The 144,179-nt window shown below is 39.2% G+C and overlaps 1 long non-coding RNA gene across 1 annotated transcript; it reads left to right on the plus strand.

The window, feature by feature from the left end:
* The first annotated feature begins 23,730 nt into the window (after positions 1 to 23,730).
* Positions 23,731 to 116,560, plus strand: LOC117829411. The gene is made up of 3 exons (XR_004634620.1): positions 23,731 to 24,107; positions 113,843 to 113,929; positions 115,795 to 116,560. It is a non-coding gene; the product is annotated as an uncharacterized LOC117829411 (long non-coding RNA).
* Positions 116,561 to 144,179: the final 27,619 nt, after the last annotated feature.

Here is a 144,179-nt window from a genome sequence, read left to right on the forward strand (position 1 = left end):
GGTAAAATATACGGCTACAAAAGATCCTAAATTCCGTTCAGGAGTCGAAAGAGCCGGCTCTTCTTTGGGAGCCGAGTCAAAAGAGCCGGCTCTCTGAAAAGAGCCGAACTTCCCATCACTAATATATATATATACACAGTATATATATAAAAAGAAAAAATTACCAAGCTTATAGAAAAACATTTTTTTCCCCATGTTTATTCAAATGCTTTGTAGTTGTTGTTTTTTTCCAATGTCACAAAGTCCACTTGGACTTGACAAAGAAACATTATGCAGTGACAAATCTGCAAAGCCAAATGTGGGTTAATTAGACATTGACTACAATATGAGGATTAGAGTTCAGATAACGATGAATACATCTTAAAGACAGCCTTGGGGTTTTCATATGTCAGGTGCAAAATTTACCATATGTTAAGGATGCACACTTTTACATTTGACATCAAGCAACTCAGTAATAGGAAAATTAAAGTTTCTGCCCTGAAAATATAAATTGTGTTTTAATCATTGTCAAACACATTGTCTCATAACAGTACAAGCTCAATGTGGAAAAAAATGAGTCTGCTGTACTTGTTTCGTAATTCTCACTACTTTCTGTTGTCTCTTCAATTTTTGTTACTCTGTCTGTTCCCAGGCATTCTACTCTAGCCCTTCAATAAAGATGTAAGATATTACAGTTTCTGTTTACACATCTCTCCATGGACTAAACCACTGATGACAAACACAACAGGAAACAGATTGCACTCTGAGCACAGCAGCCTGTCCCTACTTAAAAATGGCTTCTAATAAATGAAATCATTCGTCTTACCAGGCTCTCCAATCCTTCAGACGCTGCAGTAATTGATGTTGCTTTTCACATGTTTTTGCATGATAAGAGTTATAACAGGAAAACAGATTAACCTCTTGTTGTAATGAATTCATCAAAACATTTATTTATCCTCATTTCTCAGAGTTTTTTTGTTTTGTTTGTTTCCTTCAAAATACTTAGAAATCAAGCCAGAGCAGATGGCGTGTTTTCATCTCCCAAATATCTAGAGTTAACTCCTCTCAGCTAGTAATGAAAAATCTGAACTCCAGCAAATCTCTCGCCCCACGATAGCCAATCATCATATTGATCCTCCGGTGATGTATGATGTGACGTACAGACCAGCGAAGGTTCATCAGATGGAATATATATAGGACAACTTGATTATATCTCTGTGTGGCTTCCCCAAACTTTGTGACACTACCTACTTTTTTGTAGGATCAGGAATAAAAAGGAGCTCACTGTGAGGAAAGTGAGTGGGGAGGTCAGATTACCTGGTACATTGGGAAAACCATTATCTGCCACTTGATTATAGCTATCAGTTTTACTAGGAAGTTAGCACTGCCCCCTTTAGCCTAACTGGCTTCCCCATTCAATGTAGTCGAGCTCAACCTTGTTTGATGGCAACGGACTGGTGTGCCGTTTGAAGGGAACCCCCCCTTGCAAAAATGTGCGTCTTGGGCACGTAGGTACATATGATTTTGATGCGTGAGTTAGGCAAGTAAACACAAAACATCCTGTGTGCCACACCTGTGAACGCAAACCTCCAACATGACTTTAGGCCAACTTTTGCTCTGTTATAAAAAGTCTTTGTTGAGTCCTGGTCTACATGGTCTATAGAATATTCTCAGCACAGTGACATGATAATGCCATTCATGTTGACTTTTTTTTCCTGCTATGTCCTACCAGCATGCAACTTGAGTGATCATCAGCTAGATTACATGGTTTCCAATTACAGTGTCCCAACTGCCCTTGAGAGACAACGCTGCACCAAGCAACATGACATGAAAGTTTGACCAGGTGCCCAAAGATACAAGTAACCTCTTCAATGCACAGAAGCAAGTTGTACACAATTGCAGGTGGGCTGGTCTAGCAAAGTCGGTTTTAACACTTTACTCAGTCATGAGGCAAAATTTAGGACAATTAATGACAATTGGAGGAGTTATGTGAGTTTCTGCAAATTGATCGGGGGGGCGAATGGATCTGTACCTTACTACTTTAATACTGTTTGATACTGTTAATCATGAAATTATGTTGGCTAGTTACAGTATTATGGTTTTCAAGGTGACACGCTGAAGTGGTAAACCAGTTATATGAGTGAAAGATAACAGTATGTAGTAATCAATGGTTATGCTTCAAGCACTGTTAATTTAACATCTGGTGTACCACAAGGATCTGTCTTAGGACCTTTAGTATTTATTTCTTATATTAGTGACTTTGCGTCAACATGTACATTTTCTCTGATACCTTGTGGTGCACAAATATGGAATACCAAAACGCATGTTAAGAGCTCGTCATTATTCCATTTTTTTTAAAAAGTAACTGTTATCCAACTTAATTCACAAAGTTTAATCTCTCTGTATGTTAATATATTATATACATATGTATATATGTATATATTTAGATTGTATATAGATATAATTTTTCTGTATTATATATATATATATATATATATATATATATATATATATATATATATATATATATATCCTGACGCACCCTTCTAATTTATCTTATATATCAGATTTTATGCAATTTTATATGTGTGCAAATAAATAAATAATACTTACATTGCTACCGTAAGCTGAGCTCAACTACCGCATGGGTAGCTGTCAGGGTGGCAACAGCAGATAGCACTAAAGAAAGCTAAACATCCCCATAGAAACTGCACAATGCTGAATCCCATGCAAGTCTTCAAGCTGGAATATATTTTAAACCTTTTTCCTTATGGGTCTTATATTTCGGATTTCATAGCAATATCTTAAAATGAAAGAAGTGTATTGTTAACTATAAAAAACATTGCTGAGAAAAGCACAAGTCCACCCAAGAGAAAAAAAAATCTTCTGCATCAAAAGTTTGGTCCCCCTCGTTTTTTCTTCCTTAGAAACCATTACCTGTTGAACAATGATGGACTTGGAATTTTCTCACCCTGAGACCTTGGGATACAAGTCCATCATAAATAATGGATGCATTATGTCATTTCTTTCTTACCATTCTCACTGCCTTTGTGATTGCTTTCTTTCTGTTGTTTTGTTCGTCTCATGCAAAGACCTGCGTGTTTGTGTGCGTGTTTGAGTGTCTGTGTGCATTTCATAAGGGAAGGAGGAAGAAAGACTTGGAGAAGAGAAGGATTCTGAGTGTACTGTTCTGTTTTGTTATTCACTCACTGTTGATGGTAAATGCACAGTCTTTGGGAATTTAAAAAACAAAGAATTGAACTAAAGGTCAAAGAGAAAATGTTGAAAATAAAAAAAACATTGGTGTTCCTAAAAAAAGTTACAATACTTGCACGAAAGCCGTGAAGGGAACTTTGAAGTCGGCTGTACTTCAATCATGCATCAACAGCATGTGAAAGAATGTTGCTTTGTAAGTGACTTTCAGCTGTCATTAGTGTCAACCTGCAGTAGTTTCCGTGTCAGCTCGCCCTGCAGGGGAGGCTTTTGTAGTAGTTTTCTGCTGCATTGTCTGGGGCTACACTCACAATGGTAACATCGGTCTTTGTAAACAACACTCTTGTCACTCTGTCAGCACTCTTTTCATATCTGCTTCAGCAGGTTGGAAGGTCTATTCAGTCCCCGGAGGAAGGAGGGGGGAACTCACAGGGAGACTTTAACCTGTTTGCAACTTACTAACAGTCATTTACCAAATCATGAATAGTGAATCAGGGACTCATTTTAAGTACACGATAAGCATTCTTCTCTCCAATCATAGAGACTTTTGTTCATTAAAGTCCCATTTTTTTTTAGTTCTGGAAACTTGCTGCTCTGCCTGGATTGAGCAAGATATTAAACCTCAAACTGCTCTGAATGCTCTTCCATGTGTAGCCCCTCATACTGACATCTACATCAGTGAATGTTCATATGTTCCTGATTCAGCTCATATGTGTATATTTCAGCTTATGTATGTATGTGTGACATGATCGATAACAAAATGGAAAAAATGATTTACCCCTTGGGATTACTAAAGTATTAATTTTTTCTTCTTGAAAATAAAATAGCAGGGTTCCAAGGCATCAAAGGCAAGATTGAATTTGTTTAAAAAAAATAAAAAGTGAAGAAAAGTGTTTTTCATCTGATCTGTTTCCTCCATCTAATATTTTTTTATTGTTTTGCATCTTGAGTTTTATTATATTCACCCTACCTCCTGTGTTTCCTCATTACAAATTCATGATAGAGTTTTCTCAGTCTGTCAGTTCCTGTTTTTATCAAGTCCTTTATTTATAAAATTTTTTACCTTGTGTAAGAATATGGGAGGGGAACGCTCACTGTTAAGAATATTTATATTTATGTAAAGTGCTTTGTGTTAGTGTCTTTATGAAAAGTCAGTCTGATTGATTGACAATACTTCCTTTATTAATATACAGTAAAAGGTATGAAAACTGAAATGTTTAACAGGTGACCTGATTTGAGCCAAGCAGCTAGATGCAAATACACAAAAATAAATATCACTGATAAGTCATTTATCCATATAAAAATGAGAAGAACAATGTGTGTTAGAAATGTGCACAATTTACACTAGCAGAAATAGTCTGCACATGGTTTAAGCTGAAAAAGCTGCATGTGATATAACAGGTAAGAATGACATAAAGGGGAAGGCTAAACTTTACTGTAAAAAAAAAAGTTTGGTTTATTTTCCTTCATAATAAAACTGAATTAAAACAGTAAAATACAATAAAAATAGATTACTGTATTATTATTGGCATAGTCTGCAAACTGTTTGTGCAACACGAATAATTCACGAATTCATTGTGGATATTTTTGATTTTCTTTATATTTCATTCAAAACCTTAATTTCCCCACATTTTTATTGTGTCCTTAATTATGTTTCAGTTGACAAATTAATAATATATTATTCAACAGTGTTGTTCATACATTTATTTTAATATAAGCTTTAACAATGGGCTATTTAAAAAGGGCAAGTATGTTGCCTCCAGGCGTTTTTCAGCAAGTGGACACTCAAGGACCTGAATGTTTTAGCACTTCCACATTGGCTTTTATTCTCTAGACCAGAGGTTGCTGCTTGGCTTTTCCAGGATGAAGATGACATTTCCCATGAGCACCGACTGTCATAAAGGTGTGGCTCTGGCCAAAGCATGCATTTGTTGTGGGAGAAAGTTTATTACAGATCTTATTTTAAATGCTACTTTTCTTTGTTCAGGACAACTTTTTGAAGAATGCAGAGTGATGAGATCATGTATTGATTTGTAGCTACAGCCTACGTTAAATGATCAACTTTAACATAACAATGACGAAACTTCGTAAATTTGATTTAAAACATATGTATGTCAGGGTAAGAGTGACATGATGTAAAAATCTGTTGAAAGCCCCTGACATAGAAACAAATTTGAGGGTGAAATTTTGTTTATTTGTGTTGACGTATGTGTATGTGGAAGTGAAACATGTCATTTGTGTTGGTGCTGGCTCCATTGATAAATCAAAATCATCTCTGAGCCAGCTCTCAAGGTGAAATACGACTTAGTTTCTGGAATTCCAAAGAGTAGGGTCTGCCTCACAGCGAGTCATGCCAAACCAATAAAGGTGTGACATCACCTGCAATTTGGTTCAATAAATCATTCTGCCCTATAGGATGTTTTTCTTTTAACTTGTATTTTATCATCAATAAATCACTCATTATTTACATCCCTATAAACTGCTTTGGGTCCCTCTTTAGCCGTATGTTATAGGGATGAAGTGGTGTCATGGTTTAGGAATTTGAATTGCATCATACACCTTTGTGTGTGTGTGTGTGTGTGTGTTTGTGTCCTTGCTTGCATGCATGCCAAGACAGAAAAACAGGGACCTGCTCATAAAAAGAACGCCTTCCTATAATTACCAGAGGTCAAAACCTCCGCAGGGAACCTTTAATATGGGGCTGCTGGTTGCCACAGCTGGAGGGACATCTGGTCAGGCTTAGAGCAAGATTTACCTTCAAAAGCAGAGCTGATAAACACAGGAAGTTAGCTTCAAAATGGTAGGATAAGCTATTTACTATTTTTTAAGGGAGCATGTTTTGGGTAACTTTCTAAGGTCACTTTGGTGTGTTCAGTCAACACTGCTTTTCTCAGCTGTCATAGAGCTAAGTTGTATTCAGCTGACCTCCTTAACGGACCAAGGGCTTACTGTTTTGTTTTGTTCTACCTATCCTACAAGGCTACATCGGCTTCAGTGCACACTTTGGGTTGCTTTTAATTTATTTTATGCATGGCTTTCCAACCATGACCAACTGCCTGCTATTATTTTGGACATCTGTTTTTCTTACATCCATAAAACCCACATCTGGGTTCACGTTATGGAGGTGATTCAGATCACGTTGTTGCTGCTGATTAATGATAGGACTGTGCTTTATGGATGAGACTTGCATTATTAAGCATCTCCATGTTTGGATTAATAATTTTCTTACCTTATTTAACATGCCATATGTAAGCAGAAAGGAGGAGTTCTGACATGATTTGGTTGATTACACAAACTCATTAAACTCCCAGCTTATTAATGGTGCACTCAGTGGTTTGAGTGCACTATAAGTTCAGAGCTGGTTGGAGGTAATAGGCTGCTTTATTGGTTGTCATGTTGCTGTTTCACTGTGACTACAAATTTTGATTGAGTTACATTTCATCTCACCAGCATGACAAACCATAATGTGTTGTATTGAAATTATATTGGTCAGCCATCATTTTAGATAAGTAAAAAAACAAAAACAATATTAAGTCAGTTCAGTCAGACAACTCACGTTTACTTAATAAGTTTATTGCAGCATACAGTATTGTGTTTGGCGTGTGGGCTCCGAATTTCATTACTCCTCGTAGATTATTTAAATGCAGACATTAGGAGCAATGAGAGAGGACTAACCCCCCTGGAGCCCGCAGGTGGAAGCCGGGGAGGAGGTGGGGACAAACTTCACACAGCACTGAGCAGAACAGCAGGAGCACTGCAAGCAGAGGCAGAGGCAGGAGGCTTGCCGTTTAAATAGACCGCCGAATGAGGATGTTGAGATCAGCTGATGGAGAGGTGGTGACGTGTCAGTATGATGAGCGCGGCTCGAGTTGTCTGCCTGAACTAGCTTGCAGGCAGCGCTCCATTTTTGAAACTTGTCAATATTGTATTAAAGCTTACATAATTCCAGTAAGTTGCATTAAAGTGACCACTAGAGTTTTACCAACATTATTTGTTTTTGTCATGATTTCAGTTGATTGCCAAAAGCAAAAGATGCATGATATATCCATTAAAAAGCAGTATAGGGTTACAGATCCTTTTTTTGTTGTAGTTGCGTTCTTCAAAGACAGTAAGGAGATGAGGGGAGTAACAGCAAAAGTTTTATCAAGGAAAATAGGGGGGAAACAGGAAAAAAAGTTCGTATGGAGCGCAAAAGCATTCCTACGAAATGACATCCCTTTTCCCGTTTTCCATTTGCAGTAATCTGGCACAATTCCTCTATCTCTATAAACAAGTAAGTGCAAGTGCAGCACAGAATATGATCTAGAACAAAAATAAATACATTTAAGCAGCAATGTTGTTAATTCAGCAAAGTTAAGACCTGTACATTTTCAGTAAATTACAAGAAGATAGATTGCTGAACCAATGGTACCTTCAAATGGGGTCATGTTTACCAGGTAATTTGAACGCCTCCCTCTTAACACAATATTTCCTGTGGTCTCATGCTTTTCTAATTTTAGCTTAAATTTTCTATATTATCTGTTTATGTTAGCATGTATGCCGTGTGACCCATCAGATGCAGTGGGAGGGGGAATGAGGCAAGGATGGGCTGTTTCCGAAACCACCTACTATACTAGCAGTATGTACTGATTTGGTCAAAATTCAGTACATAGTAAGTAGTATGTGAACAAGAGCAAAATCTGCAGTAAGCCAAAACTGCCAGGATGTCGTACTGATCTGGGAAAATTTCTCAGTATGCATCGGACCAGTATGCATCGGACCAGTCTGCCTCGCGAAATGTTTCCCACAATGCACAGCGCTCGTTCTGCTTTTTCTTTCCTCTTCTTTTGTAGTAGTGTAGTAGTGTTTGTGAGAGAGTATGATTGTGCATGTAAGAGGGTATTGTAGTGTGTATGTGTGAGAGTATGATTGTGCATGTAAGAGGGTATTGTAGTGTTTGTGAGAGAGTATGATTGTGCATGTAGAGGGTGTTAGAGGGTATTGTAGTGTGTCTGTGAGAGTATCATAGAGTGTGTACTACAAAGTACGAAATACTGCCTAAACGGCCTCTCGTATGATTCCCTTCATGCACGCAACTTACATGAATAAACATTCCTCCTGATGTCAGTGAAGCTCTGGTTCAGTGGTAGAGTCACTTTGCCAGTTGTTTTTCAGTCAACGGGTTGGCGGTAACTCCCCAGCTTTTGCCGGCCACATTTAAAAGAATGTGTGTATATGATTGTGAATGGGAGTAGGTAATATGGATAGTAAATTGGTATTGCAGCCTTGCATCAGTGGATGAATGAACGGATGATGATCGCAAGAATGCTAGTGTGAAAGTACTTTGAGAGGGCCAGTGACGGACTGAAATTCTGTGATAAATTGTATCAAATGAAGCACATATAAAAATATAAAAGAGCCATATTTGAGGAAATAAAAAAGACAAATAAATGTAAGTAATTTACTTAACATGTAACAGACATACAGTACTAAAAGAATAAACATAAAAAGGACAACGATATTGCTAATGTTTAGGTTTTATTTTATTTTACTGTAAAGGAAACTGTAGCATCCAATCCGACATGGGACTAGCTGTTCAGTTAAACCAAAATGGAAACCAGAAAATTAAGAGAATAAATGAACCACATAAAAGAAGTGAGGGTAATACTACTATACGTGATAGCCTCTATTTCTCTTTGACAATTATTTATTACATCCGTTTGTAAGAAATTAGGTTAAGAGTGTTCAGGCAAGGGGAAGGGCAAAGTTCCTCCCCAGCTTCGATTTCCACCCCGGTGAGAGGTTGTCATTGCCAAAGTCAGAGTTTTGATTTGTTGGTTTCGGTGACTGCAGTCCTAACTCATCTTGCACTCTCACCATGGAAACCAAGAAAAGAGAACCATCCTGCCACAAGCTTTTAGGAGATTGAAATGGTAAATCTGCTTTGCATCACCCCATCAGATAAAGCTTCACAATCAACAACTCCCACTTGATATGTGACCAGGAGCAGCCAGTGTCACTCGGCCTATAATATACAGCTTAAAGCGGGAAGCAATACAAAGCACTTTATCTAGCGGAGAAAAAGGTCTCAGCAGGGGGGCTCACATGTAGTTCTTGGTTTTTGCAAATTATCTTGTCCTGTCTGTAAACATTTTTTTAACAGGTCTTCCATTTATTTGTAATGCTTCTCCTTCAAGAGCTCAAATCTAACCATGACAAGGTATCTGCATTGCTCTATATGGGAATTAATCCAAAGTATGACCATTCTCTTGTGCAAACACATAGATCGTTAGCTTGATTATGTCATTAAAGCACCATCAGTCTGTTAATTGGGGGTGTTACAATGGACTGAGCCAGTATTATGCACAGTGAATCCACAAAGTTTTGAGTGTCAGCACAAGAATAGGATTTGATCATGATCTCTCTGCAAAGATGATGCAAGACTTGGGAAATACTTGTGCTTCAGTGAGTGTTGGACAGTGCTCTCAGGTTCGCCAAGCTCATGCCAGGTTATTTCTTAAGGGAAACCGGTATAAAGGATTGTATTTCTCTTTCCTTGAGGGCAGATGTACCAATTTTGTGTCAGTGTTTTATATTTTCCCATATGACCTGCAGAACCTTTTACAATAAGATAACCCTTGCCGGCTGTGACGGCTCTGCAATCTGTTATAAATCGTATAATTCTTACCTAACATTGTGGGATGCAGACAGCAGTCACACTGGTTTGTATGTGGAGGTCGAGAAAAAGTAATCTTTGTAAGTCTCTCAGTTATTACTGCACAGAAACTGTGTGCCCTGGCATAGTATTATGAATCTGAGGACTTTTAAAAGCGGCATGTCTCCATAATCTGCAGTTTGGGTTAAAGGTTATGGAAGTCATTAGTTACCGTTAGTGTAGCTTTTGCGCTAGTTGAATTAGGTCCAGTGAGACGTCACTAATCAACGGTGGATCCCAGTGCACAACAAGACCAGCTGTTTTGATGGGGATTCTCTGAACACAATCCACCATCCAGCTTTCCCCCATCCTGCCTCTCAACCTCCTTCCACCATCATCCACCAATCACCTGCTGTCTGTTTCCCTCCAAGTAATCTTTTCATGCTCCGGATACCTGTCAGAATGCAGTGATTGGATGACACTTTTGTGTCCTCTATTTCTTGAGATTAACAAGGTAATTACTTAGTGTAACGTTGATTTGTGTGAGGCTCAATGTTGACTTTGTGATTGGGGGCTGGTTGGCCAAGCGTGTGCCCCATGTACGGAGGCTTCCGTCCTTGTTGCAGTAGTAGCTGGTTTGACTCACAACCACCACCATTTGCAGCGTATCTTTCTCCACTCTCTACTCCTTACATTTCCTGTCTTTCTTCAGCTCTAACATCTAATAAAGTCTAAAGATTATAATTTATTTATATTGCACAGTAGTAGCACAGTAGTTTAAGAGTGGTGGGGGTGAGGTTGCAACAGTCTTATTAGAAAGCCTGTAATTAATAAGATACATGTCTTTAATCATGTGACATACTAGTTATAGAGGAATGAATGATTAAGTATAAGACAGGATAGAGTAAAATATGAGAATAACAACCGGAAAAAGAAACCTAAAATAAAAATGGTTCAAAACAATTCTAAAAGTAGGAATGGAAAATACATATTCAGAATGATGTTCTGCGTATTTCCAAAACGTATTTCAACCATGCAACTCATTTTAAATTATTTATATACGCTTATTTAAATGAGAGGAGTACAAAGATGCTCTAATAAAATCATTGCAAAAGTGATCCATCAGGAAGTGATTTTTAATGTTATTTTTTATTCTTTGTTTTGTAGTTGATGTCAAAGAATTGAAAAAAAGGCAACCATAATCTTAAATATGTTGCTTACCATAAGGGTGTTCTTTCTTTTTGCACAGTTATTTTGTAACTTGCACATTTCTGTGTCAAGCTAAATAATGTTAAATATTCATGACTTATCGTATTTTGCAATATAGTTGACAATACTTAAAGAATACGTGATCAGTAAGCCCTGACAGTAAATACACATCAAACGGCTACAAGGTAACATGTAGCAGCTTCTTTATGAAAAGGTTTTTTGTGTATACAATGCAGCCATCAGTATAAAATATAGAAAGCTAGAATGCCTACAAAAGTAAAAATCATAATAATTGGACCTTGAGTTACAGTACTTGCCAGGCTCCTGCATAAGTAAATGCAGACCTTCAAGAACATTAGATTCCAAAACACGGCACGGCACATATATGTCTGTGAACCTAGCACTGTCATGTGAATGCATTTATCAGAGCATTGCCAACCCATTAACATGCCTGGAGAGCGCCTTAAGCTGAATATCTGAGTAGTCATCAGTGATAATGAGTTCTCAGATGGATGGAGATCTGTCAGTGCCTGCGACATCCACTCCCACTTCCAAGTAAAGCAAGAGGTTCAGCAGTCTTGGGAACCCAGGGGTGTCCATGGCGACGAAGCAGAATTCTTTTTTTACCTCTAAGATGAAAATGCATAGTAGATACTGCACGTCCTCGCAACGTTGATCAATTATGCATAAGCTCCGGTGTTCAGACTGCATGAGATGAAATAGTCTGACAGAACACCAAAAAATTACCCTTTTTCCTTTGCTTTGTGTGGGTATGTATAACACACAGTGATAATAGTGTCGGAGTGAGTCAATCATCTGACAACATGTCAAGGAATGGACTGCTACGATAAAGAGAAACATTTATCACTGCTGTGAATAGCGACTGATAGCAATCCTTCTGTCTTGAACATCATAGCGTGACCAAACACAGAATTTTAGTGTCTCTTCTCACTTCCTGAAAGAAGGTGGAAGAATCCATAAATATTGTACCTTTATTCTTTTAAAGCCTGTTCTGCTGCCCTGGGTCCTGGAGACAAAGCAGCTACATTTTGCAGCTCATTTAGAGCTCTCACAGTCTGTAAAATAGCTTCTCTCGCACTGGATCTGCGGCAATTTCATGGCCTGTTGATCCTATTTTGGGTCAATTTCACTCCAATGATGGTACACATTCTCTAATCTACTTCTGCCCCATAATGAGTTTTCCGATATAAAAGGGAAATATATAGGCTATTCTCATAATAATTATTGTCTTTTTCATTTATCAGACCAAAAAGGTCTCGCACAAAGAGGTCTTTTCTTTGTCTCAAATGGCCTGCACTCTACCCCTGTTGAAAAAACACACAGAAGACAAAGGTGCATAAATATGAATAAAGGCTAGCTGTCAGCCTCTTAATGAGGTTAGTGAGTAATGAGCTGCAACATGGTTGTTTGTCACTCTTTGACATGTAGCATGTGGACAACTTCATCTAATCCAACTGTATCTATTAGATCCTGCTGCTCCCAACCGCTGGTGATCCATGGAAAATATAATGGCTTCCGAGTGGTCCATTGATTTATTGATGGGTCTAATGCTATGGCTTCAAATAGTGTTTCTTTCTGTGTTATCTGTAATGTGGACTCCCCCGTCCGTGTGTTTGTAAAGAAAAAAAAGAGAAAAGATTTAAAAACTTTGAAAACAGCATGTAGAGATCTTTCAGGACAAAGTTAATCTCTAACTTTATTTATTTTTATTCTATTGTATATCCCCCGACACTGTAAAACAGCTACTGACTGGACTGCTATACAATTTCACATGGATAATCAATTGGTGTTGAGAATATACCAGCTACCTTTCAATCTGATGGTTCTGGGTTCAGAGCCCACTATGTGTTGCAAATGTGAGATGGAAAAGAAACAGTTTCCTCACAATGTGTTTGAGCTTTTTAACAACGTCAACAAAATTGCTGAATGAAAAGATTTTAAAAAGCATACATTGCTAAGCAGCTGTGGTTTGATGGACAGGGCTGCTGCCTTACAGTCTGATGGTCTTCGGGGTTCAAATCTCACTTAGGGCCTCAAATGTGAGATGGAAAACAAACAGTTTCCTCACAATGTGGTTGAGCTGTGCTTTTACACAACTACAACAAATTGGTGGAATGAAAAGACCAAACAATTCAATCACTGCCAGGCAGCTCTGTGGTGTTATGGATGTAACTGCTGCCTTACAGTCTGATGGTTCTGGGTTCAAGTCCAGTGTAGGGAATGTAGAAGATAGAGACAGGGTCAGCACAAGTTTGAGGCAGGGACAATTCAAGATTGAGGCAGGGACTGTACAAGGTTGAGGCAAGAAGTGTGGAAGGGACAGAAGGATGTGGTAGGGAGGAGCAGGACAAAAAGCCATGAAGTCCAGGAAAATCACCACAAAAAGGTGAACAAGCAGATGAGAAAAGTGCAGGATGAAAAATGGACTGGTGGTGTAAGGTGATGCTCTCACTTTTCTCACCGGGGAACGTTTTTACATGGCAAAAGTATCCTGATTAAATATGATTTTAATACTTTGTGAAGTTTCACCGAATACATGTAATTTCGTTAAGTACATACCTGAAGTACATACTTGATTACTTAATCTTGAGTATGTACTTGTTTAAGTACAAACAGAATGAAAGGTTGCAGGCCCATACTAGTATATAATTCAAGTAGCCCTGTGGTGTTGAGGATAGACCAGCTACCTTTCAATCTGATGGTTCTGGGTTCAATACCCACTATGTATTGCAAATGTGAGATGGAAATTAAACACTTTCCTCACGTGCATGAGCTGTGCTTTTAAAGTACTACACAAAATTTTGAAATCAAAAGAACTAAAGAGGCCAGCACTGCAAAGTTGCCCTGTGGTGCGGTGGACAGGGCTGCAGCCTTTCAATGCAAGGGTCCTGGGTTTGAATCCTGGCAAGGACTGTCCATGAGAGATGGAAATGAAACACATTCCTCATACTGGAGTTTGAAGTTTGCTTTTGAAGTACAATATCCAAATGGTGGAATGTAAAGACTTCCAGAAGAGGCCCTGTGGTGCTGAGGATAGGCAACATGTTGTTATGTTTTGTTGAATGTTGCTGTGTTTTCTGAAATATCGTTGTGTTTTGTGAAACATTGTCATGTTTACTGAAATGTTGTTATCTTTTTCCCTTCAGGGCCACTGTAGAAATATTTGGTAATTATGTTCATTAAGAAGTCCAGAAACTTGTTATCAGGTCACACCAAAGCAAATTCATCAATGCCCCTCATAAAGACACTGGGAGAAGCAGTGGTTGTGAACTGTTGCCTCACTGCAAGAGATTCATGGTTCCACTCTAGAACAAGAACCTTTCTGTGTGGAGCAAATAATGGTTCGAAAGACGTGCTCGTTGGGTTAACTAATTCAGTAGTGACTCTAAATTGACTGTAGGTGTGAGTGTCTGGTTGTTTGCCAGTAAATCACAGCACATAGAGACAATCAGTCTAATGTGAATCCTGGATAGCTGGGCCTCTCCAGCTCCCTGACTTAGAATGAAATAAGATGATGGTTGGCCTTTGGTACTTTCGTTTAGCAGGCAGTAGTAGCCCAGTATGTAGGGACTTGGGTCACCAGTTCAAGTCCTGTAACAGACTAAATTTGGATATTGGGCTGCAATGTCAGTTTTTGCTATCCATGTTGTAAAAAAGTGATCTCTTTAATTAAAACCCCTGCCATCATGGAGCCTCAGAGGGCAGCAGAGCAATTTGTAATGTAATATTAACACAGCATGTCTCACTTATGGTTGAGTCATCTTCATCAGAAGTCATTAACAGTGCAAAGAGAATTGGAGCAGTGAGTGCGAACCAACCAACCAATGTTATCAGCGTCCTTTCATTCAGGACAATATTATGTGAGTTTTTGGAACACATTGCCAAAGTCTTGTTGTTAAAGAATGGCCAGACACATTATTTATAACATGTTAACTCAAATTACTGTTTCATGACTGTAGTTAGTACCAACAGCAGCAGTTAACCAGCTCATTAAAGTGCATCAACATTCCCATCTATCTTAACCTCCTAACCTCCCTCCACCGGCTACTGGTATACTTAAAAATCAATATCAAGCTTTACTATCTAGAGCAATGAAAGGTTGAGCCTGGGTAACATTTTTGACCTGGTGACCTCCGGTAAGCTTGTTAACAGCCCTAAGGTGTTTTTTTTCAAGGGTTTCCTGGCTGTTCCAGGACTTCTACAGTAAATATTTAAAACAGAGCCTATGTTTCAGGCTTACCAACTTTGGAAAACCTTGTTAGATGAACTGACACTTGTTTCCAAGTGTTCAAATCAGGGTCATTTTGAGGCATGCGTTTGTCAACTATTTACTTTTTGTTTTCTTCCACCAATCAAATATTGGTCGTTTTAGTTGTTATGCTGATATTCATGTTACTTTTTAGAAGTTATCTCTATAATTTCAGTTGCCTAATTGACAAAAACAAAGTTTTAACACTATCTGAATTGTTGGTATAAAGCTATGAGGGTTTCCTATGTGTATGTACATATCTGTGAGCAAACCAAAGCTTTGGAAAATTGAGTTGCACCTGGGCTTATCTTGAATGCCCAATTTTGCCTCAGCAGAGTTTGCCCTTAGTTTCCATGGAGACCCGTTAGAAGTCTGGCGACTTTTGATTGACATGAGCATCAGAGACTGTCAACATGTACATCAAAGACTCCTGCAGGTAACAATTATGACACTCAGCGAGCAATGAAAAACTGAGGCGGGGGGCCTCAGAGAGCAACCTGCACCAACATCTGGGAAACAAGACCATCCTGGATGACATCATGAAAATAAGCACACACACACATACTCATCTACACACACCCACACACACACACACACACACACACACACACACACACACACACACACACACACACACACACACACCAAACAGACTGTGCATGGGTGCGGACATCCATTATAACACCTACACCCTCTGCTCAGAAAATAAATATCAAGAGTCCAACACTAGTTTAGATTGTACTTCAGAGCTTTTCTGGCTGAACTCTTCATCTTCTTCTTTTTCTCTAGCTTAGCTGGGAACAAGAGGAATTTCTTAGAAATCTTACAGGTGGAACTCCTTGGGGAAAATCACTTAAACGGGCATAGGAAAATAGCAGGCCTTACCCTCACAGGAAACTTATAAACAATAACCCTTAAAAGGGCATCAGGACCTCCCTTTGACTGCATTACCTTCTGAGCATTCTCCCTGGGCAACTTAGGTTGTTTTTTAATGCTGTTAGGGCTTACATAGTGGCAAGACCCAACTGGAGATCCCCAGTTGAAATAACTTTTATGCTTAAAAGGCTGAGAGTAACTCCCCTGGTGATATTTCTCCTATTTCTCCTGACAAGACCCAACATGGGTTAATCCACATTGGTTGATATAGGGCCCTTACTGACCTCAATACATGGCCCATAGTCTATGAAAGTATGATTAAATAGTGGATAACTTGTTGCTAATTTAAGATACCAGTAAAACTTTTTTTGGCACCTAGGATAATTGACGGTGACGATCAACATGAATGCACAGGGTGGCTGTGGCTCGGTTGATCACAACTCCATCTGTCATGTGACGAAGTGTCATTGGGCACTGACACTGGGCCCCAGATTACTCCAATGACATAGTCAGTGGTGTGGGAACTAACAGAATGAGTTACTACTGATGGTCCCCTACTATAATATTCTATGCCACTAGTATTTGAATGTTGGTAAATGGGTGAAAGTGAAAGTGAAAGGAAGTGATAGTGCTTCAAATGGATGGAGTGGCTAGAAAAGGGCTATAAGTCCATTTACCTTATACAAAATGACACACCAGAAAGGAAGTAATAATAAACACCACCTTATCAATGCCAAAGGTTCACATGAGCCAACACCACAGAGGATACTCTGTAGGCCTTTATGCTTACATGAAAATAAAGCTGAAAAGTCAATAAACCATACACTTTTTTAGCCGACAAAAACTTGGATTAAGGGTTGACTTTCAATAGATGGCAGCGAGGGAGATACTCCGCTACATACGAACCCCCGACCCAGAATCAGATCGTCTGCAAGTCATTAAGCACCAAGTTAAATGCAAACATGCATTGCGATCAAGTGGCAACCTCCCGGCTAAAAATATGAGTCCAATGCGGAGGTGCAAAAAAACTGAAGTTCATCAAGGATCCGCTTGAGGCTGGCTCCGGAAGTACTGGAAACCACATACACTCCAATTCAAAAAAGGCGATCTTTACATCAGAAAAAAACCTGTTTACAGCCTGGTACAAAAGACGAGTGTAGTCTGGATAGCTCATTTCTTGATCGGCACACACTGCACGGGGGGTGAATTTTTTCCAACGCGGCAAATTGGAAGATATTGAGATTACTAGTCTTCCAATGAGAGGCACAGCTGACTTGACTGACAGGTGGGAACACTGTAGCTGTTGGCTAGGAGGCTCAAAGCCCGCCTCTTTACGTCACAATCACTCAACAGGAGCAATATGGCTGCCATCAACGATTGGTCTCAAAACAGCTCTTCAGAAACAGATGGGTGACGTACCGGATACTACGTCCATATTTTATACAGTCTATGATTGGGATATAGGATAGGGCCTCAAAGCAACCACAGAGTTGATGCCTATAGCTTGGATCCTTCCACTTCATGGATTACTCTTGTGAATACAGGATCTAGTGTCACCAATACAAGAAACTTTCACTCGTTCTCAAGATTGTGCATGATTTACTGAGTCAATTAGCATATCGTATGATGAGGACACAAGGGTTACAGATGGAAGAAGCAAGCTACATTAAGACATGGTTTGTCATCCTGAGAAAAACTGTAACTTTGAGTATTCTGTTTGGTCTATTGTTTAAAGTGTAATAATTTACTATCTGTCACCAACACTGACTCAGAGAGACGTTACATCTGATGTCCTCTCATCCAGGGAACACAGTGTGGTCACTCTGTAGACTCAGGCCATCTTAATTCTCTTTAGGAAATGATTCATGTTACCCAGTATATTTTTTCACCCATTAAAACAGACATAAAGTTTGCAGCTCTGCTAATACGTTGATCATCTGAGCCTGGGGCACCTTAATGAGGTAAGCTGGATAAGAGAAATATGCTTGCCTGTTCATCAATCAATCAGTCTCCAATTAAGCAGCACTTCATGATCAATTGATTAATGTGAAATAATGAGGAAGGCTCGCTGCTGCGTGTAAAATGACAAATGTCGGGTTTGGGAGGGGCACTGCGGCTATCATGCTCTAATCATAATGGACTAATCCATTAACAAGGATTCAGCAGCAGGGGTTCATTAACTGAGGTAGACGTGTGCAGCCCCAACTTTTATCTCACCGCACAAGTCTCTTCGGAGATGCAGGAACACCAGCAGAGACGGAGTGTGTTTCTCGATGCACTAAATGATTCGTGTTTGTGTACGAGAGAATGTATACTCAAACGGCAAGTTTTGAAAGAATTACCAGATGGCTGTGTTCTTAGGGGGAGATTGCCAAGGTTAATGATAATGAAGAATTAACAGGATTGATGTGTAATTAGACTGATGGATGGAGTCACAGGGAGCACATATTTGTGAGAATGTTGGAGCACACACACCCGCATGCACCCAACAGAAGCAGGAACCGACGCCATTACACCGCAAAATCCCCCCGGGTCTATTATACTCAGCTCATCTTCAGACATGCAACGCGAGTTTAATGTGATGGAGGACACCGTTTAAAAGCTATACCATCGTTGTATGAAAGACATTCTCACATGTGCATGCATGTGCATATACATGGAGACACATTAACATTTTATGTTAGCTCCTTTAAGCTTATCATGTCGAACATGAATCAAGTGTCTCACCTTGAGGAGACCGCTGACCATTCCCTTCACACTTTGGTCTCATTGTGTGTGTTATATCAATCCAGTGCAATCCATACCCACACAGGTTAAATTGTCACTGAGTCTATAGATTAAAAAACTGTTTCACTGATGCTCCTAAACATTCTCACTGGTGTTGCATTATACAGCGTGGCCATGATGCAGCCGTCATGGTCCTTTCAGTCTCCCCCCACACATCCACCTCCAAAAAAGACCTTCCACCTTGTCTTTATCTCACTCTAATCTCCTCAGCACCTTCACCCCTAAACAAAGCAATCGCTACTTCTATAAAGGCCTCCCAGGATTGTGTAACTGGCTCTCCTCTGATTGAACCTGAAATGTCTTATTGGAAAGAATGAACCGCAGTCATGCATTCACACTTTGAGCTTTACTCCATCAGATGAAATGAAAGGAAGCATTATGTTGGCATAATTCTGTGAGTGCTCGGTTTTGTTGAAGAACCTTGAACATTTTTTCCCACTCAGTGTTGGAATCTGACTTTTTTTGCTAGTTGTGATTATACTCTGTCTGTCGTGACAGTGTGCAGAATCTGAGTTAGGGCAGTGTTTTTGTTAGGATTATGGCAGTCCGATTTTTGAGGTGCGTTTCTACCTTTGAAACAAATAAGTCTTATTTCCAATAAAAACATCTTTGACTTCAGAGTTATACCAAGTACTTCATCAATGTGCTTCTCTGGGCACATAAAAAAAATATTTGAATTGAACAATGGACATACACACTAACAGAGGGCTAAGACTTTACTGTTGTTTGACATATTAGAATTAAAAGACATAAGCACTTCTCAAACACAATTAGTTCAGTGGTTAATTAATGAGTGTCATGTAGGAACTTCAAAGTGTTGAGAGCAAAACACAACAAGTATAACCAGCAAAACTGCAAGCTACTAGCTGGTGGTCCTGGCTTACACTTGTCTTCCTGATCTATCCGATGCCATCATCCACTCCCAGACCGTTGTAAAGTGTGAAAAACAAACTTGATTCCAAAGGTGTCACAAACCAAATATTTGCAAGATGATGCCAGATTCAAAACTAAAATGATGGCACAACGCAGTAAGAAAACCATATGACTCCACAGCTAGTTGAGCCTCTACTGACTCTACCCACTCTTTGTGTACAACGTAAAACTTTATCTTAAAGTCACAGTGACTCAAAACCTCTCTATCACAAAAGAAACAAAAATAGCCCACTAAATACCAAAAGCCCCAAATCCATTAACAATTTTCCTCTACGTTACATTAGCATTTCTTAATTAAAACTAACATTTAATTACACAACAGTTATAAATAAACAATGAAACAACTTTTCCTCATACAACAAGTATTAGGAGTCTCTCTCTAGCTCAGATACAAACAAGTCCAGCTTCTGAAGACACAATAAAAGGGGAGAAAACGTCAAAGGTTGGCGGTGTTTGGCAGACTTTCTACTGAGAGACATAAATCTTGCTCTTCTCTCTCTCTCTCGAGAACACTTTCCATTTGGTGGACTCAAACTTATTCTATAAAAGACCGAAGTGCACTGAGAATGTGCACATGTGCAACATATCCTCTGACACTGAGTAGTAATGGTTGGAGATAAAAAATAAAGAGAAGCAGAATCTATTAATAACACATTGTTTGTGCTGTGAGGCACTTTGACTGATTGTCAGCACTTAGTAAAATGCTCACCAAAGGCTCATTAACAACTTCCAAATGTCTGAAATGAGCACTATTACCTAAATTATTGATGACTTCTCTTTAGTTTAATGATGATGATTAAGGTATCACTACCAATAATGGTTTAGAGGTAGATGTGATGTATTAATGATGAAACCAGAGATAGAAACATAAACAGCTGTGTTTAATAGTTGAACAATAACCCCAGCTTCCACTCTGCTCTTTCAGCTCAGTGAGAAACTTGTGATCAATGAAAGTATACGAGAGGAGTGGAGTAAACAATACGATGACAAAGGGTGTGTCGACAACCATTGTTAGATAATTGATTAGAAATTGTGCACACAGAGTTCTGTAATAGATAAGTTGTAGTTATGGACATGCACAGTTAGATGCAACTGGGCTCTACGTTGTTACATATTCAGTCAACTCTGTATAGAACTCCAGCCTTATTGACATTTTCCATGTAACTTGTACACAGGAGTTTGTTTACCACATTACAAACTGTCACACATGTAGTTTGAGTTGATAAGTTGCAAGTTGAAACACATTACTGCAATAACTAGAATTTTTGGATCTATGCCAACTTTACATTGGAGCCAAACATTGGGATAATTTGTGCTGACCAGACTAAAATAAGGAACACCAATGGTAAAGATGGAAGGCCTTTAAGACAAAGAGCCTGGGACTGACTTTTGAATTCCAGCAAATTTAAGTAATGGGTGCTGCCACCACTTAAAAATAAGCTATTCGTGGACACAGGCCCTAAAGACAGAAAAAAGAGCCGTAAGTGGACGTGGGGCCTAAACACAGATAAAAGGGACGTTTGTGGACACAGGCCCTAACACAGATAAAAAGAGCTGTTAGTAGACACAGGCCATAAAGACGTAAAAAGAGAGCCATTAGTGGAAACAGACCCTAAACACAGAAAAAGAGAGCCATTAGTGGACACAGGCTCTAAAGACAGCAATAAAGAGCTGTTAGTGGACACAGGTCCAGAAGACAGGCACTGTCATCTGTTGATCAAGTTTATCAGAAGCGAACACTAATCATCAGCCTCAAGGAGATGTATGTACTGTATGTTTATATGTACATGCATCTTCAAAAGGGTTGTCTTTCTAAAGGGAAAACTGATCAACAATTCACTGTTTGCTTAACTGAGAGTAAGTTTATTGGTTTAGTTTATCAGGCCACTCAGAGATTTATCCTTCAACGAGCGGATCTCTTTCAGTAATACAGATGTAAGCTTTTTTTTCTATTCCTTCCTGCTCCCTCAACATTTCACCTTGTCACCATTGTGTAACTGTCTCCTATTCACCAGTACAGTTGATGGCCAATCATTGTCACACAGGACCAAGTAAGAATTCAAACAATGCAGTTGCTGTACCTAAGTTTCAGCAAATCACTTACTAATAAAATGGTCTTGTGTAATAATTTGATAAAGAATTACTCAAAAGTCCTTGCATTGTCTGTTACAGTTCACTGCTGCTGAAGCATTAATAACTATTTTTAAGCCAGAAACCATGGAGTCATTCCCTGAGGCTAAAATTTCATTAACATGTAAATCTAAAGTTGCTCCAAAGAAAAAGGAATTACTCTATTAAAATTGCAGACCCAATGTTTTACTTATTTTTGCACCAGAATGCTCTTTATTGTATAGTACTTTTAATAGTTCAGGACAGGAAAAGGTCCCTGTGCACCCAGAGGACATCTTCAACCCAGCAGCAGTGCTTTGAGCTCTGACAGCCACATTTACAAAATAACTAATACTCAGACTGAGCTGTTAATCAGATGAAACATCTGCTGTATGCATGGAATAAATTGGGAATTGGTTTTCTATAAATGTAAGTCTTTCTGTCAGCTTTTATTCCCCCTCTACACAAGATTTCAAGTTTAATCCATTGCTTACATGAAAAACAGGAACCATCTTTCCGTTACACCTGCTCTTGAATTTATGTTCAGAATGTGATCTCGCAAATAACAACTGAGTTTCTCAAACATATTCATAACAGACATTAATTTTGCACCGCAAGCAGCAAACACTTGGAAATAAGTTACACAGGTGCTATTTATTAGCTGCCCAGTAAATGGTCACCAAGGTTGTGACTTGATGAAATAAATAGAGCTGTTACAGATTATAGTCCCTAATTCATAGTTTCAATAGTAAAAAAAAGGAATGAAGCTCACTCCATCAAGGTGGAAGGATTAGATTCAACTGCAAGCTTTGGAACGGACTCTGCTGACTCCTGTAAAAGCAGGTTACACGTTACACAAATAATAAGCAGTCTACATAATTAGCTGTTAAGCAGAAACAAAGAAATACACCCCATCTTCTTTGGTGGCATTTATTTTTTGGCAAACATATTATTTTCAACATGATGGTAATAATCTGGTTGATTCTTTTAAAAAGAGAGGGGAGTTGTAAAAACAAAACACTTAATAATACAAAAAAACTGTGCTGTTAATACATTTTAAACTTTCAGATTTTCCCATCTGCGTGATTGTATTATTTTTATATTGATGAAAGCAATTTGTCAGTGTGGGTTTCACAGTGGAACTTAAATTTATGGAGCGTTTGCCATGATAAGAAATGGTGTTACACCAGCTCAGTAAGCCAGCATCTGTGCAGACTCACAGTTGAAGGATCCACAATCTAATGTGGTGGACCCTCCTTGGGAATGTAGTAACGGTGCATGTAGGTGAAGCGGTTAGGGAGAGATAGCAGGAGGCACATTTGGATAGGCTTGAGTTGTTCATGAAGGTTCTCAGTCATCAGAGTCATGGTGCTCTGAATCTTGATCCAAAAGGGGACTGGACTTGGTTAAAGTTCTCTAAAGGTTTAGATTGCCATGGGTGATCTTGAAGATCTTGAAGCCTGTCCAAAGGTTTCTTCAGTTCCAAACAGAGCTAGCAATATCATTTGTAAGCCTTTGAGAATCTTAGGGGTCTTACAACTTGTGTAAGTGTTCATCAGCAATATTTGATTGAGTATCTAGAAAGTCCTAGATCTAAAACCACTTTATTGTGGCTATCCTCCAGAGGTGCGGCTGAATGCCCCTTTAATCTGCAGCAGAGTAGTTCTAGTTTTTAGAGGGAGTGGGTGTGGCCCAGCAGAGGAGAGGGAAAATCAGGTGATCAAGTGATTACTGACACCTGTGGCCTGTGTGTGTGAGAGGGAGAGGATGAAGACTATTTTTGCAGAAAGAGGGAAGTGGAAACAGTCAGGGGGATTGTGGATCAGGAAATCTAAAAGGAAATAAGGACGTTTGGACAACATAACTGGAGTGGGCTGAGATTTAAGCTGCCTTTCTTTGCTTTAGTAAACACCTGACGTTATTTGGACTTCTCTGAGAAGGACACTTTTGGACTTCTGGTACTACAATGCCACTTTATCCCTTCCAACAGCAGCAGCTAATGACAGGATAATCTTCATAAACTCGGACTCCATACTCGCACCTAAAGGACAGGCTGGTGGTTCTCCTGGATGATTCCCCTACTGGCTCTCTAAAACTGTAAGTCCTGTTCACTTTCTCCCTCTTTTCTCTCTCTTTTCAAACCCCTACACACATAAGCCAACATCATTTACAGTTTTTTTTTTTCATAACAATGGGTTTCATCTTGTTTCAAGACTGTTGGTTGAAAAATGACTAGCTAACCAGAAGCACATTGTAGCATAATGACTAGCTAGCTAACCAGAAGCACAAGTATTATTCTCTTTTCTCATTGAACCATGTTTACAATTTGCATTGTTGATTTAAAATTGTTTGGCATTTAATCTTGTAAATATGTATATTTTTTAATAATGGCAACCTTAAAGCTTAAAGCATTATAGATTGGGCACCCATTATGGCATGCCATGGCCTTTGTTTGGGGTAAAATATAACATTTGATTGTTTTAATTTCTCTTGCATTTTCTGAACTATCGACATTTACCTGTAAATAATACCTATTGTCAGCATAGTTGTTTCGCTGGTTGCACAGGATAGCATAGCAATGTCGTCAGACTGACCCCTTCATTTTCCCTATTATGCCATAATTCATGAACAGTTCCTTTCACAATGGGGAGATGAAAGCCTGATGATAACTAACTTATGCCAGTTATGTTTTCTAAAGAGTAAAGGCTACCAGGATGCACTAAGGAGGAGATATAAGTAGTACTTGTAGGAATCTGTTTGAATGGTCGTTATTGCTACTATATAGAGGGATGTAAGTGACATTGCCACATAAGGAGCTTTGTAACCTCTTCAAATGTGAAACTCACGAACACTAAAAAGCCTATTTTTTCGGTGCAGTTTCCTTTCATCAGCAACAACTGAGATTAACCTGCTTTTATCGCCAACTCTTTATTTCTCTCATCAATTTAGTTCAAAAAGACATCCTTGAAGTTTTTCAAAAACCCCTCAGTTAGTCATGCTCCTAAAGCAAAAACCATCAAACCCACCTACACACTTACAGAGAAGTGCAAGAGGGGTAATAGGATAAATACTGCACTTCTTATTTCTTATCTCTTTCAGGCTGTAGACCGATTGCTGAAACCTGAAATATTTTCTTTTTTTCTTTCCCTTTGTTGTCATCTATCAATGCCAAAAACTCTTTACCTTGCTTTGATCCATACTGCTACCCTCAGATGACTGTCAGGCGAAGTGTCTATCCAATTGTGTTGGATAGACAGTGTGTTCCCTTACATTCCTGCAAAGAAGTAGAATGAGCTAAAAATAACAAATACAAAAAAATATCAAGTAATTATGAGTGGTTCGTTGGGGCATGCTGGATGCATTTACTTACACTTCCTCCCACCCAAAAAAGAACATTATTGATGCATTTTTTGGCAATTTGATATCAAAAGTCTTAAATCACTTTATTAATAGCTTTTGTAGATCAGGAATTTTTAACTTTATATTTGGTAAATGCTGAAAACACAACTGTGTCCAATGTTTACTGGCTTATTCATCTATTGAGAGAACAATGTGGTTTTCCTCTGGTATCATGCCCTGTATATGCTCAATATATCAAACTATCAAGATATCTTTGTTTTGCAAACTTGAACGAACACGATCTCATCCAAATATAATTTCAAACTTTTTTTGGTACCAAATGGGACGAGCATTATTCATAACCTGGATACCAGAGAACACACCATCAGACTGAGGCAGGATTGTTGAAGCTTCAAGATTTCGTTGAATTACAGTCGCTCAGTGATGCTCATGGCAGATTATACCCAGGAATCTTAAGTTGTTTGTTTTTAGTTCAGAAGATGAAGAAAATAAAATGAGGAGTGAATACAATTTTCAGCATCAGTATGCACAGACAAGTTTAAGATGTGTATTTCTGTGGTAACCTGTGGAATTCATTACAGAGCAATTTCAAGGGTTGTACTGAAGTTTAAGAAAATATACAAGACTGAAGAAAACTCATTCGGTGACAATTTCATAAAGTCTAATTATCCTATGTGGAAGTTTCATCAGATAAATATTTGTATTTTCTTTATATTATTGTAACATTGGTTTTAATGTAAGTGTAATTGGACAGACCATCTATTGCTATTGTTCACTGCGAGGGGGTGAGCAAAATAAGACTGTTCTTCTCCCTACATATTTCCAGACATGGAACTTGTTTAAATTAGGATGTATTTTCTTCATTTTTTATATAAAACTTTGTACATTGCCAAATGCCAAAGCAGTGTGGGAATGATGTGCGAATGTGGTGTGTAAGCCATAAATATTAGTATCCATAACCGAAACTTACCGTAGCAGTTTTTGATGCTGTAGGTATATCAAATGCACGGGAAGGAGGCTGTGATTGGATGAAAGGTGTCACTTGATGGATGTGATCAGTGCATGATAGGCTACTGTCAAATCTGATCTAGCGTCATCTTATGATCACATTAACAAGGGCCACCATGCTAGCGACAAACCAATTTATTTGAAGTATGAGATGTTCCAGCTAATAAGTGACAATTGGCAACCTCGCATCTAAAGTCTTTTTACGTTTAGTGTATTTATAGTCTTAATCTGAGACAAAAGGTTGCCTTTTGGATCTTACAACATTTCCAAGGTAGAGTCTGTTGTATATTACACAGAAGCTGGTAGAATAATGACTAGCTAGCTAACCAAGAGCACATGATAGAATAATGACCGAGTAGCTAACCAGAAGCGCACAAAAGCATAATCACTATCTAGCTAACTTGAAGCACATGGTAGCATGATGACTAGCTAGTTTACTAGACAGCTGAAGACCCAGATTACAAGATGGCCACCAATTCTGGCTGGTACTGGTCATTTACCATGCAAAGCAAATTATACTCATGTTCCCGAAATGCACTTAAGCCTTTTGAATTAGCTGCATTTTTACGTTCATGTTGTTATCCCGCAATGTTTAGCAAAAGAGTGTGCACAAGTACCTGCTTTTGAAAACTGGCTTCATTCAGTTAGACTAGGACACCCCCCCCCCCCCCCCCCCCCCTGACTAATGGTTTGTGACTTTCTGAAGAATGTCAGTGACATAGATTACTGTGTATCCATCATAGTAAATCTTTTGTAGTAACCCTGGAATAAGAAATGTAACAGTATAGAAGAGCCAGAAGTCAAAGATCTTGAGGTGGATGTGGCCTCCAGTTTAAGAAGACATGACACATTTTCTCCTGACCAGGACTAAAGACTTTTTTTTACGAATCATCCACTCTGATTCTAAGCATGCACAGTTTGGACAAATAAATACTATTTTAAGCAGTGGCCCCCTGACAGCTCTCTGGGACCTTGGTAGCAGAGGAGTGGGTGTTGAAAAATGTGTTCTGTGCTCTCTAATGGAAAACAACAATCCCCAATGTCAAGGGACTGCAGGACATGAAAGAATACTGAGCTGTGAAATGTTTTGAAAAAATTTGAGATGTGGTAAAGCTTTTCTGTTCAACATCATAAAAAATGAGACAAATTTTAAATTGTTCTAAATGGTTGACAGCTGCCTGAAAAGCTCATGGTGTTCTCCCAGTCAGCTCTACTGTATCACCCAGTGTGCCTTTTGTTTTCTGTTTTTTCAAGGTGTATCTACTTGTGTAAGCTGTTGGTGGCTGTGGCTTTGTGGAATGGGTAGTCTCAGGAGGTTGGCAGTTCAATCCCAGCTCCTGTAGTCACATGCGGATGTCTTTGGGCAAGACACTCAAATCGAAATAGCTCCCAGTGCCACAGTCAGCACAGTGTGTGTGTATGAGTTAAGGCTGTCGCAATGATGGGTATTGATGATCAGCGTTGTTTTGAAATAATCAAATGTTGATGTCATGCTAAAAATGTGCAGTTGTTAATACCATGCAACTAATTGGTTCATAGTAGGGGGCAGTAGTGGTTGTTCGCAGGTTGTTGCCTGCAATAAAACAGAGGATAAATGAGGAAGAAGCAGTTAGAGAAATAGCCTTTATTGCAGTGTGTGGCTTTTACTGCAGTGCAAATCACATTGGAGGAGATTACAAGTGAAAGTGAGGTACCCCAAAAAAGTTTTCTCACCAGTGTGGAACTTTTGGGATTGCTTAAAAGGAAATAACAACAGTAACTACAAGCTAAAAGCTAAAGGCATGATCGGAGGACATTGAGCCAAAGTTATCAGAGTGGTTAGCTGCCTGTCGTCTCTCACACAAACTCTCTGTTCCTACTAGGGCTGTCCTTTATTATCCAGGACATCCTGTACATTGGGCTAAATTGGTTTGTTTCATACGAGACCTCAATTGTCCTGTATATTGACTATTAACTCTTGTAAATACAGCAGACTGCACTCTACAGATCCTAGATCAGATAAAACGGCAGTGGTAGATCATGTGCCAATCACACCGCCTGTCATCCAATCACAGACCCCCTCACACGCATCAGTTGTATACAGCTCAAATGCGCCAAATCCTGCAGAAACTCTGGCTGGACAAAAGGACAAAAGACTGCTTGAGTTGGTCAAAAGCAGCAAAAAGTATCTATGGAAAAAGTACATTTGTTGAGTCATAATCCTTTTTTGCATTTAATTTTTCTTTTGTCTGTTTTTTTATGTAAAGAGCCAAATTGTGGTTTCTTTGAGGTTTATTCATATAAGGTTACATAATGATACAGTAAGGATTAAAGGGAATATACACACTTTCTGAATTTCCAGTTGAATCAGAATATGAATATACGCTGAATTCAGACATGCTCACACCCTCATGGCACTGTGCACCTGTAGTGAGAAAGTTGGCAACCCTGGTTCCTACCCGGTGAGTGATTTTGATTTATATCGCCTATTGCTGTCAGATGTTGGGGCCTTCTGGATTTGTAACCAGTCTATCTGGTTGCACATTCACAATTCATTATCAGTTTACTTGTTCTTATTTTGTTCAGTTATGGTTACAGACTCGCTTCACCTCCCTATGGTTGTGTTCAGAGTTTTTTCCAAAGCAGAGATGAACAGTGAAGTTGAAGATTCATCTGACCATTGTAGTTTCTATATTCCCAAGTTTTTATTGCATATCGTGATTATATCATTATCAGGATTTTTTTAGCCCACAATCATCCTGAGGGGATATTTGGATATTGTGGAAGAGGCAGTATGGATGGGACTCATTACTACAGGTGGACCCCTAGCATGCTCTGCATTTGACAAGTTGTGTAAAAGTGCTTTGAGCCCTGTATAAGTACAAGTCCATGTACCATACATGGTCGTCAGAGGGTCTGTTTCATTGGTTCAATTATAAAAGTCAGAAAGTGTAAACAAAACAGAAGAGCACATATAGAGACATATTGTGTCTGATTGATTTAACGTGGCAAACTAGTGCGTTAGCAACTTGCTAGTTACAACAGTTTCCAAACATTAATTAATCACAAGTTTACCCAAACCCAAAGTTTTATTTCATTGTCTTGCAAGTCTTATATTTAGGAAAGCAGAATAGTTTAGAGCTTATAAAATGTACTATGATCCCTTTTTTAATTTAGGATGCTAGATTTAAAAAATGCTAAGCTTTGATCCCTTTTTTAAATTTAGGATGCTCGCTTTACCAAGCTATTGTAACAGGCATGAAGTCTTCAAAAGAGCACAGTGGGATTTTAACACTATTGCCTGTGTGACATATTCATTGAAGCAATATGGGACAAAGTGCAACATAAAAAATATAACAAGCGAAGAAGAGTGTGAATGTATGTGTGAATAAAAGAGCGCATGAATGCAACAAATGTAGAGAGAGCATGATGCTGTGTGTGATGGGGGAGAGCTGTCATAAAGGTGTTACAGCTGCCATAAACACCTCTGCATTTCTGTAATATCAGACAGCAGCACGGACTCTGAGACCTTGTAGCCTCAATACAACAATAGATCAGCAATGCTTTTACCTGACAATGTGAAGTATAATAATCATGTAATGCACTTTGATTGCTGAAACACTAACAGTCTCACATCATAACTGCAATGCTGTTATATAATTAGTTCATATCCCACACAACACAGCATGTGACCGTCACACTTTCACCACGATCACAATTTTCAGTCATTCTGTTGTCTTTAAATGGTATGTGCTGTAGGCTCAGATACAAACAGGCTACAGTATCATAGCTTGGCATCAGTGTACCATCTTTTATAAAGGATGGATATCACAACCTCAATACATTGGTCATTACTCAATATGTCATTCCAAAAGTCTGAACTAAGTCTGGAGGAAAACAATGGTTTTGGGTTTCTTTACCTTGCCTGGAATAATCTACAGTCCATTCAGGATCCTATTTTGTAAAACCACCTGCTCACTATACATTATTCCTTACATTGCACCCCCTCTGGCAGCATGTGCATTGTATGACAACCCCACTGTGGTTTAACTCTGTGCTCCCCAGTCTGTCAACACCCACTGGCTGTTTTCACAGAGCAGCACTCCATGACAGCTGGAGTCACGAGACTGAAGAATTCCAACAGTAACGCATGAGATACCACAATGTAGGCGGTAGCAAAAAAACCCACACACACACCCATATGATTATTGTTCCCAGCTGAAGGAGTTGAAGAACTATTTTTTAACCTAAATTATGAGCTTCACCTTATCTGTGTTGCATTCAATTGCCAATGAAAACATCTGACCCACCGACTCCAGGCCTGGCTCCGCTCATTATAATGATATATAGATGTAGTTAAGTGAAATTTTATTTGGTGTCAACACAGAGTATTTAATTCTGAAATTATCTGTTAAAGTTATTTTGGCATCTTACTTCCTGTCTCACTCAATCTGCTCTGGGTTAAATTGCATACAGAGCAAAATATTGAAGTTGTAACTGCTGCAGAGTGCTCAGGTTAGCCAGAGCTGCAACAGACAGAAACAGAGCAGAACCAGTGGAAGCAAACATATTGGCTAGAGTTGAGACCTCCTCGTGGCAGCAAAGGACCAAGCATGGATATGGTGGAAACGTGCCTCCATGTCCTCCAAACCAAAATACTGCCTTCATGGGTGCTGAAAAGTTTTGGCTTCACTCGGGTCAGCTGTTGTCTCGTTCGTTGTTTCATACAGTTGATGATAGTACCTCATTATTTAATGTGTATATGATATTTGTGGATCATTTGTTTCCTGAGTGAGTGATACGTTTGTGTAAAAAAGATACTGCTTCAAATCACACCCATCTACAGTATTGTTAGACTCTTCAGCTAAATGGTACCCCAGCGACCGATCAACTACTTTGAATGGCACTGTAATGCATTACTAATTACGAATCACTCTTTCTGCCATTGAAGAAGTTGTGCAATAATAACTTTGTTACCCGGCTCTCTTACTGATGTTCAGGTTGTGTGAGATGCATGATTCTGATTGGTCAAAACCTCTTGACCAACAGTTATTAACTTTCACTAACATGAGCAACGTCAGAGGCTAACTGATCACACGTCATGTCAAATCAATCCACACAAAAGATAAGAATGCCATCACTGGGACTATGTTTATTTATTAAATGTACACAGAAATAATTTTAAATCAATAAAATAATCGTTTGACCAAATTTTTTGCTGACATGTTTGTATTTTAAGTTAGTAGCCCAGTAATAAGAGGGATAATATATGGTTCGCAGGTAGTAATGGAAAATAGAAGCCTGACAGGGTGAGACGATACCCCTTATCTTCCCTTTCCCATTGGATCGATACATTTAATAATGATTAAACTACTACTTTAAGCTTATTTTACACCTACCAATGTTTCAGTTCAAGTGGCATCACTGACTATAGATCAGTTCAAAGTTAAGAGCTGATGGAAATGTAATGAATTGTCAACAAACATTATATTTAGGGGGAAAAGCACTCCATTGTTGCTGTTGTAATATTTAGAAAATTGGGGACAACTGATGCATTGACTGACTAATCATTGCTTCTATCTTTGTAGTTTCTGCCCGACGGGGTGCCCCGTCTCATTTAAACCACTATTGTGTCTTCCTGTTTGTTAATCCTCATCTCAGAGGAACAGAAACATAAACTCTCAAACATAATGATGGTGACTAATGGTGGGATCGCTGGGTGCAAATGGAATGCACCCTAAATATTCGGAGACTGATGACTGGATTTATCATTTGGGAGCAGCATCTATCGTATTGCCTGAGGGAATCGATGGGCTCAGCATCACAGCAGAGAACTGGGTTTAAATGTTTTGAACCCCTTAGAAGCTCAATCACAAAACTATTTCTGCCATGATTGACGCAACGGTGAATGTAAAGAAACTCACAGGAGGAATTTATTTCATAAGTCTACCTTATTTTTGTTTGTCTAATACTTGATTGCTTGCAAATGTGATACAAATGATGCAGTGTAATATACCAAAACAATACCTCTCATGTCTGTCTGTTAGATTTGAAGATGAGGTCAGCAGCCAGTTAGCCTAGCTTAGCTTGGTTTACTTTAGCTTAAACACATGAAAAGAAAAACGGTTGGCACACGAGATCCAAAAATGCACGGGGGAATGTGTCTGAAAACACGAGTCAAAAGGTGGAGTCATAGAGACTCCAAAACTGGTCTGATCACTCAGTGTATACCTGGCTTTAGAGTAAAAGTACATTGAATGCTGGAACAGTGACATGAAGGTACAAAATTGTTTGATTGGAGGCTGATTTGGACCAATTTTTTGAGTTGCACAACTGCTTTTGAAGTTGGGACGAGTTTCAGCCTGTTGGCATTTTGTGAACAAGGGGCTAAAGAGCCGAACACTGCCTGATCAAATGCTCAAGACTGGTCTTGTTAACTTCTATCTTTGGCTCTTGTGACCATCTCACCACACATTTTCAAAATTGTCAGTGTGCTTTGTCTTTACAAAGCACTTCGGGATGTCTTGGCCTGTGAAAAGCCCTTTCAATAATTGTTGCTTTGCATTTCTTGAACACTCACGTTAAACTCAGAATCAGTTGATTGTCACTTCCAGCTCAAGCACTGAGGTCAACCAACCAGCTGCTCCTGGATGTGCCCGAAACTTGGCCATAAACCCTGGGCAATCGAGCCTTTACAGCAGCTGCCCCCTATCTGTGTAACAGTGTACTGCTTCAGATACGATCTGCCTCCACTATTGAATGTTTTAAATCCTTATTGAAGACCCATGTCTTCTCTTTGACCTTCTTCTCCAAGATGAGAACAGTAACACCCCTGACAGATTTAACTGTATTACTTTTTATATTTTGATGTGTTGTTTATTGTTGTCATCTTGTACTTTTTACCTTGTAAAGCACTTTGGCCAACAGTAGTTGTTTTAAATGTGCTTTATAAAGAAAGTTGACTTGACTTCCAAATACAGGCTTAGCATACATGGAGGCAAAATACTGTGCCCAAAGAACCATCTAATATTACAATACAATAGACAGCTACTTAAAGCTATACAAAGTGCAAGTGTTGAGGTAAAATATGCAGTTCTGTAAAATATATAAAGTGCATTATTATACAAACAGTGCAATTTGAAAATCATTGAACTCATGAGTGGCGATGGGGAGCTTGAGAGTTTTCAGAGCTCTGGTGGCTTTTGGGAAAAATCCGGGCTACAAACATATTCCCCAACTTCAGGGCTTTTAATTCCTGAGTGCGTCTGCCCTAAATGACATGCAGCACCAGATCATGTGTAACACAAAAATATGTAAGGGATAATGTATGGATTAAGTGAAACAGAATCCTGACAAGGTGAGACCAGACTCCGACGTGAAGTGATACCTTGTATTTATTTTTATTCTGCTAAAAAAGAAAGACTTGTAAGGACATTTCAATCAGGAGATACACCATTTGAAGATTAAATGTTATTTATTACAAACTAGTGAATAATGAAACTTGACAGAAATCTTTGGCGTAAGGACTCTATGTGGATAATTTTGTGAGCGTAGGATGTGTGAATTTGGCAGCAGAAGAAATCCCCCTTAAGTCCAGACCCTGGTGGTGGTGGTTGATGAATTCCAGGAATTGAAGACTTGCAGAGATCAGGTGGAGATGGGGAGGTGGAGGGGTGTGCTCCATCAATGCAAGAAGGAACTAGCTGGAGAGAGACACATTTAAAAAGACAGCAGAAAGTTGATAGGCTGAAAATAAGGGCGTGCCACTGAGCTATTGGATGACAGCCGCCGCTGATTAACCAATGACAGCTCCAGAGCAGTGCAGCTGGAGCGAGTGAGCGAGCTATTGAACAAGGGAGAGGAGAATTAAACAACTACTGTGATTGCTTTTATAGTCTTCCTGTCTGAACTTTCGCAAGAGCTACATTAAGAAAATTAATTTGGGAATTTCAATAACTATTGGAGGGTGAGTTTTTTTATTCCCTTCTGTAAATATGGTTCATACTAATGATTTCAAAAATCTGAATGAGACAGTTCTCTACACTACATGTTAGGTATGTCATTTCACTACAGCTTATATACAACCCAAAGCATATGCATACTCGAGTGGATGTGAAAATAACTACAAAGTGTTCAGATGAATGTAGGTGACGCTGAAAAGCTACAATCTCACCACCAGCTTAACATAAATTATGTATCCAAGTCTGTGATATCATCTATATATCAAAGAAAGTTGTCTGACAAGTGGTGGGTATAGTAAACGTAAGAAGCAGAACATGTCAGATCTGAGAAAAGACAACCGCTCAGGAATGACCTCTGCGGTTCTGAAAGGTAATCTGCGACGTGAGCCAGGAATAACTTTAAAAGTTTTTACACAGTGGATGTCAGACACTTGTCGTATTTCTGCTGAGCCATATTTCAGGGTTTTGTATATCCAGGAGCATCGCAACAGCCACAACTGAATCACTTGACTGTTTCACAGAGTAGGAATTTATTGTCTCATCTTCTGTTTACAAGCCCGGTCCCACACGGACCTATAAAACCACACTGCAGCCAGTACAGGTCAAAGTCAGCAATTTTGTAAGTAAAATAGAGGTCGAGAAACTGTCAGGTTTTCTGCCAACCTACAGCTTTCCTGTTAGTCTCTGCTCCCAAGTCATAAAACAAAAGTTTACTCTGCTCAGCTGGTAAGCTCAACCACTGATAAAACATGATGTACAGTTCAGTATATCACAACGTCCACAATGTGCAGATGCATCGCGGGGCTTCTTGCAGATATTAAAGCATGTCTGCCACGAGTAATTTACAAGACACATGCCCTCAATTCATGCTGTCCTGAAGGTTAGGCCAGGCATTCATTTAGGCAAATCAATATCCTTTTACTTAGTATAGTGCTCTTAAATGCCGACTGTTGCCTTGTGGGAAAAATATCAATGAGTCTCTTCCAATAATGTTTCACAGCACTCAATTTTGATCCCTGAAAATATTTATCAGAGGGAAACATTTCACTACACAAGCATGACAAATGGATGTGTCAAAAGAGAATGCATCACCAGGGCAGGCTTTTAATATAATTATTAACTTTGACTTGCCCTCATTTTTCAAGAGGCTAAGAGTGGGAGACACAGTCAGCTTACTTCAACTCTGTCCCCTTACTTCAATGAGCTGTCGGACAAATTGGACACAAGGAATTTTTATTTGAACAAGAATGAATCGCTCGAGGTCAGAGGATAAAGATTTGTAATGGGAGAATGTTTGAGTGGCTGTGAGAGTTTGTGCTACATTTTAGCATCTATAGTTTCTTTGTGTCATGCTTCTGTCATACAAGCTCACTGCATATGTTACTCTCTGCAAGGGGGGTCCAAGGTAAATGCAAAAGTGGAAATGTGCTGCAAATGAAAAAAAATGTGTTGCTGCTGCTGCTGCAAAAAACATTTACAGCAGAAGCACTGCAAATGATACAAAATCAGAGTGCCAGTTGGCCAAGTGGTTAAAGCATGAACCCCATGTACAGAGGCTATAGTCCAAGTCATTACTGTGTCTTCTCTCGCTTTCTATTCCCCACATTACCAGTCTCTCTTCAGCTGTCCTATCAATAAACAACTGGAAAAGACAAGCATTGCAAATCCAGACTTTTTTAATGAAAGTGCTCCAGTCCTGTGGGTGCACTTAGTAATACACCTTTATCATTGACAGGACTTAAAAGAAGACCAGACCAGAGGGTTAATGCATCCTGAGTGTGTCTGATGACCATGTTTTCATGTCTACTGTGCCAAAGCACGGCTTTTTTAACGTAAAGCCCTGCCAGCTTTTTCCAGAAATAGTTTCAGATGGACAGAAAGTTTTGCTAGAGTAACCCTTGCTAAGTGAAGCTTCAGTCAGCTATGGATCTCAGTTAGCCATGTGGCTAGCAGTGCTATTAGCAACCAGGTGTTGGGCTCTGAGTACAAGAGTGATTTGGTCAGTGCGGTGCGTGCTAAAAACTGGCTAAAGTGAACGCACTCAAATTTTGAGAACTGAACCGCTCAGTTTGTAGCTCATGAAGGGGAACGTGAAAGTCATTCACTCTTGAGGCAGAGAACCTCTGCTCACATTCAGGCTGTATCCCAGAAGTATTGAGAGTTACTGACAGTGCTGTGTTTACTGTATCCAAAGTCAGGTTTATGGCATCTGACAGGCATTCAGCATGGCTTTTGCGTCTTAGTAATCCAGATGTATTTAGCTGTACCTGTGAAGCAGCTGTTGAACATTTGAAGAAGTTTTATGTATGAATCTGGACAGACCCCAACGCACTGGTTTGGTTTCAGAGAGGTGTAGCTTTTTTAAAATGAAGAATAGATTCACTTCTAGTTTTGGCTTGTTCAGTGTTTCTTTTCCTTTAGCCCCTCTATTTTAGGGGATTGTTCCTGTGTATAGAGTGTTAAATTTGGATCCTTTGGCCAGCTATTCAGCTGACATGTTGTAGAGTTAGATGTGTGAAGTTTTCATAACTGCAGATTTTCTTGTCTTTTAGACTTAATACCCGTCTATAATTCTATAGTCGAATACAGTAATTCATGTAGTTTAGTAAATATCGTAATTAAGAGCTGGAAACGGAAGTATAGGAGGCTCTACTGAAAAAGAATATAGATGCAGCTAAAACATGAAGGTGAAATAGTTATCTTTTTTAACCATGAACTTAGTTCAAAATTTAAAAAATATATATATATCAATGTGAACTAGTTAATTTTTTTGTGTGAATTTGCACAACAATGGTTGTAGGTGTTTTTCTTGAACAACCACAGGAGATTCAGAGCGCCAGGAGACTGAAGTTACGTTATCAGGCCCATGGTTTTACGTGTTGATTGGGAAAGTGGTGTTTAACAATAGGTTAAAGTTCCCAGAGAAGCTTAAAGTTAATCCAAGTTAGTAGGCAGGAATGTTTAAGTAAGAAATGAATTAATGATTAAGTGTATTTTTTTTGTATTCAAATGGCAGCAAAGAAATTTACAGCAAATCCTTACTGGACTCTGACAGCAGGAACAATGAAGGGACTGTGGGGATGGGAGTCAAGGAATGGGACACATGCCATCAGACAGAGCAAAACCATGGCACAGACGCATGCTGTTGAATCGAGGATTAAAATAATATTCATGCATTGGCTCAATAGAGAGGTAGTTCTTACAGGAATGAAAGAATGACATTAATGGAAATGTTGTAATCTACAAATGAATTCTCTCTTCTGTCCATGCCCGTCGTTGAGATTTTCAGCATTCCCCAGGATTACTAGCTCCCCTCCTGACTTGTTGCACCCAGCTGTTTTATACAGAAGGAAAGAGAGAAGAGACGGCTGGAGTGACAGTAACGATACAAGAGGGAGAATTTCAAGTAAAATAAAAATAAAACTCTGCATGTCTTCTGGCTGCAGAGAAGTCAGGTCTGTTGAAGCTGCTGTCAGGGCAGAAATTGGTACGCCTGCCTCCCATGTGATGGATGTGTTCCTGTATGACTGCCTAATGTCAGTGAAAAGTGACGGCTCCAGATTGAAGCGTTACCTCTTTGATTCTCAGGCTGACACCAAACCTTAATGTTAAATTCATGTTACTCAGATGGAAAAAAAATGTCTTCTTAGTATCTCAATAGCAAGCGCATTAATTAGTAATGACTGGTAACTTGGGAGTGCACTTTGAAAATCAGTCGTACTTTCAGATACATATGTATGGAGTTCAGTCCCTGCAGTTTTAGTCGAGTGCTGCAAGAATATTAAAGATGTGAAAAATCTGGGACAATGGGGCGATGTTTGGACTGCAGGAGAGTCACATCTGTTCCACAGATCTGGTGTTTCAGACGGACTGTCTAGACTGCAAGGAATCAAATGGATTTGTGCACAAATATCAGTAACTCCTCTGCATGGGTCACTTCTGTGTATGCGTGGGGAGGTGTTTACTCTGGAGACACCTGCAAGAGGCAGCATGGATTCCGCTCAGCTACTCCGAAGACACTTTTAAAATGAAGATTGTAAGGACTGAAATACATTTCACCATCACTAACTGTGGCTTTGTTTATATTAGCAAACATCTAATTTCACATGTGTCATGAGTGTTTGTTTTTTCTAGTTTGCCAATGCCAAAAAGTGGATTTGGGCAGGCATCCTGCCTAGGCTTTTATAGTCAGCTCAGTCTTAATACTTTTGGTCCAACTTATGCCAAATTCAACCCCCTAACAATAGGAAGAGAAATCCAATCGGGGATCTTGGCGAGTTCCAGATGTGGCCAGAGGTCTCCCTCTCCATGCCACTGTGTGTGCACTGTGCCAGGCTTACCCGCATCCTGTTTACTGGGTGGCATGGACCTTTTGAGGAACTCGCCCCTCAGGGTCTTTTTCACTGACAAAGCTGCTGTTTTGGTTTGGCATGAGTCAGAGCCAATTAAGTATCATGTTGGAGGCTCAGCACTGCCTACAGCTTTATTATTTTGATGAGGTCATCATTTCTATGACTTATATAAATCAATTATTTTGCTGTCTTACTATTTGTAGTCTCTATTTGCTTCTGTGTGGGTTGGGTTATTTATATATCTTTTTATATATATTTACTTTGCAGTCATTCTTTTCTTTTGCATGTATTTGTTTTTTGTTATCAAAAATATTTTCCAGTTGCACATTGTTGGAGCCGTTTCCATAATTTCATATATTTTAATTTCTTACTTGAATTAATTAATTTATTGTTTTAAGGTAAATTTAGGATTAAGTTTGATGCCTTGGGTGTTTTATTATTTCAGTATTCGCTTTGATGAGTTGATAGTTTTGCACCAGGTGACGCGTTTATAGATGGGCAAGTAAGATAGGAAGGGCAGAAAACAGGGAAGGTGAATGTTATTTTAGTGAGAGCACGAAAAATTTTACCATTTGTTTGTAAGAAGTCTCTTTCGTTTAATAAAACACCAAGACACTGAATTTTTGTCTAGACAGTAACAATCTTTGGATCCTGTGTATGATCCACTCTCCCCGTATCCCATGGCTGGTTTGATTTGGGGTTTTGTTTCAAATATTTAAATAGCTACTACACACGTTTGTTAATTTGTCTAAGATTGAAGTTTGTCATTTTGATAGAGTACAGAGTGACAGACAATCAAAACAAACCCAGGTAGATAGCAGAACTATTCAAATTGGAGCCATCTCTGCTCCAGCGGTAAAACCAAACTTAGTGACCTGTACTAAACCCAACATTCATCTTTATTAATTCCTCTGGGTGGTGTTGCCAAAACCACTGTCTCACCACTTCACAATGTTTTGTCCAGAGTATATGTTTGGCGAGGGCTTTACACACCCTTTTTTTAATCATCACAAAGTGCTTGAACACTTACCAGGCCTGCCCTGATCATTTCATGCACTGCTGATATTTAGGGGTTGAAATCTTGATGCTACATAACATTCTTGGCAGGACACCAATATACGACGGAACAAAAGTCCTGAAGGGAAATAAGCATCACCCTTTTTCATCACACCATGGTCAGATTCCTGCTTTTGTGTTTCAGTAACAGGACAACACATCAAAGTGAATCGCTGTTTTGTTTACTTCTGCTTCCCTTTGAGATCACACATGACCATACAAGATCACGCGTGACCATGCAACACCACTTAAATTGGTGCATTGCTCCCTCTCACAGAGATGCAAAAATCTGGTCCTGCGCCACACCAAAATAATGGCATAAACCAAACATAAACAGGACACCAAGTTTACTATGAGGATTATTCTGGTGTATGTTTGTAGTTTGAGTAACATCATCCAGCGGTGGTTCAGCAGGCTTTGGCTGTAGGCAGGAAAACAGTCTGTGTGGAGAGCAAATGGGGCAGAATGCAATGAAACATAATGTATTCCAGGAACCCATCAGCAGTCATCTAATGATGATTTAGCCTAATTAATCTGTTTCGACAGATATTAGCGAGCAAGTGCAGCTAATACTCCTCTCCTAGATGTTGTTTCTCCACACCAACTCCTGTTTTTCAAGTTGGAACATACAGAAAAAGATGTCTTGGTCTGAAGTCTTTTATCCCTAACCACCGGCTGCAACAGAAGCTCCAAAAAGTTTGCCATTGCCCAGAGGCGGCAATGTTGTCAGATAATAGCTGACGGGTTCAGAGACTATTGTGTAAGTGGTGTTTTCTGACAAAAAATCCCAGCATGCTTTCTTTGCAGTCAAATGTATCACTCAGTGTGGCTTTTTGCCATGGAAAATGTCAACACGCTATTTCTGCAAAGTGCTGTTCATCACTTCATCTGCCACAGACCAGAGAGCAGAACTACATCAGGCTTCTGATTTCCTTTGGTAAGTTGTGTAGAAATATCTATATTAGTGTCATTAGAAGTACCCGTTATTCACATCAGGGGCATATTATGCTGTTTGAAGGGACTCTTTGCACTTTAGCCTCCCACAAAGCAGATCAAACCATTAGCTTGACTTGAACATACAAAGGGGCAAAGAGTATAGCTTCTGGAAAGCAGCCAAACATACAAGCTTGTACTCTATATACAAAGATGTACTTCTGCCTGACTTGTACATATGAGCAAGTGGTATGTGGGTGGAAATTATGAGCGCAAAGGTTTTTCTTTTTCATTTGTTGACTAGTTCAGATGACTGTTGGACCAGAGTTCACCTTCTGCTTCAATTAAAGTTTGCTTTTTAAAACACCACTGACCCTTTTTCCAGCAGAGGTGAGCTAAGTGGAAGAGATTAAAGAGGAGCAAATTGTATGCAATTAATTTCTGACACCTAGTCCCTTTTCAAAGTTGTCCCTGTCCAATGCCCACGTTAAACTGGTTGAATTCCATCCTTTCATCCATCCGTCTAGTTTCCCCATGCTCACCTGGGGTCCAAAAGCGGCAGACTAAGCAGATAAGCCATTCCTCCCATTTTACAATTCCACCAGGGGGATCCTGATGCGTTCCCATGGCCAGGTGGGATATGTAATCAAAGTCAGCTGGACATGCCCAGAAACCACCAAAGGGCAACACCCAGGAGGCATCCCATTAAAATGCCCTAACCACCTCAACTGATGCCATTTTATAAAAGGAAGCCGTGGCTCTACTCCAAGCTCCTGCTGGATGTCTGAGCCCATATCTTAGCTCTCAGACTGAGCCCAGCCACCCTGCGGAGGAACACCGTTCTATGCTTGTACCAGTGATCTCCTTCTTTTCCATTCTTCTAGTTACTACTACCTTGACTTGGCAGAGGGGTTTGCATGTCCCTGATGATCTTCAGGTCACCAGCTCCTGGTAGGGTTTTCCAAAGTTAATATGTAAGGCTCCAGACTTAGTGTGATTCAACTTGCTCTCTAGGAATGAGTGCAAAAAGAAGAGAGTGACGTTGCCAGGGAAAGGGACTTCAGGGCTAACCTTTGGGCCAGATCTGGTGTGGAAGCTTGCCAGGGGGTGTCTAGTGACCACACTTTTAACCAATGGGAGCAAAAGAGCAACTGCCTGTGGGCTTGCCAAGCCACAACTTCCAGCCTTGAGAAAATTATTGAATGTGGAAGTGCCTAAAGTTGCAGTTCCTCGAGTGTCCACTTGAAGTGAGCTCCAAAAGCACCAGAAACCACCTACACACCTACCCTTACAGTAAAAATAAAAAAATGTACAGCCTGGTTCAAAAACATATTATCTGAATAGCCAATTTCTCTAACATCACACACTTTTTGGAAGGTTATTTTTTTTTATAACTTTCTTTTTGAAATATTCTGTATTAATTTTCAAACAATTTGTGGCATAGCTGATTTAACTGCATGTGGGCATGCTGTAGCTGTAAGCAGGGAGGCTAAAGGCCTGCCTCAACTCCACCTCTTTGTCTTTTTAATAATAGGTCAACCAATAGTTAGAGTTGAGTCAGATTTTCAAACGGTGTCCTCCAACAATAGGCTTCAGAATGTTTCTTCAGAAACCAAAGGGTGAGTGAGGCTACATCCATCTATGAACCCCAGCACAGGTTGATTTGAATTGCAATAAAAAAATCTCATCATTCCAGGCCTAACCACCAATTCATGTTAATCCATGTATGATTCATAGAAATAGCAGTCAGACTTTTCCTATTGTTTCCGCATCCATTGCTAAATGTCTTTGATTGCAGTTGGACAGCCATTAGCCAGTAGGTCAGAGGGAAAAGAACAAAACACTTCACACGAGGACATTGCTATTTCAGTTTTGTTTCTTTATAAGCCATTTGTGTGTTTCTTTATTTGAATGTTTTAACAATGGAACTGTTAGAATTCAGTTTCCTTTCGAGCACCAGAAGGTGGCCACAGCTATATAATGAAATTGCTCTACCATAAACCTATTGTATGTTAAGCTCTAGCTTCACATCTACATAACAACCATGCCATCACTCAAACCTGGGCCATCATTGTCACTGTGAGTGGCTGTGTCAGGGACTATGTCTTCATTAAGTGTCTCTATTTAGCAGCTATGTCTATTATTCACTGGCATGCTTCAAAACATTTCCATCGGCGATGCTTTGAAAGGATGTTGGCTGATTGCTAAGTGACAGTAATGCACACAAATACCCCAACACACAGAGCTTTAGATAACACACAAACACACACAGGTTGCTAGGTGAAAGTAATGCATAATATGAAAAGATGCGTATGGTCGGAGAGGAGATCGGTTGTCACCTGTATGACTGTATGGCTGTCAGCCTTTAAATACAGGAGTTGTGTTTATGTGTTGCTGAAGGCAGGAGAGTGGAGGAGGTAAGGAGGGATGACTGCTGTATTTCCACACAGGCCATCAGGAACTGGCATGGGAGATTAAGGGGTTGCAACAGTAGACTGCAGTATGTCAATGTGTTCAAAAATCAATGAAACAGACAGACAGAGAAGGCGATCATAACTTAACCACTGTCTCAGTCCGTGGATGGAATACACTCTGCTAAACAGTATGAATATGAGAGATTGATGTTTGTCCTTTACATGCAGCCATCATCAGTATTCTCTGGAACATTTCGGCCAACCCAGGGTGTGACATCCTTGTGTTGCACAGAAGCATGGATGAGGTTTGTGTCCTGCATAGCTCTTGTGCTTATATTTGCTTGAATGGGAATAAGCCAAGACTAGCTGTCAGTTGACAGAGAATCATACTAGATCTTGACCAATCATAAGAGGACATTGTTCAGGGTTGGAAAGGCGCAAAACTCAAACTTCACTGGAAAAATGAAACACCTTCCTGGTGTGTTCAGATCTAAATGCAGACGATTAGAAAGAAATGAGTTGACTGCATAGTGGTGCAGTGGGTAGCGCTGTTGCCCTGCGGCAAGAAGGTTCCTGGTCAGGCAGGTGCCTTTCTGTGTGGACTTTGCATGTTCTCCCCGCTCATGCTTGGGTTCTTTCTGGGTACTCTGGCTTCCTCCAACAGTCCAAAAACATGCTCGCCAGGTCACTTAATTGCCAGTAGCTTTGAGGGTGCACCCTACCTTCCAGCCCCCCATAACCCCGAACAGGATAATCAGTCAAGATAATGGATGAATCAATGAATACATGGACAACCAGCACATCTGTTGACAGCACAATCCATTTTGCATTCACTCGTGAACAAGACTCCGAAATACTTGAACTCAGGTTGAGGTTGACAGTCATGTCATGCCAGCATGTCCTTATGGTGAAGATAGAGCTGAGCCGGAAGGCAAAGCTTTCAATTTACCAGTCAATCCATGTTCCAACTCTATGGTTAAGATCTTTGGGTAGCGACCAATTGACTGTATATAGAAAGAATAACCTCTCCTAATGAACTCCCTTTTGTGAACTTTGAAGCTAATGGTGTCCATTTTAATGTACAGTCTATGGTAGTGACCAAAAGACTTAGATCATGGATACAAGCAGTCAAAACAAGTTTCCTCCAAAGGGACAGGGATCAGAGCTAAAACACCCAGAGGTAGCTCAAAGTAGAGCCGCTACCCCTTTGCATTGAAAGGAGCCAATTGCAGTGCTTCAGGCATCTGTGAAGGATGCTTTCTGGGTTCACCCCTTTAGAGGTTTTCTGAGCATTTCCAGCGGGAAAGAGACCCTGGGGTAGACCCAGGCCTTGTTGTAGGGATTATATGTCCCATGGCTTGGGAACGTCTTGGAATGCACCAAGAAAAGCTGGAAAACGCTAGGGAGAGGAACATTTGGAGCAACGTGCTTGGTCTGCGGTCGAAATAACAAGGCTCTGGATACAAATTGATGGATGAATGGATGATTGTAACCCAAAAAAAGTATTATATAAAATGGAGTCGAAGTACTTTGCCTTTTCTTTATTTCTGTAGGAAGTGTTATCTGATGAATGGAAGACGGTGTAACTGGCTAAAGCTAGCTATAGAAGAGGAAATTATTTGATATGAAGATCTTTTGAAGGGATAAAATAGTCTTTCAGCCTCCTCTTTTCTGGCTTATGAGAAAATGAAAGGCTTATTAAAACAAACAGTGGGTACAGCCAGTGAAGTTTTGGGAACATCCAGCCTTTGGAAAACAAAGTTTTGGAGTTGGCATGCAACACAGAGTGAAATGTGCACCTACCAGCCTGCCTGCAGAGGAAGAGAAGCTGGTGTAAAAGAAGGAGATTGACACATGTCATAACATAGCTCTGTGTATTGAAGAAAGACAAGCATCTCAGAGTGATTTATTTGATTCGCAGGTGTGGAGGAAAACACCCAGCCAAAGCACAAGTTGCAAAAAAAAATGTCTCAGAACTGAGGGATGACATTGCAAAACATGTCCCAAAAGATGTCCAAATACTCTGAATACAGGAAGCAAATAAATATTGGCTTCAAGGAGGATCTGACTCTGGAGGATCTTCTTAAACACAACAAACTGTGGACAGTTATCCAGTTAAGTCTTAGAAGATAACAAGGGCATTGTTCTGATGCCAGCAACAACAGTCAGTACAGAAATAAGCTGTTATTCCTGCGCTCTATTAATTTCTTAAGTCACTATTAAAAAACAGGCACTGGTTCTTAATATACAGTACCCTGATGCAAACCTTATTGAAAGCAATGTAAATTCACGTTATGGTGACAAACTAACATAAATTGGGTTGGCTGAGTGGAAGAGTGGGTCATCGACCAATGGTAAGGCCAACAGTTTGAATCCCTGCAGTCCACATGTTGCAGTATCCTTGGGCAAGAGCCTGAACCCCTCCTTGCCCCGAGGCATTGCCTCCGGAGTGTGAGTGTGTGAATGTACTAAATGATGATGGGTCTTGCATTTTACCTCCATTAGTGTGCAAGCACTTTGAGTAGTTGGAAGACTAGTAAGTGCGGCATGTAAGTGCAGTCCATTTTCCATTTACAGTTTTAGTGTGAGGATCATCCACTCTTGAGATAACACTTGATGGACTTCTTACATAAACCATTTCAGCCATTTTTTTTGTTACTGTGTTCTCGTCCCACTTACACAAAGCTGAAACCAAAAAAGGAAAATAACTCAGCTGTCTTTTGTTAAGGGTGCAACTTAATGGAATATTGAAAAAGTTTTGCCACATTTAAATGAATTAATGTGAAATAAAATATTTTAATTTTTTAGTTGAAAAAACTTTGAGTTGAAAACAGATTACTTAAGTAAATAAAAACATTGTTTGAATGTCAAATAAACTTTGCTTCATCTCTCCTATGATGCCTTAAAAAAGTATCGGAGATCCAAAGAGCACAATTACAAACACTGCAACTGAAACTAGATCTGTTTTATATAATCAAAGCTGAAGGAGCTTCTCTTTGCTCCAGGGCTAAGGGGGTCGAAGTGGGGGAATATTATAAGTTGGAGAAATAAAGAAAAACAAACAGAAGAAGACTGTTTCTAAATGGCAGATATTGATAGCTCAAAAGAAAAAAATGTTTTAAAAGTATCTGAATCAAACATGCAGGTTGAACTGAAACTTTTAATCATTTTGATGTTGGAGCACTTTAGTTACGTTAAAATAGACAAATGTTATTGTAAAATTTCTATAGTTTAAATCCAAGATCTGTATTGAATGATTGTGAAAAAAATAAGTATAAATTTAACAGAAAAATTAATAAAGACTTGGAAAAAAATGAAATTTATTGAACAATGGCAAATTTTTTCGCGGGGACAATGTGCTGATTGTCTTATGTTTCTCCCATTCCCTGTATTGTACCTCAACACAGTCTGGCACTGTCTGCATTTTGTGTTGTTTGTCTGTTACCTTTTCCCCGTTCTCATTTCTTGACACAGGGAAACTGAAATGTTTCCTCATATCAGATTTACGAGATATACGGCAGCAAGCATAGTGCAAAGGTGCGCACAGATGGGACAATGGTCTCTGTGGTTCCCACTTCCCTTTGCTCTACACCACTGCTGCTCAAACAAAACTAGACTTTTTGTCCAGAACACCTATTGTTCCTTAACGTCACAGATCCTGGATGTATCAGGACATTCTGTTCTTAAAATTAACGATACTGTTACCTCCCTGGTAGGTAATGCTTTTTTTCTCAGTTTTGCAGAACTGTTGTGTGTGAAAACAAGACAATAACTTTAATAAACTTAAATCGCCTTTAACATAACATGACTGGGTGCATTTGAACTTGTCTTGTGGCATGTATAAGCCTTACCCTGGTTTTTGACAGCCACCGATATTTGAATAAGTGCTGAAACATTCAGTCATTGTGTAACTGTTATTACAATTATTAGAAGTTCCTAGAATCTCAAGGATAGTACTGGGTTGCTCTTACCAGGAACAAGACGTGTGTTAGGTTTAGATAAAGCTGGGGACTTTCCAACCTGTAAACAGGTGTTGTTGTGTTTTTGCTAGTAACAATACATCTCACAGGAAACCTTGGTGTTAGTGAGGAACTGGGAAGGGAGTCCCGGGATGCTCTTTAAGGACATTAATCAATGGATATTGCCAATGGACGAGGAAGTTAGCAAAAATGGACCTGGTGTTCATGGAGGCCATCATGTAGCCAAGATGGTCATGTTATTGTGAAGTGTTCAAGAGCAGAGTGTTTTGTATCATTAAACAAGCCTCAGACCATCAGGCCAGACTCTGTTTTATTGTTCAAGAATTTGCTACAACACAAATAACCTGCACAGGTGCAGACCCAGCCAGGTGACGTATCAGCAAAAAAATAAAGCAGCAATGAGGGCATCTTACATTTGGAGTAACAAAAAAAAAGAGTTTTGTCGTGTGGTAATGAAAAAATGAAAATATAGTTGGTAGTTTAGTTCTAGTTTTAGTTCAATATTTGCTGTCAATTTTTTCTTCCATAGCTGGAAATGAGGAGGGTAGGCTGTAGCCACAACAAGGTGATATAATTGAATAGTGCTAAGGCTGCAATAATAAGCCGCAGTGGTCACATTTTTCTCAGATTTCAAAATTGTCAGGTTTGTTTTGTGAAAAACATCACAGGCGTCTGATCAAACAAGATGCAGTAATCAGAAACCAGGATGCTTATGTCCCTGTAAACACACTCAGGGTAATTTGAATATGCTGCTGTCTGTGTTAGCTAACAGGCCCCAAGAAAAATCTCTATTTTCTCCCAGTAAAATAAAAATAATAAATATAAATACCAAAAGGACTTCTTGATGCCTCTGACTTGTTGTAAAATCCCACACAGTACACAATGAGATGGATGAGAGTGTTGCTAATCTGCTTTTTGGGGGAAGAATAATGGATTTCGATCAATTTTATTTGGGCGTCTCTGCAGAAGACTTTGAAACACTTAGGGGGTCATTTGGAGAAACACTATGATGAAGAATTGTTCAGAGGCCCCTCTTAGGGAGCACCAGGTCAGTACATCTAAGTGCTGGCTTAATGGGAGGATCATTAGGAGGGAGGGCAGGAATGACAATGCTGGGCTCAAATGTTGAATATTACAATAAAACTGAACAGCAAAACAACCTAATATGTGAGATGCATCTCCATCTTGTACATGTGAAATAATCAATAATCCAGTAAAACCTAATCATCCATGTCTTGCCTCCTCGACATTTCATCTCATTAGTTTTATCCATGCCGATACAACCTATAGTGGATTGCATCTATGGAAAATATTCATCTCATTCTTCCCTATTAAAGGAAACCCATACTTCACATTTCCATGCCACTTACTTCAGTATCAATATTAATAAATATGTCTTGCCAATCACATTATTGGTTTCTCGCTGTTTTATTGCTCGACATCACTTCAGAAATAATGACTTTGTCAATGATATGTTTCTGAAGCCCTGATTGGCTGTTTGAATGAACAGATTAGATACATACATACAAGAGTCCACTTTGTCTCACAGGTTGATGAAGTGGTTTATGAATCAGTTTTCTGCACAACCTTTTAACCAACTTTACTTAACTTTAATTCATCCCTGCAAAGCTTGTATTTCTTCTTATGCTTCTTAAGCCAAAACGTGCCATGTAACATTACAATGCAATAAACCAGCACAGTCTCCTTGGGAATCATGCCCATACTGGGTAATTCCATATCTCATCAGGGCTTCTGCCAATGTATCGCAAGACCAATGACCCACAGGGCCTAAATCGACCCCCCACCGGTCCTAATGGGCCTAATTGCCCGGCCTCAGGAAGAATAAATGCAGCTGGAGAACACCTCGTCCTTGATACAGCCAAGCACCCTGATGTGTGTTAAATAGCATTACATGAGTAATTCACAACACATTGCATTGAGTTGTTTAAAAATGTACAATGAAACTAGGGCCCTATGGAAACTGAAGGTGTGTCTTCTACTTATATGAATTTTAATTTTTAACTTTGTGATTCAGTCATCACAGAAACCCCAGATACCCAGTGACCTCTGACCTCAGTCTGTCTGTGGCCAATGAAATAACAGATGCCACACACTATAATCAAGTGGTTTTGAAAAAGCATAGCAAATATAAATATTAACACAATGCAGATGTCAAGGTCAGGTGTTTCAGACGTCATCTGAAGGAATAATTTAACCTTCAATCTTCAGTGGAGGAAACGACCTCACCAGTTCAGCAGCTGTGCTACTACTCCACCAACATCAGTGAAAATTATTCTCTTTCAGTGGTTTAACAGGGGGAGCACCATGCCAAGGTCAAGGTGTGGAAAAAAATCTATATTTTGCGACAGATTTTTTTACTTGAACCAATGTTATTACAAAAAATCTGTGACTGAAATAATTTTGCACACCATGGAAAAAAACATTCAAGTACTAATACTAATTAGTACTTGAATGTTTGGGATTGTAATTTCCTGATACCAATATTTAACATAGACTGAAGAGCAATGTAGCCTCATCATAGTTGTACTTATAAATTGTGAAATGGTGCATATGTTTCTTAAGTTAGGGTGTAAAGTCCTCACTAATCCATAAGTTGATACTAGCTAGTTGGTAACTTAAGTTGAGTCATTGTTTGGTTGCACCACAGAGACGTATGGTTCAACTTAACTAGTACACAGTAATGTCCAAACTAAAGAAAATATTGTCACAGATAAAACGTTCTCACTTGGTTTGGCCAATCAGTGAACTGCTTTTTTCTTGGGTGTTAGCTAAAGTGCGAACTCCCGTTAGCCTCCTTGCCTCAAAACAAGCTAATGGCTAATCTTAACTGCCGTAACTCCCATTAGTCAACAAACAATAACATAGAGGTATGTAAAATATGATTAAGCATTTTGGTATGGGGATCGAAAATAAAAGTGGTGTTGAGTGGTGAAATCATCAACTACAATAATTTTTACATTTAGATAACGGTACAGTAATATTGTGCAGATGTACAGTATCTCCACTCATGAGAAACAAGAGTTTGAATTAGGAGTAGAGTCATCACAAGTTTTTGAATCATGCAATCTATTGAGGATGTTAATGTAAAAGCAAATCTTGGATTAGAAATTAGATTTAAACTAGGTTACATTTGATCTTACTCACAGCTGGTGGAACCTGGTGCTGTTCATTTTTATCTTCATACTGCCGCGTTGAGTCTAAAACTGTCATACGTGCTGCCAGAATAAATCAGTGCCACGCCTTTTAAGGGAAGAAACAGGAGTTATTTTATTGAGATCTCTCATGCAGGTTTTTTTTTCTTCCATTTTGCAAAGCAGCCGTACTGATTTGAATCTGGAGTACATTTATTAAATGTCAGTTTGCTGAGCATAAAATATGGCAATCTGCTGATGGTAGACTCAGTCTTCTTTGTGACTGGTCATATGCTGCAAACATCTCCCTGTTGATGTCAACATTGAAACCTTGGGTTTATTATCAGGTTGATAACCAGCTTTGTATAACCCACTCATTTGTAAGGGTCAGCCAGGGAACTTGCCTTGTAGTATAAGCCTCAGGAGTGACCTAGAATCTGTCAACAAAGTGCTTCTTTTCTTGCCAGTGTCCTATCAGTCTCCATCAAACTTTGCTGCCTCTATCAAATCAACGCCTTGTAGTAGTGTTAGTATGAAGCATTTATTTTTGTGTTTCGCATGTATTCAATTTACAATGTTGTGCCTATTAGCAATGCAGCTGTCACCACTGTGCCAAGCAATACAAATGTATCAACGTATAAATAATTCAAAGCCTTTTTGATTTGAATTTGGAAAAAAAAAAAGAAACTTTTGTTAAATAGTTGGGTGTTTAACTTAAAAATGTCAGGCAGGGTGAGCAGAAAGAATGGATAAGTTTTGAACAAAGAAAAACACAAAAGTGCATTTGCATGCTCAAGGTCATCAGCAGACAAATAATGAAAACAATGAAAATAAACAGTCTCATCCAAAGGCTCGTCTCAAAAAGTGGCAAAAACAGAGCAACCAGTGTGCTGTCTTATCAAACTTTTCATACCCTGCTACCAGCTGTCTTTAGTCAATCAGGGTGGAGCTTTGTAATTAGTGTCAACTTGATCCAGGTGCGAACAATCAACCCTCAGCTTGAGCCAAATTAGACTAAGATGTTATATTTTGTTTAACATTACTAAGCTACCTTCTTAAAAGGTCTAACTAAAGCATATTAAGACAGTAAATTAGTTAACATTTGGTAATCACACAACAGCAAAAATAAGAAATAAGCTATACAGTCATTTTATATGGACAGTTCTTATTTTTATGACTTTATTACATGAGTGAGCAGAATATGTACATTATTCTCAGTATATATCAGAAGGTTATGTTTTGGAAATAGAGCAGTTCTCTCAATGCTAAAAAAAAAAAGATTAAAATGTATATATATAAATTGAGGATGATGAAAATTGAAAGGACAAATAGCTTGCATTTCAGTGTAATATTAGCTAATTTCCAAATAAACACAAACTCTTAATGTTCTATTGATCCTTTTACGTGCAATTGATTTTTCATAAAGTTGTGCTAAGCTGGTCTGTTGTAATCATGATATACTACAGTAGGATTCAAGACAATGAAAGACTGTGTTATTAAAAATGGAGCAAAAGGCAGGACAACAAATGAAGATCTGGTGTTAGTGGGAATCAGTTTTACTAATCACAAAGGATTATCAACAAAGACACTTTTTAATAATCATTACTGGAGATTTGACACTGTGCTTGAGCTGATGACTTTACGGACTATCACCCTGCCTCTGCTCTAATTTTTAGTGCACCTGCTGCCAGGTAAGAATTGACGGTTTATTGTATAGTTGTAGATAACTATTGCAACGACAATAAGTCTCAGTTTGTTTTTAAAAACAATTTGTTTCTTGGAGTATTCAAGCATTATGATAAAACACACGGGGCGGTGGCATACATGGTAGGGCATTCACTGTGTGTAAAAATCCAAATTCCCAAAATTTTGGCCTCCTCAAATTAGTTCTTCTGTACTCATTTTGGTATCAAAATTTGTTTTATTGTTGTATATATTAAGAACAGAACTGTGCTGTAACAACATACATCTTTAATGCTAAAATCTTCAATGACTCAAAAAGATGCTTGTCCAGACTCACAGTTTAAAGTACCAGCAAAGAGAAATGCTATAATGAAATATTTAAAAGACTATCTGCAGCCTGTTGCAACACCCCTTAAAATTTGGTTGACCCTATCTACTGTATATACTGTATAACAGACAGTGTTCATTTCTGCCCAATGTGAGATTTGAAGCCTAAACAATACACGCATTAACCTTACCAATAAAATATGGAAGATTAGTCAGGTGGGTACAGTTGGTACAATAACTTTAATGTTAGAGTTTGTAGTGTTTTCTTTCACTGTTATACTCTTCTCTGCAAATCCAGTACAGAACACTGGGGACCCCACATTGGTCAACAGATCAACACATCAACACATCTGCTCTTTTTATAGTTCAACTATTAATTCAAACTAAACCTCTAAGAAAAAATAGCACTTGTCTTAAATCAGCATGATACTTAACTATCATGACTGGAACCATGTTTGAGAAAAATTTATTTGACATGTATTTTAAACGTAAAGTTTGACCAATATTCAGTCTGGTGTAATGGCGGACATGAGGTTCATGATGTATACTACAGCCAGCCAGCAGGGGGTGCTGTCAAACTCTTGGCTTCAATCCAATACAAACTGGCAATGTCCATTTCAATAAACAGTTTGTAGTTGACCAAAAGATGTAGATGAGTGACCTCATCAATTAGTTTCTGAAGTGATTTTAAGAAGCCCCATAATGGCGGTCGCTATTTGAGAAAATGCTGACTTAACCTTACCCTTGATTAGTCTTAACTTACTGACCAAAACTGCTTTTTTGGACTGGCTTGAAGTACGTTTGTTCCTGCTGTTTCGGCCTTTTGTGGGCAGCCTCGGGTGGACACTCCAGGCACTGCAGGGTTTATTTTTTGCACTTCAGCATGGACTTCATTTTTCAACATTCGGTCAATTGGTTGACCACAATTACAAGTCCTGCTTCTAATCTTTTCAAATCCCCATAGTTGAGATTTTTGGTGGCACAAAGGGTGGCAGAACACTAATTCCAGGGGCGCTATGCTATCCCAGCCTACAACATGGACATGCCCCTGGCCTCGAGACACTGCAGACACATCGTTATGCATTGTAGCTTGGTGCTACTTTTCTTTTGTTTCGTTCAACTACAAGAAATTATTGTCTGTATTCGATGTCACATTAGAGCAGGGACTCTCACCGTATTGGCACAGATTGCTGATCTTATCTGCACAGTAAAGTAGATCCCTTACCCTCCTGTAGCACTGTCTTGACAAAATGAGCAAGAGGTCAGATGACTCCACATTTGAAATGAGGGTGCACTTAAAAGCACATTCTGTTCTGCAGTTTCTTTCTTCTTCCTTGTATTTAAGACCTTTGTGTTTTATAAATAGCGACTACACTTCTCGACCACATGCTGTACCTCTCTGAAGTTATATAGGACAAAATATGTTAGTGTGTAGCAAACTTGGTGACTGTAAAATAGGCCTACATTTTGTGATTCACTGTTCTTGCTGGAGGAATATTTCAAGTCTGATGGGAGATTTTCCAACTAATCGGTTTCGCAATATCCCATAGTAAAACATTCTGATTGAAACTGCCCAAAACTGCTGTTAAAGTCTTCACTGTGATTATCGATGTACCCAGAGGGCACCATGAATGCAGGAAAGGTCTCCAGATTTATGTTGATTAGCCATAAGGGAGCTCTTTTCCTCTGCTTAACCAGAAGCTGAAAGACACCAGGAGGAGGGAGACACTTTGTGCCTTTTCTGACAAAATCTAGCTACTATGGATATGGCTTACTTTGGTAATGTTAGCTTGTTAACCAGATATTATTTACCTGGCTTTCTAACTGATCTTCCGGTACTATAAGATGCTTGATTCTGATTGGTCAAAACCCCTTGACAACGGTTATTAACTTTCACTAACATGAGCAACGGCAGAAGCAAACTGACCAAATGTCATATCAAATCAATCCGTGGTAAAGGGTTCCGGCACATTTTGCTGCGGTTTGTTGACACCATAGACCATAAGGTGAGGTAACTGTTAGTTTCCATTTGCATCAAACAATGTGTCAAAAATGCAAGTTTCAGTTATCATGCTAAATCGGCAGGCTCCAGACATTTTCATATTTGATCCTGTCCAGTGTAATACTAGCAACGGCAGCAGATCAGGTAAATGCAACTTTAAGTTACTGGTCGCTACCAAGAAACTTAAGTCCCGAGCAATAAGTTGTATAATGTCCACCCTGTTAGGATTCTCTTTCCCATAAATACCTGCTAACCACACATTATCCCTTAGTTAGTCCAGCCAATGCCCAATCCCAAGTCCGATTACTAATTTCACGATTTATTTTGGCGTATGCTTTTCATTACTCATTAGTTATTCCAGTAAACCAAACAATGATCACTTTTCTAAACTTTTAAAAAGTATAATTGCTTTCTTGGGTGAGTCATTTTGATGCCTCCTTCTAATTGAACAGGGACATTGGGCAATACAAACCAGGTTAGTTATTGTTGCACTTCCAAACTCTGGAAAAGAGGTATACCACCAAACCCGAAACCAAGTCAAAGATGTAAGGTATCACAATTAACTTCCTTTGTTATATCAGGCTTCCCGCTTCAGGATCTGTTTGTACTAAGAAAAAAGGAGGCACTCATTTAATGCTGCTTCTTCTTCTTCTTTTGGGCTTCTTCAACACAAAAACAATCAATCATTTGCTGTCTTCTTCACTCAGACTAAGTATACAAAAGTTATAGTTTTAAAAACCAACACTGATGCCTCGGATACTAAAAGAAAGCAACCCTGCAGAAAAACATACTCCATTTATAAATTAATTTACAGATTTTTACAACATGATACTGTCTCAGTGCATCCAGTTTATTCGTAATGTGACAAATACACACAATACAACTCTGAAACTTTCACTATGATTGATCTGCAGGATGTTTCAGCAGTAAAGGCAGGAATTGCAATTTAAACTGATTCTTACACTGCATGGAAAATATGTGAAAACAACTTAAATTGAAGTCAAGTTAATTTACTGATTTGATGTTGTGTGTGATGAGTATTACACATGTCATATTTTATTTGTATTTTGCTGCAAGGCCAGATGATTAAAACAGATTGCATAATGTTAGCATTTTCATCAACTGTACTTTGATGCTGTGATGGTTTTTTTAATGCACGGATGATCTACTGAAATATGAAGTATCAGTTTAACCCTGTGCAAACAGATGAGGGATCATTGCAAACTGAATGAAGAGGCTCCTGTGATGTAAAGCATATACAGTATGTATTAGTGTAGCTGCACGGCTCCACTCTATGGATTTAATAAATGTTACAGACCCAAACGTTTTCATAATCATGTTACCTCATATGATGATCTGCACTGCCCACAGAGAACATCTTCAGTTAGTAAGGAATGGAATTATTGCCCTTTAGAGCTGATATAAAGAAATTATTCCGAACATAATCTGGTCCTGACTAAGTTGTGAGTTCAGATAGGTTACAGTGGTGATTTAGCTTTGTTAAAATAGAGCTTTATTCATGATACTGCAGTCCCTCCAGGATTTTGCGGGATTTTTTTGTGATTGTTGCGGCCCAAAAAGCCTGATTTTGCGGCAGCTTTTTGAAAAAATTGCGGTGAAAGTTCCGTTTTTTTTTTTTTGCTTTTTTCCCCCCAATAACATCTCAGGGGCAAGTAAATACGCTAAATTACAGTTGTTTTTAGAAAACATTCTTGATGTGACCACTGTGACTGTATTTTGATTCTCTTGATTCACAGAAAAATGCCATGAAAGGGCTATATTTCACATTTAAGACGGTCCCTGAATGCACCTCGTAGTGACGGGCACTTGACAGGCAGTTCACAGCACTCTGAAATTAATCTGCATCTTTGACTACAAGGAGTTGATCAAAACTTACTAAATGTGTCTGTTTCACCAAACTAGAATAAATCAAGCTGTAGACGCATAGCTTCTTACGGTAATGGCGGCAACAATGTCAAACCTCAAATAGTAGTACCTTAAATAGTAAACAGACGCCCCGTGGATGTGTCTGTGTAACACACACCAGGGGTAAAATCATCAATGAAGATGAGACCGATGCATGGAGGAGGGAGAGCTGGTTCATAAAGGCTTGTGGTTTAAGTTTATTAGCGACCAGTAACCAACTTATATTGTTGGACAGTATGTAATATGAAAATGTCCATAGCCTGCTGACTGAAACTAATGTGTTAGCCACATTGTTTTGATGCTAACGGTTGTACATCACCTTAAAGTCTATGACGTCAACAAGCAGAGGCAAAATGTGCCAGAACTCTTTTCCACTGATTGATTTGACATTGTGTGTGATCAGTTTGGCTCCGGTGTTGCCCATTTCAGTGAATGTTACAAAAACGTTGTCAAGGGATTGTCAAAGGTTTTTGACCAATCAGAATCAAGCATCTTACACAGCCAGGAAATCAGTAAGAGAGCTAGGATGTATTCTACACTACAGTAAAAAAAATTAGTTTTCCACCAGAAGGAACAGAAGCAAGCTTTATAGCCTCAATGACGACAATGGCTAATGAAGTTATCGGTGGCCCTGCACAGATGAAACCGAATCCTCCTGCCATATGGAAGGTTTTTAAGTTGTCTGTTTCATGCATGTTTGACAGAACAGATATTTAAATTGTTATCATTATAACTGCATATGCTGGCTGTGTTAGATCCCATGCTTTTAGATTGCAACTTGACTATAAGTATCTGTCTAGACCAGGAAACATATTTCAAAACTGTGGTCTGATTTTTAGTCGCTATGATCACAGATTTATCCTAATTTGATCCCATTAAAATGTCTTCATGGTGCTTCAATTCTGAAGTGAGAGCCTCTTTTAAGCTTCAGGACAGTGAGCACAGACGGCTTCAGAAAACAACAACATAAAATAAGCACAACAGGTGTTTACCTCATGCTCTAAATGCATTACCAAACCCTAGTTTTCCCTTTGCCATGCCTCTGTTCGTAAAGAAAATGAAATATAAATAAAAACATGAGATAAATTACCATGGTGAACAACTGCTAGGTAATAAGCCGTGCCTTCCTGCTGATCTTCCAGCTCGTCACAGGAGGTGTTTTGAAGCATGTGGGATATCTCTGGTTGCACCTTGAGCTGAGGGGCAGAAAAAGATCATCCCACATTAAAATCCAGCAGGTAACGCAGCAGTGTCAATAAAATGAGATTAAAGCAGAAGTTTGTGCACAGACACACACACATACACACTGAAAAAGCACATACAGGAAACACACATGTACAAGCGCATGCACCATATACACACACACACACACACACACACACACACACACATACACACACACACACACACACACACACACACACACACACACACACACACACACACACACACATATTGCAGAGTTGCAAAGGCTGCAAACAAACATGAAGCCTTAGGGTGTTTTTCACTTTCTCAGCTCAAGCCTTGTATCCGTGCAACTGCCTTTTTTTTTTTTCTTTGAACAACATATTTTCTTAAGAGATGCTAACTGTCACTTTCATGCAGGAACATGCAGACCGGCTGAGATTGCTAAAACCATATCAATGTATTTGGAAAATTCTGTGTTATGGAAAACTGTTTTCATCTTGGCTTCTAAACTGAGCATGTTTACAGCTCCACAAGCCTCCAGGGAAAGTGATATAAGGGTCCTGACAACATACAAGCTGCAGGAGAATTACATCCCAGGCGGTATGTCGGGATTAAGTGCCCGGTGTAAGCATCAGGGTGGACTGTATGCAAAACAAAGCTTTCATTTTTTCCCAGTGCTGTCTTGAAATATCTAAATGGAATAAAAGGTTTTGTCAGTTTTTTTAAAGCTTCCATAATCCCCATTCAAAGAGCTCACATGGCAGACGAGCAGAGTCTCCAGTATTTCACTGACATCATCATATATGCATGAGTGCACAGTATTGAGGAGCAAAATTCAATTAATCTGAGTGTCGATAAATCTGAAGTAATGAATAACATTAACTGCAAGAAGAAAAAATATACGTGAAAGAGATCCCAAAGAGAATTGGAAGACAAATGACTTTACCTAAACAGACACTCTGTAACAATATCTGTATTAAAGGAGAAGTTCACCAATTCACCATTTAGATCCACCCCACTGGTTCTCACTAAAGACGTATATCTCATTTGGAAAAAAAAAAAAATTAATATATATATATATATATACACACACACACACACACACACACACACACACACACATATGTATATACACTTGAGGTCAAAATTATTAGCCCCCAGGAATTCTGGAACATTTTCCTTAAATTCTGCCCAATGTTTGAATCATTGATAAAAGTTGATATAAGCAAACATTCACCAGTGTTCTTTAGTAGCTTTGGTACATTTGGAATGTAAAATACATTTTTAGGATAACTTTATATCAAATATAGTTAAAAATGGGGTGGTCAAAATTATTAGCCCCACTGTGAATTTTTTACTTTTAAAACACACCTGAGCAGTCAGTTTGTTTCCTAACAACACCTGTAGGTCTGTTGGCTTCCTAACACCTGAGCATTGAGATTTACTTAAGGGACTCCAAACAGGGCACTTGAACACGTTATTGAGAGAGACTACTCATACTAACCATGCCAAAGACAATGGAAATCAGTCTTGAGCTCAGAAAGAAGATATTTGAGGCTCATAATAAGGGGGAAGGCTATACTGTAATTTCCAGGCGTTTTACAGTGTCTAGAATAGCTGTATGTTGCATCATTGCAAAGTACAAGGAGACAAACTCTGTTGGAAACAAACCTAGGCGTGGTAGAAAACGCAAGATTTCAAGAACTTTGGAGAGGAAAGTAGTCGAAGATGTCAGCAAGAAGCCCCGGACATCTGCCAAGATGATTGTTGCTGACCTGACCTCCATTGGAGTTGATGTTTGAAGGAGCACAGTTGTGAGGGATCTTCATTGTAGTGGGCTTCAGGACCATCGTCCCAGAAGAACCCCTTTACTCAAAGAGCAGCACATCAGAGCCAAATTGAGGTTTGCCCGAGAACATTTGAAAGGTAAAGATGAGTTTTGGAAGTCCATCTTTTGGTCTGATGGAACTTTTTGGGCATATGGATGTTGTTCATGTTTGGCCAAGAAAGGGAGAGTCCTTCAATCCTAAGAACACGGTCCTCAGAATTAAACATGGTGGGGGGAGCATCTTACTGTGGGGCTGTTTTGCAGCCTCAGGCACAGGAAGTCTTGTTTGAGTGCATGGCATCATGAAAAAAGAAAGTTATGTTGACATTTTGAGGGATAATTTGAAGAACTCTGCTCTTAGTCTAGGCTTTGGTCGGCGCTGGGTCTTCCAGCAAGACAATGATCCAAAGCTTACGTCAAAATTGGTCAAACAGTTCTTAAAGGACACCAAAACCAAGGTCCTGGAGTGGCCCGTACAGAGCCCAGATCTAAATCCTGTGAAGAATCTGTGGCGGGTGCTCAAAGTGAATGTCCATGCTCAGAAACCATGTATTTTGGACCAGCTGGAACAATTTGCATTGGAAAAATGGGCCAAAATCCCTCCAGAGACATGTGCCAACCATGTAAAGAACTATTTGAAGAGGTTGTTTTCCGGTGTGGCTCAGAAAGGGTGCACTATTGACTACTTAGGGCCAGGGGGCTAATAATTTTGGACATGCCATTTTTACCTTTTCTTGTTTCAATTCATTGCATCAATAAAATATCCAAGTCAAACATAGTGAACATTTTTCTTTGTTATTTTGGAAACACATAAACTATAAACACTTGATTTCAATGGTCATTTTCATGGAGAAATCAAGGGTTTTATCTGATTTCACAAGGGGGGCTAGTAATTTTGACTTCAAGTGTATATATATGTGTATATATATATATATAATATATATATATATATATATATATATATATATATAATATATATATATATATATATATATGTGTATATATATATGTATGTATATGTATGCTCAGAACTTACTTCAAAATAGTAGTGATGTGTCGGTCGCGAACGATCCGGCTCTAAGAGCCGCTCTTTGAAGTGAACGACGGGAGCCGGCTCAAAACGCCACCACGTCTTGACAAATCACGTTAGGCTTTAAGAGAAAAAGACGAGAAAAAAAAAAAAAAAAAAAACGGCTCCCAGTCAGGAGCCGGCTCTTTGAAGTGAACGACGGGAGCCGGCTCCTGACAGGGAACCGTTTTTTTTTTTTTTTCTCGTCTTTTTCTCTTAAAGCCTAACGTGATTGGTCAAGACGTGGTGGCGTTTTGACCAATCACGTGTCTACATTGAGCAGAACGGGGAGGGGAGGGGTTCCAGACACACAGCAGTGAGCACACCAACGGGAGGGAGACGAGAGGAAGAACATGCGCGACACAGAGAACGCGCTGGAAAGGTGAGAAAACGAGTGACTGCAGGAAACGCAGTGAACTGTGGACGCATTTCAATGGCAGAGATAGTTCAAAGGCAGAGTGTAGACTGTGTGAGATGAAAATGTCATCAATTAGGTTCTACAAAAAACCTGCAAAGGCACATTAGATCTGTCTGTGAAGGTTCTCAGTCATCCAGGTCATGGACATTACAACTGTTTCTCCATCAGTGCAGTTGGAAGAATAAAGACAGTGAAGGGAACCTGCTGTTATGAAGGTGTTTCAAAGTTTATAAATAATATACAGACATCAGAGATTGGACCTTTTTGTCTAATTGAGATGAGTCTTGTTTGTACTTTATAATTTAATTTCTGTAACACTCTGCTCCATGTTGAGAATAAAAATAAAGCCTTTTAAATGATTAACATTTGATATAATGTATGTTTTTTACATTAGTGATTCATTTGACATATAATTTAACATTATTTTAGGTAATACATTAATTCAAACAAGAAAAAATCTGAGGAGCCACTTGGGAGCCGAAAGAGCCGGCTCTTTGTAGTGAGCCGAGCCAAAAGAACCGGCTCTCTAAAAAGAGCCGGAATTCCCATCACTACAAAATAGTCACTAGTTATTTGCAAATACTGCTAATACATGAGGTAAAGCTTAATTTTGGGTTCTATTTTCTGTTTTTACAACTCCAAATTTGGTGCCCTGGTGAACATTTGGAGCAACAGATGTTTGACTGAACTGAAATACACAACCGTGGGTTTTCATGGTAATGAAGAAAATTGTTAACAAGTGCAACTGGGTCAGTGAGTTGATTTAATGATTTTTTTACAACAATTACAGACAAAGGAGATACATGAAATAAGGCTTTGGGTAGAAACACACTTTTCAGTACAACACAGGTTGTACTGGTTTGGACACCTGAGAAAAATATTAAATAAAATGGTTTGAGCTGTGTTACCATGTTTGGAAAAAAAAAATACACTCACTTGATCCTTCCTGATCCAAATCTACCTGCCCCAAATATAATCCCTGAGCATGCTTTAGCTTTAAGACCCACATATTTTAAAAGTCTATCAGTCAAGAATTTATAAACAAATTACTTTCCTCCCTGTGGTGTAGTTTTCATGAGTTTTATGCCAAATTTCTTTATGCTTGCTTAGTTTCAAAGCCAAACATATTGTATAGCACCTGTGAGAAGTTTTTAGCTAGTAATGAAAACAGTTCAGGGTCTGCTTAACAGTTTGAGGTTGCACCAAATACTTTCAATATGAGACAAGTTGGGACTGCAGGGAGGCCAGTTCAGCACTCAGACTCTCCTACTGTGGGACCATACTGTTCTAATATGTGCAGAACGTGGTTTGGCACTGTGCTGCTGAAATATGCAATGTCTTCTCTGAAAAATGCATTGTCTACGTAGATGACAGCATATGTTGTTCCAGAACCTGTACATATTGTTCAGCATTAATGTTGCCTTCCCAGATGAGTAAGCTACCCATGCCTTGGGCTCGTATGCATCCCCATACTATCATGGGTGCTCCTCTCCTCTTTAGAATGGAGGATGCAGCGTCCATGATTTCCAAAAAGAATGACAAATTCTGATTTCTGAGACCACTTCACCTCTGTCCATATTAAATGGTCTCAGGTCCAGAGAGGTTGCTTTTGATACTGGATCATACTTATATATAGTTTCCTCTTTGAATTGAAGCTTTATTTTCAACAAGTTAGCAACATGTGCCTAAAGGTGCTATTTTTTAGCATTACACAACATTTTCAGTGTTTCGTTGTCCCTGTTCCAACTACTTTGAAACATGGTGTCCACATCAAATTTAAACTGAACATAATATACTTCTCATAAAAAAAATACATTTGTTCATTTTCAACATTTAGTTTTTTGTCTTTGCACTATTTCTATTGATTAACCCTCCTGTAATGTTGCGGGTCAAATTGACCAATTTTAAAGTCAAAAAAATAAATAAAAAATTAAGTATTATTTTGCTATGAAACTTCTTCTGCTTGGCTTAACTAGCATAAACAAGGTATACAATGAAAATGGCTCATTTGCATTGCACCTCTGTGAGAATTAAGGATCACCATTGCACTATATATTGATTTAAATGATCAGTAATGAGATTAAAAAAATGTTTATTGGGATTTTTTGGGTTCGTACACTTTTGATTACTTAATATGCCCCGGGTCAAGTTGACCCAGGAACATTATTGCTGTCCCTAAGAAACGAACATAACAGGAGGGTTAAAGGTTTGAAAAGATGTGTAAGTCATCAACTTTTCACAGTGTAACAGTGAGTTAGGGTTGTACCCCCCCTAGAAAATTACATTGCTGGAGGACTCATCACTGTTTTATGAAGTAATATTCACAGAATGATGAATCCACCAAACTTTTTTTTCTCAGGGTATAAAATATTATATATCAGACATCTGTTCAGTTCAATTAAATTCTGTTATATTTATAATTCAGCGAAGGTCAAGTTAGTTCAGCTCACTTGCATCTTTCAACCCAAGTGAATTTATTGCAGTTCAGTTTTTGTAATTTATCACCATCAAAAGAATTAGTTTGGAGTCAAACATGACTCCACAGAGACATTAACCAGCTAGCTGTTAAACCATCTTGTCATCTCGAATCTGTTTATTGCATTTGTGTGTGAGATGCTGATGAATTATTTCTTGTGTTTGATTCATAAAAGTGCAGCCTCACAAAAATATGCATATGCACGCTCATACATGTAGCAGTTGTGTTTGTGGAGCTGCAATACTAATAGCGCATGAGCTTTCACATCCAAACTGAATGTGGGAGAAATCCATTCCTGATTTGTTTGTCACTCTGCTGCTCATTGTTTTTCAGAATGGGTTGTTGTTATTTGTGGCGGATAAAAAATGCGGCTTATTACACTGAATCAATTAAGAGTGGAGGAGGAGAGAGCAGACGTGCATTAATTTCAGCTCATTGGGGGGAGAATCTCCATAAAAGTTGTGTTTCGCAGCAATCATTGTTGTTTTTTTTGTTGGTTTGTGTAAACACAATTTGTGGGCCTGTTATTCTCTTATACTCACACACTAAATCCCAACTGAGGATGATGCTGAACAGAGAATGTGTCTCTCATCTGCAGAAAAATACATGTCAATTCCCTGTGCTCCAGCATGCTAAAAAATGGAATGTCATTTTGTATTTCAGTGTTGAATTTCACATAACATTGTTAGAATAATGATATAGACAAATCAGTCTTTGTGTGACCTTAAGCAGAACATGACTGCTTCTCTTCATCCATGTAAAAAATCAAATAGTTTAATGTATAAAATAAATGAGATGAAGTAATTACTTAATTATTAGCTACCCTTGAGGGCTATCAAAACATTATTTTTTTTAAACGGGGTTAATCTCTGGATTTAAATTGTCAATCGCCATTTATAAAGTTTTTAATCCTCTATTACTTTGCATTTTAAAAAAGTTTTTAAGTTGATTAGCAATGCATAACAAGTTTCACACAGGTCCTATATGCATGAGACTATTGTTCCTCTGAACAGTAAGGCATATGACTAGTAATGGCTAGTGGTCTATATTTACATGGAGCCTTCCCTAGTCAAAAAGCACCTATTCACACACATTCACACACTGATGGCAGAGACTGCTGTGTTGAGCAACCATCAATATGAACTAACCCCATTCATACAGTCACTGGTGGCAGTTTGGGGTTAAATGTTTTGTCCAAGGACACTTCAAAATGTGGACAATCAGACCTGAGCTCAAACCCCTCACCTTCCGATTGGTAGACCAACCCTACCGCTGAGCTACAGCCGCCCCTTTGATTACTCATTTACGTCCAGTGATCCCCAGTGATCCCAAGTTAATGCAACAGCATTTGCACTTTTAAGGAGTTCCACTTTGGTTGCTGTTTCAGTTCCATACAGGTCCTATTTGTATGACACTGTTGTTCCCTGTGAGGATGGCATATTACTGGTCACAACATGGCACCCTTTTAGAGAGTACTGCAGTTCACTTCTTCAATTTTGGGCGGGAGTAGCTCAGTCCATAGGGACTTGGCTTGGGAACCGAAGGGTTGCAGGTTCGAGTCCCAGTATGGACGAAGTTTGGCAAGTGGACTGGTGGCTGGAGAGGTGGTGGTTCACTTGCCTGGGCACTGCCGAGGTGCCCTTGAGCAAGGCACCGAACCCCCAACTGCTCGGGGTGCGCTGGTTGACGGCAGCATCCTCACTCTGACATCTCTCCCTAAGTATATTCACTGCATGTGTGTGCATTTGTATGTATATACCAAAAAAACTGTATGTGTAGCATGACCAAAATAGCATGAGTGAAAAAATTTAATTTCCCCCCTGGGGATCAATAAAGTACCTTTCTTCTTTAGTTCCATCCACAGGTCTGTGGTGATTTGCACATTCCAAAATAGTGCTCCTCTGGCTTTTGTGATGCGGTTGCCTGCTGACATCAGTTCAGTTAGCTGCACCTGTATGCTTAGCTCATCAGTGGTAGCTCAAACTCAAAGTACTTAAGACCTAGTAATCTGAAAAAAAAGAATAGAAAAGGAAGATACTCGTACGGCATAACTATGATTTGCCAAAAGTACAAAATAACACTCATTAGAAAAGAATATACTCTGCAATTTTGAACCTTAATTGCATTGTGGTTAATGCATTAACTGTGAAAGCCCCATTAAAAGATAGTGTGTAAGCAGCATTCAGTAGACTTGAAAAACAGAAATGTAATTAAATATTTGTAAGTATGTTAAAATGTGTCTAAACACCTGAATATAAAAACTGTTGTGTTGTCACTTCAGAATGAGCCTTTTATATCTACAAAGAAGCGAGTTCCCTTGTACTGAGGTCGCCATCTTGCAGAACAGACAAACCGGGGATGTGTTCTATTTTACTAAGTGAGTGGCTGTGTGAAATGCACCTGTAGGAAGATGAAGAAGAAATTAAAAAATCTGTATTAATAGATATTTTTGATGGTGAAAACTTCACAAATGGAGGATCATAGTTATCATGTATCAATGGAACTTCCTGTTTTTGAAGGCCACCATTGCTTCACCAATGGGGGTGTTGAGCATGGGAGCGCTTCAATGTAAAGTCTGATGGTCAGATCTGTTATTGTTGCTATTTTCTGTTTTTCTTCCTCAGTCTTTAAACTAAATTAAGTCACGCATATCAACCTTTTGATCCAACACCAACCAGAAATTCACCCCACTTTTGACAGAATCCATGTCTTGAATCTACAGAGTATTATGGAGGATTCCTGCCAAGTTGGAACAAATATACTTCTTAAGGCTTAACTGAATGAAAGAGACAAAGACTGAACTGTAAAAGTCTAAATACTTCAGTGTAATGTGAGTCTTGCTTGTGAACAGTACTCAATGATCATTAAGTTGAATTTGTGCCTGTTTTAAGATGTTAAATGAGCTCTGAATACGTCTCAACCCCTCTCTCCCCCTGAGGGTTTCTAGCATCTTTTAAATTACTTAATCTTTGGTGTCTTTGTATAGTATGAAGGCTTGTTGTCTTTTACTTCCTGAAACGTCTTATAAAATATCGCTGAACTAAACAAAGGGGTTTAATTGGCTCGACATGTGTCACCAGTGGAGAAAGCAGACATGATATAACATCTGAGCTCCTAGCTTCTGTTGCTCATCACAAGCTTCCATACAGCAGATCTTTGATCAGTTTTCTTTTCCTTTCATCAGCCCAAATACAGCAACCAATATTATCAAGTACAGATTTCCTTGAGCTCAACACCTTGATGTTCCTGTTCATGTAGGAATGTCAAGGATCAAATGCTATTTCAAAAAGCCTGGCTGTTGAGGAAAGAGAGCTTTTTAATTTTTTTAATGGTTGGCTTTGTATTTGCGAATGTTATTTTTAGTCAGCTGCATCTATTATAGATACTTTCTTCACATTTTGTATCCCTTTATGTATCAATTCAGAGCAGTGTAGACCGTTATGTTGAAAACTGTCATCTATATTACTAAATGCTCCAGCTTCAAAGCTGATTTTAGTGATAAAAAACTCTTAAGTCAAGAGACATTAGCAGTAATTTAAGGACTGCAAACAGGCTGGTATTCATGAAATGTTATTTTGTGCTAACCATGACAATTCTGACCCAGTTTCCTTCCAGGAAGTCAGCTTGGACACCTGGGAGGACTGCATTGAATATGGGGTTTTAACTTCTATACATCGAGCAGTTACGTTCTCAATAACTCGGAGATCACTCCTTGGATCCTTCACACTTCAAGCAAATCCCTTCAATGTTATTGTGTCTCACCTTACATGGGGGAAAATAAAGACTGGATCATTTGAAACAGAGACACGGGAGGGGTATACTACGAAGACTGATTTGCAGTTATCGAGGTAAAATCAGTGTTTCAACAGCAGCATTTTCAGTACTACAAAAGGTGGTTCAAGTCTCAACTGGGTAAATCTCCATGGTTACTTATGCTGAACTCAGGATTGTGCTCAGTATCAGAGATCAGTTTAGAGAAAACTCTGCCCACTGACCAATCAGCTCGCTCGCTCGATCACGAAGCTCTGTGGAGAAGAGACGGTCAGCACACTTTATCTACCTGTGTTCTTGATTGTGCTTTCCAGACATCATACTTAAACTAAATAGGTTAGTTGGGTGAAGTTGTTGTAGGTCTACTGTATTAGATATAAAAATGCACATGCTTATCACTTAGAATCATGTTTTCATATTTCTCTACAGCGCTCAGTTTGATAGTCAGAGATGCAGCTCAACTATTAAGTCTAAAACTGTCACACATGACACAAGATTAAATCAGAGTGAGAGATCACTTTCAGGAGTTATTGTTGTTAGATCTATTGCGCACTAATGATGGAAATAAAATGTAATTTGCACATTCACTCTCAGTATTTTTGTCTCAACCCTCAGTTCTTCCTTCATGTTTCAAATACAGCTGTGTTGAAGTTAGTCTGTGTTATGTGTTTAACTTCATATTTGTCTAATATCAGTGCTCTGTGCTGACAGCAGACTGCCCATGTCTGTGATTGGTCATATGTTGCCAACTCCACCAGTTCATGTCAATGCGCTCAGGGTCACTCTAGATGTACTTATCATGTTGATAACCAGCTTTGTGTGACTGATTAGCACGATCATCTTTGATAGGTTAAGTAAAGCTGGAAAAGTTGCCTGGAGTATGTTGAACTCGCATTGTAGTTAAGGCTTCTGGACAACTTTGGTGAGGAGGTGGGCTCTTCACATCAGCTGTGTGCTTGGCTTCAAGTGGTATCTAAGGCTGTTTTCGAAACGGCCTGCTACATACTACCTACTAATGTAGTAGACAGTAGGTACTGCATACTACATACTGCGTTTGAATTAAGTGTGTAGTATGACTGTTCTGTTTGATCTGTGTTGCAGCACGCTGGGCCAGACGTCACTGAATTTCTGGGTTCGGAATGTGGAAGTAAACAATGGCCAAGCTGATAGCGAAACTGCTTCTTTAGCATCCACTTATGATTTTAAAAAGTTAGGAAGTGGTTTATATGGCATTTAATAATTTTCACAGCACCTAAAAACTGAGTTCCCCCATCAGAAAAAGAAACTAAAAAGCGGAACGAGAGCTGTGCATTGTGGGAAACAGTACGTGAGGCAGATTGGTCCGATGCATACTGTGAAATTTTCCCGAATCAGTAGACATCCGGGGAGTTTTGGCATTCTGTAGATTTTGCTCAATGTTAGCAATTTGTTGCACATTGAAGGCACGCTACTCTAATTTTCAATACAAACTGTTCAAACTATGAGTTTGTAGACTTCATGAATAACGCTTTCAAGTTTCCAATCTTTTCAGCTGAAGGCTTGATCTTTCCAGGGATGCTAAAAACAACCCACAATTCATTAGAGATCAGTTACTCAGTCGAAAAAATTTAAACAGACAACTTTTTTTTCCTCCAGATTATACAACAATAATGTAACCATGCAATATTTATCTTAAATTTGGATACCCCGAGATGTGATTAGAGAATTGTCTGTTTTATTATTCTCTACAATTCTTCATTTATCCTCAGTAGATATCCACATCTATCTTGTGAGCAGTAATACATGGCGTTACATTCAGCCGTGTGGTATTTACAATGCTCAAAGGTGAAGTTTGTTCTCTCTGAAATGATGCAGCATTTACCAACACTGCAGTCATATTTCACCCTTTGAGGTTATGTATTCCAACCCTGTGTGTTGTTGAGAGTAGGAAGGGGAGCCGAGCAGAGATGAATCATGTGTGTCCTGTTGGTGACTGTGCCTCCTCCTCTGCAGGAGCAGCAGCAGCAGTCTATGAACCCTCATGGACAGAATTAATAGGACACATGTTGCCCAGGCAGTCTGTTTGCTTGGCGTCGGAAAGAGCAAAGCAAGCCTCTCTGAATAGCTCTGTCACGAGGGGCTTTTCTGTAAACATATGATTTACTGATCTTCTCATTAAGCTGTTTTCTCTCTCTCTCTTTTTTTTTTACAAGGCACCTGTTGTGTCTGCTACGCGGCAAAATTAGCGGGTGGATGAAGGGGGGCTGTAATCTGTAGCAGAGACCAAAACACGTGCTACATTGAGAGATCTGCAATTCAAATAAGACTAGAAAATGTCTGTAAATAATTAAAGAGAAAAACACTCAGAGATGCCCACTTTGAATGAAGATAAAGTGTTTGTTGGTACGAAAGTTCTGAAATAATGAAAAGTGTCTCTCGAAGTGAAAACACACAGGGTAATAGACAAGCATAAAGTATTTAAAATGTGTTGCCAAGCCCTTGCTTTTGGTGATTAGCATCCGCTAACATCCGCATGTCTGGCGTGAAGCCCATGTGAGTTTCCCCTCTTCTCCTCCACATCCATCTCATTCTCCACCACGTCTGCCTCCTTTCCTTTCCCTCTGTGTTGCACTCTTTTGTAATTTTTTCCCCCCGCTCTTGAACCTCCTTCCTCTGCTTCCAATCCCTTCCCTTTGCTCTACTCTGCTAGGGAGCTTGATGAAAGAACATCTGCTTCCCTCTGGGAAGTCCTCCTGAGCAACATGATAGATTCTTACCCACTGCTTAGTGAGTGAATACAGCTGAAAGCAGACAGAGACACAGGTTACAACAATATATCTGTTTATGCAAACAACCTGTAGCTTGAGGGAGATATGCTAACCCAAAGACTCCCAAATGTGCTGGATATTTCAAGCTTAAAAGGATAGTTCTGTTTTTTGGGGAGTGTGGTTGTGAGTTTGGAGTGTGGTTGTGTGAGGTACTTGTCAATACAAAGTGTATTACCCACAGGGTATGCCAGGCTGCTCGGCCCCTTTTGTCAAAAAGGAAGCCAGCAACAGTGATGGCAGGGAAGCTAGGCTAGCAACTGCTGCAAACTGGGTCAACTTTATGAAATAATGTTGCCAATTTTAAGAAAGTCCAACTCACAGCTAATGCTGTTTTGAGTGAACACAATGTTTAGAAATGTTTCAGTGCTTTAAAAATCAGTCCATCTGCACTATGAATTTCTTGCATTAACTCTTCTTGTAGAGTTATTAGCGCCAATTATTCTTCTAAGACTAATTTAACACGGAAAGGGGGAAAAAAAAAACATTAATGTTAAAGGAAAAGACATACATTTGGGAAAAAATTATGTCCACCAGATGTGACAGTGTTTCGTCATGCTTCTGGCTTCTCTCTGAGATAATCCACAGCCTTCCTTGCCAGTGCGCTGAGTTTGAAAGTCAGATTTCAGCCACAGACTCACCCTTTTACACTTTCACAACTCACGTCAATTGTTTTTTTATTCTCGGGCCAAAACAGTCATGACCTGACGAGACATGGACTCCACCAACCTCTGAAGGTGTGCTGTGGCACCAGTGTTATCAGCATCCTGACATCCTTTACATTTATGAAGATGCGAAGTGAGGCCTACCTTGATCAAACTAGGTTATCCAGCAGATCCCGTAGATGCTCTATTGGATTGAGATCTGGGGAAATTGGAGGCCAGTACTTGCCGATTTAAGAGAGGGTCAACTTTAAGGACCTTAGGTTTGCGTCTCTACTTTAACAGGTAATCTATTTATGTTGGCTTCATTGGACCTTAACCGTCATCAGGCCCTGGTGGAACCATGAAGGCCCTGGATGAAGTGAAGCACCTCCAAATCTGAGATCATATCTTTTCAAATCATGGGATTACACTCTCCAGGAGAGGAGTTAAGTTGCTCCCCAAGCAAAGGAATCCAACTATGTCCAGATCTTGCTCAAGAGTAAAGAGCAAATAAAGCTTGAAATGGACAAAGAGTATGGCGTAGTATTGGGAGTAATGTGTGTATTCTGTAGCATTGTAGTGAAGCAAGGGCAGATCCAAAATGCAAAGCTCAAAATCTACCATCCTTCATACATTTAAACACTCACCTATTGTGGATGTAAGCTACTGAAATGAGTTCCCTCTGCTGGGTGGCTTTGCCCAGCCTTAGAGTTAGAGAAAGGAGCTCAGACATCCCGAGGCGTCTCAGAAAAAAAGACGCGTCTCCTCTGCGTCTGCTTATGATGCCTCCTGGGCCCCTCCCTTTGCAGGTTTACCAGGCACTTTCAACCGGGAGGAAACCCTAGGGTAGACTCAGAACTCGTTAGAGGGATTATATATCACATCTGGTCTGGGAGTGCCTCAGGATCCCAAAAGAGGAGCTGAAAAACATTGCTGGATGGAGGGATGTCTGTAATACCTTGCTAAGCATGTTGCCACTGGGACTAGCTTCTGGACTGATTGAAGAAAAAGGGAGAAAGGATGGCCATATTATTGTTGTTTTAGTGGCAGGACTAGAGTACAATGCCAGGAAGAAAGTGATATCCAAAAGGTGTCACGCAAAATTTAATTTATTGTAAACATAAAGGGGCATTTCACAGAGTGGACATAATTGATGTTTGACATTCAAATCACCAAATGGATCATAAATAAACATGCTCCCTCTATTTCCCTAACAACCTGATTTGACCAGAGGAGCAGAGTTCTCTTCTACCTGGAAAACCACAAATTAGAAGGTCACTCCTCAAAGGTTCCTGCCCCTTTACACTTTTGATGGAAAAGATTCCAGGATTTTGGAAAGCGAGTTGAACAGTGAGCTAGCCTCCGATTGGGGTTAAAGGGAACACTCCAACCCAGAATGGAAAATAAACCTAGATGTCTGGGTGAGTATGTGAATACTTTAGAGGGCTGCACTTCTGTTAGTTTGCCTCTGCAGTGAGGGCTGCAGGAGAGCTAGCTGTTATAGTTCCAAAAGGACACAAAATGGCCATAAAATTACTTCAAACGGACAATGCACCACTGTGGGTCCACTTACAAATCACTGGCTGCTGTTCAGCTATCTGATGGAGCACTCTGTTGTCTTTAAGTGCTCCTCTTAGCATTCTGTGCGAGTACAAAAGATTTAAATACAACTGATTGTACAATGAAGTAATTTAAGCAGACAGTCAGGCTCGACAATGACGGTGCCTTTTCCTCACATGGGTTTGTATCTGACCTATTTGCATCAACCAAGTTAGTCCACTGCTTTAAAGGGATATTTCAGTTTTTTTGAAGTAGGGTTGCTTGAGTTTTATGTCACTAGTAATTGTACAAGTCACTACTTTCAATTAGCTCAAAGTTTACACACCTGTATCACCAGGTAATTTGGAATCTCTCCTGCTCTCCAGTTTAGCATGGAGGTTTCGCTGCAGCAATGCGTTGAATCATCTTTTCCTCTTTAAACTCCAGCTCATAAAGCTGTCCACGTTTGTCCGCAGAAAACGGCATGTCGTCTGCGCTATCAGAATCACCCATTATTACTTTTTGTTGTGTTTTCTCTCTTTAAAGCATGCAGACATGAACAGCTGATCAGTTTGCAAGTGCCGAAAAAAAAACAACCCAGTAGAGTGTACATCTAAACCAAGATGAGTGAGTGGGTTGGATTCTTTAAAAATTAGCTTAATTACGTGGCAGAACCAGCCCTGTCTGCTGTAATCTGTAGCCTATCTTGCTTGCTGTTTCTCCCTGCATCCATGGTGGTTAGTACAATTACTAATGACATAAAACTCATACAACCCATTTTTTAAAAAGTGAAATATCCCTTTATGCATGCTCTTTTTAGACAATCAACCAGTTTCTTACTTTAATTTTGTTCTGTACCTAGATCAGTTATTCTGAGTCCACCACTAACTGGATTTCACAGATCAATGTACACATCTTACTGTCACTCTTTGGCAATTCAGTTCCAGTGCAGGTTGTCACCAGTACAATAGTCTTTAACTTCAATATGATACTGCTAAAAAAATATATATATATATTGATGATAGGGCAACAAAAAGGAACTCTTAAGCACCACAAGTATTGTAAAATTATTACTTTTAGTTTCCAATGTGCACACACTGCTACTACAGAAATTCCCTAAATACAAATAATCATTTGACACTGTCGTAAAAATGTTCTCTTTATCACCACGTATAATCCAGTTCATGTTAGTGTTGGGGTCTTTTATGATGGGATAACCTTTGGTTTTGAAATATCAAGCCAATGTGGAAGTGCCAAAAACTGCAGTTCCTTAAGTGTCCACTTGAGGCTGGCCCCAAAAGCTCCAAAAGCCACATACACATCCATTCTAAAAAGTCTTTCTTTGAAGCAAAAATAAACATGTTAACAGCGGGGTTTAAGGAAACAATTTTGGCCCGAATATCTCTATCCACACACACTGCAGGAGTGGTTACGAGTTATGCACAATTAGGAGTCTGACCGACTTGAAGGATAGGCAGGCACAATGTAGATGTTAGCAGGGAGGCTAAAGACTCAAGGTGGGTTTATCTCTTTGCCTCTTGCTTGGTCAACCAAAACCCTGCTTCGGAACCAAATTGGGGGATGTCACTGAGACCACATCCATGTTTTAAACTGTCTATGGTCTTTATCTGTACACAAAAGTCCTCTGTCTGTACAGTGAATGCATGCTTCCTTCATCAGGTTGCTGTGTTGTTGTTTTTTATTTCTGTGTCAGTAATTGTGCAATGGTGGCAAGCTCACAGCCAACACTATGGCTCTGGACTTAAAGAAACAGTCATCTGTGTATTGGTTCTTAAAAGTTTAACTGCCATGAAACAAATCGGACAATAATTTCAAATGTTGAAGTCTCCTTGCGTTGTATTAAGTAAAGTAAGCTTGTGGTTGAAAATATGACAGCAAATCTAAAGTTTGTCTTTACCTTCTGAACTTTTCAACATTGTTAAATCTAAAAATGGTGGACAATGTATTGTTTTTAATGCACATGGTAATAAAAAGCATGCTAGGTGTAGACCAGGTTACACATTTTAAATGCAAAAACATTTTACCTTTGGCACAATTCCTTGAAGATACCCCTTAAAATACATTTATTATTTTAATTAATTAATTCATGATTCTATTATTATTATTATCATTATCATTATCATTAATATTATTAGTATAACTCTTTTATAATGAATACTTGAAATAAGTGTGTGTACAAAAGGAAAGAGTGGATTTATATGAAAAAATGTCATATCACCCCTAAACCCCAAATGACATTGAGAACATCCACAGTATGCTAAACAATACAATGGGCTGTAAAGAGAGGGACAGCCCTAGAGAAGAAGCTGTTTTTATTTCAGTTAGTTTGTATTTGATTGAAACATGCTGAGAAACAGGGCAATTAGGTCAAGCTGCCAATACATGCTGCTTGGCTTGATAACTGTTGCCAAAAACGAGGAGTTCACAAAGTGTGGGCTAAACCAACATCAAGAGATATAACTTCATGTGAATTTGTCCTCATCCTCTGTAGACTTTCTCTGAAGTCACAACATCTTAGCATTTAAAGGCCATTTTCACAGTCAGAAATAGCGTTTTGTGTCACTTCCATTTGCTGTGATGCTCCTATATTTAAATGAAACTGAGACCGTGATTTAATGAGATTTTATTCCAGGCCTCCAGGCAACTAAACTATAAGATTTGATATTATGTGTGGACCTTTAATATCCTCTGTATGCTGCCTTATTTCCCATTTGTACCATACAGAGTCACAGACATAGAGATAAACAATAGAACAGTCACCAGTAGGCTCAGAGCAAATGGATTATGCAGGTCCAGTAGGTGCTGCTTCTTACTTTATTATTCACAGCAGCTGGAGGGCTGAGCTGCAAACTGGATCAGACATATATATCAAGGTGTTGGCTCTGTCACAGTTGAGTCTCCCCTGAACAAAAAGTTTGACTTTCACCTTAGGTCTTTGGCCAAACTTTGCCATATTATATCAGAACCAAGTGGCACCAGAATTGTGTCATTTAGTTTATTAAATCCTGATAACAAAGTTTCCTGTGATTAAACGTTTCGCTTTCTCTTCAAAGAAATTCAGCAGTATTGACATTTTTAATATGTTCTGCACAGTGTAGCCCCTAGCATATCTTTAGCTTTGTCACAGCCAATTATTTAGAAGTTCAGGAGGTAATTTGAGCTGACAGGGAAGTGAGAACCATATTAATTCATTCTGGCGGATGAGCACCTGACTGCTTATTGAAAACAGAGACAGACAGATGCTACTTCTCAATGACAAAACAAACTGTTAAATCTCTTCTTGGACCATATTAAATGTACGAAGCTTGAAGGAGTGTGATGATTTAGCTTGTTGAAAAATCATAATCATGCAATCCAATAACATGGTTGGGTTGTTACATAAAAACATAAATTATAGTTAAAGCACCATTAGAAAAATACTGAAACAAGTAGGTGCCATTTTCTTGATAAAATATATTTTTTATTTCAAATGCAGATATTTTCTTATTGCCTAGCTGTGTAAAAAAATTGATTCTGATTAGTAAAAACCTCCATAAAAATTGTGATATTTTTTTCAATAGCAAAAGTGATGTAAGGGAAACCTCATCACATCTCATATCAAATCAAACTACTGAAAAAAGTTCCTGGTCGATTGACCTATGCCTGTTGACACTGGCAAAACGATTAGTTCCTGTTGACACTGTGGCAAAACCATTAGTTCCTGTTGACACTGTGGCAAAACCATTAGTTCCTGTTGACACTGTGGCAAAACCATTAGTTCCTGTTGACACTGTGGCAAAACGATTAGTTCCTGTTGACACTGTGGCAAAACCATCAGTTCCTGTTGACACTTGCAAAACCATTAGTTCCTGTTGACACTGTGGCAAAACCATTAGTTAAACGGTGTGTACGGCTATGCAACCACATTATTATTTTTTTGTTTTCTCCCCCCTAAAAGAGTTTAATTTTTTTTCAATTGAATTGTTCATGTTATAGGTCACATTAAAGGTGGAACAAGTTCTGACATGATTTAACTTTCTGACATGATTTAACTTGGTCTCAATTTTTTACATCACTAAACCTGGCATTTTAACAAGGGTGTGTAGACTTTTGATATCCACTGTAGAAGAGTGTGACAACAATGCCCCTCTTGAGAAATAACCTTGTTGAATTTTCTTATTAAGACAGCAATGTTTCCCATCCATAACCATGTCAGAAGTAGTTTTAGCATTCAAGTCTGAGTCAACAAAATGGAAAAAAATGTTTGGTCTTATGTAGGATTTTGGGGTGGATGGAATGGTGTCCCAGTTTTAGGGGCTGTGTCCACTGATACATTTTTTGTTGCTGGCAGCATTTATTTTCTGTTCAAACTAAACGCAGGTTAGCGATTTCTGCCTTCAGGGCTACTCAGTGTAAAATACGTCTTTAGCGTCAGCTGTTTCTCATCACACTCTCAGTTGATACTAGTTCAACTGTTGGAACAACACTGTGCTAGCCAATGTCACTTTTTGATCATGTTCATACGGAGGAGAAAATCACCACACTAGTTTGGATGCACAATTTACAGTTTTAGAGCTGCTGCTAATGGTGCAACGCAGTTTGTATCATTTGTTTTAACTTTTTTTTTTAAAAAAACCAAACTGCTTTTGTTTCCACCTACAGTTCCACATGTTTTTTAACAGTGTATTCAGGTTACGTAGGATGCAAAAAAAAAATCTAGATGTTTGAACTTTTTTTGGGAGATTTATTTCACAGTGTATTCTTCTGAGTCAGAGGAATTTGTCCAGCAAATGTATCTGCTATATCATGGGTAGGAAGTGCATAATGCTTAGGCATCAATATTCTTCCTGTGCGTGTTTTTCAGTGAATACACATAGATCTCGGAGTGCATTGAAAGGAATCCTGTCGCAGCTAATCAATACAAAACCATGTTAGCTTTAACTTGTGTTGGAGCTCTTACAACAAAATGCAAACGCTTTCTTTGTCTCGGGGAGAAGTGTGTATTGTGCGTTATCTGCCGACTCAGCTCCATCTGTAAAAGAGTAACATGAAAGGAAACCGATGGAGTGTAAGCTCTTGGAAACTTTATGCAAACTAGCAGCTCGCTTTGTTAGATCTGAATTGAGCCTTTGATAAATAAAGGCTGTGGTGCATAATACACTCTGTGTGGATGTCCTCTCTGGTCAAAGTGAAACTTACAACTGGAGGACTTTTAGAATTACTTGTACTGGAATCACTCGGCGTGTTCCCATATGTCAATATTTGTAGCTTTGTCTGGATTTGTAGAGATAGAGAGATTACTTGTTCTTGGATTGGGATGAAACTTGCTGTCTTTGACAAAACTGACAGTTTTTTTTTCTCCTCTTGGCATTGATGAATTAACTTTTAGAATCACCTGTAATGGACAGCAACAAGGGTTGGTTTCTGAAACAGTTACACCCTAAGAAGCACTCAAACTCACATTTTCCTTTTCTGGGTTTCCATTTAGTAGTTCTATGTGTTTATAACTTCTGTTGACCTTTTCACATTTTCTAGTTCTCACACAGGCATTCAATTATGAATTTCTTCTAAACTAACAGTGTGTTTTTTTTATTTTTATTCATATATATATATATATATATTTACTGGGCTTTGATTGATTTTTTTTGCTTTGACTTTGACACCACACTGATATGAATAGAAAACGAAGGTAGTCTGGAAGTTTGACAACTTTTGACATGTTCACTGGATCGACCTTCCAAAACAACTCAGGGGAAAATCTTGTGATGGATGATTGGGCCAAGCAAGCAGTTGTACAGGTTGCTGTACACTAACAAACAATGTCAATATTTAGAGAACACTAAAAGGAGTCTTTTTCAACCAAAATCTTCACTACTCACCATTTTGTTAGAAGGATTGTTATGTATACCATAAAAGAGAACCTAAAGGACAGGGGTCATAGCTTGGGAAACTAACAAAATCACTGCACTTCAATACAAAAGTCAAAGAAAAATGGGCCCCTGTGTTTTCTGAAATATGTCAGTGGAGGTATGATGCTCCACAGACACCCACTGATTCTATCAAAATGAGTTGCACAAATAAATGGACCAAAACCAAAATAAAAATGGAAGTTAGTAAAATGATTGAGAAAGAAATCTCATGCAACAGAACTCAAGCTCAGACTTTCATTCACCTGAGAAGAAAGAAAGTCAAAAGATGGTGTTGACCTTCTTGTGAGAAGCAACCTAACTAAACAGGGGGACCTCAGCCTTGTTATATAGCCTCCCTCGGCTAATTGACGTCAGCTGAGGCAGAACATCACAGGTGTTCCCAATCAGGAACCGTGACTCAGGTTTGGATCTCTGTCAAAACAAAAGAAAACATTTAATATTAGAGCATACTGGTTCAGTGCATAACAGGATGTGTATTTTATACTTCCACAGAATATCCAATTCTTCTCGGCAGGACTTTTTTGTATGTTGATTCAGAACAGGATACTTCATCAATTCACAATGTCCAAATATTTGTGTGAAACAAATATTTAAGTTGCAATAGTAGATTTAGCCCCCTGTCACTGTCTGCATGTACAAGTTTATGCAGCTCATCGATCATAACACAGATACAAGCATGAAGAGAACTGAGTTTGGTACTGCAGTGGTTGGAAGCCTTTTTATTTGCTTATCTAGTAAGATTGTTTTATTAAAAAAGGGATATGTTCTTAAAGATGGATGACATAAACCAAAACATGGTGGTTAATCTTGTGAAGAGGCATTTACACTTGCATAAAGTGCATAAAGTATAAGATGAAGAGTATAGTGCAGTGTAATAGTCTCATATTTGAGCTTTTATTCAGCTATGTTTATGTCCTGTACTTTGGTTGCTATATTTCCTTGTTTAGATGTGCTTTCAATTTGAAAGGTTGAAAACAGAACCTTCATCGATTGTAATGTTATGCGGGAGATAAAAACAGCAAAAAGGAGCACTTGTATGGTACAAATGTTCAATATGTTGCCCCCAGCATAAAGTAGCCTATTTCTCACAGACTTTGTCATCAGGTTCATTTCTAACACTCACGAATTAGACCAACCTTACTTAGAGATAAACTGGATGATGTACTGTTGACCGTTCTCCTGTCTAAGTTTTATTCATTGTCCTTTTCTTTAATCTTTTTATAATGCACTCTTCACTCAATGGCAGGCCGGACCGAACCATTTCATGTAGTTAGAGAGGGGGGGGGGGGGGGGGATTTAGCAATACAGAGGATTTCTGATTGCAACAAAGACTAATAGAGTATTTATTTTAGTATTACAGTATAAAAGTTTTTTTTTTCTCATGGCACTGGGTTACACATTTAATAATGAAACAAATAGTGGTCTAAAATCTTCAAGCGCCTCTGTCAGTCATGAGCCCTCAGAATCATACCAACTTTTATCCCCCATTCAGAGCCTCTGTCTCGGACTCAAGTACTAACACACTGGTGTAATATAATTCAGTCAAGGAGGATGAACCATAAAACCTGCCCAATAAAGACATGGACAGTCTGTAGACAACATCTGGACACCAAAGAAGACCACCTAAAACAGAGAAAACAGAGCCAGGTCCTCTAATCATGAGGCCACACTTAAGAAAACATAGGAAAGAGTTAACATTCAATTTTCTATATTCAAGGGGAGGCTTTTATTTTGGAATTCTGGTTAAAATGTTTAGAAAGATGTTTAAATTTGACATCAGAAGAGGGCAATTAAGTTATCTTAACCTTTTTGCTGTACTCTCTAAAGAATCAAATCCCCGTCCTCACATTTTTCCCTCAGCCCGGCCCTCGTACCTCACTGCAAATATCACCATAAGACTCAGGGACATATCTGATAACATGCTCAATAGAAGAAGTTCTTAACTTCCCATTTAGTGTCAGTTGTTTACTTTTCTGTCAACACTCCCCTCCCTTTCTACCGCCTCCCCCCCTGTCTCCCTCTTACTTACGCTGCAGTTTGTTTGTTGTCTCCCTTCTTTTCATTCCATGTGAAAATGGCACTACAGGAAGGACACGGAAAAACTAATGAGACTATCAATTGCTGTTTTTTCCCCCCCTGCCGCAATGCAGAGACGCGGTGTGATTATGGGGGCTGGAAGAGGGATCAAGGAGTTGGGCAGGCAGTGGGGGGTGCAGAGGGGGAGGTTAGCGTGTCCAGCAGGGACCTGGACGGCGCTGGTAATGATGCTGTAATTATGTTTGGCATGAGAAGGTGGCCGAGAGGCTACCGTTAATGTAGCGTTAGGGGAACCTCATCAGGCTTTCACATGGCCTGACAGTTTCATTAAAGAGCAGCCGTCCTCATCTGCCTGCACAAGTCCAAAGTGTTTATAAAATAAATCTTTAAGCCTCAGACCCAGCCCCGCCCATCCTGCTATCCTCCCTGCTGTTTTCTGAGAGCTCTCTCTTATTCAGTTTGTCTCTATGTATAAAAGCTCCAACGTCTGTTCTGGCTAATCGACGAAGAAGGCACAACAATTCTCCGTCTGTCTCCACCTATCTCCCTCATTAGAGTTTAGGTCTCTTTTAATTTCAGCCTCTTATCTATCAGTGTAATGGCTTGGCTGCTATTGATTGCCTCCTTATGAATTACCCGCTGTGGGCTAGCAGCTGAAATGCGATGGTCCGACTGCGGGGAGTGCTGTGAAGTGCTCCGTTTGTTCATTTTAAACGAGTATCACTGATGTATGAGAGACGTCTCTCCGTGCCACAGAGGACATGACGGGGAGCCAAGTTTTGCAGGGGGATGTAAGCCAGGTGATCAAGTATTTAACACACACTACCCTACAGTGGAAGTGAAGAAGAAGAGGCACATCTTGGAGCAATTCAAGAGGAGGAGGCAATCAGCTCCAGCACAGCCTTCCTCGCCCTCTCTCTCTGTGGACACACTCACATCTGACTCACTTTGAGCACTTGAATCGATCACAGACACCCCCTCTCTCTCTCACACACACACGCACACACACACACACACACACACACACACACACACACAGCTTCCTTGCCCTCCTCTCTGTTTAGTTTCTTTCTTCGGAGGGATGTGAGATGTGAGAATGCACCAGTGAAATCCAGCTCTGCAATATGAAACTCGTGGCCGACCGAACGGGAGCAGTATCAGATAAAGCAACAGGCAGCCATACAGCAGATTTTATTTTTGTTTGTTTTGTAAAAATTACTTTATGTCCTTCTAGCAATGAGGCCAAAGGGCACTTCACGCAAGCAAGAACACTGCGGCAAAACAATACACAGGACTGTTAGTGTGAGTGTGTTGCTGCGCGGTGGAAGATAAAGATGACTTATCTTAGACGAAGACAGACCTGTGATTAACTCCTTTGAGGCCTGACTGTGTACAGTATATTTTATATAGGTTATTATATATTTTTTTCTTAGTCAATTTAAAAGCTGCCAGGATGAAAATATAAAAGGTAGTACAGTGTTGAAGGAAAGAGATGCTGAGATATTCTATTTGAATCCCTCTTATAGACCTTTGGAGTGGGAGGGGCCATTTCTGCACCCCTGGTTTCACAAGTAAAATCTCATTTATTTTTCTGTCAGTGACTCACAGCTGGAGCTATCAAAGGACTCAGCGAAACATGGAACTTTACTCATTGAGAGCGGGGTACATAGTTTGAGATAATCGGGCAAAAGTTAGTAAAGTCACTAATTCTAACCTTTGACTGTATACAAAATGACCAATGTGCCTTTATTTCCACCAACTGTGAGATGATAAACCAAAAGACTGTGTCAATAGCCACTAACATATTGCGCTAGTGCAGTAGGCATGCACGGCTGACCAAAACATACGTTTACCTTACTGATAAACTCTTTTGATTTTAAATAAGTGAACGATTATTCATGTCCCATCCCTAGTTTGAAGCTGACTCCTGTGTCAGTTTTGTTAAATAAAACAAACAAACCCCATCCCATTTCCATTATGATAATCTGGTAAAGAACACTTCTGAAGCCGCATTTGTCGACAGAGCTGTCAATCAATTGACTTTTTAACATCAAAAAACGAATCAATGAAGGAACATATGTTTGAAAAAAGTAATTTGACTTGTGTTTTAATTTTTCAGTTTGACCCCTGTTTCATCTGTTGTAATAGAGGAGGCGTGTTTTACGTTGCAGCTACTTGTTAGAGGGAAAAGTATGGCCTCTTGGTCCATGAACACTTGTGGCGTCCATTTTTGTATACACTCTGTGGTTGTAACCGTTATCTCGCAAGATTTCCTTTGTGGTGAGTCATGCCAGAAGTGATTTTACTTTCTTCGATCTACTGCACTGATTTGATATAAAAAAAAATTTAAACATGTTTCCAATTTATGAACCCTGTAAACAGCCTGGCACTTACTGTGAACTGTCACATAGAACAAAATGATGGCTAATCAGGAACCTGGCTGACTGATGTAGAAAGCACAACAAATGAAGCCATGGTGACACTAGTGAGCATGAAACAGAGTAGACATTAAAAATGGAGGACCAACTTGTTGAAATGAGGCAGCACGAGTGTTTGTACAACAGGTATTAAAATGTGCCTGTTTAAAGCTGCTGTGAGGAACTTTTGTTTTGTATCAATTCTGGCACCCCCTTGTGGACAAAGTGATACCTCTTATCTCTTGTCCTATACATGCAAAAGTAGTGTTTTCAACAAAAGCCTCATCCTGTTGTGTTCAACATTCAACTTTATCAGGCAATGTGATTATTTTCCATGAAAACAGTCAAAGAAAGGCTGTTTCTGAAGCAAGATGTCCATTATCTGGTCTGGGACCTACCCCTCCAGGGCGGTTTCAGGCATTAAAAATTACAACAGAGAAGGTGTCAGTGTTGCTGCTAATGGACTTGTTTGCTTTTGAAGGTTATAAAGAGGCATCAGTATCATTTTCAGTCTGTTTCTCAGCCAGTTCAAAACTCCTCACATGGCCTTTAACACATCACAGTCAAACTGAGATGGAGAAGAGCAAGGCAGAAGTTGCTGCTTTAGTAGGTGAACAATGGGTGCTTCTCAAAGCTCTAAACTGCAGTCTCCTCGCTCCTCGGCCAAACCCGAAGTACTTACTGATGCGCCATTTTAACTTGCGTCCCAAAGTTCTTAACGCTGCTGGAGGAGAGAGGAGCGAGGAGCGAGGAGACTGATCCGAGGAGGGATAATCGATGAAACACCAGAGCAGACTTTGCGGAAGTCTTTTCTCTGACAGACACGCCCCCTTATCGAATATCACTCACTGATTGGACGCTGCAGCGGCTCGGACTTAACCGAAACTTAACATCAGCTGAGACCCCTTCCCAGATGGTCTTGTGATTCATTATTGTCTAGTGTACACAAAGTGTACAAGAACTTTTCACACAGAACCTGTTAGGGCTAGACTACCATGTGATTTGTTAAACACACTCCCACTGCAACTGCATCGCCTTTCCTCCAGCACCACATTAATTGTTTGCAGTTATTTGATTTTATTCCCCCAGCATTATGCATGCACCTGACACACAAACTGAACCAGCAGGCTGTAATGTTTATTCATTGGGTGCAAAAATGTTCCAATTGTAGAAATGATTTTGCTCCAACAAAAACCTTCTGTCTCCTGATTTTATAATGCAACACACATAACGGAGGAACAACTCTAATGGGTACCAATGGTTAGTTCACTTCCATTTTCGTTGAAGACCTGCTAAATTGAAGCACACACGCTGCCATCAAATTTAATGAGGTTTGATGGTATTTAATAAGTATCACCACAATTTGAATACCTTTTTACTCTAAGTCCTCCTGTAAATAAAATGGACTTAATAATAGGACCCATTAGACTGAAAGGTTGGTTTTTTTTAGGATTTAGTGGCATCTAGCAGAAGTAGATTTCAACAAACTTATGACCCCTCACCTTGAACTCAGACAACCTACAGTGGCAGCAAAACTGGCAAGACAGCTAAAAAGTCAAGAGGTGGAGTGAAGATGACTTTTCAATAAGTCGTCCATAAATTGTACGCCCTACAGCCTTCATATCAACTTTAAGTAGCCAAAACCACCAAAACAGGCATGTCATAACTTGTTTGAAAACATGCAAGCGGTGATGTATAGTGAACAGGTTGTTATACAAATAGGAATCCCGACAGGGTGAGCAGGACTGAGAAGCTTTGTCCCAGCCTGAAAGGACTGCAATTTGCATAACCTCCAGCCATGCTTGGTATTTGTAGGCTAATCTGGTTCCTAACTAGCGAAAATGTCACTTATTTGTTTGTATTTTGCTGCGTCAATGGCAAGAGCCTTCCTCTTTCCAATTCTCTTCCTTGCTGCTCTACCTTCCGTATTTTCTATTTCACCTGGCAATAATGCAGTTTTATGTCAATTTAGAAGCAGCAAGCAGACGGTTGCAATGTGATCATGAGGGACACTGTGATTGTCAATAAGACCCTTTGGCCACTAGAAAATGTTCTGGTGACATATGATCAGTGGCTGCCTGGAGTATTTTAAACCAAATCTAAACCTCTTACAGTTTAGTGTTTGGCCACCACCACTCCTAGAAAACTTAGGAAAGTAGGTCACTCTATAAGCCAAATATTATAACAGATATAACAGAAAAATTATGTGCTATAGCACTTGTCAGCGTAGTTCTCTATGCTAGCTAGTTTGGTAGTTATTAGATAAAATGATAACTATCTTTGTTCCTAACCGGGCAATAATTTTGAGGTTGTAAGTGACATATTTGTACCATCCTGTCCAATTTATTTAAATAGTCCTTTGCAATCAGTTGCTTACACTCTCACTGGACATCTTCTACAGTTGTGTGAATCTATGACTCAGCAATCCTTGCAATACTTTTCATTTCTGATTCAGGGTTGTTTCTGGGTTTACAAACCATCCCGGTCTTTCCAAATAGACCAACAAAATGCTCCATGTCTCCAACACAGTTCAGTCTGGCTTTAAAGCCGATGCAGCTGAGACTGAAGAGCTGTTCTCTGCTGGAACTGTTCCTGCTTCTTATCCTTTTCATCCTCAACCTATCTGCTGCCTTTGATATTGTCAACCAGACGATGCTCCTCATCATCCACGCCGACCTGGGAATCTTGCAGGAATTACCTCCCACCTGCCACACGGCACTTATCAGCTGTAATTGACGGGAGCTCTCCACGTTGCACCGTCTTCACCGGGTTCCCCAAGGGCCCGGTCTAGATCCACCTCCCCCTCTTTCCGTAATCCGCTCTGCCCGGCCCAGTGCTGAACTCACTGAGTTCCTCTACAAGACCAATTTAATCAGTGTTGACCAGAGCACGGCTGCTCCTGCCCAGACAGCTGAAAATTCTGGTGACACTCTGAGAAACAGACTGTCGTTGATGCTGGCTTTGTGACCTGATCCGGCAGGTTTTTCCCCTTAAACTACAATGTGATCAGCCTTGACCTCAGAAGTGACTCAGCAGCTCCTTGTAAAAGCTTTGGCCTTGATTTAATGATGAGGAAACATGTTTTTCGTCATTCGTTCTGTCTAACAGATGTTTAAAAAAGATCATTTTGCTATTTTCAGAAACCCCTCCCTGCTTAAAGGTCGGAAGGAGGCAGCAAAGACTTCTGTAAGGTGTGAAAATAACTGTCAGATTTTTTTGTCTGTGGTTGTAATTGGTGCACAAACACAGCACGATACAAAGTCATCATGTCGAGGTTACTTTGAAATAAACTGGAATGAAGGTATTTTTTCCATCAAACAGTCTGCATCATCGTAATGACAGCCACAGCAGCGTGTGTTGTCATTCCTTTTGTGTTGTGCAGTCCTTAATCCTCCTGTAATTTTGAGCATTGTTGAACTTTATTTTTTTTGTATTACAAAAGCTACTCACACATTTGAAGCCAGTTTATCCTTTTCTTCTTGTTTAGTTTCAGCTCCTTAAATTACTTGAATGTCTTTTATGTTTTCGGACGCTTCATATTTTTCTTCAATTGTGTTTCTGTGTACATCATGTTGTGGGTTTTTGATGTGTCCGTCATGGATGTCACCTGCAAGAAGTCTTAGTGATTATGTCTTATTATGATTTCATGTTTAAAAGAATAAAACTGCAAAATATCATAGTAATTTAAAAAAAGACGAACTTTACTTACACATTTACATTTACTACTGTGTAGCAGATTCATCACACTGACCAGTTTTGGGATGAAGTTTCAACTAAATGATCTATAATCCTGGCTGGATTTTAGGTTAGATTTATGGATAGCTCTGCATTATAGACAAGTCTTTGTATCTCTATCTATGAGTCCAGTAATTGATCATCCTTTTGTATGTAATTTGAAAAAAAAGTTATAAATGTTTGCTTTTTTAGTGATAGCTTCATTTTATATAGTGTTTCATTGTATTTTCACATTTTATAAATCAGGGATAAAGTGGATGATGAATTGGCTATCTGTTTAGACCTTTTCCTAATACATTTAGATATGTTGGTATTGTTGCAAATTTTTTAGGTACAAGAAAGAAGAAGAAAAGATAACAAAAGTTGTCTTAAGACACGTCACTTTCAGCTATTTAAAAATTGATACGATAAGTTTAAGCCATTAGCATTGGCTACCATCCATTTTTAAGCCATACCACCATGTGTGTTCGTCTCCATTACTGTGTCTACCATGATGTACGGGCGATTTGCAAATCTATTTGCCAATAAAAACTAATAATGATTCAATGCAATTTTTTCTGAGCTCACAGATGGCGTTAAACTTTCCAAAACACCATATAAAGACAACTAAACTCATTATATCTGGAGAGCCGGAGCTCCTGGATGGCATAGAGTGTTCTTGGACAGTTAGCCTCTTGTCAAAAATGTGGGTGTGATATTTGACAGCTTTTTCAAATCTGACAAATACAGAAAATCGGTTGTCAATGTGAGCTTTTTCCAGTTGGAAATTAATGATCATCCATGTTTATTGTTACTCCTCATTTTAACTTATAGTATGTCAATGTTTCCTCTTCGTCTGGTTCTGAATACAGCTGCACGTCTTCTGACCGAGAACAGCCAGCAAGGTCACATCTCACCACTACTTGCTTCACTTTACTGGCTTCCTGTTAGTTGCAGGATCCAGTTTAAGATTTAATTACTTGTTTATAAATCTTGACTCAGCTTGCTGCATCATAGTTGTTTGAGTTGTTGCAGCAGCATGCTCCAGTCGGTGCACTGTGATCAATACATCAGATGCACCTGGAAGCTCTGAGATCCAGGCTGAAAAGCAGAGGTGAGGCTGCTCCTGGTCTATAGAACATTTACCCGTAAAGTTTAACAATTGCATAATCTATAAAAAGTATGATCAAATTTTAAAATAAATGTCAAAAGTTTTAACAGACTAAAGATTTGATATGTACGTTAAATTTGATGCTGCTTTTGTCTGGGCAGGTAATAAGCACAAGGCTAACTGCAAGGTCATTATGTTCATTTCTGGTTTGTGATCAGTGCAAACAGAAAACAGAATTATGCTTTAAACATCAATAAATGCACTGCTTCAGAGTTGCACCACTCAGTTTTATCTTTAACATTTAAGTTTTAATGAGCTGTCAGACTGCTGGCTGGAGGTAGAAATTAGAATGATTGCTTTGTCCTTACAGAGACACACCTTATTAAACTTCTGCTGGATCAGAAGCATACATGCTTGTTTTCTTTTGCAATTTCACCTATATATATTTTTTTTCAAGATTTTTTTTTTTTTTAGCAAAACACAAACAAACAATACAGGTCAAATATTAAAATATATATAATGTGTTTTCAGCAGAGTTGGAAATAAAAATACTAAAAATAATAAGTTATTATTATTAATATTATTGTCATCATCATTATTTATTTTATTATTCATTTTATTACTGTTATTACTATTATTATTAATAATTCTAATATCTAAATATAAAGAAATCTATATGTATAGAGATATATACATACACACATACATACATACCTACATAACTACATACACATACGCATACACTTGAGTTACACATTAATACAAAAACATAAATACAAAAAAAACCTGATGAAAATATATTTTTTAAATACAAAATAAAAAGATATGAATAAGCATGACAAAATAAATAGATATTTATGCATAAATGCATGCAAACACATCTAAGGGTACAGATTTTGTTGATGTATTTCTAATAACAAAGGGGCATTTTTACATGTAAGACACCAAGGAAGACATGTAAAAAATAAATAAAAATGGATACAATATATATTTAAATAAATAAACAGATTAATAACTGAATAAATAAATATAACAATGATAAATAAATGATCAGTAACAGCAGTAATAAGAATAAGAAAACTGCTAACAATGGCTATGTTTACATGAGACTTTTAATTCCTCTTTAATTCAGAATAAAAATGACCATGTAAACACCTAATTCCAAATGAAAATGACCATTCCGAATTAAACTTAAATCCGAAGTAAGTGTCTGGTTTATTCTGATTTTAAATACGAATTGAGTAATTCCTCTATCATGTATACGTTCATTCCGCTTTAAATTAATTCCGGTCGTTCTGCGCATGCTTGTTCCCTTGTCCTGTCGCTATGACGCACATATTCCGCGCTGGTGGGCACATATTCCAGGCTGAGGTAGAGCAGCTGTTGCACTAACCGGCTTTGATTTGCCAAAGTACGGTCTTCCTCCTCCCTTCTCCAGTCCTCTATCTCTCTTCTCCTCCTCAGCTGACAAAAGTGAAGCAGGATGTTTGTGTCGAGCTGCTTATTCAAAACTATAATCAAAATCAAAGTGAAAATTGTACTTATTGTGTGGTCTTCCATGTTGTAACCGAAAATAAAAGAAGCAGGAACTGGAGTCTGTTTTCTTCTGGGAAACGTAAACGCGTCACGATCGCCCCTGTCCAATCAGAACCCTTCCTAACCCCAGACCTTAAGCGGAATTGAATTAAGCAGATTAAACGTGTTTTCCATCTAAACCTCAATTCGGAATTACTATTTCCATGTAAACACGAAGGAGAATACTTTAATTCCGAATTATTTAATTCTGAATAATTCATTCTGAATTAAAAACATCATGTCTGGGTGCTGGTGGCCTTGCGGTCTAAGTGCCCCACATACAGAGGCTACAGTCCTCGTCGCAGGGGTCGCTGGTTCGATTCCCGGCCGGTTGACCATTTCCTGCATGTCTTTCCCCGCTCTCTACTCCCCACATTTCCTATCTCTCTTCAGCTGTCCTAACAAATAAAAGCAAAATAAAAAAGGCCAAAAAAATATAATAATAAAAACATCATGTAACCGTGGCCAATGCTACTACTACAACTACTACTACTACTAATAGTAATAATAGTATTAATAATAATAAAAGTAACAGTCAATATATTGGTAATAAACGTGTATTCAAAGTAATGATTAAAGAGACATGAAAATAAAGTTAAAAAGTAATTAACACATATTTAGTGATTGTTTGTTTCAATTATGTAGTTAATGCACTTTCAACTGCAATCAAGGCTTGAAGTAATGTAATAAAATGCTGCTTGAATACCCACAACCCATCTCCCACCTTGGTATGGCTCTTTCAACTATTTTTTATATTTCATCTATATTTTTAATGATATTGCTGCATGTTTTACCATCATGCCTATTAGACCTTTTTATAAGAAGAAAAAAACACAACTACAGAACAAAACATCCTCTGCATCAGCAGCTTCAGCCAAAAAAGCAGTGGTTATCATATCTACCCTTTCAGAACTAGATCGTATCTCTGCTACTAGACTGCAGAAGTATTTTATATAATTTAAACAAACACAGAGTATATGTGCTGCTCGGGGTCTCACTTCAGGGGCTTATTCCCCTGACACTGCAGGCCTGTTTGTCAAAAACTATCTCATCTAACACTTCACACTGCTCTTCCAATTTCTGCACTGTGTGCACTGTTTGCCTTTCATATGTTGCAGGAGCAAGCCGCTTACTTCAGGGAATAGCCCCATCCCACCTTCAGCCTCACTCCTTATTTGCAGGCTGCCTCAGGGGTAACAGAGACTTTTCATTGTTTGCATTAGATTACACCAAGAAAGGTGTGAATAGATTGGGGGGGTTTTTATTTATTTTTTTAAAGGATTTGCCTTATTTTTGTTAAGACAATCTAATAACACATTTGACTGCATCTGTTAACAGTGCATCCAAATAAACTGAATTTAATATTTGATTCAAATCAGTCAATAGTCTGTCCTTTTCCTTAATGCCATAAGCACCTATGATTTGATTTTATGACTCACTGAACACAATAAGTTTTCCGCCTAATAGCTGGACACAGAGGCAGTTTGGAGTCTTGAAAATTCCCCTAGGAGCTAAATAACGTAGCCTAATCAATGTTTACCTAAAATCTAAAAATGTCCAAATATGGTGCAAAAAAAAGTTTGATGTTATGAAACTATCAAGGTTTATGCCTTTAAGCTTATCACTTGTTTTTCTTCAGTCGACGTTTTTTTTTCACCAACTCTGGGCATTGATTTTTAACTGGATTTCAGTTGACTGGTATTGCACAGCCAAACAAAACATCCAACTCTGAAATATCAGACGGGTTAGGAATGGACAAGGGAAGACTCAGATACACGTGTTGAGCAAAGGTTGAATACTATGTGCTCTTAAGCAAGCCAGTGCTTTAGCCTTTGACGCTTATCGCACACAGACAGGTTAGCTCGAGGTGCTATCATATCTGGGATCACAGTGCTGTCTGCATGCCTGGACTCTTTTTTTCTTTTCCTCTTCTTTTTTTCTTTGTTTTGCAATGTTTTCTATTTCTCCATAGCACCTCACAACTGTGCTGTACACTGAACCAGAATTCTGTACTCCAGTGGACGCAATAACATATTTGTGTTGCAGTGAGTAGTAAGTAGATGCATTTAGAAGAACAGAGTCACAGAAAGGTCACAAATTAATATCCAAATACACAGTAAGTCCACCACGGAAAGGTACTTTAACCTATGGTTAGTATGTTGTTCTCTGTATACTCAATGGTTATTGCGTTATCTCAATATTCCAACAAAATCCTTTGGAGTTCCCACATGATTTTGTGATTTCATGAGTCCAGTTACTCCAGGCTGCACTCTGCTGGCAATATTTCAAACACACTTCAACTGGGGCAGGGCTAAGCAGCAACCTCTGTTCTTAAAATATGAAGTCCATGCGGAAGTGCTAAAAACTGCAGTTCATCGAGCGTCCACTTGAGGCTGTCTGCAGAAACACCAGAAACCATATACACACCCATTCAAAAAAGACGATCTTTGCAGCAACAATAAACATGTTTACAGCCTGGTTCAAAAAACGGTTTAGGTCTGAATAACTAATTTCTGTATCGACACACACTTTATGATGAATTTTATATAACTCTCTATTTTAGAAGATATTAAACTTACAAGTTTTGCCTAAACAAGGGCATGGCTGACTTGATTGACAGGCGGGCACCCTGTAGCTGTTAGCGAAAAGGCTAAAGGCCCGACTCTTAACCCCACACGAGCTCGGATGAAATTAGGTTGTGTTCAGAATTTCCAATATGGCCCCCGGCGACAATTGGCTTCAAAACAGCGCTTCAGGAACAGATGCGTGACGTCACAGATAGAATGTAAAAACCCTGGCTGTGACAGTTTCACCTTGAAAATCAGTTGAGCAGCTAATTATCCTTGAGCCGCTATTTTTAGCTCTATGACACTTCATTCTTTCATCAGGGTAGCCTATGTTACTTTTTCATAAAAATGACTGCAATGTAGTCCATAATGGTTTGCTAAGGATGTTTGAATGTCCAACTGACTGTAGACACTTAAAGAAATCTAATAAACATCAACATGGTGATGACATAACAGATTTGTGTGGTGTCGAGCTGGCAACAGGGAGCAAACTGAAGCTTTGTACAGAACTGCAAATCTGATTCCTTTGACAAATATGCTGTGTTTAGTACAGCCTCTGTAAATATGAATGCAATACTGTCTCAGATTTAGTTTACAGTAGTTTGCCAGGGCATTTTGAATCCGTACATTACAGGATACAACTATTGATAAGCCATGTTTTTGTAACTGTAAACAATCCCCTCCAAAAATAACACCAAAGTCAACCACCGTTAAGCGTTTGTTGCTATTTTTGCATGCAAACCTTATTTGTGGTGGAATTTATCCTCCAAAGTTCTTTTGGCTAAATCTCAATGTCAGCTTTAATAAGCCAACAACTCACAAAGAGGAGAACCCTGGCACACTAATTAAGCTGCTGCAGAGTGAACTTATTTACTGGAATTAAATTATTGTGTCAGCTCGGTCACTGGTGGAAAATGTCTGCAGTGGAGGACAAATTGAGTCTGAAGAGCTGAATCCAGCAGTGTTTCCTCAGCACCGGAAGCAAGGAAGCTCTCTATCCAGAGAAAAAACACAATCAACCAACATTCAATCATTTCCCTCCCTCATCCCTTTGGTATCCTTTGGTGTAGAGCAATCACACAGCTGTCACGGCTCTGGCAGCACACTTACATCACCTTTCAGGATTCTTTGGTATTAAAGTTCACATTTTTCAAATGGTGATCTCCTGCAGACATTCAAAGTCATAGAGGTTAGAAAAAATTATCTGGTGCAGCCTTGGACTACAAAACACGGTGTTGAAAACTCAGGGAATGTAACAGTGATCAAATTCAGCATAAATGTTCACTTTGTTATCTGTGTTTCATGTCCTGCAAACAAAAAGAGTAACCGGAGATTAAAAGGTGAGTGAGAAAACAGGACATTATCACACCCAGAATCTCTCCTGATGGATTGTTTGGACAGGTTAAGCACTTTCAGAGTTGTGTGTGCATAGCAGTGTGTATGTGTTTGTTCACGTGGACTGTAAGGACTGTTTCTATTTTGAGAGTAATGGCTGCTGAATTCAGGGGGGGGGGACCTGTTTCTGTCTAATCTCCTTGACTTCGAGACAGGCAATTTGGGACACAGAGATGTGTTATCAGAGGGCCACCTTGATGGTGTGCTCTGATACATCCTTACATGCTCATTGCATTTCAGAGACATCCTCTCACTGAGACTATAATCACAACAACAACAAGAGGAGCTCCACACATTCATCAGTGAGAACGAAATCTATATTTACAGGTTCAGCATAAAAATACAGTTTGTAGTTGCTGGACCAGATTTTGGTATCAGCGGTGCTCTGGTTTTTGATTATAGCATCTTTCAAGAACATTTCCACACAATCAGCATTCATATAACAACTAATTCATGTCTTTAACCAGATATCTGCAGCTAAAACTTTTCTCTGACATCTTATCCCAGGGCCAACTTCAATCTTGCAAACAGTTTTATCTTGTTGCGTTGCTTAATTCGCGCATACATGAACACCAAAATGTTTAGTGTTTGCGCTAATTACTTGTTCCATTAATGTGTACCTGAAGTCTTGCAAAAGGGGAGGGGTTCCTTTTAATACCACATCAGTCTGTTGGTATATACAAGGTTGAGATTGACAACGTTGAATAATGAAGCGTGTTATGCAAAGGAAGGCAGTGCTAACTTGCTAGCAGAACTGATAGCTGGAATCAAGTGTCATGCTCGTAATTAACTTAATCCCTATTAAGTATCACTTTGCCCAATTCACGTCATTTGCCTAACAAGTACTCACGTGCACTTGAGTCTTAACATTGACTTCACATGAAATACGCTAATGATTTTTTCGCATTTGGTGTGAACCCCACATTAGACATTGTGCCCTAGCACACAAGATGGACAGCAAACACACTAAAAGCATGAATAGGAAGTCAAGACTGAAAGTCCTTTATTGCTTACTACTGGCTTCACCGGGAGCCCAAACAGTTGATCAAAACTCCCAGAAAACGTACAATGATCAGAAAATAATGAATGTCTTTAGAATGGCAAATAATAAAGAGAGACAAAGCAAGCATATCATTGAACAGTTATTGTATGTCACTATGTATTTGGTAGAACGTAGCTCCAAGGACAGTTATCCAGTGAGGGCTGAGTGATGATATTGAGGAAAGACGGCTGAAGTAGAATTTTACTCTTTAAATGACTGACAGCACCACAAACTAAATTTCTTTAAATTACATTGTATTTGGAAGGAGGAAAAGTTTAATAGATCAACACGCAAATTAAACTGAAACTATACAAATTGCAAGATTCATTAAATTTAACAGGAGCAATATAACAACAACCAGTTCATTTATACAGTGCAGTGTGTGTTTTAACCTTTGGATCGTGTAATTTATCCAAAAATAAATGAACTGTTTATATACCTGGAAGTGATGGTGCACAAGTAAAGTCCACACTGGATGTTCATTACCATTATAATTCCACAAGGTACCATCACCAAACATGGCCAAGAGGTTAAAGTCAGTGAATTAGCTGACACCATACTACAGCTAGCAGCTCCTTCTGTCACTCAAAAAGGCCACACCCTTAATCCTGCATAATTTGAGACTTGATACAACTTGGAGTTATTTAAAATTAAAAATTTGACCCATATACAGAGACCAAACTGTTTTTGTACCAGTATTCTTTCTGCCGTAAAGTTTACCATTTTAATATGGGGCTATATGGAGATTGACTCACTTTCAGAGCCAGCCTCATGTGGCCACTCTAGGAACTACAGTGTGATACGTGGGAAAAAAATTAGACTTTCACAGTTGTTTCTGAAGATCCTTCATGTATGCCTGGTATTTAACATGAGTTTGACCAGCTACGGTAACTGGTTAGTATGGATTGAGGTCGGTTCATGTTCTCATTCCACACAAAACCATACCAGGTTGGCCTTAGTATCTTAGAAAAATACAAAAGCAGTTACTATTTGATTTATTACCATACAGTCATTGCTGTTCAGAAACTCTACCTGATGCCTGAATCAATGTGAATATGTTTGGCATTTTAATGAGAGGCCACAGTGAAGGATATGGATGCACTTACTTGATAAAATAAGCAAAAAGTTTGTTTTTATCTTGTGTCTCTGTATTGCTGGAAGCCATATTCTAATTAATGTTAATGTAAAATACCTGCATTATTGTGCAGAGCAGTAGCTACAAAGAATTGGACTTGGGGAAAGTAGCATGTGGAGGTTGATCTGTGCAGATGCTATTTTACCCAGTAATACCTAAGAATAGTACTACCAGGCTGCACTTATATAGGATTTGTCCCTTGAACACAACCTAAAGTACTTGGTCACTCACTGGTAGCTTTAAGTGCTACTTCAATCATTCAATGTTTTGCCTCAGAAGCCATCCATGAGTTTGATTATTGACTGAATACATAACATCCCCTCAGGATGTGCGGTCCTAGGATAATTCCTGTGTCACTTCAATTTAGCTCTCGCCCTGGGTGTGAAACTTTCAGCCAAAGAGAATACTGTCATGAGGCACCTAAGTAAAACTCAGATCTTGCTCATGAATGCAGAGGACATTTTTCCCAATCAGACGCTCACTTGTCTCACCTCTCGGGTTGTTTCGCTCCCTGAGGAAACTTAATAAAGGTGATCACTCTTACCTAATGGACCATTTGGAAGTGATGTGAGCAATTCTAGTAAAAAGCCGTGTCTTTCCTCGGGCACATTTATAAAACAAAGAGCGTTGTCAGCTGTCGCATCCTGTCTTTCCTTTGAAATGAAGCTGTAGAAGAGATGCTGTTCTTCAAGCGTTTGTTAAAACACATTCAAGAATTATCTGCAGGAAATCCCTGATGTCAACACCATCAGTTATGTTGTTTTTTTAATCAGCATGGACTCAAGGGCTGGTTGTTACCACTTGTTCTGTAGTGGGTAGACTGGGAGTTATTGTATTACATTAAAATGCATAGGCATGCTCAGAGAAACAGTGCCTATATTATTAGCCACACACAACTAAACCCCATCACACATCTCCACTAGATGCTGATCGAGCTGTGTACACTACTTGAAATGTACATTATGCAAAGCAGATTTCCCCAGCCTGGTGTGTATTCTCTTACTAAGTCTACATTGTCATTTTTCCCTGGACCACTTCCTCCCCAGCCCCCTGTGGATGCTACCCTTGCTACGATTTTCCAGCTGGTATGCTTTTCTCCCCTTGCAGCTTGTTAACAGCCATGTAGCAGACTAAAAATACATTGTAGAGGGCTTTTGTGGAGTATTATGCGATACAGTGACTGAACTTCTTACTGCATAAAAGTAATGAAAATGAAATGTTAATAGCTCATTATCCCAACCACCTGGTACAGCATGGGGCACAAGGATGTTTTTCAGGTTTGAATATCTTAGTGGAGCAAAATCCCTCTGCAGGGTTTCTAGAAAGAACCACGTTTCCTTTAATACTTCTGGAAAGCTGGATTATATCACGACATTTGTACAGTGCTTTGATAATTGGTACATTAGAAGAAGGGGGATATGGGTACATTTGTTATAAATGAACAATGCTGCAGGCCCTTTTTTGTTGGAATATACACACAGGTTTCATTTGCAAAGCAGAATGGTGGCGAGGAGAGCCACTATAGTTAAGGCTGGCTCAAGTTTGGACCAGCTCTTAGTTATGCTGCTATAGTCTTAGACTGCGGGGGGAACTGACACACTGGGATCCTTTCTCACCCCTCTCTCTGCCTATCACCTACTTTAACTCTCCCTGTCCCAATAAAGTTATTAACTATAGACCTTTCTGGAGTCCCTGAGCTCCCTTGTCCCATAGGTTCGTTGCTGCCATAGTTGGCCTGCTGCTGTGGACGTGCCAGACTCCAGCTGTAACAACTGCTACTATCCGTCTCATCACTATCATCTCTCTCTCTTCATCTCCTCTATCTCTCTTTCCAACCCCTACTCTAACATGAGTCTGGTTCTGCTCGATGTTTCTGCTTGTTAAAGGAAGTTTGTCCTTGCTGCTGTAACTAGCTAAATACTGCAAAGTGCTCTACTCCTGGTGGATTAAGATGAGATAAGACTTAGTTTTATCTTGTCTTGATGTTGGGTCTTTGTCTAGACCTGCTATGTTTGTAAAAATTTTCTTGAGGTAACGTTTGTTATGATTTGACACGGCACAAATAAATATTGATTGAGAGTCGAAGTTTGCTAATTGGTTGCTGTGCCATCAACAAATGGCATATTGTGCACTCAAAATGCTTTAGGGACTTCTTCCACAAGGTCTGGGCACACCAAGTGAAAGATATGCCAAGGGATGTTGGTGTGTGTGCAAAATACTCAGCAAAACCTTGGTATGAAATACAGCAGCCCTGCAAATTAACCGATGATTACCACAGTAAAGCTGTTGATTCATCAGCATGAGCAACAGTTGACACTGTACTTTGTGATGCTGTTGAATTGGATTGCATCACACTGACAGGTCTGTTATATCAACTCTGTTTGTGTCAGTGCTGGTGAGCCAAACAACAGCAACATCTCTGTATAGTGCACAATAAAATGTGTTTTGACTGCTCACTGAAACTTCTAACACTTTGATGATTACGTAAGTAACATGAGTCAGTCCAAAAAGTCCCCCAAAAACTGAAACAACATCAAAGACTTGAAAAATTGCAGAAAGAACCACCACTGATACCCTGCTAATTGCTGGAGTACTCACACTGTGTGAGCTTTAACAAGCAAAAAACAGGCACAGAAACATGCAGTTTGGTAGAACACATAGATAACAAACAGCAAACAAAGGAAAGTCGTTGCACAGTAAGTATGGTATAAATCACTGGAAAATCATTGTTCCTTCTTTCCTTGTTGAAGCAGGTCTTTTGCTTTGCAAAAGAGTGACTATCTTTAAAGGCTGAGTGTGCAACACTTTTTTTTATATAATTCCAGAAGAAATCCTTTCACAGTGTGCTTGCTGCTGTTAAATTAAAATCTAGTGTAAAGCTGCAGTGATGTAATTGAGCCATACAAAATGGGTCCGATTCATCTACCCAACACAATATTAGCAATTAACAGGTTACACTGGCATACTGCACCTCAACCTATGTTCTCATCCTTGTACGATTCAGATCCACTGTCTCCTCCTCTGCTGCAGAAACACTCATTTCATAACCTCCAGACTGGACCACTGCAACAGCATCCTCTGTCCTTCCCTCCACTGACCTCCAAAAACTACAATATGTTCAGAACTCAGCTGCCCGGTTACTCATCCACTCCAGAGCTCACATCACACCCATCCTTCAGCACCTCCACAGGCTCCCCACACAGCTTAGAATCCACTTAAAAATCCTGCTCATCACCTGCAAAGCCACCAAAAACCTCGCCCCTTCACACCTGACCAACCTCCTCAAACACCACTCCCTATTTTGCTGCGTCAGATGCCAATCTCCTATCCCCAATCACCAAGACCAAGCACCACACCTTGGGGGACAGAGTCTTTGCCATCGCTGCCCCAACTCTCTGTAGCTCTCAACCCCCAAATATCCACAATATATCATTATTATTATTATTATTATTATCATTATTATTATTATTATTATTATTATTATTATTACCACCTATTCAACCTTTCCCAAGTACTTGCCCACCAAGAACAGAGAAATATCATGATAAGAACAAAAAGTGCACAGCCATTAGCTTAATTTTTTCCTGCAATACGTATACATAAATTTTGTGGATGAAGCATCTTGTGCACTTCGAATAAAAGCACTGCCAAAGGGCGTCAAATCAAAATGCAACAATCTTTCTTTAGGGCCACATCAAACCAGTGCTGTGGTACTTAAACCCAGGACATGGACTCGAGTCAGACTCTGTCTTGATTTTCCGGACTCCATTGACTGCATTAGGACTCAGAAGATGAAGAAGAGGACTCAGACATATTTTTTTAGTATAAGGTCTTCCTAGCTGCTTCACATGCTGTCTTGATTGACACCAATTACTGCCAGGATGCCTGCAGAGGTGCCATGATGGCTGCCACGCGTCCCTAGCGTTGGTTTGGGGCGAGGTGCAGTATGCACATGAACAGCAAGGGTAGTGTAGAGGCAAAGAGGATGTGACAGTCAGCACAGCAGCAGGGACAACAGTGGCTGAAAGCTTTGAAGACAAGTTGGTGGACCAAATCTGCAGTAATCCACATTTGTACGATGTGTAATTTCCACTGCAAAGCACCAAACTTGCTAGTTAAGATAACTGGCGACAGATGGGTTTATTTTTATTAGTCCATGTTGAAATGGAAACATGTCCTGCACTCTAATGTCTGAACACTGGAAGAACTGAACGTTGGCAGTGCTGACGGTGTGTTCTGTCCTCTAGTAAGACATGCAATGTATAGTCAAGTATACTGTATCTACAGCCGGAGGGAAACAGCTAGTATATGTCTTTGGCCTTTAATCTATGTGTTCATTTTTCCAGTTCAATCAAGACAAAAATGTCTCTTGATCAAAACAACAACACACGCAGTAGAGTGAAAGGCTACTTTGCATTCAAATCCAATTTCTCTGTTTAAAAAAAACACATATGGCAGAGGAATGTGAATGGCCAATCTGTTTAATATTTAAAAGGGAGCAGATTCAGAACATTCCATGTCAGGTCAGGAAAGTTGTTTAGAAAATGTCTGTGCTTCCTTTTAAACCTGCCAATTTTGAGATACATGCATCTGATTGGTTCAGCCTATATCTGGACAAATTTAGCTCTTACTTACGCAAACACAAGCTAGCAAATGTGTCCACCTTAAGGACTTTCTTTCTGAACCTCTCTGTGGTCATTTGCAGTTTAAAGCGTCACCAGACCTTTAACATTATATGACAGTAGAACCCCTCATCTGATCCTAACCTATCAAAATACATGTGAACAAGATCATGTAGACATCTTAATGTATAATCTGAAAGAGGATGTGAATACGGTTCATATTGTGGCTGCTTCTCTGCTGCAGTATTTTGTCTGTCCTTAATGTTGAACTCACTCTCACCTGTTCCCTATTCTCCAGTAGTAGCAGTATAACTCCACAGTATAACTCCACCACTGCTGCTGCTGGAGAAAGGATACCTGTTTTTTAGTATTGATGTTTCTGGACTCACTGCTCACAGCTCGACCGGTCCCCAGGGAAGACTCTGCCGCTACTCCAGATGGCCAGTGCAGCTGCACCAAAATAATATTCTATTTTTCCCTTATATGGTCCATTTGTACAGGGACCTTCAGTGTAATGGGTTTAACTGTAATCCATGCAGGTAGAGGTGAGCTGCTGGTAGAACGGATGCTGTAAATTAGTTCTGTGCCTTGCATCTGTGTGCTGCCAGTCACGACTAATGCAGCTCTGGCTGATGCTTGCAGTTTTGCTACATGGTTGTTTATGGCTGTCGGTGTCAACGGCACTTGGGTCTGACTGTTTGTTAAATAAAACATACTGCTCAGATGGGAACTTGTTAGTGCCAACTTTTCACAGACTCACACACATTACACACTTTATCTGTCAGACATATGTGTGAACACAGACACATTCACAACAGATAAGTGCCATGGGGAATGTTGAGCTGACCATTAGAATGGAAACCATGGGTGGAGAGCTGAATATAACTCAGGCAGAGGTCAAAGTTCATAGTATGTTTATACGGTAGCTTTTATCATTGTCAGGTGTGAAATAATGTTTTGCCCACCAACTAACATGTCAAACAGATGCCAGGGTAGTCTTTACTGTCTGTTTTCTACCTGACAGACCTTTTCTGTTGGAAAGTCACTTTAAAACCATGTCACCATTTTCTGCAACCACTGCAAAATAGGTAGAGTTTAGGTTGGTGTAGTATAGGGAACAAAAAATCTTGGTAGGCCAAGGTTGGAGGGAGTGTAATGGCCAAATTCCACACGTTCCCAGCTGGTCCGTCTCAGATTCGTCCTGGAACCGGATCTGTTTCTGTTCTAGTCAATGTGTTAACTAGTGTTAACTTCCACTGGATCCACTTCGTTGCTTTCAGACTCAGTCTCTGATCCGGCAGGTTGAAGCCCTCCAGATCACATACACAAGACGTCTATTTTGTCCGGATGCCGGAGCAAGACGCATAAATCTCAACAGAGCAGATCGAGCGGGACAGGAAGTCAGGCACCAAAACAAAACAAAAAAATCTGGTTACTTTTCAGAGTAAAACAATCTGTTATCACCAGATTGTTTTTTAACTTAACCACAACAACAAACCGTCATAACCGTCAGGTCAGAGGTATTCAGAGGCCAATAAAGACAACATGGAGGAAAGAAGGAGTTGGATGATCGTTGGTTCAGTAATTACCACAAAACCTTGGTCACATGACTCAAGCTGTCCGGTGGTCCTGCTACGTGCTACGTTCTGAAAAAACAGCCAGTGGGTGTTGACGGACGAGAAGGCATGGACTGCAATAGATCAGAGACGGACCAGACGCAGATCTAGTGGATGTAAGGGTTAGGATCAAAAACAGGTTAGGGTTAAAATCAGAACTCAGGGTTGATTTACAAAGGTCTCTGGGGTCAAACGTCTGCAACTTGACCTCAGTTTTGTATTAGTAATAGCAAAAAGACTGCAAGAGCTAAAAGAGCTGTATCAGTCTGGGATCATCTTTCTCACAGAGTCAGTTTATGTGCATAGGTTAAAAAAGTTTCATACAAAAACTGTCAGACTGCCACTGTCGAAAACCCGTCTTAATTAACAATAACGAAACTTCAAGATTGAGCTCACTAACACAGAACTCTACTGTCACTGTCTGGGGAATCAGAGGTATAAAAGAAAAAAAAAATCCAAACTACTTTAACAACTTATTCTATAACCCACCTTCCAAATTCAGACCACTTGCTCGAGTCCCAAGAGTCCAATTAGCAACAGCTTTCTCACATGGAGCGGGGTGATTACTCTGCCACTCAGCCCGGCCTCAATCAGAAAGTGAAGCCCAAAGGAAAGACCCAGGTTAAAAGAAGCACAACCGTAAGAGAAAGCAAAGAGAAATCCCAGAGCTGTCAATATGAATATCTAAATAATGTTGCTAAACTTAAATAAGCCCTGAAATTGGTCCAATTGAGAATTAATTATGTCAGAATGAGAATGTGTAGATGTTTATATCAACAAGTTCTCAAAGCCAAATGACAATGACAAAGACTCATATGAGCACTCTTTTTTCTTTTTTTCTCAAGATGACATTCTTTGAAGCATCAGACATTCCTGTTACAGAACAGAAAGAGATTTATGAGAACATCTTTGGGTCTGACACTGCTATGGTCAAGGTTAAGTTGTGTTTGGGAAATGACGTAAAGAAGAGTCAGGTTTCTTTTTAGTAATGAGCGGCAAAGGATGTGGATGTCCAGCTTTCATGACCTCACTGACATGGCTGCAGGGTTATTTTGGCCTTGCTAATGCTAGAAATAGCTTAAGCTGGTGAGGGCAGAAGATACCTCTTTGCTTGTTTGTCAAATTGTAATGGGCAGCTAAGGCTCAGTGGTAGAGTCGTTCGTCTCTCAATCAGAAGGGTGGCGGTGTGACCCAAGCTCCAACGGTCACATGTCAAAGTCTCATAGGGCAAGACACTGAACCAGAAACATGAAAATGGGATAAGTCAGTACTGATGGTTTCATACTGTGTATGAATGTGTCACGTAGTGTGGGCTTTCTACTATTTCATCTTTTATTTCCATTTAAAGACAGCACAAGCAGAAATTTAACCAAGAGGCTTTTATTTTGAAAGTTTTAAAATGGTTGTTATTGGGCATCAACCAACCTAAAATCCTGAAAAGCTGTACATGTTGTTTTTAAAGAAAAATAGAAATATAACATTTAAAAGTGAATATATTTAGGTTAATCAAAAGTAAATATATAATGAAATAAATAAATACAATAAAAAATAAAAAGAAATCAAAGCAAAAAAAGGAATAAAAATAAATGTAATAGAGTAATGAAAATAAATGAAAAACATGAAAATAAACACATAGAGAGAAATAGGAAATATATGAGAAGTTAGAAAATTTAGATAGAGTTAAAAGATCATTTAAAAATGAAGGTAGCTGATGGAGTATTCAGTCTCATGCAGGCCGTACTGGGTAGGCAGTTTATCTGTAAACAACGAGTGTAGTAGATCATCAGTTTTTTATGACTTGGAAATTTGATCAAGCTAGTGGTTAACCAAGGTCATCCAGTGCAGGCCTTAGTTTGGCAAGCTAACAAATCACTGCAGTTATTACAATTGTCAAAAAATGGGACTTTCTATTTTTGAAATGATAGATGAACAAACAATTAGACCCAAAACAAATGAGAAATGGGAGTTACTAATGTCTTGGTAAATACAATGATTGGTAAAGAGAAGGAAAACTTGCACCTGACTCAAACTCGACTTTCATTCAACTGAATTTATGGTGTTGACCTTTTTGTGAGCAAACACCCAGCTAAACAAGGTGACCTCAGCCTCCTTATATAGCCTCCCTCAGATGACGGCAATTAGCTGAGGGAGAACACCACAGGTGTTCCCAATAACTGCTGATTGGCAAGGAAACTGCCAACTGTTGCCACAGGATTTCCTAATCAAAGCCAAATGGAGCATTTGTGTACAGTTTAAAGTTATGTATACTTTGACACACACTTTTTATAGCCTTGCCTACTTCATCCATTCCGACTGTGCAAAACTGTCGCCATCTGTGTTACCCATGATGCATCATCAATTTTTAAATCCTCATCTGCCTCAGCACATTGCTCCAACATAAAAAAAAAAAAGATTCAGTCACTCAGTGCAGAATAAGTTGGTGGTGCCAATACATTGGCTTTAATTAACTGTGTTAACTGATTCGACACATTAACTGTGTTATTGTCCAGTTAGCGAGCAAGTGGGCAAAAAGTCAGCATGGCAGCGAGCTTTCAATGGCACCTGATTCACAAAGAGGCATGGAGAAAATTCATTCTGTTAAGGCATTCAGCAGTGTCTCTACTTTCTACTTTTGCAACTCTTAATTATTTTCTCTTAACTTTTGAAAAACAAATAAATGCATTTTATATTAAAAACTTTGGCTGTAAATTACACAATGAACAAGCCTCCATTCTGATGATAATTGCTAAATAAAAGTTGAATGTATCATCTAATGATTTGATTGACAGAGCTCCAATCCATGAAGGCCAATTTCCGTTTTCCCATGCATCTTGCAAGATGGTGCAGAAAGTCAGATTTCTCTACCAATAGTGCCAAGGTCAAACCGTTCAACTGACTGGGGGTGAGTGTTCTTATTCTAAGTTGAACACTTCAAATAAATTAGACTCAACTTACTTTGAAAAATTTCCAACATCAACAGTCCATGCTCATGAAACTGCGTCACAGTTTGGTCATTTCCCCTAAAATCCTCAACGTCCCAGACTTCAGTGCACATTCCAAGGAGGACGTTCGAGTGGTTCATAATCCTGCCAGCACATGAATGCATAATGAGGCTAGTGTTGTTGGGTGGGAGGAATTGCACAACAATATAACCAGGCGGTGTTTGTGACAGGCGAGATATACACAAGCCTGCAACACATACACACACTTCTCACTTTGGGGCAGTCCAGCCCTGTGGAGTTTTCGGCATCATGCTATTAGTCTTATTTACTTTTAATGTGACAGAGACAGAGAACACCACACAGCAGCCTTTTATTACAAAGCCTTGAGAAATTGGGGGTCATGCATCACTCTACCCTCCCTTTTCTCCTCTCTTTCTGCCTATCTCCTCCATTGTTTCTCCTTCTATCCATCTATCAATTCTGCTCCTTTCACTGCTGAGAGGATACATTGTCTTTAAGTTCACACATGGCACACAGGAGCCCCCCTCTTCATAACCCTCCCCTCTTATCCGTCTCCATTTTCCACCATAATTCACTTAAAGGTGGCATCTCCAAGTCGATAAATGGAAGAGATTTAATTGGAAAGTGTTACAGGGGAGGTGGGGCTGTTTATTGTGTGCAGTGGCGGCTGGAGGACAGACACCACCATGATGGGATTGGAGACTGAGACTGACTTTGCAGAACAAACTGACTGAGAAATGCAGAGGTTTAGCCTGGAGGTGAGCTGATGCAGAAGACAAGCCACTGTATGTATAAAATGCAGCCGATGAGATGAGAAAAGGCCACCGAGCGTGTCTAATGTCTCACACCGGCACCACCAAATGTCTACAGGACACTGTCATAATGTTATAATATTTGGACTCTTATATTATTCATCATTTTCTTGTGGCTGAATTATTTATTATGCATTTTGAAGCTAAAGTGAGAGGAAATTGATGATCCAAAGCTTTCACGCACGTTGGATTATGGAGCCAGAAGAGCTGGAGGCTGTTAAGGAATGAGTATCCAAAGTCTACACACTTTTTCAACATTTCAAATTTTTTTTTTTTTTTTTTTTTTTACTCAAGCCCCTTGGGTAAAATGCATGGCTTCTTCTTGTGTGAGCTTGACTCAAGTTTTTATAGTTGAAGTCACAACTCTTAAAAAAATAAATATACAACATAACATTCAAGGCAATCCAATACACTGGTAATTGCACAAATACTCCCTTTACAACAATTATTTTCACTCTCTTGGTTTGTATGTGTAAATTCTCAGAAAAAAGTGATTTATGGGACAAAGAAAGGACAGCCAACCCCTTTGATAGCAAAATATCAAGAAGAATTCAACAGACACAATAGGAATTGTGTGTATTTGTATAGAAAGGAGACAGCTGAGAAATTGGTAGCAACAACTTCAAAAGATGTGCAGTATGCATTGAAGGTCTCCTGAAAGACACAAGTTCTCTGTACACACAGCACATATTTTTGGTTGCAGTAACATTAGACTAACCTGACATGCTAGATAGACTCATTCAATATCTATGGCATGGGATATACATGTATTTCGCATCCATCTGGGCAAAAACACAGTGTTTGGGAAGGGCACAAACTGTAAATATAAAGCAATCAGAGCGTTGTGCCTTAAGGAGTACACTACATAACCCAAGCTTGACAGGCAGCCACTGTGATGTCAAAACATGAGTCTTGCGTTTTATGTTAGAACAAAATTGGCATTTAAAGCCTTTGCTTTTCTTGTAATAAAGAAGTGTTTACCAGTCCTGAGAAAACTGACTCTATAACTGCGCCCACGCTAATCTTTTCACTTCACCATTGTTAACAGGCTTGTAGTTGGTTCTGGACACACCACTTCTGCTTGTTGTTGTAAAGTTCAGAGGCAGTGGAGTAAACTTGTAGTCTAATGTACCTGACTCATAAATTAATAACGGAAAATCAACATACTTTTAGTGGTACACAAATGCTCATATAACATAATCCCTCCTGTCAAAAATAATAAACAAACGTGACCATCTGAAAAAAGAAACATAAATGTATTTTTTCCTCAAGAAAGTATATGCATGACCACCGTTGAAAACACTTTAAGTTGAAACATTTGAAATTAGAAAAATAAATAGATACATTATTATTATTATTATTATTATTATTATTATCAATGATAATAATAACAATAATAATAATAATAATAATAATAATAATAATAATAATAATAATAATAATGATAAAAATAATAAATGGTTACGTTTAAAAATAAAGTTTAAAACAAAACTAAAACAGCAGCTGAAATAAAAGCCCTAACATGAATTAGGCAGACCTTATGGTAAAGCCATAGACTGTATAAATAATGGATGTAGTATCCTTGACGTCACCCATCTGTTCCTGATCCCGCCTGTCAATCAAGTCAGTCATGTCCTTGTTTGGGCAAAACTCTTAATCTTAATATCTTCTGAACTGGCTTGTTAACCAAAAATTCACCCCCCGTACAGTGTGTGCCGGTAGAGAAATTAGCTATGTAGACCCCAGCTGTTTTTTGAACCAGACTGTAAACATGTTTATTAATGCTGCAAAGACGGTCTTTTTTTAATTGGTGTCTATTTGGTTTCCGGTGTTTCTGCAGCCAGCCTCAAGCGGATGGTCGATGAATTGCAGTTCATACCACTTCTGCATAGGCTTAATTGTTTGAAACCGCAGGTTTCTGCTTGGGTGAAGCACTGTATCAAAGTGTTTAGGTGTTGACAGAGAAAGTGTCTGCTGAAGTGGAAGTACTGAAAAAGAAGAATGTCAACTGAAGTGTTACAATGGAATCTAGTTGTCAAATGAAGTGCCACCTGAAGTGTAAACATTGCACATTGAATAAATCATGCATACAGAGTTGAAGTAGGAAAATTGAGCCTTAAAGACGAGTTGCTTTCAGACGATTTAACTGAAGTCAGAGTTAATACTGGAAGGAGTTGAGTTGTCACTTTAAAGTCAAAAATAAAAAATGAAGTATAGTGCTGTATTTGACATTAAGACACTAGTTCAATTAGAAATGCTGTACTATTAATGCAACAATTATTGGAGATTTCCAACCGCCTTTTAATATTCTTTTTCATATAACATTGATTTTTCCTCAAGATGTGACATACTTTTATTTAACATAAAACAATAATTTTGTCACACACTTACTTAACCATAATATTAATCTTGAGTAGCCTTGGTTCTTGGTTCTCTTTGGAGGGATATTGCATGAAACCACTGGACTTGACTTGCTGGCTAAGAATTAATTAATTCAAAATGGCTGCGTCTTCAGAGGCTACTATTTTAAAACATCACCTTTCACTCTTTATTTCATCTTATTTAACCAAGACCTGGGGAGACCTGGCCGAGACAGTCGGCAGCATAAAAACACAAAGATGCAGACACAGACAAACACAAACACACAGGGAACCAAAGTGCAATTCAAGCACTAACATTTTTCAATTAAAGAGAAACCATCTAGGGGTCAGTTGTGCAACCAAGTGAGCTAAAAACAACAACATCCTAAATAATCTGCCTCAAAGTCTCTCACTTTAGATTCAACATCAATTAATGACACGAGCTCCTTGGTTTTCAAGTCACTCTGCAGTAAATTCCAATCTGAGCCTGCAGAATACCCAAAAGCCATTTTGCCAATTTTGTTCAGATTTTTAGGACGGAGAGCACAAATAAGTTTTGAGAGCGTGATAAATATTTGTCTGGCACTTTTCTGTGTGATAAACACAGCAGGACAAGAATTGCCTTAAAAATTAAGGTGTACCAATGTATCAGCCTATCTGCTGCCAGAGACAGCCATCCAACACTGGAGTACAAGTCAGAATGGTGAGTTAGAGCTTTACGAGGACACATGTTGAGCTGTTGCAATCATATGAAGGCACTGAGCAAAGGCATGCATTTACAAGAGATCCAAGGCTCAAGGTTCAGTGTTGACGAACAACAACCTCATGCTAATACTTTTGTTCGACTAACTTCAAATTAAAATTACAAACCTTGTATTGGAGTATTCATCAAATGCAGGATTGTTTTTAGCCTCCAGTTAAGTTGTAATACTTCCTCCACAGCTGTACTTTCTGCATCCTTCAAGCTACAAATGAGGCAAGTTGTTTTTTTTCTCCAACCCTTGGAAAACATCCCACTAACAGGGGACAAAAGGAACATACTGTATTAACAGCAAAGCTACAAGGCCGGGAGCATAGGTGGAAGGGAGGTCATGGTAGATATCAAATTTCTTTCTGTGGACTAACAGTTCTCTTTATATACTGTAAGTGTACACTTCAAATGAGTCCATTCAGCCCTCTTAGTGTCCTTCAAGTCCTTTTAACACTAATTCCAAAAAAGTCAGGAAGAAGTAAAAGTACTGATGGGAAGAGGTTCAGCACCCTGTGTGAAAACAAGGCTGTAAAAAACAAAACCGTTTGGATGTGATCTTCAGGCCCTCAAGAGGCATTGAAAAAAGAGTTGACTCTGTTGTTGAAATTACTGCATGAGCTCAAAATCACTCCCATAAACCATCGTCTGTGAACACAGCTGGTGACTGCATACATAAATTCAGGTTAAAACTAGCATACAAAGAGGAAACCATGTAAACACAATCCTGAAAAGCTGGTGACTTCTCTTGGCCAGAGCCTGTTCAAGATTGACAGAGAGGAAGAAGAAAACTGTTCTGTGGTCTTACATTCTTTTTGGAAGACATGGATACCACATCTTAAGGCTGGTATATACTTCTACATTGCCCCTATGCAGCAAGGGCTGACGCAGACATTAGCACTACATACTTCTGCGTCGCTGTGTCTGTGCCGTGCAGCAATACTCAGCTGAAACGATTGAGGGCAGTGTGGTCTCTCTGAGGCCTGCTACGATCTCTGTTTACTTTTCCAGTGATTCAGCTCATACATGTTACTGTTTATCATACAGACATGATTACATGAAGAATAGAGAGGAGGAGATGAAATACACGGCCAATGTGAGATGAGCGGGGATCCCTATCACGGGGCTTGGGTCGGTGTCAATTCTATGGGTAATTACATTTTGGAAGAGGTGCGCGTCAGCTACGTGCCTAGGCCTTTGTGTAGGTACGGGAGCTACGCGGACCTCCGGCATAGGCTACACTGTTGATTCAACGCAGGAGCATAAATCAAGCTTTACACTCTATAGGAGGAGAGGGACCACCCAGCACAAAAGCAACATATCAACATTTTTAAAGACAGAACTTGCACAATACTATCAGTTTTATTGATTTTACTACATGAATAAGACTAAACAGCTGATAAACACTATTTAAAGTACAGCTTTCTATTGTTGATGATGGGAGCAGTCATCTTGGATTTCGTGCACAGGGTTAAGAAAGTTTCTCAGAGTTTCTGTGTTCGAATTTTGACTTCATGGGGCGTTCTGAACGACGAATCTGACTAGCATCTCTGAATTTCTTATTTCCAAAACTGTACCATACAAGTAGGAAAATATGTAAACATGATCCAGGCGACTTCTCTTAGCCAGAGCCCGTTCAAGATAGACAGAGGGGATGATCTTACAATGGTCTTACATTATTTTTGGAAGTTATGGATGACACATCTTCCACTCTAATGGTGCGTTCACACCAAACGCGAATAGAATCATTCGCGCAAACAATATATACATTTTTTTTCAGATATATCAGACATGCCTTTTTCAGGTAATACCTTGCATATTTCATCAAGACAATGCCAAACCACATTCTGCACAGCAGCATGGCTCAGTAGTAGAAGAGTCCAGGTGCTAATTTGTGATGCAACACAATGCTAAACACGCTTCTGTCCCAACTTTTTTGAAATATTTTGCTGGCATCAAATTTAAAATGAGCATCTGTTTTTCAGGTTCAACGTGCTGTCTTTACTCTATTCTAAAATTTAGAAAGGCTGAAATGATTTGAAAAACCATCAATTTCTGTTCTTCATAACATTTTTTTACACATATTCCTGACTTTTTGTGGCATAGGTGTTATAAGAAACTTTAGAATGCATTAGAATTAGAGGTATTACTGAACACATGAATGCCAGTATTGTGCCAGTCATGGACAACCTTGAGTGTATCTAAAGTAGTCCACAGCTTTATTGGTAGTTATGAATTGGTTTATGAAGGTTAGACAGTAACAATGCCACTATAATAAATAGCTCTGTTCACCTGTTCCCATTTCCTGTTGTTCCAAGAAATATATTTCATTACTCATCATCTGCAACATATTAGAGGTCCATTAAAATACATAAAAAATGTGTTTAACCATTTTGTGAAGGTTAATGAATGCTAAGAAAAACAACCAGACATACTCGGTGCCTGATTTAGTGTTACCGGAGGGCATTGTTACAGAAGGTTGCTAGGTTACAGGTAACATGAGGCTTTTAAGAGGAGTTGATACTTGAGAGGAAAACCTTTGCTTGTGTGAAGAACAGTACTTAAAAGCTTATTGTTGGCACAGAGTATGAAATTATTTCCATCCACAAACTAAAACCTTACAATATGTCGGTAAACACTCTTCTCTATGGATGTTTATAACTTAGTTAGCAGCAAATTGGTAATTGTTTTTTATTACTATGTACACAAAAACTGTTAATGGAAATACATCTATTAATAAAAAAATATTATAATCGACCAACAAAACAAACATTGACTACAGAAAAACTAATTATAACAAATAATCAGTGTTTCTGTTTACTTATGCTGTTTTCCAGACATACTTGCACAACAAGAATTAAATATGTCAGTGAATTCTCAAATGCGTTTAAGCATAATTAACTGACAATTATGTCAATTAGAGCGTGTTAATGGAGATTGCAGGCGATTTAAGCTGCTAGTTACATCATGTCAGAGGCAAAACATTAAGACACTGATTTTAATTTGTTTCTGGCTGGAGTTCTTTCCACGTGTTGCACTTTGGAAGGTGTGGGCTTACATATTTATTTGCAAAGCAAACTGAGAGAGGGAAGAAGTGTTTGTTGTGTGTGTGTTTGTTCTGTCCTTCAAAAGTATAAGGAAGCCATATCCATTTGTTAGATCAATGTGTCCATGCATCTCCAGATAAGCATTACAGAAAGATTGAGATGTATTCTTTGAGGGGGAGGGATGGTGCAGAGGTTGTGTGTCAGAATTCAGAAGCATCTGAGGGATGCTTGTTTGAGCTGACTGAGGGTGTTAAATCAACTGATAGAATATAGTGGGGAGTTGTAGTCTATGTGCAGGAAGGAAAACTTTGCCCCCCGCTAAGATGAGTAATTCAAATCTCAGGAAGCACCTGAGGCCTTGCATACACTGTGCAATACTTTAAAAGTAGAGTGTGAATTCACATTGTACGAGTGAATTGTTGACGATGCAAGACGAAAGCTCATGATTTATGTGCACAAACTGTACAAGTCAGATTGGGATGGAGCTTTGACAACTGTCAAAGTTTCAATGTTATTTGAACTTCCAAAGTTCATGTCCGTGTCTCGATGGGTTAGAAACAAACATAGTTTTTAAAGGACCATGGGGCAAAAAGCACAAACAAAAATGTCCATAATCGAATACCTTAAAAAAAAAAAATCAAGAAGACACTAAAGAAGATACACCAAAAATAACTAGGGATAATCTGCATAAAGCATTGAGGGAAGAACACAGGGTAAATGGGTGATGGTCAACACAGAAGGGAGGAAACACAGAGGCTGTTTTTGAGACCGCCTACTGTACTAGCCCTTTACAAATAGAGCAAAATCTGCAGCATACCAAAACTCCCTGGATGTCTACTGATTCGGGGAAATTTCACAGTATGCAGCGGACCAGTCTCCTTCGTATACTGTTTCCCACAATGCACTGCGCTCGTTCCAGTTTTTATTTTTTCTTCTTTTTTTTTAAGGGGGTACTCCGTTTGAATGTGCTGTGAAAACTACTAAATTACATATAACCACTTCCTAACTTTTTAAATCATTAGTGACGCTAAAGAAGCAGTTTATCTATCAGCTCGGCCATTGTTTACTTCCGCTTTCCGAAACCGGAAACCCAGTGATATCTGGCTCAGCATCCTGCAGACCAGATCCAAGAACCAAGACCAGAGCTGTCATACTACATACTAAATTCAAATGCAGTATGTAGTAGGCAGTACCTACTACATTCATAGGTGGTATGTAGCAGGGCGTTTCAAAAACAGCCAGAGACTAAATACACAAGGGGTAATTAAACACAGGTGTGAGCCACAAGACACAGGTGAAACTAACCAGGATGGGACACACAATCACTGAAGAGGAAAAACTCAAGTAGTAAAATTATACTTGACACACTGGAGGAAAAGTCCTAGAAAAAAAAACAGGAAACACTACACACACAAGGAGTACAAGAGCACAAGTGTAAATAATGATAATACAGCACAAGATACGACTACTTATAACAACACTGGGAAAACTAAAACAAGAAGGAACCATACCTAAACAAAGGCAACCTATGACAGTCGTAGCTGGGGAATCGGCTTGCAGCCCTGCTTTCACTGTGCACGAGTGTTCTGTCGGCTGATTCAAGTTTGGGAATTAACAGAAATTCCATCCAGTTGGGAGCAGCTGATTGGGCCAATATCAGCTGTCGTGACCCCCTGTCAACCAACATGCATCAGACGGAAATTCAGGCTGGCATTTGGGCCTGACTACCAAAGCAGTCGTGCGAAACACAAATTTGTTCAGAATCAACCACAATTTGGACAAAGTATACCTGGCTCAACCAGAAAACACATTCCTGTTAAGCTAGCTGACAGAAAGCATAGCTCTGCGAACAGCACAGCTCACAGTAGCTAAGCGATAACAACACACTAGCCGATTGCACGCAAAAGCAACATATCAACACTTCTAAAGATGGAACTTGCACAATACTATCAGTGTTATTGATTTGATTACATAAACACAACTAAACTGCTGATAAACACCATTGAAAGTACAGCTTTCTATTATTGATGACATGAGCAGTCATCTTGGGCTATTCGAGCACAGGGTTACAGAGGTTCCTCTGAGTCGACGAATCCGACTAGCATCTTGGATATTCTTATTTCCAAGATCAAATGGAATGCCACAAATATCTAGAAACAGTCGAATTGAGTTGAATAGTCTTAGCTGAAAAAGAGTACATCTGTAGCCCCAAAGAGATTTTTTTTTTTAATGTAGATGAACGTAGTTAGGGGAAAAATAAAATCCTGATGTCAAGGAAGTTGTTATGTGTGGGCATGGGGGATTACACTGTGAACAATTTTAACAAAATAAACCAATTTATTTTTCCTCAAGTGGATTTTGGAGCCCTTTCTTCGCTTTTATTGGTTTGAATTGGTTTAATTTCAGAACGTTACTTTAATTCAGGTGATGCTGAAAGTAAATTAGCTAAGGAAATACTTTGGGATTTGATTTGGTTAAACCGGAAATTTAAATACACTGTAAGCCCATCTTTGGAGCTGAGGTATTTAAGCTTTCCATTTTTATCATATTGTTTGAAATGACTTCTATTTTTTGAAACATGACTTTGATTTTGAAAATACATAACTTTAATTGGTTTTCATTTCATCCCCCTTAGGTAATAAAAGCTTGCACATTGGAATAAAGCGAGCTTCTCTATCTGCTGTCCTTGGGTGCATGAGGCAGAGTTTGCTGATGCAGAAGTTGTCCGGGCAAAAGCAGACAGAATGAAACGCAGGAAAGATTACAAAAAACATTTCCTTCTGCAACTGTGACTCCAGAGGTCTGCACGGTGCTGCGTGTATTAACAGCTTTGATAAGGAATATAATAGACTGTTTTATTGTCTGGTATAGGGGCGGAAGTTTCATCGGTTTCCTCTCAGGCGCAATTAAAAAGACATCACATTGCCAAACGGATCATTTTCAGCACATCTCTGCCTGGTAGGTATAAATGCTGATTATCAGTTTTCAGTGTAAACACGCATTATTCCCCTGCTATGGAAAAACTGTAACACTGAGTGTGTGAAATTATTATACATCCCACTCCCAGTTGTTCTAGCTGTGCTCCTATTTTGTAGAAATGCAGAGAACTGCTAAAATTCGGTGATGCTTTAAGCAGCATAGAGCACAAAAGAAAAATAAATATGGAATTGATTTCAGTCTATTATTCTTCACGGAGCATAATGAATCATTTATCTAACACTGCAAAGAGTCACTTCAAGCATCTACCTACATCTAAAGGTTAAATGTTTTTTATTTTTACTATAGGAAATCCCGGTCCCAAGACCAACCCCCCCCCCCCCCCCCCCCCCAATAAATGTCTGAATGACGTGAATATGCTCACAGTTAAACTCTTGAGTCCTCAAAGAGCAGTGAAGCATTTACACATTAGCATTAAATACTGTTGACAACCAGGATTTTGCTAGATAAAGAGCCAAATGTCTAGAGAGTTTCTCCATCTTAAACAATACTTCAACAGAAAATGTACATCTTTTTGCTAATTCTGCTCCAGTATCAGCCATGAGCTCAAAACTTTAAGTGAAAAAAAATGGTAGAAAAATAAATCTCCTTCTGCTTGCTGACTTAAATCTTATTGGAAAATGTTTCCAGCAGAGTTTTACACTTCAAAGAGGGTTTGGTCCACATTAAGGCAAAAAAAAACTTTCAGATTTTAAGAATAAAGTCAAAATGTTGAAAGAATATAGAAGGACATTTATGAGATCAAAGTTTTAAATTAATTAAGTATTACAATAATTTAGTCATAAGAACAAAGTCCTAATATTACAAGAAAAAAGTGGAAAATTATTCAAAGTTTGAAAATTTTAAGTGCCTTAAAGTCGGCAGTGGTTCCAAGCCAGTGTGGCCTCAGGTCAGCTTGGTCGAAATAGGATTAATGCTGATTACACTTTGTTTAGTTATGTTTTCTTTTTGGTTTATGCAAAGTGAATTCATAGCACACCAACAATAAAATGAGTAAATGGAAATAGATCCAAGTCCTTGGTTACCTTTCATTGTGTGAATGGTGAACCTGATACCATTTGGAGAAAATATGCCCAGCGCATTGCCAGCTCCCGTACCCCACATGGGTTCGTTTTCAGATGTGTGTATCAGCTAACCTCTCTGCAGTATGACTATTACATAAGGTACTGAAAACAGCAGATACATCTTAATTGTGTGAACTGACCCTTTAAGTAAGAAGCAGAAAAACCTGATGGCTTTTTCAAAGGTATTAGTTAAATGTAGGAATAGGTTTTTTTAAGGTTATTTTACATTATTGAATTAATGTAGCTCTGAGTATGACTAATGTGAAAATACAGCTCTCATTTGTATGGGTGTTTGGGAGTCCACTCATAGAGGCTTTTTGTGTGTGTCCTTGAAAAACTGCATCTAAAAGATGCTTTTCACGTTCAAGCAAACAGTCCCTCACATACATTTAAGACTTTGGGTGACAGAAACTCACACACACACACACACACACACACACACACACACACACACACACACACACACACACACACACACACACACACAGCAGCCCTCTTCACCTCCCTTAAGGCTTGTTATCAAGACTGACGGAAATATCTTCCCTTCCAATAAATCCTCATAAATAGATAAACCAATCTCTATTAAAAGGTCTTGTTAGATGGCGAGGGTCCAGGTGATAACGTGTTGTCTCAAGGCGTTGTCTTACAGAGGCAGCCTGTTTTTTTTTTTATGATCAGAGGTCATTCACATCGTCCATGTGCGGTTGCCAGATCAGGGAACGGTGCCGCGCATGTTAAGCAGCAGACTGTTTGCTTCCACAGATTATGGTGTTTACGAGCAGGACTGGGCACCAGCGATGTTTCCAAACTGGGATTCAAGGACAACTGCCAGTGGAAATGATTTGTTTTGCATCCCTGCTGTGACTGAAAGGACTGCCATTGCTGAAAATCGAGCCAGAGAGTTGAAGCATGCTGCTCTAGATATTTTTCTTCCCGTTAAAACATCGAAACTTTGATTTGATAACCTGCAAAAAGCTAAATTTACACATTCCTGTCAATATGTTGAATTCCAAGGGCACAAAAAGTGTCCTCTAACTATATTAGCGGGTAAACTGGACCCCTTGAAGATGAAACTTTTTATGCATGTGTTTGCTGATTTATAATGATCTATTATTATAAAACCCAGAGGAAGGAAACCAGCATTAATAAAGGTGTAATAAGAATTAAGTAATTTGCTGTGTAGCTTACAAGGAATTGTATGTACTTCCTGGATCCATCTTCACATCAGAGAACTCTATCATAAATGTTTTGATATGTTTGGAAATTCTGTTTCCTTCTTGAAAGAAGTTTAGCTATACATGACAAAGCGACACAATCTTTGAAGATATTTTTCAATGTTAAAAAATCCATGAGAAAAATCTCCAGTCAACACCCAGAACTTATCACACCTTGGCCTGTTCTTTGAGATGTCTTATTAAACAGTGGGACAAAAGGAACAGGGATGTCAGGAAGTCAGATTGCTTTGACTCCTTCGCAGAGGTTAAACTTGTTGAAATCAGCCGAAGGAATAAAATTACATTCACATTAAGTAAGTTGAATTCGTTTTCTATCAATTTCAGCCCTGTACTTTGACCCAGCAGTGGTACCATTCAGTGTGTTTAGGTGTTCAATGTGGAGAGGTCTGTAGGAGTTTAATGTTTGTGTATGCAAATCATGTTAAGAAGAACAACCTTAATCATGTTGATGGTTGCATTCAGGAACAGTTTAAAGAACATTGCATCTGTGAAATTTGTTGAGTACCAAAAGCACACCAGCACAGTGCTTGTTACGCAACATATCAGTGAGTAACTAATACAACCTGTGATTGATGTCTCAAAGGGGTCATTTGACATCACGGTTTAACCTCGACCACCTTGCATGTTGGGTATTTTCCCTGCCAGAGAACACGAGTTTTATATTCAACATGTATTCCAGATGGTCAAAACATACTGTGACCACCACAGACATATACAGTACTCACATCTGCAGCTGTTCCACAGTCTATTGGCCCAATACTACTAAATATCAAACCCACTGCCAAAAATCACTTTTGACCATGGTATCACCAAATTTAGACCATGATACATCAACACACACCTTCATTTTCTCCCCTTTAGATTATTGTAATGCCCTTTATACCTGCTTAAGTCAATCATCTTAACACTGCTTACACTTAGTTCAGAATTATTGTTGGCTCGAACCAGCTGTCAATCCCATGTCTCCCCTGTTTTTGCATCACTCCATTGGCTTCCTTTTCAATTCAGAATTAATTTCAAGATCCCGTTAATCACATAAAAGGCACTTCATGGGCTTGCCTCAAGTCACATTTCTGAACTACATGTTCCATACACCGCTCCTTGTCCACTCAGATTTATCTAATCTGAGTTTGATGGTTGTTTGTTTATGGTATCTACTTACTTACTGTTAAAGCCTGAATGTAAATTACACATACGATGCATCCATATTTTAAGGAGGCTCCAATAGGGAAAAATGTTTGAACTGTGATTTTCAGGAAACTTCCACTGCATTCAGCAATGTGAATATACGTATATGCAGATGTGTATCTCTTTTTAAAGACCATCTGTTTTTGCAGGCTGCCAGCTACCTGTGCTGTCGTTGAGCTCAGCTCATGGTTGTTGATACCAAGCGGCAACCTCTGGTCTTAAAATATGAAGCCCATGCTGAAGTGCTAAAAACTGCAGTTCATCGAGCGTCCACTTGAGGCTGCCTGCAGAAACACCAGAAACCACCTACACATCCATTCAAGAAAGACTATCTTTGCAGCATTAATAAACATGTTTACAGCCTGGTTCAAAAAACGATTTAGGTTTGAGTTGCTAATTTCTCTATCAGCATGCACTGTGCGAGGAGTATTTTTTATAACTCTGTATTTTGAAGATATTAGACTTAGGAGTTTTGCCTAAATAAGGACATGGCTGACTTGATTGACAGGCGGGCACTGTAGCTGTTAACCAAAAGGCTAAAGGCCCAATTCGTGACCAATTCGCTGAAACTCATGCCACACCCCTTTGCTGAAGAAGAATATTTTCAATCAAACCAGCACTCCACAAGGTGTATTTACTTTACAGTTTACCAACAGTGACTTTAAATGCATAAATATGACAAAATTAGGGAAGGTGCTGCTAAACTGGCTCACCTCATGATGTTTCCAGCATGCTTTGCACATTGAAGTGGCTTCTTCTTGGTAAACACCATAACACAATATAACCTCTCTCTGTATCTATACTGCTATATTAGTTGCTCTTGTGTGTCGGATGCAGCTCACTTAGATGAGAAAAAGTTATTAAAGTGTGGTTCTACTCTCAGTTTTTATTGTATGTTTTTTTTCTATATGGGCAAAATAAACGTCAGACGTTGAGTTGGCTCTCCTGATTTTCTTCAAATTCATTTAAGTGGAAATATAAAAGTCAGATGTTTTCGTAGCCAAAATCTGGCAGCCTGGAATAAAACTGTCTTCTCCACATCGCTACATGTTGTAGCCTTGGCAGTGGGCACTCGGTCATGACCCATTAAATCACCTCCTTCTCTTTTCCTGTATGAGCAGTGTGCTCTCTGCCTTGGTTATTGTGTGGGGGTTAAAAAAAGAGTAAAAAGTCCAGACTAGATGTGCCACAAAAGCGACTCCCATGGGGAAGCTGATGTCCTTGTGTGGGACGAGCAGAATAGCCACAAGCAGCTTCACAAAACCTTAAATTAACTCAGCATGGTGGGGGATGACTCTTTTGATTACCTTTTGGTTTTTTCCCAGCTGAATCACTGTCGACTGCACAAAATGATTCAGTAAAAAGGGAGATGTTTGTGCACAGGGACAGTTTTATCAGAGATCACCCTGGAAATGTACCTTTCTTTCAGAATTTCATCCCTCCTGCTAAATTTATCTTTGAATACACTTTCAGTGCCTTGCGGTAAGCTGGTGACTTTTTCTCTGGGTGTACCCCACCTCTCACCTAATGCATGCAGGGAGACAACTCTCCACAAGTTAAGCCAGTATAGAAAATAGATGGATGGCCTTGAGGCAGAATGAGAAATCAGTAGATTTTGGGGGCAATGTACATCAGTGTGCACTGGAGTCAGAGTGTGCTGCAGGAGAGACTCCGCTCTCAGAGGGCATCAGATGCCACAACAGAAAACACTGGAAGCATAAAGCTCCTGTCTGTGCAGCTTGCTCCTGTATTATACACACCTGCTGCAGGCTGCTGTAAATAAATAAATAATAAGGCAGCCTCTCTGTGCGGTATGCTTTCAATAAATACATTAAATCATGACTTATACCCAATCATAATAATGTACATTATGAACAAATAAGAACATACCAATCATCTGGAACTTTAGGTCAAAAATAAAAGGGAGCTTTTTTGAAAAATCCACATTGATGTTGAAATAGAAGTTTAAACAGTGCACAGCTGGCTACTTCTTAAACAGAATACAAACTAGGCTATCACTAAAGCAGCATTTCAGCAAAGATCAAATGTGGACTATTAGCAGTAACTGCAGGTCAGTTGTGAAATGCGCTCCTTAGGCACACTTAACTGCTGGGATATGTGCCCGTCAAGCTGCACATGCAACCACCTCCCACCCCATCACTCATGAGCCAACGATAGCCTGGCCTGTTTACAACACTAATAGTCGTTTTTTAGATGATGATATGTGCTTCTTCAAATAATTTTGATATTTGTGTCTTTTAGGTGCAAATTTCCCCTTATAAATAACTCTCTGGAGTAATTGTTCCAGATGCAGATCCAGTGAGGAGTTTCTTGCTGGTTTTGGACAAGCAGCTAAATGGTTAAAATGCTTATCTTAAGCTAAATTAAACACATTAACAGCCAGATATAAAGAATGTTTTTGATCTGAAAAGCTAATTTCTTTATTTGTACATCTCATCTGTGTTGATTATATTAAGGCTGAGAGTTATGCAAAGATTTTCATAATTAGGGGTGGGGCTGATTTGACTCTTGTTACCAGTGTTGTACTATTCAAGTTCAGGACTTGAGTCTGACGCCAGTTTGGGTTTTCAAGATATCAAACTTCTGTCAAACAATATCAGAGACAGGGAAATCAGTGTCTCACTTGATGACTTCTTTGGATGCATTTGTGGCCCTCCAGCTGGAGGAAACTAACAATATGTGCTCTCTGACCTCCACTTCATTCATTCATTCATTCACTCAATTCATTTTCCCTGCCTGCGTGATTCACTGTAAGAACCTGTGATGTGCCATCTCATTTGTATGCACTTTCAGTCATAAGGTGCTTCAGATTGACCACCTATGGAGGAATGTGGGTGTGAAGTGTGAAAGAGAGGAATATGAGGATGAACCACAGGGGGCAAACTCCCAGGTGGTTTCTGTTTATATAGAGAAAATGGTGTGAAAGTGCGTACGCAATTTTTCATAAATCTAAATTATTTTTGGTGCACACCGTTTTCCCGGTATTTTGGATTCTATGCACTGATTTATAAATGAGACTTCTAAATTCCCTGGTTTCAGGGTTATAGTTCAAATCCACTGACACCAAACAAATTGACTTCACAGATGATGCATGAATGGGCCAAGAAGAAGGCAGATTTCAAAGTGTTCCCCTTACCTCACTCTGCTCCTGTACTTACTGTTCTTGATTCTGTTTACTGTACAGGACACAAATAGAAACTGAAACATGATACACAAGTATAAATCAGTAAGAAGAAGATTTCACTACTACAACATTTTCCCCTGTGCAACAGTTTTGTTATAATGTTTATCAGTTAGCTGGCTTCCTGTTTTCAAGTAAGAAAACAAGAAAACATGACCCCAGAATGTAGACGAGCAGTACTTCATCATGCACCCATCACTGGCCATATAGTATCTCATACCAGTTATTATCCCCAGAGACTCCAGCACCAGCTCAGTATTAATGATCTGTTCCCATCTGGTTGTGGCTCATTAGGCTCGATGCATCCCACCACAGAGTAAACTGTCTTCAGATGTGGCCTCCCCTGCAGCATGCAGCTCGCGGAAATGACAGCCAGTCCGGTCTGACTCCCATAGTCTTCTTATCTCCACTAGTGCTGCTGTCATCATGAGGCGCAGGGGGGAGGAGACAGCTCGGCTCAGAGTCTGTGGAGGCTCGGACAAACTCCCCGGTGAGTCAGTCAGACAAAGCAGGCTCCAAAAAGTTAGACAGTAACTTAATTAGTGGCTTATTAAATTATAGTCCAAGGCAATTGATATTCTGCCCTGCAGCTAATGCAATCATATTTTGTATTTCCCTTTTTTTCTCCTCTCCACCAGCTTGACTTTTGCTTGGTTCAATTATTTTCACAGACCGGTCATCTCTTCCTGTCTTCGTCGGTAATGAAGCTCTTCAGGGTTTTTCTGTAGTGTCGTTTTTTTTGTTTCCTTGTGTTTTATGTCTCGTCCAATTATTTGCCGTCATTCTGCGCACCCAAACTTTCTGTGAATCTGCTGCTTTTTCCAGGTTGTTCATTACGTGTGACTCATTCTCAGTAATGGCTTTCAAACTGAATTTGGTTCATACAGATGAGGTGTGTTTGCGCACACAAGATCAGCTGAAATGGACAGGTGGTAAAACAGACTTTTGCAGTGTCTCTCAAACCGATACACAGTTTCTGGAAATGTGTTTTCAGTTTGTGTACAGATTTTTGGTAATGTTAAATAAGTTAACTACTTAGTAAACTACTGAGTCAAAATGTCCACTGTCCACATGCTTAAGTGTCCTTGGGCATGGCACGTCACCATAAACTGCCCGAGCAGACTGTTCCAGTGGTGTGTGACTGGAGTGAATGGGTGAATTTAACATGTAATGTAAAAGTGCTTTGAGTGGTCAGAAAACTAGAAAAACTGTTATATAAACAAAGTCCATTTACCATTTATATAACTAATATGTCTTACACAGAATCAAATAACACTGACGTGATTCATTAAAAAAAACTTCAATCAGAAGGGTTCATGTAAGTTTTGGCCACATGACACCATGTTATATGCTCAAATGTATTTAATAAAGTTTTCTTTCTCTCTTTACCTGAAGTGTAGGGCGGTATTTGTCTAGATAATGCAATTACATTGTTGCCCAATTTACGTAATCAGTAGGAAAACTCAGATATTTCACCTATCACTGTTGTCAGGCTGAAACCTCATATCTATAAATGTATAGCTTTACAGGAAATAACACTTAACAAAAAAAATAAAATAACAAAATACTGAATCGGATTTTGTTTAAAGCTCTTTTTTATAGCTTGTTAAATGTTGGAACTTTGTAATGCCCACTTACAGGCACTAAGGGTGATCAAAAACGTACACTTTTTAAAATATAAATAATGAAATATGGAGATACCCGGTTTCTACCCAACAGCTGAACTATATATGTACAATGAGAAACACCCCTAAAAATAAACAATGCACAGACACAAAAAAGGTAAATATGTATTATTATATACTGTAATACATCAGCTGCGATGCTGCTGCTCCATGTCATTGTATAGCCTACCTGTATCAGTCACTTGCGGTCCTTTTTATTCCATGACACAAGACTCAAGTGTTCTTCGAATTGAGTCTGCACAGGTGCAACATGAGTGAGACTAATTGGTAATAAGGGTGCTGCATTTTGAAGGCCAGTGTTTTCATGTGACAAAGAGTGCTAAAGGATGCAATTTAAGTTCAGAGATTTGCAAAACTGTGATAAGACTAGCTGACTTTTGGATCTTTACCGATTTTAAAACCCCAGGAGATCACACTCATGAGGACAGTTCTGACCAATTTGTGACATTTAAATCCTCTGAAGACACACGCACACGCACACACACACACACACACACACACACACACACACACACACACACACACACATGAGGATACACACTAGAGGATTTCTAACACCGCTAGACCACATGCTTAAAGTTTGTAATTACAATTTCACAAGAGATCTCAGACCATTGAGATGAAACATGACTTCAGAAGATACAAATGAGCAAAAGAAGTGGCTGGAGTATTCCACTTGGCTCAGGGTACATATATGTTACATTTGCTGTTGGTTTGGCTGTTAAAGTACACAACATCCAGTTGGTGAAGCTTTTCAGTCAGCTGCTCCCATTGGTTAGTGTGGGTATTCTATAGGAGGCCGTCCAACCTCAGTGGGGAGCAGTAAAAGAGTCGTATTGACATGAAATACTTGAGGATTATTTGACAAATAAACGCTTACAACAGGCCTCGAATCAGGTGACGCCCCCGATCATTGTGGCTGCAAATAGAGCTTGTCTAGTGGCTTGCCTTAGAATATTTGAGTAAGACCAATCGAATTATACTTAGAGTTTAGCTGTTTGAAGTCATGTTGTTGATATGTGAGCGTCAAGCTTTCAGAATTGTGTCCACAGTTCAATTTTTTGTGTATAAAAATGTGGAAAAACTGTCATACCTAAATTGTCCTGAACTGCATCTGCTGTAATCAAAGTCATCACCTTTTGAGTTGATAAGACATAAATCCATCGAGAAATATTTGTATACATAGATTCTGTCGGATTTTTTCCCTTGCCTTTTCGTCAACAGCTTTTCAAGAATAGATTGACCAGAACATATTTGGTAGCAAAGAGGAAACAATATACGTTCTAGTAATAACTTGCTTTGTAATGTCTCTCAAAAGATCATACCAAAGAGTGTTGGAAGTAAACAGCATATATCAACCACAATTACGGAGGATAAGTAATCAGTAATCAAGGGAATATATTTACAACACTCCATGTATTCATGATACAAATATTATGTCCTCTGTGATGTTGGGTTTCATTTGAAGCCCCAGTAGAGGGTTTTTAAATGTATCACAAACGTGAGACAGGGATCTGATTGCTGGTTATGGTTTGAAAGAGGAGTAACAAGAGGAACAATTGTAGAGCACCAACTTGGAAACACTCTGAAACTAATTAGGGTAATCAAAGTGGAGGGAAACACATAGAGGCAGGAAGTAAAACAAGACATGACACAAGGGGCAAACTCTGCAAAATAAAACAGGAAAGGCCAGTTACAATAGAAAACAAGAGGAAAAGGACACCAAACCAGAGTAAATCACGACATGAAAGTGGCCGCTTGTGGATATTCTGTCATGTCTATATCACTGTAGTGATACAGACACTGTGCCGAGCTGTTGCAGTGTTTATCTGATTCTTGATCAGTTCAACCACTGACTGATCTTTGTGGCTGAGGCAGCATTGATCTGCATGAGTGAGCAAAGAGAGTCTGTCAAAGGTATAAAACCTTGTTTGTGCTACAGATACTATTAATATAAAAAGGGACAATAAGTATAGTTAATCTAAAAGGGCAAAATGTCTGCTCGCCTTTTTTGCCTGAGGGTATTTTAAGGTTGTAATAACAAATTTGTGCAAATTCTATGATATCAAAGTCAGCCAGGATTTCAGGATTATTAATATTAAGAAATTGTGATCTAAACATTAAGCAAGAAAAAAACTCCCTCTACACCCTCCCTATAGAACAAGTAAACACAGCCATCTCCTGTCAAGCATTATGACCAAAATTCTAATTACTGGCTTAAGTGGAGTACTTTCTCTATAATTGACCTTCAGTTATGTAAGCCCTCTATCTGTCTGAATCATGCGGCCGACTGGCAATGAGGATAATTTAACAAGATTCCATAAATTAGTCTGCGGAGGTAATAACTTCTGCCTGGAGAGTCGCAACTCAATCAGTCTCAATCTGGCAGTACTGCTGCTTGGAGTGTCCCAGTTCTTGTTGTTAATGCCTCACGCGTGACACAGACATGATGTTCCCTCATCAGTCTGATCCATAAATGATGCACAGAGGGACCCTTATTTATATCAATGATCTGAATCATATGGATGTGTTGTGTAAAGGGAGACTTGTCTGGAAACACTACATGGCGGATTGAAGAAGTCTGAGATCAAAACAGGAAGAGAGTGTTGTGGTGAACTGAAGGTAAACAGTCAAATCTCAAAGACTGTTCAAAACTTGTTTTTGTTTCTCAGCCAGATATAATCTCACTGTCATTTCACACAGTGATATAAGATATGGATTTCATCAAAAGCAGGAAGGTTTAACCATAATTGCAAAGAGAATTCACCTCAGCAGTGTTCTTTACTTTACTTTCAGGCAGGAAGACATAAAGTTGGGAGACATTTCAACAGGCTTGGTGAACTGTTTCTCAAGGATCTGACTGTCAAAGGGGTCTATTGTTTAATTTGCATACCTAGCTGAAACCAAATTCCAATTAGAGCCAGACATCCTCTACATGTTGTCTTGCTTATCTGTTCGCGCACACAATATGTTGTCTATACATTTTTATGTTTATTTAATCAAATTTGAATTGTACACTACCAATTCATAACCAAAGTTATCTCTAGACACTTCAAAAAAAGGAAAAAGTCTTAACATTTTGATACACTCAGCACAGGTCCACCATGAGCAAGCTTTGGATAACATTTGGCAACAGTGGCAAGAAAATAAACTACTTTGTTTCAACAGGCAGAAACCTTTAGGAAAACCAGACAGTGGCAAACAGCCTCTTTAGTAACCAAATGGGCCAAGAAAGTGAGATAGAGGGACAAAGGTTGCACCTTTTTGTTGGGTTCCCCAGTGGGTAATACACCCACTATTGACCAGCATCTCATACAACCGCACTTCAAAAAACCAAACTATCCCTTTAACGTCAGTTTTATATTCAGCACAAGCAGCAAATCTGCCAGCTTAGTCTGATGTCGCCAGACCAATTCACCTTGGTAAATGCGTCTGGATCCATTAGGTTCATTTTCATTTTCCTGGGGGAATTGGCAATGGATGAATGCTGAAGTGCCTGTAGAAGAGACTGGAAAGACCCACAACCAATCAGAGCAACACAATATGTGATGTAACATATAGCAACAGAAAATGTAAACAGACGGTGTCATGCAGAGGAAAGAAACACATCTTTCTTGCAGATGTATGCTGTATGTGCAGTTGACTGTTTTTGTTTCAGTGAAGAAACATCATCCAGTTTATTCAAAGCAGCTGTAATAGCGGCAGATGCTGACATCGTGGTTGTTTACAAATAGGCTGAAGTAGGCCTCCTGTGTCAATCAATCAATCAAATTTTATTTACATAGCCCCAAATCACAACAAATGTTATCTCAAGACGCTTTTATAAACATAGCAGACCCAACATCTAAACAAGATAAGACTGAGTCTTATCTCATCTTAATCCACCATGAGTAAAGCACTTCAGCATTTAGCAAGTTACAGCAGCAAGGAGAAACTTCCTTTTAACAGGCAGAAACCTCGAGCAGAACCAAACTCATGTTAGACAGCCATCTGCCTAGTGTCCTGTCTCCAAATACAGGACTATAATTGGTCCTGTATGTCTGAGACTGAAGGGAAGTGTTTTAGGATTGTAGCAGCTCCAGACCCATCTACCAGCAAAAATGAGTATGTTCCAGTCGACACCATGCTAGCCAGCTTACTTTCGTACCCCTAATTTACACAGGATGCACCACGTTGCTTTACGGCAGCGCAGCAAGTTTGCTCCGTATGACGGCTTGCGCCCTGCTACACAGGACGCGTGTTTGGAGCGCAGCATCACCTCAGAGAAGCCAGGATCAGCTGGGTCTAGCATAGAGAGAACTATATACAGACAACAGGTTGCAGAGCCTGTCTGTGGCTGAATCATTTGGAGAGTATTCCATTACTTATGTGCTTATGTGCAGGTTTAGATGAGTTTAATATGAATAATTCTGCTCTATGTTGTTGTCCTGTTACCTTCTGATACAGTTATCATCTTAAAGTCCTGTTGTAGTCGACCTGGATCACAGATATGTGGCTGTTTGTAGCTTACATCCACAATCGATGAGTATTTCTGATCTAAACAATCTTTAAACGGTCAGAAGTCCGTATATGGTGTCATATTTTGAAATTGGTGGATGTTGTATGCGATCCTTGTGCTTGACTTCCTGTCCAGGTCGCTCTTTTCTGTGTCGGGCTCCGTCGAAAATAGACTCGAAGCGTATCTCTGGGGGAGCAGCGCGGGGGGCACGCTCCCGAGACATAGCTGAGACGCTATGCGCCGCTCCATGTGTACACAAGCATTGACTAGAATGGGAACGTATTGGCTGCGAAGTGCACAGCGCAGCCGTAACACGATGCTGCGCATCCTGTGTAAATTGGTGGCTACATATGCATAGATTAAGTAACTGCCTGCCCATTGAATATGTAACATAACTGTCGATTTCAGCATGAGATATCATTATATTTTTCTGATTAAAATGCAGGTAGTCCAATGGAAGGTGGAATGTCCAATGCTTAATGTGCATTTTGTAGACATCTTTTCTAAAGTACCTGTACATTCTACATGGATAGAAGAATACATGATTAATACTTGATTGATAAAGCCTTTCTGGCATACTGTATAGCTGTACCATCAAATACCTTGGATGTGAAAGATATGCATAACATGGCCAGTAAACCCTCTTTTATCTGAGACATGAGGTCAGACTGATTAATTATTTCCACATGCATTGGGGCCAAAATAAATATGACATGTGAAAATATGTAAAATAAATGTATTGTTCAGTAAAGGAAAAATGCTTCAGTATAGAGGACAGATACAGTATGTGGGTCCTTGTTGGAAATATGAAGTGTTTTAGCAGAGCAGGAGTAAGGGCTCTTAAGATGAATGCAGTTCAATACAAGTTTAGAGGGTGTTCTGTAGAAGACCTGTAACACACTAAATCAATGCTGCTGTTTAGAGTGGGTCAAACAAACATGTCTACATTAATGGATATGGCATAGAACATGTTCACCATGTTTTCAAGTACATATTAAGCATCAATACAACCTTTCCCCTCCTAACATATGAGACTACCTGGAATGAAAAGCAACCGGTTTCAGATAAAGAATTGGTACAACAGGAACCAACAGGCTTGAAGCATGGAGTAACAGCCCTAAAGTAAAGACAGAGAACATTGAGAGGCAGATTTGCAGATTTTTAAGTTTTGACAGCAGACTTGATTGACTATGTGAAAAACATAGAATATAACCAGGCTTATCAGATAAAAAACACCATTATCTGTTCAGGGTCCATAGTCACAGATTGTATGTCTGAGACTTGTCAGCAGTTCAACAGAGGAGTGATACTCACTTTTTTCCCCGAAATGTCTTGCAGAATAAGAAGCCGATTAGATAAGAGTCAAAAGATTGTGGTAGTATTTACTTACAGCAGAAACATGTCACCAACCTGTCCATTCATCCTTTGACTCTTCTCCTGAGAGAACAAACAAGTGCCTTTATGTGAGTGCATCTATTTTCTATAGAAATCTGTGGCATAGGTTCTTGGTTATGTCAGAGGTCAAGCTGCCCGACCTTTTACCTGCCTGTTTGAAAGTATTCCAAAGCTGCAGGATTGTTGGTACAGCCTCTGGTCTTAAGATTAGCTGAAACCACTGCACTGGCCTTGGGCTGCCGCACACCTCCAGGCTTTCAATCCACTAATGATTCATGTTACTTTCTCAGCTCTGTAAGAAAGAGGAAATTGCCTTGGTGTGCGTCCACATTCATATTCTATTATGTTCTAATTTTAACGAGATGAGCTATAGACCTTACGGCCAGCGGATAATCAGGTCGATGATTAACCGCAAACAGCCCTGCAACCATTCTGCAATGTGTCATCATAAATGTTTCAATGAGTTCATGAGCCCCCTCTCCAACAATGTCTGCTTGAGTTTCTACGGAGCGCTCTGTATTCTGATCAGTGTCACGGATGTTTCAGCACTTAGCTGAACCTCGACCCAAAACTAGAACATCAATCATGGAGAAAAATCCAGTCAAAACTTGGAATTTATTCCTATCCTTTTAGTTAGTATACAATTAGTCCTATTGCAGATATGCCTCACTTGTTATCATTGTAAAACTGCTTCCTTATAATTATTTCCTACCAAGACAATCCAGTTCTACAGGCATTTCAACCACTAAGTGCATTTTTTTCACAAAATAAGATGTAAGTAAAGCGTTCATGGAAGTCATAGGGTACCTCTAGGCCAACCATTAGCATAGTAACAGGTAGAGTCAGAAATAGCTGCAAGCATCACAGCACACGCTGTCAAGGCTGCGGGGAGCTTATGAGTCATCGTCGGATTGATTGACAAACCGACAGGTATAATAAGTAGTTATGAACTAAGGTCTATAAACCCTGAAGTCAATGAGTATACTAAAAAAAATGACTGTAGTGAAACCTTGACAATTTGACGGTAAATATAGAAAACCATGACAATTCAAAGTTTTATGGTTTTTAATGGAGTTACTCAAAGGGGAATTAGAGAAAGGAGGCTTGCAAATGGACAAGCCAAGAGCCTACAGACTGAGCTATTGGCAGACGCCTCCAGGGTTACACCATGTCACAGCCTCAGGTGGGTTGTAACGTTAGACGTTCTGCCAATGTACTTTAAAGCAGCACGGCACATTTTCAAAAATCACAGCACAGCGCATTTAGTAAATTGCAGCATGGCGCATTTCGTAATGCGCCATACAGCCGATTTGTCATGTTGCTAAGTGTTTTTGCAAAAAACCTGTAGTGTTCCCAAACTTTGGATTTGAAGGTTATGTAAGTGGTGGGTGTACCCGCTCAGATACCGCCATATTTGTTTTGCTCAACTCTGATGCTAATTGTTAGAACAATAGTGAACACTGGTGGTGCACGTTAAGTCTGTGGGTGAGTCACATTTCTAAAATTCATAGAACTGACATTGACACTTAATAAGCTATGCATCATTTTAAAATTGTGTCTACTCACAGCTGCTCTACAGATGCATTTGTGCCGTGCCAGTCCGTGTACATGCATTGATACGTATCAGTTATTAGTCTCATGAAGATAATCTTCAAGAATCTAGAAAGCTCTGACCAAACTTCACAAATGGCAAATACGCCACTCTGTAACTATATCCACACTGTAGTATTTATCAATTCTAAGTGACTGTGAAACCAAGTTCTAAACCTCCTTGGAAAAGCAGATGCCAAGCCACAATGTCTTCACTCTGAAAATGTAACTGCTTTTAACAGAGCTAGCTAAACAACAGCTCACAGCCAAGTACAAACACACACTCCTGTTCACCTGTTTCTGCCTCCAGATTTGCTACACTTTTCACTTGTGATTTGGTCCCAGCAGCTCTGATATGGCTTCTATTAGCAGCTGCGCACTGCCTTTCCCTTTTAATATCTCAGTGCGGCAGAATGGCCGGATCACCCTCTCAAAGTGACCCCTCTCTCTGCTGTTTTTTTCCCCCCTCTACCTATCACGTTGATGAGAATTAGATGCCACTCCTCCAGCCGTGCCTGTCTCCCATTTAATTGGCGTTTGATATTCTGAGGTTGTCATTTCGAGAGGGAGAACAAGGGGTTGCCATTCACTGTGGCTCCAGTAAAGGGAGAAGGGGGGGAAGTGTCACTCAGTCTGATGGCTCTGTAATGTGTTTTGGGTTACAGACACTCCTGAGCCGCCTGTCAGTTAGCTTAGCCCTCCATCTTTTCCTTATTCAGGGGACTGAGATTTCATTTAGCCAGCCCGTCCATCAGCAAAATGTTGTCCTCTTAAACCTTTCACTTAAAAGCCGACTGGTTTTTCTGGACGACCAAAGGTATGAGGGGAAATTTCTAAAAACGTTTCTTCCCCCGCCTCCCTGCTAAACACTCCACATCACTGCCAGCGCAGCTTGGATATTAGATCAAAAAGAAATCGGGAGTAAACTTTATATTTTCAAGAGCAAATGAAAGTCCTCAGTGGATGCAGAGTTTCATTTTAAGAAAACCAAAGCGGAGCACAGGGTTAGCGATTGGAAAATGAGAAGGCACAATGAGGCTGTGTTGCTTTTGCTGCTGCACACACTTCCTCATGCCACAAGATGGTCATTTAGAAATTGCTTTCTGTAGAAATGCAGCGTGAATCCAAATTAAACAGTGAGTAAACGTGTCATCTTCTCCCTCCATCAAAGCTCAGAGTGATGGTTCCTGCTCTTCAAGGCAGACTGTTAAACAGCCATTTGAGCTCTGCTTGAGCTATCAAGCAATTTTGTGCAATAAAACGTGCTGGGAAAAGCCTCTGCAAGGCCATCGCTTGTCCATATTTGTATTATGTGTTCCTGCAATATCTAGATTTATCTTGAATTAAAAAGCAGTCAGGGCAAGCACATCTACATAATGTTATTTAATGTCCTCCTCTTCAGCTTCAAGGACTTTCTTGGCGTTATAGCAGTGCATCATATGCAAATAAAATGCAGTGAGGACATGGAGCAGTGGACCTCTGAATATGCAAGAGGTAAGAGCTTTCATTTGAGTATAATTTTCAGTAGTTGTAGTCTTCTATCTTAATTGTTCCTATCTGGCTGGAGAGCCCACGGAAAAAGAAGCGTATACGAGGGTTACTCATATTTGTTTAAACTTCATTATACAAAGACTACACTCACTACTGATCTTGCTGTAATGGGAGCGGTTATGTTAGACTCATGATCTTATTATCCTATTATCTCTAGCTTACAACTCAAGCCGGAGAATGTCATTTCATTTAGATAATCAGTAGGTTCAGTTACAGACAGGTTTTTACAATGATTGCAAATAACTGCAGCTACTAGAAATGTTTGCCTTGAGCCATGTTCAACCCATTGCACTCAAACAATGCATATGAACAAACTGAATATATGGAATAAGAAAATTGAAGTCGACCCATTAAACAGGTTAGGTTATCAACAAGGAAAATAATCTGTTACAGGCAACAAACTGATAACAAACACATTACTAATGTCTGAAAGGAAAACTAGCTTGTCCTAGAAGGAAAAACCCAACACAGAGACCTTAAAACTTTCCAACACACTTCAATTTGATTCATGGTTTATTTAAAAAGCACACCATAAAGCTCAAGCAGAATACAATCAGGGATAACAGGGATGGAAACAAAGACAATACTCAATCTTTATCGATCAATCTTTATTTATATATCGCCAAATCACATCAAACTTTATTTCAAGGCACTTTTACAAACATAGCAGGTCTAGACCGTACTCTATGTTAAATTATTAACAAAGACCCAACATCATGACAGAATACGACTCAGTCTTATCTCATCTTAATCCCCCATGAGTAGAGCACTTTGCAGTATTTTGCAGGTTATAGCAGCAAGGACAAACTTCCTTTAACAGGCAGAAACCTCGAGCAGAACCAGACTCATGTTAGACAGCCATCTGCCTTGACCAATTTGGGGTTGGAAAAAGAGATAGAAAGAGGTGAAGAGAGAGAGAGAGAGAGGATAGTGGTGAGACGGATAGTAGTAGTATTTGTAACAGCTGGAGTCTGGCACGTCAACAGCAGCATGCCGCGTATGGCAGTGACTCAGAGGAAAGAGATAACACTTATATTAACTTGAGATCCAGGCAGAAAAAGTTCATTGGCATTATGCACTCATAATGCATAGTTAGCAGAAAGTAGAGTATATCTCCGGCCTAACACTACAGCACTTTGAGAATTAAAAAATATATATATATATGATCATTATATTATTATATCTTATTCAACATTATGGCCAAGCTATGTGGTCGGCTGGGAAGACTTAGACTGCCTTCAGTAATGTGTTGAGGAATAGAGGCTGAGCAAGGTCAAACATAGGAACCAGTCAAATGAAATGCTTCTATGCTTCAAGTGCCAACTGTCCAATGAGTGTCACGTGTCTTTATGTACCTAAATTCCTTGAGAGTCATTACACACATTACATACTAACTATACATTATCACATACTTTAAGTTTGGAACTGCAATAGAATCTCTTTTTTCTAAGAAGCAGAAAGAGATTTTGGTTCTCTAAATAAAACAGCTGTTGCATTTAATTTTTAAAAAGTGAGTGAAATATGTCATCAGCATAAAAAGACCTTATTTTGGGTGAGACAGCAGGGTAACTGAGATGTCAAACTTAAACATTTCTAAGCCACAAAAGTCAGACTCTGTTCAAAGCAGTCATATTCTCAAAATCTGTTTTATTTGAGCAGATTTGATAGAAATTGTTAAAGCCACCTTCAGTGTGCTGCAGTATTGAATCCCTCTCTGACAGCAAAGATCAGTCAATCAGCAGAAGCCTGTTTGATAGGGGTGCACGGCGCTCCCTGGCCAGGTATGAGAACAGGCAGAATAGAAATCACATGGAAACCTTTTTTGTTTCGTTTCCAGCATGTTCCTGTCAGCAGTCAGCACTGTAAAAGAGCCCAACGGGACCTGTCAACGTCTGTCAGAAAGTGCACACAGAAAAGAAGCCAATGCCTCACTCAGTTTAGCAGAGAAATTGGAGAGCTGCACACATTTCAACTCAAATGAGTGCACCTTTCTGCAGGCCAGCACATTCTCTTACCGACAACACTCGCTCATGTGTTTATGGCTGGAGCCTGAACGGACAATTCTTAACAAAGTTTTTCACTGGTAGGAAAACTCATCATTTTAGCTTCATTACACTGCCAACCAATTTGTTTGGTAGATTATTTTAAAATGATTTAAATAACAAAGAATTACAAGGCAAGGTTTCAGAGCACCTTGCTGAGCCCTTAAGACCAAAGTGTCCTTTGTAATGTTTGCAACCATCAGAGCAGCACCGTCTAATTTAACAGCCCAGTATCCTTAGGAATTATGTTCATATTGGATTATTCCAGGCCTCAGGATTTATGTCCTAAGCCAATACTCAGTGCCAATGCAGGAGGCTGTGTGCCCTTTAACACCACTGTTTTTTGTAAACAATAACCCACTCCCTAAGTGACTTAGTTGCCTAACCTTTAATATAGCATAATAACAGTGAAGCAGAAACAAGGATTTTGCGCAATAATTCAATAAAAAAAACAAGTTATGCTTTAGGAGAAGGGTTGTAAACTCTAACAAGAACTGCAAAAAGGAGGGAAGCATCTGAGAAGAAAAGTAGGCTGGAGGTTTTGGGATCTCAGCTATATTCTTGTGTGATAAAAATGTTAAATTACACAGCACTGTGAAATACTTTGTTCTGATTGGTCAAAAAGCCAAACAAGGGTAAGTACTGATGAACAACAAAAGGGATGTTAGGGACAATTTGATTGAGATATGCCATGTAAATCAATCTGCGGTAAAATGTTGGTTTCAGTTAGCTCCCTTAATTTACAAACGTGACAAACAAGTTAGTTTTCATCAAGGGATCACCTCTGCCTGTTGACACTATGGCAAAAAAAGTTGGTTTTCCATTAGCTTTAGTTCGGGTCAAGTAGCTCCTCAGGCTGCTCTCACTGGTAACTGTCATTACTTTCCACCTCTTAAGTTCAACCTGAGACAGAAACTGTCGTTTATAAAGGAAAGTTGAGGGAGATCCAGTCTTGCTACCCAGGCTGTGGCAGCAGAGCTCTTGACTGAATCTGTAATCTCTGAGATTCTGATCGCTTCAAAGTAACTTAAACCATGGGCGGTAGTGGTAATTGCAACAATGTGAATGTTAAAGTTTGGGGCGTTTGCAACATTTATGTTTAAAGTTGCATCATACATTTTAAATTTAATGTTAATTGTAATATGTAAGCCAGCTGATGTTTTAACTTGACCATGCATTAAAATGAATCCTGTAAGGAGGCCAATAAAAATCCATTGCTATGGATGTGTTACCATAGAGTACCTTAGAAAACAGTAGAATTGGAGGGGCTATTTTTAGCCATTAAAATAGTAATTTTAAACCAATAAGATCATCTTTAAATTAATATTTGTGTTGAATTGTGAACAAGCGGTCAGGCAAATTACAGTCCAGGCAGGGTGGGCGAGACCCAAATATGAAATCATGTCCTTTACATATCAACCCATCAGCACGGACAATTGATCACCTGCAATCTACCATAGTTTGGTTAAATTATCCTCTTTTTGCTACTTGAGGATGGTGAAGAAGTAGTATGAATTTGGCTATGACGTATAATTCATAATGATATAAAAAAAAAGTAATTTCTCTGGGTGATCCCAAATAGTTGAATATTCGCTTCATGAAGAGGGCTGTGAGATCAAGGCTTACCGGACCACACAAAAAACGGTACTGGGCTGCTGGAACGGTTCCAAAAGAATGGGGATAGATACTCAAAGCTGTCCGGACCAGCAAAAAGAATCCACAGCATCCCATCCACCTCCACACCATCAGAGAGGATATTCTCCAAGGCAGGACTTATTTTCAACAAAGAAAGGAACGCACATCTGTCCGTAAAACAAGTTGGTTTGTCTCACGTTTGAAAAGACTTTAAGCTATGAGCCTCTTAATTGTAAATGGTTATGTGTAGTATCGTCATAAAGTCCCCATAATGAAAACATTCAACGATTCGTCAACTAAGCAAATCCTTAGTCGAGGTCACCCCTAGTAATTTCACATTTGATGTTGAATTCAAGGTTGACATTTTAAAGTCATGAGACAATTTTAGCAAACAAAATTAATCTATTAACTGCTTTGGTCTTCTTTTTACTGAAGTGTATCTGTACATTATGCATCGAAATAAGTAGTTTCAAACCACATGTTAAGATTTAGATGGTTTTATTGTTGTGCTTATTCATGTAGCACTTACCAAGTTTTTACCAAAGAAAGTTACCTCAGAGCAAACTTGGTGCTGGGACTTGGCATGCGCAAGGGGCAACCGTTTCAGGTTAATTTCCATCCCATTTTATTAACCCAGCTATGTCTGAAACAATACATCATTTTATGTTAGAAAGTCTTATTTTGTCAGAGAGCTCAAACTCATCAAAAACTCATTTGTAGGAGAAGATAGGATGTTCTAAAGTTTATTAAGCCTGCAAAGGGATATTGAGGTGTCTCTGCTAAAAGAATACTTGAGGTGCTAAACAGGTATTTAGAGTTACCACGACATTATATACATTAGTTGTATTGACTCTAAACAAATCAATCATGGCAGTGAAACTACTATGAACTTATTGCTGTGTCATTATTCTAACTATATTTTGAGGGGCAATGCAATGACCTTTGACCTTAGTCAGTTTAACTCAACCGCTTTCTGATTTTGATGGTTTTTGATAGAGTTTTTTCTTAATTTCCTGTGTTTGAATATTTAACTCAAGAGAGTGAAAGGGGAATGAGTAGACACTGAGTTAAGTGCTTTGTGCGGCTCAGTCTTCAGAAAGTGCTACACAAAGAAGCTATTCTGTTGATGAATATTTTGTAGTGCTTATTAAGCTGAATACCTGCAGCTTAATACACTCAGGACTAATAGCAAGTAAGATTATAGGTGTTAATTCAGCAATTATGTAAAACAAATGCAAATACTGAGTATCTCATGTGTACTGATCAGCAGTGTTTTGTTAAATGAAGATGGGAAATTGTAAGACCAGCACAAAACTTGCTGTTTTAATGTTTATTTTCCGTCATTTAGTCTTGAAACTGCCAGCACGAACATTCACTGAACTTATTACCAGACTTTCTTACTCATCACCCGCAGGTGTTAAATACTTGATCCTGATTGGTCAGAATCCCTTGACAAGGGTTATTTATTCTGAATAGCAAAGGGAACAACCTGATCTCACACATCATATATATTAGATTAATCCATGGAAAGGAGTTACAGAACATCTAGTGTACTGTTTATGATTTCACCTCTACACAATGTCAATCTGACAAAGATGTTACTTTCCAACATGTAGCGGTGCGTCCGTAGGCAATTTGGAGGAAATATTAATAAATCTATTTATTCATTTTATTTAATAGGAAAAATGTATATTGCTGTAAATTTTTACAGAGAGCAAAAACCTTGAAATTGGTGGTTATTAGCTGAAAGGGATGTTTAAGCCATAGATAGTATACAATATGGACGTAGTATCCGTGATATCAACCATCTGTTCCTGAGCGCTGTTTTGGAGCCAATCGACGGAAGCAGCCATATTGGAAATGCTGAACTAAACCAGGCAGAGTGTGACGTAAAGGGGAGAAGTTTGATGTGTTCCCATCCAAGAGTCAAGTCAGTCATGTCCTTATTTGGGCAAAAACTCGTAATCTTAATATCTTCTGAACCGCCACGTTAGAAAAAAAATCACCCCCGTGCAGTGTGTGCCGATAGAGAAATTAGCTACTGTAGCCAAGGCATTTTTTGAACCAGGCTGTAAAAATGTTTATTAATGCTGCAAAGATCGTCTTTTTTGAATTGGTGTCTATGTGGTTTCCGGTGTTTCTGCAGCCAGCCTCAAGGGGATTATCGATGAATTGCAGTTTATAAGACTTCCGCATTGGCTTCATAGTTTGAGATCAGAGGTTGCCGCTCGGTTTAAGCTCATGAGGAGCTGAGCTAAAATGACGTCACTCAAATTGAAGAAAACAGGCACAAAGCTACTAAAGGCACAGCATGGTGTTGTTTTTGGTAGAGTTACAGGACTGGTTGAGTGGAACAGCAGAGCCTGCATAAGGTCCTCTTTCCTGTAACCTTATTGTTATTTTCTTCATCTGTTAAGAATGCTAAAAGAAAAACGCCAATATTCAGACTTTGACATGAATGAAAATGTTAAGTGTAATGTTAATTTGACCTGTAAGTTGACTGTTGAGAATACCATATTCATTCCAATACTTCGAGTCAACTTGTTTTTATGTTAAGGTGGGAGCCGGGTAATAGAGTCCCTTCAGGCTGAGACCCGATGGGGATTCTAATAAGCATAACCTCCGGCTAACAATTTATCACCTACTTATTACCCGTCTTTTTTACTTTTATTCTGTCGGTGTAAGATGCTTGATTCTGATTGGTCAAAACCCCTTGACGACTGTTATTAACTTTCACCAACATGAACAAGGCCAGAGGCAAACTGAGCACCCGTCATGTCAAATCAATGAGTTTGAAAAAGAGTTTCAGCACATTTTGCTTCTTCTTGTTGATACGTCATAGTTTCCGTCATATTTGTTAAGAATGTGTCTAAAACGCTAGTTTAGGTTAGCATGCTAAATCGGCAGGCAACAGACATTTTCACATAGGATCGTGTCCAGCAATATTAGCAACAACAGTGGAGCAGGTTAGTGAAACTTTAGGATACTGATCACTACAAATTAACTTAAATCATGAGCGTAGGTGATGATAGCGGCAGTGTTAAAAGTTGTGACATTTTTTTAAAGGTTTTTCAAAAAGAACAGGTTTCCTGTGTGAAACCAAATGTCAACCTGACCCAACAGCTTGTGTCCTCATGACGAACTGAGAGATGCCATTAGTATGTGATGACAAGGATATATCCCACCACTGCAGCAAATAATCTTCCAGCTACCTGCAACCTGTTCTCATCCCATGTGTTAGCTTCATTCTAAGCTAAAATCCTGCAAAACCATTTCAATGGTGATGCTTTCACTGCCAGCATTAGAACATGCCCCCAAAAAACTATATTCCCCTTGTTGGGAATCACTGCCTTAAGATTCAGCACTAACATAAAGTCAGCAGTTCATGACGTAACATTTAAAAGCAGGATTTCCAAATCAGCAGTTATTTATAAGCTTGTATTTCATCATTTAATAAGGAGGTAAAATGAGAAATGAGCCACGTCCTCACTTGTTTGTGCATTGCATGTTCTACTGCAACCTGGAAGCGTTTCAAGACCATGTGTATCTGTCTCTCACACTTGCAAGAACAAAATATGTCTCTATTAAGCTCCAGTCAGGAGGCTGAACTTTCCCGTGAACCTAGACTGGTTCTGTTTTTGTGCATGTGCCTTTGTCTCTAAACTCCCCATCGCTCTGTCAGATCAGTGCGATAAAATAGTGGTCTGCCAAGCCGCAGGCATTTAACAACAGCTGAAAGGCTGCCAGGCATTTCATAAGAGGTTTTCAGACAGCAGAAGAAAAGGCCTGCGATTTCTCAGCGCTGGATGCTGCCAGTCTTCTCCGCGTTCTGACTATTAAACCCTCAGCAGGAGGGATTCCTGAACCCGCTGCTCACTTCCAAATAAGACTCCTATCTGTTCATACAGCCAGATACTGCAGCACTAATTCATCCTCCGACTGATTTTTTCCACAGCCAACTGAATACATTTCCTGTAGGCTCTCTCTGTGAAGAACAGTGTTTCACATACGCCTGTGAAGGTTCGACATCAGTTCAAACTCTCTCATCCTCTTTATCTAAACGCTTCTGTCAAGGCAGTACTGTCCTAACCGCCTGTTATGTTGTGGGCTTTAAACTAAAGCATGCTCAGAATTCTTGACTTTCTTCTTCAGCTCTTGGTTGCGTAAACCCTGGATGTCATGGAGAGAAATCTCAGATAAACTATGAGGTCATGCACTGAGAGGTTTTTCACTTCCAAGCTACATTATGGTAAAGTTGCTATGGAAAGTTCTTTCAGGTTTTCCAACCTTGATTTAAATCTAGTTTTCAAAAGAGAAGGTAAAGGACCCCAGATTTCATCACTATCAGTGCTAATACACAGGATAAATAAGACTTTTAGATCATTACGTTATTTTGAAAATGAAAACAAAACAAGATTGAAACTTCAATGTAAATGTTAAATTACGTTCCAGAAACATCTCAGTTTTGTCCCAAGCTTGTTGTAACTCTCACAAATCACAGCAGTGGACAATATCATAGTTTTTGTTTATATTGTATTATTGTTTAGAGCGTCCAAAGCAGGATCAACTATCTTATTACTTGGAGAATTGGGAGCAGTATGTACAGAGTTTGTAAAAAGACAGTAAAGAAGACGGCAGAAAAGCAGGAAAATGAAGTCAGTTGATCTTGTTGAGAAGGAAGTAATGTCAGTTGAGGGCTAAAAAAAAGACTAAAGCAAATGTAATCATTTTTGTATTCTCTCTTTTCTCTCTCAGGAAAATTAGGGAGTAAGGGGAGGTATAGCGTACAGCCGTATTCTGTACGGTAGAGCTGCAGTCCCAACAGGCGTCTTTCCCTGGCTCTGCCTTCCCTCTCCTTCTCCCAACACCTTCCTACAGGCTCTCCTCTCCGTTTTTCTCTTTACCATTCCCTTATAGTGTGTGGGTATGACTGGGGGATGGGGGCTAGCATGGAGTGGTTGGTTTAAGGAGCTAACTATTAAGCTCCCAAAGCAGTTGAGTTAATTTGCAACAGGTTACTAACATGACTGGGTATGAAAATTGCATTCCAGAGGCTGAGTCTCTCCAAAGTGAAATTGTTCAACTATTTGTTCATGCAGTCTCTCACAAAGGGGTGAACCTTTTCGGATCTGTTCCTCTAAAATAGCAAAGAATATGAAGATGTCTTCAAAATACATATACAGTAAATAATATCATTAAAAGGTTCAGAAAAATCACTGGATGGCCCTCAGGCTGGTCTGCTTTAAAAGCAGACCAGCCTGAAGCACTTACCTGGGCCTGAGTCCATTTTGGATGGACTGAAGTGAACTGTGAAACTGTCCTGTGATCTTACGAATCACAATTTGACATTCCTTTTTAGAAATCATAGATGCTGCTTCCTCTGCTCCAAAGAAGAGAGGGATCACCCAGCTTGTTATGAGCACACAGTTCAAAAGCCAGTATATGTAATGGTCACCCATTGAAAATATTTGGTGCATCATGAAATGAAAAATACAACAATGTAGACCCTGAACTGTTGAGCAGCTGAAATCTCAAATCAGGCAAGAACGGGACAAAATTTCACTTTCATAACTACAGAGACTGGTTCTTTGAATTGGGGATGAAAGTGATATATGTGCACACCTACCGGTTGTAAACCATATCATTGTTTAATTTAGCTGAATTATATAAAAAGCTGGAAGTATAGGGCTGTTTGGGAGCCAAAAGAGTCTTTCTATTTGTTTGGATTTGATATTATGGCTCACTTAAAATAGCCTTTATTTCCATTCCTACTTAAGTGTGTGTCCACAGCTTGCTGTACCATTGAGCTCAATTCTTGCACCAAATACTATTCATGGCACGTCAATGAGCCACATTGCCGCAGTAAAAGGATTCCTTTATATTCATTCACTCACATAAGGTAGAGTGGTACATGTATCAGTATCTATATAATCCATATGGATGGAAAACATCTCTTATTATGGTTTTATATATCTTTAAACATCAGTTTTGCTGCATCTGTAGAGCTAGACAAGGAACATGGAGTGATGAATGAAGAAGTAGCTGCACAACTATCATTAAGTCCAACATTTCAGGTGTTATAAATAAAAGTTTGTGAATGTATATCTGCTCATCGACACAGAGGCCCGTCATTTCAGCGTTGACATACACAATGCAAATGTCAGTTAATCAAGTTTTTCAAAGTGAATGATTACCCTTTTAACAACATCAATGTGCAAACATTATTTCAAACCACATCATTTGACTCAGAGAGTTCCAATTTACTGAGCAATAACCTTGCATGGGATTGTTTTCCAGCTCCAGCCAGGTTATTAATGGATATTGAAGAGAGAAAAAAAAAAGGAAGGTAGAGAAATTATACATGACAAACCACATAGAGGTTTCTTTTAATAAATATTAAATGACGCTAAAGGAAACAGGTTTTGTTTTTTTTCAATTTTGCCATTTGATAATGATGAGTGGCAATGGCTTACGAGATAGATGGGTAACAAATAGACAGACCAACAGGTTTTACCCCCATCGTCTCCAGAAGGTGAAATTGTCCTTGGACAAGATACATTAACATACATACATACATACATTGCTCCTGAAGGCTGTGCCATTGTTGTGACTGTTGAAGCACATTAGATTAGACCTTGATGAGCATGGCAGCATCTTTCAGTATAGGGCATAAATGTAAATCAGGAGAATGTTGACATGTTTTTGAATGGCTTTATATAAGGGAAGTCTAAGTACCTTTTATTTCTAAATACATGTGCTCATCACTGGGGTAAATGACCAATGTCTGCTGAACCTGAAAGACAGCCGTATGCATAATAGTCCTTATGGTACAGCTGCAAAGTAATGCAGTAGGTTTAACTGTTGGGCAGATTAGAGTGAATTGTCACATAACAGGCAAGGTAAGGGAGGGAATCAGGAACAGAGCTTTGATATTATTGGCTGTACAGCTGCTTCCAATAAAGAAGGAATGCTGAATGTTTTTTTAACAATGAATTCAAAAAATGAAGTTGAATGGTTGTCTCCATATCTCTTAAGACTTAAACGCTGCTGTGAGTAACTCTTTGCTGATACCAATTTTGGGGCCCCCTGTGGGTCAAGATTTACATCGTATCTCTGTGCAGATCTTATTTATACATGCCAATGTTGTTTTGACTAAAAACGTAATCCTGCTTGTTTTTTTAATAGTGAAATGTGTCAGTCATTATGAATTTTTGCTTGCTAAGCTAGCTATCAGCTTTCTTTTCCGACATTTACCCACTTGCACTGTTGATTATGTTACTGTTAGAAAGCTAACGGTAAAGTGACTCAACACCTACGGTTCAAAATGTTTGGTCCGTCTGAGTGATAGCAGAACGGTTGATTTTTTTTTTTTAGATCATCAGACATCTGCGGCAATACCACCACAGCAGAAACGCATCTCTTTAGTAAGAGAATCCAAAAGGGTCCGACACAGTCAGTCAGGGTTCATACTGTCAATATTTTGGAGTGAAAAAGCTTGTAATCAATTAATAATAACAAGGACTAACCTTGGGTGAGGTGGTAGGGACCCAACTGGGACTTGGCAGCCAACAACCTTACTCTCTCCCTCTGTGAACCTCTTCTTTTTGGAACTATTCAATAAAGGCTATACAAATCCAAATAATATTGTTGCTGAAAGAAACAATGTCTTTTTTCTGTGGACTTTGCTTCACCTCCACTAAATAAACTTCCAAATTAAGGCTAACAGTTAGCCCCCACACTAGCAACTTATTATAACCAAAATTAATTATTATAATCCAAATTAAGGCTAACAGTTAGCCCCCACACTAGCAACTTATTATAACCAGTACAAAGTTAGTTTATGAGAGGAATGACTGCTTTCTGTGATTGCTTTTGATCAGATGCAAGGAAAGACATTATATATAACTTATATATATACTGTAGCTGACAAAACTGCGTTGCTAGCTATAAACAGCCATTAATAACCTGAAACATTACTTTGACCCATACTGTTTATTTATAGCGCATTTTTCAAAAATCAGGTTACAAAGTGCTTTATATGGAGAGCAAAATAATACACACGGGTCATAAAATAAGAAATAAAATATATTTTAAAAGACACTGACTCAGCAGACCTCATTCCCTCGGGGAGACCATTCCAGGGCTTTGGACCCCTCACTCCTACCGCACGGTCCCCATTCAGTTTTCATTTTGGCATTTGGAACACACAGTAAACCTCTGCTCGAGGATATCAATGTACATGTCAGCTTGTACAATACTAACATCTGCTATTTAGCTGGGAGAAAGGCCATGGAGAGCTTTAAAAGTCATCAGTACAATTTTTTCCCCCAAAAAAATCAATTCTAAAATATACAGGCAGCCATTGCAAAGACGCTTAAACAGGAGTCACATGGTTTTGTTTTTTAGTTCTGGTTAAAATCCTGGGAACTGAGTTCTGTACAGTCTTGAGACGATCAACTGATTTTTGGTGCAGGTAATACAAAAGCTGTTACAATGATCCAGGCGTGATGTATAATAAATAAATACATAAATATGTCTAAGGTGATAAAACATGACTGTTGTGTGATTATCTAGAAATCATGTTCATTTGAAAGCTGTTGAAGGCTTGCACAGCGTCGCTTAAGATACATGTTATTGTTCTCGTTTCCACTTACTGCAGAGTTGATGAGTGCAAAGTAAACATGACCCACAGAGCCACGATGATTACATGAATTAGAAATAGAAGTTGAATTATTGTGACTCTTTTAAAAAAAGGTCTTTCAGGAAAAGGAAATGAAGCTGCTAAAAAGAGACAGGCTTAACAATCATTGGTAAGCATGTGTGTGAGTCAGCAGACACATGTGAGCCAAGATAATGTCAGGGAAATTAGAGGAGACAACAGAACAAAGGCTGAAAGTGAGGAAGGAGCCCACATATGGTGAATGCAGGCACTGCTGGCTTGATAAGGAAGCTATAGGTGGACTTGTGAGAAATGTGTTAAGCTCGACTTGAAGTTTCATCACAAAGTGGAACACTTTATTTTATCGCTATTTTAGTCACTTCAAGAGTTAACATGTTGCATGTGAACTCATCAACAAAAGAATCAGTCTGTATTTATCTTTGTCCCAACTTTATTCAACATTCAAT

The sequence above is a fragment of the Notolabrus celidotus genome, chromosome 17 (assembly GCF_009762535.1).
Source record: "Notolabrus celidotus isolate fNotCel1 chromosome 17, fNotCel1.pri, whole genome shotgun sequence".
Classification (NCBI taxonomy): Eukaryota; Metazoa; Chordata; class Actinopteri; order Labriformes; family Labridae; genus Notolabrus; species Notolabrus celidotus.